Consider the following 130,460-nt stretch of genomic DNA (forward strand, 5'->3'; position numbering starts at 1 on the left):
CTATTAGCAATCTTCTTTTCTAGCATCTTGTTTTATTATGGATCAAGAGGTTCAGAGTTCTCGCCTTCCATCTCTGGGGATTTTCCAGCTTCTTCAACGTTTTAAAAAAGTAAAGAAATCAGTTTCGATTGATTTTCTGCAGTGTCCTTATGCAATGACTCCATCGTCTTTTGATTCTCAAGCCTCATCATTGTGGATCTCATACTCGACAACTCCTTTTAAATGAAGCTGATTCTCAATTCCATCTCCAAAGATTTTGTTGATTCCTGTGATGGCATTTCGGTGATTGTTGCTTTATTCTTCTGTGGTGGCATTCACCGTCGAAGAGTTATCCGGCAGGTCGGACCAATTTGTTACAGACCCCAAAAATCATAGAACAAGATATGGGATAGAAACAACAATATTAAGAGAGAATAAAGGAAACTTGTATTATTGGTAACAGAAAAGAAATGAAACTATGCAAAAGAAAAATGGTCCTTCTAATGTCCCAAAGCACAGCTCCTTACAAAAATAACACTCTATCCCACAACTTTTAGCCCAAAAAGTGTCCCCTTACTCTGACTCAACATGCCTAATATATCAAAAACTATTCTCTCTCCATAACTAGCTTTGCCAACTCAGCACATTTCAAACATTTCCTAATTTCTTTCTTTTCCTCACATACACTATCTAGTCCTTGGGCTTGGCTGAAGCTTCATGGATTACTTTCTCCTCAGGCCCATTTTCTTCTCCTTGGTCCCCATCACAACCTTTTTAACTAATCTATATTACTATATTTTTTCATTATTTTCCAATACAATTTGATGCTCCCTGCTGGTCAAATTGTAATTGCTTTAGAGAAATCTTATTTAAAATGAAAGAGAGAATCTTAACTATTTTGACACTAGAGGCCAAATCATTGCCTTGTACAATTTCTGTAGGGAAAATTTATTTAAGATCACTTAAAATTTAGCCATTGCAAGCACCATGTTACCTAGCAAAGCAAGCATGTGTTTAGTCTAACTATGTAGGTTAGTATCTTGCTTTGTCTCAACCATAGAACATATCTATTTCAACTTTCAAATCACTAAAAGAGAATAGTACTTTTTGGTCTCCTCTGGTGCCCATTTTCCAAGTCTACTTAGTAAACAAACATGAAATTCATGAACGAATTTAGATGATAGCTACAAAAAGTTCTGAGAATTTCAAGATATGAAGGCATGTTATAGATCTTTAGATCATTTGATCATTCAATACTGCTCAAACTTCAAAAAAACTTATAAAATTCTGAGCTTTGGGAATCTAGATTAAAGATCTTGATCTAGAATAAGTTTCTTGTATTGCAAGTTATGATATTTTAATTGTTTAGATTGTTTGATGGTAAGTTTCTGTATTGTGCATGTTAATATCTTGCTTCTCTCAACCACACAACATATCTATTTCAACTTTCAAATCACTAAAAAAGAATAGTACGTTTTGGTCTCCTCAGGTACCTAGTCAATAAGGAGAAAAACATCGAGTTATTTGTGACTATATAATTCCTATCAAGCTGAAACGAAAGTTTTACCATACTACAATAACACTAGCTATCTTACATGGTAGTTAATGTTAGGCCTAAATAAAACAACACAAGAAAAAAAAATGAGTAATAAAAATGAGAATGATAAGTTAAATGAGTTAACATACAAGAAAGGATAAAATAGAAAATGATAGTATACGAGAGAATATTGAAATAGCATCTATAATAAAAAAAAAATATGAACGAAAATCATAAGATAGTTCGATCATGTGTAAAGAAGACCTTTTAGAGATGTCAATGAAGAAAATGAACTCATGACTCTTAGTCTAGTAAAGAGGAGTCAAGGAAGACATAAAAAAAAAACCTTAAACAAAGTTATTAAAAGAGACATTTTGATTAATTAGATTTCTAAATATTTGATTTTTGACCGAGTTCAATGACATTATGTCATCTGCATAGCCAACTTCACCTAATGAGATAAAACTTGATTGGTCTCAGCTGGTACCAATTTTCCCAGTCCCTATCAAATAAACATGAAATTCATGAATGAACTTAGATGATAGCTACAAAAAGTTTTGAGAATTTCAAAATATGAAGGCATTTTAGAGATCTTTAGACTGTTTGATCATCAAATACTGCTCAATCTTCAAAGATACCTATAAAACTCTAAGCTTTGGGAATCTAGATTAAAGATATTGACCAAGAAGTGATGGTAAATTTCTTGTATTGCAAGTTATGATATGTTAATAATTTAGTGTAACACTAATTACATTACAGCTTCACCTTCTTGGTAAAAAGTTCAATCTCCTCGTACCAATATTCCTAATCTAGTTGGCAAATAAACATGATTTTTTTTCCCAATGAAACTAGATATTAGGTGCACAAATTTTGATAATTTCAAGTTGCACAGGCATTTTTTAAACTTTTAGATTATTTTCTTCTTTAGGGCTGCCCAAACTTTAAAAGGCGGCCCAATGCACAAGGGTCCGACCTAGAAGGGTTTGGGGAGAATAGACCTAGGCAGCCTAACCCTATAAGTGGCAAGGTTACTTCCAAAATCCGAGTCGATGACTTCGAAGTCCTAAGACGGCAACCCTACCTTTGTATCAAGGCTCAAACTCAAAAGGAATCTACAAAAATCTGCGCATCGAAAATCTAGGTCATATATCTTGCTCTAGAAATTCAAGGTAAGTTTTCTACTGGATATCAATTCCCACATCACCTGATTGGAAAAGGGTTCAGTCTCCTTTGATGCCAATTTAAAGTTTCTAACAATTTCAAGTTGTGCAGGAATTTCATATATCATTTGCTTCTTTGGTACAGCTCAAACTCCAAAGGAATGTGTAAAATTCTGCACATCAAGAATCTAGGTTAAAGATCTTGTTCTAGAATTGAAGGTATGTTTTCTCTGACTGTTATGGTAATTATCTTATGTTGCAGATAGTTCACATCCAAGCAATTGAAGTGCAAATCCCATGAATGACAAGTTTATTTATGTATGCAGGAAATTGTTTGCTTTTCTTGACTGCTCCAAAAATTTTTAAGTTGCTTCTGGTTTATTTTGTGATGTCAAAACCCATTTGATTTTCAAATTTCAGACTTCTATTTCATTAATATAACTTTGTGCTTATGTGTGTATAGGGTTTCAGTGCTTGCTTGAATTTTGTTCATTCTGGCCATTTTCCTCCTATTACTTCTCTTATCTATTTAGCTCATATTTTACTCTTCAAGAAAAAAAAATTAGTCAGTTAAGAAAGAACAGCAGTTCATCGGCACTTGTTCTATTAGAAGGAGGTTTTGGTATTATAAAGATAGTTTGATTACTGTTTACCCCTGATAAAGTAAGTGTGGTAATGAATTTCCCAATTTAAAAGAGAGAAAGATTCGGCAGTAAAGGCTAACAAGAATGGAAAAGCTTGAAATAGGCATGAATTTGTAAATAGTAATTAAAGATTATGAAAATGTTTCACACGCAAATTTTATGATTATACCAGTTTGAGTATGGAAGTCTTTTTCATGTTCTCTTCTAATTCTGTCACAGATATTTTGGCACATAGAATTGACATTGTCAAAACAGAACTTTCAATGACTAGAAGCAACATGACCTACACATTAAGGCCTCGAAAGCACAATGTAGCCTTTGAAGATCCAAACGATACTGAAAGTGACTCAAATAGTCATGATCAAGATTATACAACATCGAGGCTTAGAAATCCAACTAAAAGAAGGAATGCAGAATCATCCACTCCAAAAGAAATAGAGACTGAAATGCTGAACTCAGGTGTAAATTCAAATGCAAAGCCCAGACGACGTAAAAGGAGCTTCCCTTCTAAGAAGACAGCAGAGGAAGGGCAAAACAAGGAAACTAGTGAAGTTGGACAAAGTTCAAGCATGGAAAAACATTCGTTTTTACCAGAGGGTCCAAGTCCAAGCATGAAGAATGTTTCACTTTCACCTGTAGGACAAAGTTCACTTTCACCTGTGGGACAAGGTTCACCTTCACCTGTAGGACAAGGTTCACCTTCTAAGAAGATAGCTGAGGAAAGACAAACCAGGGAAACTAGTGGAGTTCGACAAAATTTAAGCACACAAAGAGGTTCATTTTTACTGGAGGGACCAAATCCAGGCATGGAGACAGGTTCACCTTTACCTGAAGGACATGATTTAAGCATAAAAAAACTCTCATCTTTACCGGAAGGAACAAGTTCAAACCAAAAAACCATATTGTCATGGTTAATAGATCATAAGCTAATTGAGGAAGGTGAACAAGTATACTATAGGGATGACACAAGGGAAAGTGCAGCAATAACCGGAAGAATTACAAGGGGTGGAATTCTCTGCAACTGTTGCCAGGAGGAATTATCTGTGTGGACATTTGAGGAACATGCTAAAAGTGATATCAAACAACCCTATGAATATATTTACCTCTCAAAAGAAAGCACATGTCTCCAGGACTACCTCACTGCTTCTTGGTATGGGGCTACTGAACAAAAACGCCGGGAAGCATTTCACTTTAAACCAAAAGAAACTTCCACAAACCAAACAGATGGTGCTTGTTCAATCTGTGGAGATGGGGGAGACTTGTTCGGCTGTCAGATTTGTCACTCTGCATATCATGCATGCTGTATGAATATGAAGGTAATTAAATGGATTTTCATTTTCTTTTTGTGAAAGGGTCTGTTTTATGTTTCTTTTGAATGATGATTTTTTTTTATAGCCAACATAAATATTGAGAATTGTTGGGATTTTCGAACTGCAGAAAGTTCCCTGTGGTACTTGGTCATGTCCCTACTGCCTTTGCAAATACTGTGGGATTGAACGTAAATTACAATTCATCACATGCTGGCAGTGTGGCAAAATTAGTAAGATTTCTTATTTGATCTGTTTAGCTTTTATTCTTTTTTATCTCTTCTATTTTCCTAGGAGGTTGTTTAAAGCTTTTCACGTTTAAAGTAACCACCCCACCTTTCCCCCAATTTCATTTACATGATTCATTGCTGTTGCTGACATAGCACTTGGTCATGTTTTTGCAGCTCACTGGGAATGTTTAAACAAAGTCTCAAAAGAGCACAAGGACATTAGCCCTTCAATATTGTGTTGCAGCCAAAGCTGCAGAAAGGTATGTGTTCTTTCCCTGTGATTCACATGTCAAACATGAAAATGAAATACTATGTTTGGAAGAGATTATCTCCCTTTTTTTCATCACATTTAAGCTTCTAACTATGTTTTTGGATGAAAGATCTATGAGAAATTGGAGAGTTCGATTGCAATAAGAACTGATATCTTTGGAAGCTACTCTTGGAGAGTCATCCGCCCAATGGCAATGGATATGACTTCTGAGTTTCATTCAGCTAAGACTAAGACCCTACTTTTGGAAAACAATTTGAAGGTTGAAATTGCTTTAACATTAATGAATGAATCTTTCAAGACAATAACTGACAGACACACAGGCATTGATGTGGTTCGTAGCGTGCTATACAGTCATCAGTAAGCACATTGATATTATTTATGCCCATTTAGTTTTGCAGATCTTAATGCATATATATATAACTTATTACTTCTCTTCTCAGAACTTCTTTTTCCCGTTCAACATTTGAATCTAGTTACTCCTACCATGTGTCTGCTCTCAATATTACCAAGAATTAGACAACCATTTGATCATTTGCTATTATTTACTATACAGATCAGATTTAAAGAGGATTGATTTTAATCGTTTTCATACATTTATCCTAGAGAAAGATGATGCAATCATCTGTGCAGCTTCTATAAGGTAATGCCATTCATCCTTCTTTCTCTGTTTGTTTATCTTTTCAACTTCTTCGGTTGATGAGTTTGTAAACAATTTTTTTAAACTTAGCAATACCAATATATCACCTTTCCTATGCAGCCCTATGTACAGATCTTTTACTGTCTGTGTTAACAAAGACTTAAGATGGAAATTTTTTTTTTAATTGTTCTTTGTGGCTCAATAGAATTCATGGGAAAAGGGTTGCAGAAATGCCTTTTATTGCCACAGATGTGACATTCAGGGGCCAAGGAATTTGCAGGATGTTAATGAAGGAAATTGAATCGGTAAGTGATTAACAAAGTCCTATGATCTCTCCTTGGGTGTTCATTCATTTAGCCATGTTGCACAAGCAATTATGTAGAGTTTTTAGACAGCCAGCTAGGATCCAATCATTAGCATTTTGAAATAATATTCTTCTTAGCACGAAGACAATTTCTCATGATCATCACATCAATACATTCTACAGTTCTTGCGCAATCTCGAAGTGCAAAACCTGATCATTCCATCTGTTCCGGATACTTGTGAGATGTGGAAGCACAAGTTTGGCTTCAAACAATTGACTATAGAGTTAAAGAAAGAACTCATCTCCTATGACATTTTGATGTTACCTAATGCTGTAAAACTCTACAAAGACTTTAGACCACTTGAGGCAGGACCAGGTGAATCTCCTTTCTCTCTCTCTCTCTCTCTCTCTCTTTCTCTTGTACAGTTTTTTTACCCCTTTTTTGCTTCATTCTTACTTTGAATGTTTTCCTTCTACAGAGGCTGAGGGCAATGAAAACAATGAAACTGAGAATCAGAATGCCCAGGAAACACAAAATGATATGACAAGGACATCATATTTGGACTTGAATATGGAACCTTCTGAGGAAGAGCAATAAGTGATGCAGACAGACTAGAAAAGAGAGCTTGACGTGCAGAGTTTAGCCATGTTAATGTTTTCAGACCCAAAAAACTTATGTTTTAGCCTTATGTAATGTTCAGACGTTTCAACTTGTTTACTTTCGGTATACATTTTCTAGACATGTGTAATCGTTACTTTGGAGTTGGATGCCTAATGGTTTATTTGCACACAGATGCCTTTGGTTTAATGTGAACATCCGAATCTCTCTATTATCTTGTCAATCAAGTTTTCATTTGTTTGTGTCTTTGTGCTAGATCATTGGTGGTTTTCTAACAGGTTTGCTTATCATTTTATATTAAATTTTGGTTAGAAGTCCATTTTTTGAAAATGAGAAAGTCCGTTTCATTTGCATACTTTTATCAATTATCACACATGAAAAATCGCTTAGGACATACGGGATTAATTATTTTTTACGTCCATATAATTTCATTAAATTTTTACATTTCAAAGTTCCTAAAAAAATTTTAGTTTTAAAAATTGTTGAATAGTTACGTATAGTATAAACAGTCAGGAATTAAATCAGTGTTGGTTATCAAATTATAATTATGTCCCTAAAACATGTAATAACAAAAAATATAACGTATAGATTACTGCAAACATCAGCATTAACGATGGAGATCAAATAGCCATTACCTATTGTACCAATATAAAAAATTTATAGGAATAATAACCATCTTAAAAACTTCTGAAACATGAAAGCCTAATTGAAAATTATGGAGTTTGTGTAAAAACGAGGTTAAGACGTTATAGTTGAGACAAGAATATGTTTCACCTCTTTCAGCATAAAATATTTTCATTGTTTTGATTTTTTTAATTTAGTGTGCTATAAATGATTATAATGTCAAAGATTTCCCGGCACGGGTATACTTCCCTTGACTAATTCAGGAATGGGTTAAACTACTTTCCTAGTAACAGACCCATCCATAAAAATTCACCCAATTACGATGGTCCTAGTGGAGCCGGGCAACATTATATAATTTTCATGTCATATTAAAATTATTACGGTGACAAAGTAAATTTTAAATATTCTGTTAAAATTGTTTACAATGTAATAAAGCTTCAGTATTATACACATTTTTATAATTATATAAAAATTTTATGCTTGTTAGGCAAGATATGATTCAGAAATAAACATTAATGTGAGGGAATCCCCCTAAATTTCAATCTCAATACATTGAGAATATCAATACAATGTACAGTCCAATAATAATTCAAAAAATCATAAATTATGCAAATACGAAAATGGGAACCTGCAGTCAAGCAAATTAAAGGCAGGGAAGACTGTATATTCTTGTTGCTGAGTCAATTTCTTTCTGGTCTTTAATTTTTGCCAGTATCCAATCCCTCGTTTCTGTAACTATCTAATATTATACTACAGTTGTTCATTGTGCAGGCATCAAGAAGACCATGATTCCAAAGTTTGATCATGAATAACCTCCAACACCTGTATCAAAGGAAATTTAATTTTTTAAAAAAAGAGTTCCAAAATAAATAGATAAGAATCATAAGATGAAGTATGAAGCAAAAATTTATAAACTAAAACAAGTACAGCACATTGATGAGATGTCACAAAATGAATATGCGAAGAAAGAGAAGGCATGTCTTGTTACACAATTAACTGATGAATTCAGTCTAGAACCCAGTACTTCAATGCTATCAAGGACAGTCAGTGTGATTCCTTTTAATTGGGAAACTCCATGAAATTGGGGAAATATCGATGCAAGAAAGGAGCAAAAGAAGTACCAAAATAAAGCTGGAGATGAGATCAGCTCTTTTCCGTGAAGCTTGGAAAATCCTTCACAGGCCCACGGAACATGACCATCAGCCAGCACCCTGCCACAGTAAAAACACATGAAGTCCCTGATAATCATGCAGATTACACAGAATGTTTATTTCATTTATCATGCAGAACCTACAAAGCAAACTAGTTTTAATAATGGGGACGCTAGAGAGACAACAGTGAAAATTTATAATATCACTGATAGCTGCACACACCTTTGCTTCCTCATAAAAGAGTTCCAGAGATGCATAAGCTGTTTTTCATCTTTGGAAACATCCACAAAATCATCAAGCATCTGCAAGTTCAACATTAAATTATAATGATTAAAATAAGTTTGTTGCACTTTAAATATCCAATTGTACACTTCACGGAGAACTTGAAGAGCAACTAGAGTAAGGAAGGACCAAAACAAATAAGGATTTTTCAGAAGTGAAAATGAAGAGCATAATTTCACCAAACTATGACTTGACAATAAAGTGCTATAACAAATGTAATCATGTTCGTGTCCTGTTCTTTACAAAATGTGCCCAGAAGAACAAACTCAAATGCATCATTTTGACATAGACAAAGGAGGAAAAGGAAATGAAAGAAAAAGAATTTGAAAGGCTTTTCAAGCTTACCCTTCTATCTTCAAGATCTGCAATGTCATCATCAACTTCATCTTCACTGTCACGATCTGATAACACTTGTTCTAGTGCCATAGGCTTCAATCAACGCACACAAAAATAGAGCTGGGGCTTAGAAAAAAATCAAATAATGATAAAGCATTAAAAGAACAAGTCCACTAACAGAAGTAACAACAATTTTATTGTTACAAAATCATTTTAAGTATCTTAGATGATCTTTAAAGGATGGCTTCCATATTTTATGAACTATTTTCTTGTTTATAGAATAAATAAGGGTTAATTGCTTAGTAATTCATATTTTGTATAATCAAATCAATATCAATTTCAGATATTTTAGCTTATTTTCCTTTTTCCTACTTCCCTACCTAAATCTCTATAATTTCAACAACAGAAGACCCTGTCAGTGTCTCTAGAGTATGAGAAGATTCCCATAATCAGAAGAGGGGAAAAACAAATAGCCTGTCAGTAAATATTAACCCAATATTCTCCTGTTTATTTAAGATCAAACCTCTCAAAGTTAGTGGTAAACACAATGAGGATTAGCAGTCTAGTACCAAATTCATGCATGATGGATAGCTGTTAAACATTAAAACCAAAGGTTTCTACACATAACAAATCACAAGAGCCTGTGATTCGCTTGTAGCAATTAACATCTACATAAAATATTCCAAACACCAAGCATATTAAGAAGCACATAAGCAAATAAAAAGTTTCAGAGATCTGAGATAAGCAATCACCTGAACTCTGTGTGAGTGAAAGAACTGTCTCTTCTGCAGGAGCATACGGCTAGAGAAACAATTTAATATTAAAAAATTGAATCAAAATGACCAAATCAGGACACTCATAAGAAAGATAAAGAATAATGGCCATGACTCATTCTTCTCAAACTAATAAAATTTTATGGTGATCCAAAGTTTAAAAGACATTCTTAAAGAAAAATATAATCCAATCACAGAGGCTGATGGTAACAGTAATGATGCATATGCATAAGCCAATACAGATATTGTACAACTCAGAAATCCTAACAGAAGTACTCTCAACTTTGTATTATTTTATACCGTTCACTTAAAATGCTTTTAGAATTTTAATAAATACAACTTGATGTTTCAAAAATCACCACAAACCTATCAGAAACTATACTTATACCCCATGTCACATGGTACCTAGTTAATTATAACAACAGAAACTAAAAAACAATAGAAATAAATATAATAAAAGAACTTAAAAATAGTTTAGTCTTCATTTACAAATGCAGTTTATATTTTCAAAAAACCAAAGATAAGAAACAAAAAGATTTTATGAACATACTTTTTTGAGTCTGATCGATCCATGCTTAACTTCTTTGTTTTAGCAGGCAGAGCAGGATCATTTCTATATGTTGATTTACTACATTCAGGGTCCCCGGACGATTGGGGCATGGCAATTGAAACACCTGGAATGTTGAAACTGGATTCAACATGCTCCAGGTCATCCATAGTGCCAGGATGATCAAGACCAAATTTTCCTTCCCCATGTCTTCTACTTGGCAAAATCTTCTCATTAAGAGATGTTCTAGACATGTTCTCCCCTTTGCAGGATAGGATATCTACCACAGAATACATGAACCAAAAAATAGATAGACATTACTTGCAATTAACACAATGGCAAAGAGTAGGCATTCGCCCTTCCCCCTATATACTGCAGTAAAATAATCCAACAATGAGCACCCTTTTATTTTAAAAGGGATATTTAAGAAGTTTTCCTCAGCATGAAGCACTTTGTGCATCTAAATAAAAAGATTATATCAAGCCATCAAGTTACTCATTCATCCCAGGTATGTATCTGTTGGATAAGTGATAACATATCAAAAGCAGAAACAAAACTAGGATCAGGAGTCATCCTAACAGGTAACAGCAAAGCACAAAAAGGGTGAATTACACTTACCACTGTAACGTTTTTGTCAAAATCAATTTTAGTGTATCAAAAACATACAGTTTGTAGCTGTTAATGATTTTGTCTAAACTGATAGAGGTTATTTGCCACTCCCACAATTATTTTCTTTGCCAAAAATCCCCCAACAGAATACAAGTTCTTGTGTGTTTTATAGTTTAGGAACAAAATTTATTGCATCCTCACTTTTCTTTTATTTTACAATTTACCACAGAAAAAAATTCTCTTCTACTAGTATGCTTTAAAGACAAATCTCAATGCATTTTGGTGAATTGTGTGTGCTTTAGGCAGAGAGAGATAGAGAGCAATCATTAAATGTCTAAATATTGTTTCTAATTATAGTCACAGCAGCCATCAAACTACAATTGATACCATCATCTTTTTGTAGAAATCCATTCTGTATGCCTTCTGGTGAGTCCAACTCCAGAAACTTTACATTGGAGCGCTTTTCATTTTGAACAGAGTCCTTTCTTCTACGTTTACGAGGTCTTGAGCTGTACATTTGTAATTATTGAATAATTTAAATTTGCTAATCTAGCTCAAAATTATATGAATTGGTCAGTGACTGCTTTAATAAATATACACAACTAACCAGAAGAAGAAGGTTTGAGATTGTGGAATTACTCCATCAGCAACATTCTGCATGCAGATAGATAGGTGTTAACAATATAATATTAACAAAGTAAAAGAATAACAAAAAAAAATCCATGCATTTCAAATGAAAAAGGGAATTCAACAAAATACTCTTCCAAAAAAGGAAATTTCATCACTCAATCTTAGTGAAATGACAGATAAACACAAGGTAAATGTCCTGTCAAACATTTTAAACTTGACATTTTTGTTCAGCCTTAGCCCAATGCCCGTAGGAACACATTGGGCAAATAGCACATTTTGCTGCAGAGAAAATGGTTGATTAGACAAACATTTTCATGCAATCCTACATTAAAGTCAGATTAGTTACTGCACTATGGCAGTACAAAAACATATCACACAAATATGTTCCTCAAAATAGGACCCATTTTACCCATAACACCACAGATGAAAACCAAGAAAACCTCAGCAGCTGCAATCAAGCTAAGCTATCCAACAGCAATTTTCTTGGTTATCACCGCAGAGACCAGATTCTATAAGATAAAAACTATACAAATCCATCAGAAAAAAGAAGACCTCAATTTGACAACAATTAAGCCCAATCTCATTAGGTGAGATTTGCTACATGGATCACACAACGCCATTAAACTCAATCAAATGCCAAATTCTCAAAAAGAAAAACAAAATTGTATAATTGGGTTAGTGCTTAAGAAGTTTTTTTTAATAATACCAAATGAGATGCTTTTTTTTTATGATTCGTCACCAGATCCTTAGGTAAACAATTTAAAATCCTTAATCAAAAAACCATTAACCCACAAATCAAAATCAAAGGTTCTGACCTCTGATCTCAATATATCAATTTTAACTGAGACATTCACTGCTTGGTAATCTTCAGTAACCTACAATAGAACAAGTATAAATTAAAAGCCATTCAGAAGGATCAATATGTGAAAGTTGACTTTATAGTTACAACAACTAACCCAGAACTCAAAGTTGAATAGATCATGTGATGAACAAAGATGAAACCGCAAACCCTGCACAGATAAACTGAGGTTAATAAAATTGCCAAAAAGAATATTTGCAATAAATATTAAGCAATAATTAAGAAAATGGAAAATGATATGAGCTATATGATCAGGCAGATATGTAAAACTTCAACAGAAAGTTCATGTGCATTTATAGTAAAATTTTGAACAGAATAAATAGCCAAAAGAAAGTGTGGAAACAATCCATAATTAATTTGTCCCATTAGATTCTAGCTCAATTAAGGAAAATATTTTCTAACAATAGAAGAGCACATTGAGACTTGCAAAAAAATATTAAAGTTCCCACATATACTCAATCAACATTTACAGATTAAAATTCCACCACTTCAAAACAATATTAGATTTTATTGTTCAAATCAGAGAATCTAATCATTAAATACCTATGAAGCCCAGATACTTCAAAACAACCAACATATCCAATACTAATACGTTCAGATACTTATCTCAAAAGCATCTATAATTTAATTTATTTTTAAAAATTAATTTCCAACCTGATACGGCTGGGATACGGCTCCTAATCATCCGATACAGCTTAGATAGAATTAAATAGTATAAAGGCAGGACCTTCTTTTTGTGATAGTTCTATATTTCTTTTGGATAAAACTACCAATTCTTTTGTGGAATTCTAACTTGAATAGGGGGTAAAGTATATAATTTTTTTGAGTTTATAGTAGGAGAAATATTTTGACTTAGTTACTTAGACAAAGAAAAGACATGATCGCATGTATTTTTTTTGTAAAATGTGATCATTGATATCCAAATATAACACATTAATATAAATGAATTATCAATATCTCTTTATAAATATTTTGTATATGTATAAAGTATGTTATTTCTTTAAGTTCATGTTAATGTATCTAAGCAGTATCGTATCGTATCTTGAATTTTAAATTTTTCCTGTATCATATCGTATCCGCATCGTACTAAGTATCTAGGCTTCATAGTTAAATACTGAAATTCAATATATTTCCCACAGCAACCAGTTTCCAGAGTTAAGTTCTAAAAAGGAGAAAAGTGACAACAACAACAACCCTCTTAATTATTAAATTATGTATGTAACAAGCACAATAAAAGTACAACTCACAGTACATACCTTAAAGCTCCCACATTGCATCATGCAAAATGGACAAGAAAAGTCTTCAGTCACTGCATTCACAAAGAGATGGGAAATGTGTCAGTATATTGACAAAATCATTTTTTATATGAAAGAATTTGTTCAAAAAAAGAAGAATACCAAACACAGCACAAAAAAGAAGAATTGAAAAATGTCAACTCAAGATAGCAGCATGGTCAAAATCCTATAAGCGCAAATTATATGCAGAATTATAGATGCAATTCTGCACTTGAACTGATGAGAACAGTTAAAGACAAGGAAAACAATGCACTTGAAGGACTATGACTAGAGTAAGAACTAAGAAGGCTAAGGAGGCTTTAAAGCAAGTGGTAGCAACAATTCTTGAAGTTGCCCCTAAATTGGAGGACTTGGAGTCTAAATTAGTTCATTGCATTGTTCCAATTGAAGACCCTTGATACTATAAGTACTGCTAGTATTTTTTTTAAAGCATTGTTCACTACTAAATAAAGTTTGTCATAAGTTTATGAGAGCTGCCATATGGGCATACGAGTTTAGCCTAATAAATTTTTTTTGTTATTTTCTTTTATTTTCACTAAGTTTTAAATGGGCTGGTTGGCCCATATGTGAGGTGCACAAATATTTAGGGTTTCGTGGCTGCTAAGTGGCAGCCCTTATATGTATTCGCATTTACATCAATGAAAGGCAAACTTGGATTATCAAACAAAACTTCATGTGAGAGTCATTCTTCTAGGTTCTTGGCTGAACCAATTCTTAGACTTATCAAGGGCTTTCCATCCCCCTTGTGGCATCTTTGTCACTTATCTTTCTCCATGAAAGTGGCACCACCCATTATCACCATCACCTTTCCCTCAAAACCTAAACTTCCCCAATTTTTGTCCAAAATATGTGCTGATCATAACTTCGGTTCTACAACTTCTTTTTCAATGATACTTGAGTCAAAACTGCTCCCCATAACGTGAGGATTCACCTCGTTTTGACCTCGTTTCATTCCAAGTTCTATAACTTGAGATACAGTTACATGTTAGTCAACAAAATTCTCCAACCCTTGTGCGTTTTTTCAACCTAAAAAGGTCCTTTTCCAGAATCCCAGCAAGGGGATTCTTATCATGAACCTTTAGCCATAAGCATCCAGAAGGGCGCTGGATTCATTTGAAAGATAAACAAATGATAAAATGTTGACAATTAATTTTATTGCTCTTCAGAGTACAAACTTAGTAGAGGACAGCAATGGTAAGATGCAATGTGGAACCTAGTTATTGATAATAAGATGTACCTTCAGTCTTTCGAAGCATGTTGTAACGGTCCCTATAGTTGAAAATCACAATTCCTGCTCTCAACCTATTAAACAGAAAGCACCACAAGCATTTCCATTACCACCCAACTAAGCAAAAAAAGAATCCAACCAATGATAAAAAAGAGATAAAGCATACTTATAAGAACCCCTTTCATTAATATTTATTCAGGAAATTTTGCATCAATTACCACTTGTTAAATGTAAATTCTGAAAAAGATACAAGTGCAGATTGCTAAAACTAAACTAGAAATCAATCCACTACCCAGAAACAATGAACAACAGAGCCTGTGCCTGAAAAACTTTTGATTCCTTCACTTTTGAATTTGGCTTACCATTAGCTCACAATAAAAGGAAAATTCTTATACAAGTATAACATTAACTCAAGTCAACAATTGAATAATAATCACTTGCTAGTGGTCAAGGCAACAAAAGAAGGGCCAGAAGAAGCCAGCACCTCTCGCTGGTTAAGGTGCTGACCCTTCAGTGAAGTGAAAACCTTTGGTGGCTTACACATGCTCTTCTAGTTCAAGCATTGGACACCTTTAAAGCATACCAATAACTGCAAAAAATTATCCCACCCACCAAAGGAAAAAAAATTCTGTCCCAAGCTTGCTAACTGTGCTAACAAGGGGGTAAAATAGTCAGAATATTAAAAAAATACTGATGTCATTGAGACTTGGGACAATATGCAGAAAGTGGCTTTTGGTTTGGTAAATTGACTATCTTAATCTTTTATTGTTACCTTGAGTGTTATAGAAGATTAGCTAGTTTATGAAGAAAATTAAAGAAAAATAGTCAAATATTTTATTGTTTTTCCCCCTTTCCTGATCTTCAAGCCTTTCTATATAGATAAAAAAAAATAATGGGTTCCATCGTTTCTATGATTATTTTTAAACGACTAGGTCCTCTCTATACACCGGAGCCCCTTCTTTCATTTAATCCTTATTTAATCAATAAACAGCTCATTGGGATAGATATAGATGAACAATGTACCCCTCCCTAGAAACGTATAAGAAGTTTTACCCTCGTACGGCTTGAGAAAATTCATAATTTTATACATAGCATGTTTTCAGCACCTAGCTCCTTAGGGGAGTAATGCATGTTGTGCAAGACACTAAGACAAATCTAAAGATGGTGAATCTTTATTCTATACGAAAAGGGACAGTTACTCTTTTGAACTGAAATTATTTTTTAACTTCTTTTCCTTGATTGTTTTTGTTTCTCTTACAGGAGGACTCCAGATCCTCAAAATTTAAAATTTTAATCATTAATGAATTCTCATTTTATCCAAAAAAAAAAAGAAATACATAGATATGTGATTGTGAATTAATTCACAAATAATTAATGTCCAGCAGCACAACTATTTAAAGAACCTTGAGTGAACACACTAGCAGCATAGAAATAGTATAAAGAGTAGTACAGTTTAACATGGAATCACAAAACTGAAAATTAATGAAAACGATACATATATACAGTCATTGGAAGGAATATTTACCTCCTTTTACGCCTTGCTCTTAATTTATAACGCAAACATCTCCCAAGAAAAGAAGGCTGCAAGAGAAATCAATTATACAGTAGAACCAATCAAGTTTCAGATATTTTTCTTGGCATGTACATTAATTTTAAGAACAAATTTCAAATGTGGAGGAGATGTGTCCAACCACAAATATAAGACCATTTTATGAGTTGAAGTATCGGTAAAATTGTACTTTTGATATTCAATTGGATTCTTAGCAAGCTCAGCTCACATTGACAACAAATATTAAAATTGTTAACTACAGCCTGTAAAATTCAGGTTTAAGCATGCCAAAAAAAAAAAGGAGACACGCACGCATTCAATGTAGACGATTCTGGCCTTAATTGGAACATTCCATCCAGTTATGGAAAATAGGAGAGTAAAATTGAGATTTGAAAAATCACAACACAGCAAAAAATAAATACAGCAAGAAAAATGCATAAACTATATTACATTATGAAGAGCACGACGGTAGAGAATATTGTACAGCTCAACAGGCTTGCAATAAATCAAAAGACTCTCGTCAGCTGCAACTTCTTCTTCACCGGAATGGTGTACCGGAGAATTTTGCCGACACATGTTTTACCTCCTTAATAAATTTCAACCTGCACAATAGGAGATCCATCAGCTACATCCACAAACACAGTAGCAATCTTAAACGTTTAGGTCAAACGAACCAATGCACCAAAGTTCATAACAAAGATTAATGCAGCTATAGTTTGAAAATGATTGAACGAGAGAGAGAGAAGCTTACAAGAGAAGCCCTTGCCCTTCGCCGTTGTTGTGGACGATGAGGAGATCTGGCGGAGAAGGGAGGGCCTGTCACCGTCAACCAGTCCACCGCGCAAGCTAAGAATAGGGCTAGGCTTGTTCCAACACATAATGGCCCATTCAAAATCATAGCCCATTATTCTCATCCCTAAGTTCACGTGCAAAATTCATATCCTTAAAGAAACCCTATGGTCCAAATGAGCCCAAAATGGCAAATACTATTGTATTTAAAATTACAAATTTACTGGGAAAAAAAAAGGACAAATTATATTCACACTTGTTTAATAAAATTTTATTTATAATTTTTATCTCACATATATATCTCTAAAAATCGCATATTTAGAACAAAATTAAGCGGCCATGGGTGTTTCAATTTTACGATAACATTTTGAATTATATATATATATATATAACTAACAGAGAAATTAAAAAGAAATCACTCATATGCAATTAGGAGCCTTGGACCTTTCCTCTTCCTCAATTCTCAAGTGTGTTCCACCTCCATTGCCGTTTTTTTAGCTGAGCAAGGGAGAGATATAGTGGAGGCGTGGGTACTGATTCATGCATGGTTTGTTAATGAATGCATGCAATGGTGGTTCGATGGTCATGAAATGTGGTTCATTGAAAAATAAAATATACAAAAGTTTGGGAGAGATTAATAGTGAGGGCGAGAAAGAAATTTTCCTTTTTTTTATAAATAAATTTTAATATAAATTTATATATTTTTTAATTTTTCATCTAATTTTTTACTATATTTAGAGTTACTTCCTTTCCTGCATTTAAATTACTTGAACCACTTTCAAACTTGTGCTAAAGTGTAAGAAAGGAAAAAAAATACTTTTAACCATAACTAAATTAAAAAAAAAGATAATAAAAAACATATTTCTTGTGGTTGGGTTTTTTATTATGGAAAGTGAAACATTTGTTTCTAATATTATTTGTTTTGTAGTTGAAGAAATGCTGAGTTGTATTTAATATCAAACATGCATCTTCATCTCTTTCTCTGTGCATTCTTTGTGCATTACTATAATACTTTTAATATTTAGCGTGTAATTGAATTTTATTAATGTATGAATATTTAAAAATAAATAAAACATAACTTTATACAATTTTTTATTGCATAAATCACTCCAAATTTATCATGCAAATATATTGACTAAAAAAGGTTATAATAATGTGAAAAAAATAATACTAAATAAATTTATATTAAATCTTAAGTCAATATGAATGCATTTTGTAAAAAAAATAAAATCATATTTATCAATATTTATATCATACTAAATAAGATAATATTTGATAAATTTTGTTTGATATTTTTTTTAAGCATTAACATTTTATTAAAGATAAAATATGATTATAAGAAATATTCTAACTCATTATATCTTTAAAAGAAATTAACAACACATATCTTAGATTCATTAATTAAATTCATATACATAATTGAAATTTTCAAATGTCTTATCGTAATTAGTTACTTACAAAAATAATATTTAATAAAATCAAATATTTTATTAATAATACATAGTTATTAAAGATAATAATTTTTTTCATTTAGTGCACGTTCCAACTTTTTCAGAGCTTCCATAAGAATATTTTTGTAATCTTTTTTATATTCATTATTTTATTTTATTTTTTAATTTATTCCAAGTGAATGTTTTAATTAAAAATATACTAAGTTAAATACAATTTTTTATTTCAAAAAGCAAATATTTATAAAATAATAAATATTTCATATATTTTAACTTTTTAAAATTTAAATAATTATAATTATTTATAAAATAAATATTATTTCTTATAATTTTTTATTTATTTCAGACAACTCAGTCAATTGTTCTACTAATACACTAAGGCTAAAGTTATGTTTAGAAAGAGGAAAATAGAAGACTAGCTAAGTTTAAGTTTTATTTAAAATTTATTTAATTAAAAAAAAAAGTATAGAATGCTGTGGAAAAGTTCTTCTAAACTCTTAAAAATTGTTCAAATACAATTTTTTTAAGTTTTTCTAATTTAAAGATTTTCTTGTGTTTTCATATGATTAAGATTCTAATTTTTTATAAAATAATATTAGTTTTTTAAGTAAAAATATTTTTTAAAAAATTATTAAAAATATTAATTTAAAAAAAATATTTATCTTTTAAAATATATAAAAATAATAATATCATTTAAATAATTAAACTTTCTCCACCTTCATCTTTCAATATTAAACATTTAAATAAAAAAATAGTTTAACTTTATTATCTTTCCCTTTCCCTTTCATCATTTTTCTTTCAAACTATTTACCTTTAACAAGTTAGTCCATTAATCTATGAGTCTACTTTTTCATGAATTAAACTTAAAATTTTAGTTTTTTTTTAAAAAAAAAAAACTAAACAGACTAGTCTATTTTATAAACTGCTTTGATATTTTTGTTGCTCTTCTTCAATATTGAGAAAAAATTAAGGTACTTTAATATTTTGATTAAAATAAATAAATTGTCTGGTTTATCTTAAAAGTTACTCTCCTTGTTTGTTATATTAAATGGTTAGGCAAATAGATTTTGCATTAACTTATACTTCACAAAAGGCTATTAAAATAAATATATAGCTTGAGATATTATTGCTTAGTTTCCTTTCTTGATTCTTTATTTTAAAAACAATTTTTAATGTCTGTTTATAAAAAAAAGGGAAATTTTGTTTAGTTTCCCAATTGTATCTGCAAACAAATTATTACAACAAAAAAACAGAATTCCAATTTTTTTCATTTTAATTTAAAATTTTGAATTAGTAGAGTAATATTTTTTTCCATAAAATCTTAAAAAATTTATTTAAATGTATTAATTTAATAATTTACATAATTATTATAAATTCTCAAAACCTAATTTTTTTAACAAAATAGAATAATTTAAAGACAACATTTTATTTAAAAAAGATATACAACTCACAAAAGATATGTGCTCCATCAGCACATAATTCTCACGTTGAATAATTGATAATGGACTATGGAGATCACCCATTTCACGTGGTATTCAAATGAAATATATTTATACCCTACCACACACCAATCTTCCTTTATAGCAAAGTGGAAGTAACACTCATCCACTATAATCACAACGAAAAAAACGATTGAGTAATCGTTTTTTTCAATGGTTTATTCAAATTATCATAAAAAATAACAAATAAAATTATCAACAATCAGATAATAATTTAACACAATAAATATAACGATTGCTTTTATTTTATTTAATTGAGATATATTTTTTAACATGATTTGTCAAATTAATGACATAAAATTATTAATAAAAACAGAGGTGTGTGCCTTTTTTTCTAAATTATAATTGAATAAATGATTGGTTGAAAATAAAGTAGAAGCATATAAAAACAAAGTAAAGTTTTTATTGGAGATTATCACATTAAGTAAAGTGATAGTTTCTTTTTTGGGTGACGACAAAGCGATAGTTTATATCACTTTAGTTGCTGTTTTGGTATATTAATCACTTAAGGCTTTTGTTATCATTGGCCCTTTTGCCCCTTTCCGGCTCAGCACCTCTAATTTTCTGCCATATCACGCGTCATGCGTTTAGGTTATTATTATTATTATTATTAATCACCAGAATATATTAAACTGATAAAAAAATTTATTTTAATTTTTTAGTAACATTGTATGATTTATTTAAACTGAATTTGGATGAGATTTTTTAAGTGAATAATAATTTTTTAAAATAATTTTATGAATTAATTTTGTTGTTTGAATATTAAATTTTAAAAATTTTAAAAATTTAGTTTAATTTTTTAATAGATTCAAATTAAAAATTTATAAATCTTAATAAAAGAGTGAAATTTTAGAATTATTTGTTATTTATATTTTTATTTAGTTATAATTAATTTAATAATTTAAATTTTACATTTTTAATTAATTTTGTCAAATATAGTGAAAATTTCATTATTTCAAATTTAAGTAATTTAACTACTCTATCTAAACAAAAATATTCATAATAAAAAAAACTTAACTAATATATTCAAAGAAAACAATTTAAAATAATAAAAACTTAAATAATATAATTTACATTTTTTAATAATTTTTCTACTATTTTTAACTACTTTATTCATTCCATACAATTTTAATAATATTAGTTAAAAAGATGTCATATTAATTAACAGAAGTTGATCCGAGTAATAAATGATTCTGTATCACTTAAACAAAATATCAAGTTTGAGTTATTATATATATAAAAAAAAAATCAGTGTTAAACTTATTTACCATATTTAAGTTTACAATTTGAGTTGAATTTATATTAAAACTTTAGATAAAAAAATTATATTAACAATATTAAGGTTAATATATATTTTATCATAAATTCTAAACAATATATTTTATCAAAGCACTCTAAATATTTTAAAATAATATTTTACATTTATTTGTCACATGCAATTTAACTTTTTAACAAGAAAAATCGGTTCACATAAAGGAAAAAGAAAAATAAAATATTACTATAGAAAATAAAATAAAAGTGAAAGAGTAAATATTTACATGATTTAACATAATTTGTACAAAACGGATGCTAAAGTTTAAAAATCTTTCAGTTATACTTAAAAAAATATATATATAATAAAATCTCAACTTACTCTAAAAATTTAATTTATATAAAAAATTACATAATAAGCAAAGTAATAAGAAAAAAACATTATTATTCTTTTTCCACCTACTTAAAATGGTGCCAGAAATGACTTCAGTTCATTGGCCTATCCTTTCCTCCTTAGTCAAAAGTCAAAACCCTGAAAAGTGAAAGCATATTTCTATCATTCAGGTTTCTCAGGCTTTTGGCTTTATAAAAAGTACATACGCGCCTACGGTCACAGTGTTTTATTTTTTTAGTTTTACTAAAGAAATAAAAAAGTCAAATGTCAATGGAGGAAAAACGACACACACTTGGCTTGTTCCGAGTTATTATAAAACACGTAATTATAAATTTATATATTGACTTGCTTGGATAATTATAAACCAATAAACATATGCAATTTGTGTGAGCATGTGATCTTGCTTCAGTATTAAAAAGCAATTAATCATGCTTCAAAATTTAATATAATTCATAAAGTTTGGTGAGCACAAAATATAATACTATTGATCTGCCGCGGAAGAGAATATTATGTTTAATGTCAACACCGTGTCTCCACGTTCGCTTAGTACCAATCAATTAAGAAAAAAGTTCACATGAGTAAAGTAATTACTTTTTTTTAGCACAACTACTTATTTAGCAAACAGAATAAGATAATAACATGATATAATTTATTTTATTTTATGTTTATATTTAATTAATAAAATAAAATAAAATAAAATTATAAATAATTATTACAACAATTGTAAATTTATTATATACACTCTTTTAAAATTGACCGTTGTGATTTTTCTTAAAAATTACTTTTAATTAGTGATAATTATTTTACATGTAAAATGATATAAAATAAATGTTATTTAATTTATAAGAAAGTTAAAATTACCTAAGTTATATCTTATAAAAAATTTGATTAAAAATAAAATAAATAATTTTAATAGAAATTAAGTATAAAACATACAAGAGACTAAACAAGCATGCACAACATGCACCAAACAAAGTGTGTGTGTGTGTGGAAATGAGTAATGTGAAATGGAGGGAGAATAACCGCTGGATTAAAAAATCAAAAGTCAACTTATGGCGTTTCTGTAGTTTGGGAGTGATAAATTGGAGCGACAACGCGGGGAGCATGTCGCATCACAGGCGCATGATATGTTGGAAGGATATTATATTCATCACACCAATTTAGCATCTTATAAGTGTGTTATTTACATTTTGGGTTTTGTTAATGTGTTAAATCATCGGAAATCATGAAACAGAAACATGTATTTGCTTCATTCGAGGTTTGGAACTTAAAAAATACTTAATAGTACATGGGATTGTTAATTTACAAGTTAATGAAATTGAAAGGTAATAAAGATGCAATCTTTTACGCGAGTGGGTAGGTTAGTAAAATTCTTATAAAGCTTATCGTCCTGTTAATACTTTTACTTTTTGCTTAGAGTTAATCTATATAAACAATGACGATTATATATTATTGTATCGTTGATTTACATGAAAGCAGATATTTTCATTTGTAATTACTTTACTTCTACAAGGATACGAGTTATTTACAATAACTCTAAAGTCTGCTTACTGCGATTCTTTTTTTACATATAATTATAATCTTTTTAAAAAGGAAAAAAAACAAATATTTAGTTTAAATCAGTATATACTATACATAAGCTTAGATTATTACGTGGACAAACTTTTAATATAATATTAATATTTTGTATTTTTTTAATAAATAAAATCTCAAAGTATATTTAAAGGGTTCCATGTTGTTATAGTAAACATTTTATAATAATTTTGATATATTTATAATTTTTAAGGGTTTTTTTTTATGTAAAACTTTGATAAATAAGTTAAATTTAACCTAATATATTATTCCCTCATAAAAAAATATAACATTTAATCAATTTGTCAACCATTAATCTCTTGATTTTTTTTATTATGCTAAAATCCTTCTTTGCTGTAAATTTCATTAACCAACAAGATTTATATTTAGCTTACAAAAAAGAATGATATTGTAATATATATTAACCTAATATATTATTCCCTCATAAAAAATATAACATTTAATCAATTAGATAGTATTATAATTCATATTACATTATTTTTAAATAAATAAAATTATAAATTATATTCTAATGTATAATAATCAAAACGTTTTATTTATTTTAAAAACTACGTATTATTATAAAAAAATTCTCACGATAAATATTTATGTTTATAATTTTTATACTATAAAATTTGATGAATTTAGTTTAGCCAAGCAAAAACAACTGCAACAATAATTACTTTTCTCGCAAGCAATTCATAAAGTAGCTAAACTTCATCAGAGAGCAGTTTAAATTTGACACGTAACAGCACTTCATTGTCTAGTTCTTGAAGGCTTGTACCGAAGGCCGAAGCACTTCATGCTCTTCAAATTTTTATGGGTGCAATGGGTGTAAAAAAAATTTCATTTTAAATATTTTATTTTTTTAATTATAATTCTATGCATAAATTACTCTAAATTAATTTTTTTTAAAACTTTAGAATTTGCTTAATAAGCATTTAAATGTATCTATACATATCCACATATAATAATAATAATAATAATAACTTTTAAAAATATTTATTTAATGGCACCGATGTGACTATGAGACAATTTTTAATACATAAATAAATAAAGATAATGGTTACTTAATACCTATCTTCATCTTGTTCCATCTCATTCATATCCCTGTCAAATACACATCTCATTTTTAATTAAAGGATTTGTCTGGTACATGTGTACTCGTCATATTCACCAAGGAAAAATATAGATAATTAGTATCCAACCATTAACGAGCGTGCATATATGTCATTTTATTCCAACCGAACAATTAATTGGTCTATGCTGGAGTAGATACACCATTATATGCAGATGGCTTGTATAATTCACCGAGTGTACCCCTTTCATGGTGCGAATCTACAAAATAAATATAGATAGATTCCCTCTAGTGACATTCTTATCTCTTGACATTGTTAAATTACACAAGAAATCTATTTTGCAATTTAATCAATACACCTTTAAACGCAGAAAAAAGATCGAATGATGTATTGCTGTTTTTAAAATTATTAGAGTGAGTTTCTATTATTTAATTTATTTATTAGACATGTTTAGAAAATATGTATATATATATAAAATTAACAAAAATAAAAAACTGTATATGGTATTTATGTCATATTCATTTTTAGTTGTTTGAATAACACAATTAATAGTGCCTGTAATTAATTGAAAGTGGATAAAATTTAAAAACAAAAAATATTAACAACACACTTTTAATATAATCTTAAATATTTATTAAAATCACATAAATTTTACTCCTAATTTTGTGTATATATTTATATTTTTAATACATTTAACTAATAATTAATAATGTGTTTGTTAGGAAACAAACATGGCCTTGGATGCATTCATTAATGACTTTGGTGGGGGCAAAATGAGTTAGTTTTTTAATAACTCAACCCACTATGGTGGATTCAGATATTGAGTCAGATTTGCTACTCACTTTTATGTCTCTATTACCCGATGGTTGAGCTGCATGCATATATATATATATATATATATGTGTGTGTGGGGGGAGCAAAGTTTCCTTTGGAACAGAAAAATAAAAAATAATAATAATAAAATGAAAATAATAATAATTAAGCAAAATATAATAAAATTGAAAGAAGAAAACAAGGTGTACGTCCAATGTAGGACCATGAATTCAACGGCGCATCCGGCGGCATTCTCAGGTAGTCCAAGCCATGTTCGTATACACTTAAATGCTTTAGGGTGCAATGCAACAATTTTCTTGATATTTGGCTCTCTGAGGGTGTTGAATGAGTAAGGATAGGCCACCAACACATAGCTATGACAAAAGGAAACATGGTGTGCTTTTATTCGTGTCTGGGTTAGAGTTTTGGCCTTTGACGAAAGTATTTGACTTGAATTGTTCTATGATCATCTTACGTTTTCAATGTTCAAACTCTTCACTACCACATCATTGGATCAAAACTTTTGGCTTAACATGAAATGTCTAACTTATATGTTGCATTTTAGCGTTTGAGCTCACGAAAATACGTTAAAACGTCAAAGTGAAATGTTTAAATCAAGTTTCCTCGTAATTACGGTAAAAACCAAGTCGCATTATTGAGTCGTTTTCATTAACCGGAGAAAATATCACTTTGACACGAATAAAAAGATTTGATATTTTATGTTTATATTATTGATTAATCAAGTCAATATAACTCATTGTATTAACTCAACCCAAAAATATTTAATTGCTATTTTTCAGCTTTTAGCAAAAAAATTTACTTCAGTGTTTATGCTCTTGTGAATTATCATTCTTTTGTTGTTCGATTTTATGTAAAGGAATGCAGATAACATTTACATTTCAAAAATAATAGTAACTTTGATTACGATTACGAGTCAAACAGCACATAATTCAATTCTGATGCCGTTATCCTATCCCGATTCCCAGGGACAAATCAGTCATTTCATAGCAAAAGCGAGTGACAGCGTTACGCTGTGGTCGCATACTTTTATGGAATGAGACGGCTTTAATGGCAAATGCAATGGTCACACTCAAACTCCACCGCAACCCCAGACGCGGTCCACGTTACTGCCTTTCGCAAAGCCTTTTTTTTTGTTTTTTTCTTTTCTTAATTTTATTAAGAAACAACAATAAAAAATTGTAGACAAAAATAAAATAATAAGCAAAGTTAACGTATTGCTATCCCCCCTCCGTAATTATAACAAAAATCAATGGCAAAATTGGAAACTAAGCAAAGTACCAACTTCGTAGTAAAGACCCCCACCCCTTTAAATACACCCCATGAAGACTTGATCCATTCAATACTTGGGTTTCAAGCGCATTTGAGGACGCTTTCTTCACCTGTGAATAATTCTCCAAACTCATCCTCATTCCTCGACCTCAACAATCTTCTTCTTCATCAATTATTCACCATGATGCAGATCAGCTCCACCGTATCAGCTCACAACCTCCACAAGTTCCAAGCAATAAGATGCCCCAGTTTCAAGTTCAGATGCCAAGCTTCTTCTTCTTCCTTGAAACAACCCTCAAGCTTCTCTACCACCATGATCTCAACCGAGTCAAATCGGTTGCACCTCGCCAACCTCGACAAGCTCCTCGAGAATCAACAGCCTTTGGTTGCACCCACCCAACTCCACCACTATCACCACCCGCAAGAACCCATCAACAACAACGATTCAAAGGAAAAGAAAGGAAGAAGCTTCCTTGAAGGTCTTAACCTGGCTCGGCTATGGCCGGAGATGAAAGCAACGGAGGAAATGTCCCCGCGCCACCTCAAGCGCCTCCAGCGGTTGCTTTCCAAGACGGGGGAGTATTCTCCGAGGAACATCCTAGGCCGCCGGTGGAGAGAGTATCACGGCAGCGACGACTGGAAAGGGATGTTGGACCCTCTCGACGAGAATCTCCGGCGAGAGGTCGTTCGCTACGGCGAATTCGTGCAAGCCGCGTATCAAGCCTTTCACTCCGACCCCGCCATGTCAACGGAAGAGCCACCACAACCTCGGCACGTGGCGTTACCAGACAGGTCTTACAGAATGACAAAGAGCCTCTATGCCACGTCATCCATCGGTTTACCCAAATGGGTCGATGACGTGGCACCGGACCTCGGATGGATGACCCAGCGATCAAGCTGGGTCGGGTACGTCGCCGTATGCGAAGACAGAAGAGAGATCGCACGGTTGGGACGGAGAGACATCGTGATCTCTCTCCGCGGAACCTCCACGTGTCTCGAATGGGCAGAGAATCTTAGGGCCCAATTAACTGACATGCCTGGAGAAGACAGTAACGATTCAGAAGCCCAAGGCCAAGCCCAAGGAAAGGCCAAAGTGGAATGCGGGTTCATGAGCTTGTACAAGACAAGGGGGGCTCACGTGGCGAGCCTGGCCGAGTCGGTGGTGGAAGAAGTGAAACGGCTGGTTGATCTTTACAAAGGCGAAGAGCTAAGCATAACTGTGACGGGGCATAGCCTAGGTGCGACACTAGCCTTGTTGGTGGCCGATGAAATTAGCACGTGCTGCCCAGATATGCCACCCGTGGCAGTTTTTTCCTTTGGTGGGCCTCGGGTGGGTAACAAGGCCTTTGGCGACCGTGTTACCGCGAAAAACGTGAAAGTACTTAGAATAGTGAACTCTCAAGACGTGATCACTAGGGTCCCTGGAATCTTTGTGAGCGAAGAGCTTGAACAAAAAATAAGGAACTCTAAAATGATGGACATGTTGGAAGAGAACACGCCGTTGGCTTACTCGCACGTGGGAACTGAGCTGCGCGTGCACACCAAGATGTCGCCCTATTTGAAGCCCGATGCTGACATGGCATGTTGCCATGACTTGGAGGCTTACTTGCATTTGGTGGATGGGTTTTTGGCCTCTAATTGTCCCTTCAGGGCAAACGCCAAGAGGAGTTTGGCAAGGTTAATGCAAGATCAGAGTTCTAATGTAAAGAAGTTGTATACTAGCAAGGCCAAGGCCTTGACTGTCAATCTTACTAGACAGGGATCTATGTCTATGTCTAATTGTTTGCCTAGTCCATCTTAATGCAACTCAAATGTGAATATCTTTTTTCTCATCTTTTTTTCTTGTGCTTTATTTTTACTCACTTCCCAATTTCTCAAGCTACAAGGTCGCTTCATGTATGATGCAGAAAATAATTCTTTTCTGTTCATACCATACCAAGTTAAGAATGTCAAACTTTTCTCTTTGTTCCCTTCCAAGTTTATTCTCAAATTAGAGACCAAAGCCATTCATAACTACTTCCTACTCCTCTTCACAACTTCGTTTACACAATTTAAAGGCTAATAAGATTTATTTGCAAGAAGCTAATGTCTCTGTTGTAGTCTAGTTGGTTAGGATATTCGGCTCTCACCCGAAAGACCTCGGTTCAAGTCCCGGCAACGGAATTTTTTTTTTTGTTTTTTAATTTTCTACATGTGTAAAATATGAAGAAAAAACGGAGGCACCGACGAAAATGATTGTCCACTGCACAAACTCGTGTGGAAGTTGAAGACGAGGAGCACAAGCAGATTTGTGATGGGTGAGTGGCTGTGGAGAGTGCACTAATTGGAGATATTGGCGTGCGAACGTGGAAAAGATGATTGGAGAAAGTTGATGGAACGAGTGAGAGAGGGCATTCACTTCCCATCACACCCGTCTGTTTCTCAGTTCCTTTAGGTTACGTGGTTGTATTCTCGATAAATTACGTGAGCATCAATGGGTGGCTTGGTTTTGTTTTAAAGTTGTATTAAATATTTAGTAAAAAATATTATCTTAATAAAAAAAAACCTGTAGTTAGACAGCAAAAAGAAATTACAAACATATTTTCGGTATGTATTTCAAATTTATTTTACTAATTGGTACAACCACGTTCTTGTTGATAAATATCTTTAATAGTGTATTAAGGCAAGATTATTGTTTTCATGGACAAATGAAAAAGGTAAATTCTTATCTCATTAGAAGAAAGGAAATGGAGGTTTTTTTTTTTTGTTCAGTTAACGGAGAAGGAGAAAATAAATATTAAATCGCGAATTTGGTCTATGAATTTTAAAAATAAAGTCAACAATAGATATCCATAAACAATGCCATGTCATAAACCTCTCTTTGTCACCCACATAACAACACCATTACTGCATATTCAAAAAATGAAAAAGAACAAGTATTAAATTTTAAACCTAATTATCAAATTTCGGATGAATCCTATTTAAAAAAACGAGATTCTCCAAAATATAATTTAGACGGTACTAAAAAATTCAGATTATTTGTATAACACGTCTTCTCTATATTTTTTCCAACACCAATTGTTATTATTATTATTCTATCACGCGAATCACCTTATTTCAATTTTTTTTTCTTCTTATTAAAAGAGTGTTGAAATTTGTAGAATTTATGGCAGAAAATATGGCCTGCGGGCACCTTGAAAATGGTAATATAAAAAACTGGGAGGAAAGCGATATAGGAAGGAGAAAAGAAAGTGTGTAGTTTGAGTGATTGGGAAGGAGTTCTTAATACATACACACTATTTGCATAATTCCTAATTCCTATTCTCTTCTTATCTTTCTTTGTCTCCTTAGCGGCACAACATATGATTATGCAGAGGTGGTCGAGTGTTAAGAAAACATCCTTAGCGCAGGACATGGACACCGACCATGACCATGACCATGACCAACACCTACCCACATACGATCCCCTCTCCCACGTTGCCCAGAGAGACCTCTCTCGTCTCAGATCAGCCCACAACGCTGTTCATCTCATCCCTCTTCTCGTTCTTCTCTGCGCTATCATCCTTTGGTTCTTCTCTTCTACACCCAACAGTACTTCCATCTTAAAGGTTCCGCTTTTTTTCTCCTATTTTTGCAATTTTATACAATCAGAGTTGTTAACTGCTCTATTTTTTTACAGATTGCATAATTTGATGGATGAACTATTTCAGCCTAAGCTTCAACATGGAGGTCAGCGTATGCTATATTTTGACCTTTTCTTCTCTGCAAGTTTGAGTGAAGAAGACAAAACCAACTCTTTTGTTTTGTGATTCACTTTTTATTGTAGTTCAGATGAACCAATTTAATGCTAAACAAACAAAAGGATAGAAAGAAAATAGTGGTGTACCTACTAGCACTGGAATCTTAGAAATTTTATGAGGCGGTGTATTACTGTTGATTCAGAAATCAGAAGCCCTCTTCAATTTTGATTGTATAACAACTTAGTTGTTTTATTGCATTTGTTGGTAACGTTACTGCTTCCTGGTATGGTAACAGACTTACACTAACCAAAGCGATTCAACTTTTAATCTCTAATAATAGGTAAAAGTACACTAGGTAATTTCGCCAAGCCAATCATTATTAGGTTCACAAAAGAGAAAAGTTGATATAGATGTACTGCTTTTACTTGTTTAAAATGGAATTTTCAATACTTGCTTTATAAATTACTGTAATAATGAACATAAGCATTTTTCTTTACACTGATTAAATCAATATATATATTCTGCTGCCTCCATCTGCGCTGTGCTTGCCACTACTGTTCTTTATGATAGATTCTCACAAGTGAAATTTGTATGCTCCAACAATGGTCCTAGCCTGACTAGCTTAGGTATGACAATGTTGTTCCTAACAGAACAAACCAATGGATTCTCCCACTGCAAAATGGAACCCACAAGATTTGCACGTATAGTTAGTGGGAATACACGGGGCCATCTTTCAGTGCCATATGATCTGAAAGCTCCTTCGACAGATGGGTCTTCAGATTTGATGGCTCTAGCAAGCTTTTTAGCTATAACCACTGCATCTTCTAGTGCACAACAAGCTCCTTGGCCAAGATTTGGAGTCATTGGGTGCCACGCATCCCCAACCAATACAACTCTACCAGAAGCAGCAGTTGGACTTATGGCTGGCCAAAGCCACCGATCCACCAATGGGGTCTTAATGACCGTGTCATCTGGTGTAGAATCCATTATGTTTAATAACTCTGAAGGCCAATTTTTCACTAGTTCCTTAGCTTGCTTCTTCAGCACCAATGGATCAGTTATTTTTGGACCTGCCATTGAACATACATAATCATTTTTCATGACAAAAATAGAAGATGACATACATAATAAATTAAGTTGAAACTGCAACTATAGGCTCAGTGATTTAGAGGCTGTTTTGGTTTCAAAAAATGTTTTTTGTTTTCATTTTTTATCTTAAGTTTACATTACAAGACTGTTAAATAGTTTTTATTTTATTTCTTATTTTTAAATATTTGTACAAGAAATACTGAAAATATCTTCTTTTTTGTTTTTACGGTTTTCTATACAAATCTTTGAAATAAGAATGAAATTAAGGTAGCAATTTTGTAATAAAAAATGAAAATGAAAAATGAAAAAAAAATAAAAAATCAAAACAAACAGTCCCTCAAGTAACCATGTATATTGTTTATATTACGAACCTGGAGATGGAGCATTGAAGCAGATGAACCAGTAAACTTTGGTTGGAGAAACAGGAACAAAGCCAGCCCGCAACCCTCTTCCATAAATATAATTCACTCTTGGTCCATAAGGTTGTCCATCTGGATATGAAGCAAGACCACGGAAAGCACAATGACCAACGAACTTGGGCTCGGCAAACCCCATCCACTTAGCTATTGGCGATCGAATCCCATCACACCCTATCACAATCTATCTTGAGATTAAATTAATCTGTCGACACTTCGTTCCAACATTCAGTAGGTTCTTACTATAAGACTAATGGCGTGTTTGATTGGAGTTAAATTTACTCAAATGTGAATTCATTTTAATGCCAGAAGTTATAACTTTCATGTTAAAACAAGGTTTAGTGTGATTATCAAGAGCTTCTAAACACACACTAAGATTTCAATTACAGCCAATCGCGTGATTAACTAAATATATTGTATTTCATGAAACTGAACTAGTGATGAATGACGCTTAATGCATGCAACTAGAAAGTTTTTAGCTAAAAGCTAATAAGATCACAATGACTAACCTTTGCAAGCAGCTTAGACCCATCAACAAGTTGCAACAAGGTATCACCGTTTGGACTTGATTCAATCCTTTCCAATTGTGAAGAATATTGAATTGTATCTCGAGGTAATTGATCTGCCAAGGTTTCCAAAAGTACTCTCCTCTCCACAGCACGCACCTCTTGGCTGCAGGATAGCCCTTATGCATTTGATAAATTAACATTCAACCTCAATAAATCGTAACTAATGTATGTTGACAATGTCAAAAATAATGATAATAAAATTAAAATCCACACCATAGAACATACCTTTGATCCTCTTCTTTGAAATTAAAGGCTCGTAGTTCCCTCCCATCCTCGGACTTCACAACCATCCTGCACAACTGATATTATGAACCAGCTCAAGCTCAGCATTAAGCGAAGGATGAATTTTTTCAAATGGGTTCGTGTATGCATGTATGAATATACCCTTGAATTTCTAAGAATTGAGTTCTGAGATCATTTGCTACTCCAATTGAATCGAGTACCCTCCAACCGTTTTTGAAAAGGGTGAGTGAGGTACCACCTGTTCGAAGGGACTCTGCTTGCTCCAGCACCAGGGACCGAACTCCAAGCCTAACCATTCAACACATGCGTGTATCAATGAATGCAAGAAAATCACAGTGAATAAATAAATAGCATGGCTTTAAAGATTGAGGAGTTGCAACCTGTGAAGGGACAGAGCAGTAGCAAGGCCTGCGATCCCAGCACCCACGATCACGACATGTTCCTTTCGGACATCATCGGATTGAGCCTTTATGGGTTTGTATGTTCTGTGTCCTCCAATTCCATACCCCAACAAAGCATTGCGCGTGAACAGCGTTTTGCTGTGACAAGGCGTTGAGGTATTGGATTTTAGAAAGACAAAGGACGAGATTGTTGTAGCCATGGATGTTATGTTCAGTTCAGTTGTGACTGATAGTAGCCACGCTATACACAGTACAGTCATGGAGATAGGGGTGTGTGGTGTTCAGCCTTAGGCCATAGAAACTAGTGGTGGGGAGCATTTTTTTAAACAAAGAATAAATAAACAAAAGAAAATGCTAATAAGAATGGGCTCTTTTTTTTTAATATGGTATTTTTTAATAATATAAAAAAAATGAGATTTTTTGATTTATAACACGAATAAGGGATTTTATAAAATCTCGTTAATGACGTTTTTTAATTATAAAATATCAAATCAAATGAAAAATTTGTCAATGATAAAAAATTTGTCAATGACGATATTTAAAAAAAATATTATATATTTATAAAATCATAAATGACGATATTTAAAATTTTAAAAATTAATATATATATATATATATATATATATATATATATTCTCATTGGTGAGTTTTAAATATTTAAAAAATTAAAAAAGTACATAAAATTGTTAGTGACTATTTTTGGGATCCAAAAAATTAAAAGTAAATAAAAAATACTATTAACGACTTTTGGATGATATTAAATAATAATAAAAAATTTAAAAATTATCAATGACAACTTTTATGATATTTGTCTATAAATACCGAACTCTTTTTTCTTTGTAAATTGTAAAAGTAAGATTTTAGATATAAAATGAGCGAAGAGGAAACATTTTAGATAGAGAAAGTAAATTTATTATAAAAAAAAAATGAGTGTTTATTGATTTATTATAATGGTAAGATTATTACAAATACTTGTGAATGTGTGTTATTCAGGTGTGAAAGACCGTGTGTATATGAGAGAGAATGTATTATTTGGAGAATTGCAGCATTGGCTTACTAAAATATTGTATTGAAGTTTCCAAAGGCACTGGAAAGTATTGTTTATAAGTGTCTAATATCAATATTTGAAGGTTTCATACAATATCAGATACTTTCAATAACGAATGATGCTAATATTCTACAAATGTTTCAAATATATCAACAGCATTATCCGCCGACTCCTGCCATTGAGTTATATATATTTTTTCAAAGACATTCTAGTTAACATTGATGAAAAAGATGCTAAGGAAGCATATGCAAGCAGTGTACCAAACAAAGATGTAGAATGGATAAATGCTAACAATGAAAGTGGTGACTCTAACTCTAAAGGGGAATATGGAAGCGATGAGTTGAGTGAAGATGAAGATTTGGATGACGATGGTCATGATCAGGTCCATTTGTCAAACACAATGATTGGTCAACATCCATATGGGGAGTCACCTTTCATATGTTTGTTAAATCTTAATGTTATGCACGCAACTGAGTTTTCAGAGTATGCAAATTTAAGTATATCTTATTTTTTAAAATGTTGTTGATGAATTAAATTATAGTTTTTTAATTTATTATATTTATGTTCGCATTTCATCAATTTTTCTATTGTAAATAGAGACTTGTATGTTGAAAAGTAATTTAATGATAGAGATATTGTTATACAAACATTTAACTGTTATAGTAATGCAAACAGAGTGGACTACAAAGTGGTTGAGTCAGAACCAAATATGTTTTATTGTAAATGTGTGAGGTATGGAATAGATTATGGATGACTTCTTCGTGCTAGTTTTAGAAGGAACGAGTTTATTTGAGAGATTAGAAGGTACAACGACCCACACACATGAACAAGAGGAAGGATTTCTCAGGATCATACTAAATTAGATTTAGACACAATTGTTGAGTGTGATCCTTCCTTTAAGATAAAACTCGTTATTGGTGAAATTCAGTCTCAATATAGCTACACAACAACATATCGAAAAGCATGGATTGGAAAACAAAAGGTAATTGAAAAAGTTTATGGTCAATGAAAAGCCTTATTTGAAGCTGTGCTACAATGGTGTTTAGCGATGTGTGACAGTGTTTGAGGTTTCGTTGTTCAGTTGAATGTTGTCGATGCCTACTGTGCGAATGAGTTAGTTCCCAATGTTAAAATATTTTGTCGAGTATTTTGAACTTTTGGTCCTTGTATTAGAGCATTTAGATACTGCAAACCACTTGTGTAAGTTGATGGAACATATTAATATGGAAAATACAAAGATTTGTCGAGTATTCTGAACTTTTGGTCCTTGTATTAGAGCATTTAGACACTGCAAACCACTTGTGCAAGTTGATTGAACATATTCTCTTAGTGGCTGTTGCATAAGATGATAATCAGAATATTTTGCCAATTATTTTTGCTATTGTTGAGGGGGAGACTTTGGATGCCTGGTTTTTTTTCCTTGATAATTTATGCAAACATGTTGTCACCCAAGATAACATTGGTATAATTTTAGATCGACATAAGTCAATTAATGCAGTAATAAAAAGAAGCAATGGAGAGTGGGAACTACCGAAAGCCTTTCACATGTATTGTATTCGTCATATTGCAGTAAATTTTTTACGAAGATTCAAGGCTCCATACTTGCATAAACTTGTCGTTTGCATGGGTATGTATCACGACGTTGATATGTTTTAAATAAAAATGTTATTTGAATTAATATATATTTTAAATTAATTAATATGAATCATGTTAATTTTTGAAGGTTATTTAAGAACTGAACGTGAATTCAATATTCATTATGACAGATTACGAGAATGTGGAGAGGTCTACTCAAACTGGGTTGATGAAAGTTCCTATGAGAAGTGGGTTCTAGCATTTGATAGAGGCTATAGGTGGGTTCACATAACCACAAATATGGTTGAGTGCATTAATTCAGTGTTAGAAGTGCTCAAAATCTTCTAATCACTGTCGTTAAGAGCAACTTACTTTCAATTGGCTGAGTTATTTGCTCATAAAAGGAGTCAAGCATATGCACAAAGAAAGGCTGGACATATTTTCTCTGAATGTGACAACTCGATTACAATCAAATGAGTTAGGTATAAGAAACTTATGTGTAACTCAATTTGATAGACGAAATGAGAGTTTCCATGTTCAGGAGTTATCAAACATCCAAAAATATAGAATTGATCTCAGATGAAGGTACTGTAACTGTGGTGATATGCATACTAATAGATATCCATGTCGTTACGTAATTGTTGCATGTTGTAGTAAAAACATTGATTGGCGTGGTTATGTTGATAATGTCTATAAGATCAAGGAAGTTTGCTCAAGGTTTATAAGAAGGAGTTTGCAGTAATTGGGAATGAAAGCACATGATGTTGCTATAGAGGACCAAAACTTTGTCCTAATCCAAACTTAAAAGTGCACAATTAAAGGCATCCTACATCAACCCACTTTCTTAATGAAATGGATATGCGTGAAATGAGAAGGCCAAAACGATGTAGTCTTTGTCGAGTAAAGAACCACACTCGAAGGCAATGTGCTTATGCTCCAGGACCAAGTTCATGATGTGTAGTTGTGATGATGTAGTGTGTTGAACTGCCTATTTTGATGTAATTGTTTTTAATTTCATAGTGTTTTTGGTTGTTCAAAATATTTACTTATGTCTTGTGATATTATAATAAATGTTGTTTGAATTAGTAAATTTTTGGTTCTTATTATATTTTAATTTCATGAATTAATTAAAATTTAAATTAATAACATATAACAAATAACATAACACATATTTAATTACTAACTAATTAATAACAATTATAATAAACATAACCAAACAAATTAAAATAATTGATTAAAAATCCCATTACATAACGACGTGAACTAATTAAACAAAATAAAAGAACAGATAACATGACTAAAATCCTATTATATAACTCTTACATTATATAATAAAGTAAGCAAACAATAACAACATGACTATCCTCTTTTGCCCTTTTTCTTCTTGATTAGTGACAGATTATATCTATCAGGAAGTTGAACAAAGGGACATAATAAATGTGAAAAAAATCCTCTACGTCTTCCTCTTTTGTCTACATCATCATTCACACCCTGCTCCTCCTCCTACTCATAACCTTATGTTTGGCTGAATGTGCTATCTTGTTGTTTGACATCCCATGACATTAGTGGCAAAGACCATTCATCACCTGGTGAGAATATTCCTTGAGATACAACCTCATACTCTACTATCAGTGGTTGTGGTCGATACACATCCTTCTCATTTATTGGTGCTTCTTCTACAGTTGTGACCTCGTTTAAGTCAAAGCTACAAGGACGATTGCATTGGGAACTTTGACCTTCATCAACTCCAAAGTCATATGTGTACATAAATTGACCAGATATCACAGTTACACTATTACAATTAACATACCTCCTACCTCGAAATTCTCTGCTTCTTGATCCATCTCGACTATTCCTTATATCTACAGACATCCATCATTTTTGTTGAGGTAAGGGTTCGTCATCCCATTGAAATGAATACCACTGGTTCGTTTCTAGTGACCAATAATATTCATGATTCGGTTGAACTGCAGATGGTGGCATATTTTGATGTTGTATCGGTGATGTATCCATGGGAATTTCCTCAAGATGAGAAAGTAGTAGCTCGTCAGGGAATAGCTGCTGTTCAGGTGATGGTTGCTCCCTCTGTGGACATAATCATAACCAATTTGCTGCATAAATTGTGTACCATGTCCAATATTCATAAGAAGAATAATAGTTATTAACTGGCAATCTGTGTAAGATACGCTGATACCGATGCTCCCACATTATGACCCAATAATCATAAATGATTCTCTAGTTCTTTGGTTCTTTTATGCCTCGTAAATCTTTGTTATGAACCGCTTTCAAATTTTCAAATGGTCGAGGAATAGGTTGGGCAAATACAAATTGTCGCTTGACACGATCAGCTGTGTTCCACTTTATAACTTCAAAATAAATCAAAGGGTTCATAGTTGACCATACAAAACGTTCTCTTCTCATGTCATCTGAAATTAAAGCATCAATATCATCATCCTTATATGGTCGCCATAGAAATTGTATTAAATAAGCAAATATTAATGTTATAATATGACAAATACAAAAATTAAATATGTTAATAATGACAATAACGTTATATGAATATACCTCATGAACACCCATTTGATCCAGTGCTAATCTAATACTTCCAACATTCTTAAATGGTGAGTTTGCTGGATATCGTATATTTCTCTATCTCAGAACAAGTGAAAATACTATTAGTTTACCAGGGATTAGTGCCAACCACGTTAATCGGTACGAGGTCCATACTTGCAACAATATTACGTACCCACAAATTTCCTTGGCATCAAGTCGTGAACCATAATCTAAGCCTTTATAAAGAAACAAAGGCATGTCGAACTTCAACTATAATTTCAAATTTCATTTACATGTACCAGTAACTGCAAGAATTTTGTATGTACCACTGAATTGCTTTTATTTGGCATTAAAACATGTCCCAACAAACAAAGTATATATTCGCGTGCATATTGTGATCTTCTAATGTTAGAATTAACAGGAAGCCAACCAAGATATTGTGTAAGCCACTTTAATTTAATTTCTGATCCTTCAATATCATTCATTGACAGTTGACCACCTAATAACTCATCACACATGTTTTGAACCACTGCAAAAAATGGATTAGTTGACCCAATCACTGGTAAACCATCAATCCGTAGTCCAAGTAATATAAAAATATCTTCTAATTTAATTGTGCATTCTTCAGAAAGTAAATAAAATGTGTGTTTTAGGTCTCCATCGTTTGATAAGTGCATTAATCAAAGGACAGTTGATTTGCATATGACAAATTTTAGAAATCTGATGAAACCTAGCATAACGTAAAATTTCATTTATTTCTTCTCTAAGTGACATTATGGATAAATAACGGGACTGTAATAGTCTCATTTTCTATTATAAAAAAAATAATATTAATCATCACAAATAATTTAGGTGAAATTTATAAACAAGCAATAAAATAAATTATAAATTATGATATTTACTAACTTACTACCAGAATGTTATGTTAATAAAATTAAATAATAGCATTTTAAAAATACATATTGTAATTTATTATATTTACTAACTAATTACCTCAAATGTTCTAAAATTTATATGGAAAATAATTAATAACACTTTAATATGAATTACAATATGTTAATAAATGACAAAAAAATAAATTATAAAATTTAATATAAATTAATTTAATACGAATTTAGTTATTATTCTGATTTTAAAAAATTTTCTTTTTCAAACTTTTCTATTTTTTATATTAAATATTTTCAATTATTACTTAACATTATTTACCCCCCAAAATTATCAAAATAAATACAATAATAACAATTAATTACAATATCATAAATGAATGTTTAGTGCTTTATATTTACTCATTAATTATTATATTACCATAAACATTTTAAAATGTTATGTTATTTTTCTAAAAATTAAACACAACAAAATATTATGTTAGTAAAATCAAATAACTAAATTTTAGGAATACATATTATAAATTATTATATTTATTAACTAATTATCCCAAATATTCTAAACTATGTTTTAAAAATAATTAATAACACGTTAATATGAATTACAATATGTTAATAAATGACAAAAATAGAAATTACAAAATTTAATATAAATTAATTTAATACAAATTTAATTATTATTCTGATTTTAAAAAAATTTCTTTTTCAAACTTTTATATTTTTATATTAAATATTTTTAATTATTTTTCCTCCAAATTTATTTATCAACACAAATACAATAATACCAATTAATTACAATACCATAAATATATATTTATTTTTTTACTTACTTACTAGTTATTACATTATCATAAATATTTATAACAAATTTATAATCAAATTCAAATTTTAATTAAAATATAAAAATGAAAACATTTACATTTAAATTACGGATGCTTTAAAAAATATACTGACTTGAATGACACGTAATATCTCTAACCATCTTTCAAATATTTTTTTTGAATTTAAATATTTTACACTCAAATATTTTTTCATTCACTCATACCACTCCTTCTTCATGCTCCCAGAAAAATCCCAGAATACTCATTTTTCTTCCTTCGTTGTTTCTCCTTCACTTTTTCATGCATGTCTTCTCTTGCACTGGAGTGGGATATATAGTCGCCCTTGGTGACTTTTCATTACTTCAATGGCTGACATGCGTGGTAAAGAACAATGCATTGTTGCAGGTTTTTCAGGAGTCAAAGATTGCCAATGGCAATTTTCAAATATTCCGTGCTACGTTCAATGATTGCTTTGCCACTGGAATGCTGCTCCCTGGTCAAACATCGCCAATGGTGATTTTTTAGAAGCTTTTCAGGGATTCCTGCATGCATTCGCGAGTGGATGTCACGACCCTTTTTTCTAAAGCATCAATGACATCTTGCATTACCGTTCTTAACTCAATTATTCACTTATGCGACAATGCATGCATAAAATAGGATATATAATTTTTTAAAATTTGGACTTCAACATCATAATCAATAGAATAACAAGCCCCGAGGGCATTTTCATATGCTTTAAAAATTTATATAAGTATATATTTACAGTAGATACTTTATGACGAGCTCAAAATACAAGTTTTTTTTAATAATAATTACATCATTGAAGACTGTAGCTAAATAGTCTAAACTAACTACTACGATCTAGACTAACAAAATAAATAAAACTACAATCTCTATAGAGCACTTGACTCCAAGCCTTTCTCAGTCAGACCTTCCAACATGAGAAGTAGCTAAAGTACCTATCACATCTGCTCACGTACTATAGTACGATCATTGTAAGACACACACACACACACACTAACATAGACAGAATGACAAGGGTGAGCTTACAAATTAACAATTACAACTATAGAAGTAAAATATAGATATAATCATTCATACATCTCATTATCTCAACATTTCTAGTTCTCAGCACATCAATGCAACTCATCCTAATACAAGATGCTACAACTCAGTTCCAACTAGTTTTATAACCTTACTAATCTAGAAGGAACCCACAATTCTGCGTTTGGGAGCGACCCATCCCGATATCTGGATCCAGATATACAACATAATACAACTCAGCATGTTATCTGATCAATACATGCCTACCTTATCTAAATATGCAGTTAGGCGCTAGAATGATAGATGTCAGCATAATAATATAGCTCAACCACAATCATGTATTTAACAGCATAGCTATGTCTAGCAATGCACATACATACACAGCGACAAATTAACATTCATATCAGCACTCATTCATTCATTTATTTCGACACACAGGATTCACACTATATTTTAAATACTCTACTGTCCCTATTAAATATTTTAGCCTACATGCCTCAGCATAACCATCCTCCTTTCACAGTCAATTACATAGCTAATTGGTATTATACCTTAGGATTTATCCCTACATCAACTCAATCTCAGTTGACATGAACTTATACACATAAAGGTCTTAACATTTAGTGAAGAAAAAAGCTAGCTTAGGTAAGGGGAAGCTTACCTAGAACGAGATCTCTCAAATCGAAGCTTTTGTGAGTTTCTAAGAGAAAATAAAGCTCAAAGTCCTCAGATCTTTCTATTACCACAAAATAGAGACCCTTGAGAAAAGAAATCAAGAAAAGAGGGATGACACAGGGAAACCAAACCCTAAAACTCACCTAGATCTACAATAGGTAGAAGTTCTCACTTAGATCTGGGAGAAACTTAGTCTTGAGAGGGTTTTCTTTGAGTGACAAAGGTGAGAGAACAGAGGGGAAGTGAGAAGAAATAGTGGTTTGCTGAAAAATGAAGGTTTTCAGCTTAAAACCCCCTTAAATACCCCCTCAGTTTGCGATACTCTTGCTACAATAAGATATACCAGACAATGGAACTCTTTTCTGTCTATCATTTTTGCTGCAGTGAGAAGACTCCAAAATGTCTTGTTCTGGATGACCCGTTGTCGCTACAGCAAGATTTCCTTCAACTCAACATCAACTAAAACCCTCTAACGCTTACACAAAATGCATTAAACCTTTACACATCAACCACACGACTTATACATACATAATTTCAAGCCATTTCACACCACTATCAACATACAACATCACATTCAAAGTGCAGAGGTGTTGCAGTTACATGAATACATCACCAGTTCTAAATGAAAATAGGTACGCACCTAACATAAGCCTGATAGTGGAAGGGTCAAGGATCGCCTATGGCAATTTTTGAATGTCCATCAAGCTTATAGTCATATCATTCAAGTCTCCAGGTTGCAGGTTTTTGTCTGAGTTATGGAAAAATTGCCAATGGCGATTATTGAAACACCATATTCACGTACATTCGCTAAAAACATCATATTTTATGTATATTGTTTATATTTTACCATATTTAAATTATTTTGCTAATAAGAATGATGTTAAAGAAGGATAAATAAAAATATTTTATTAAAAAATGAAGATACATTCACTTTCTGTCATTGTTAATTTTTTTTGTTAATCTATTAACCAGAATTCTAAGGAGATAACTAACACAATTCATAAACAAATTATCGATGGTAAATCTGATTTTTTTAAATTGTATTTTATCAAGACTATAACTTTATTAAATGATAAGTTAAGTGGTTAACATTTTTCCTCCCTTTTGTCAAGATAATTAACCAAAAACACAGTATGATTGAGAGTCTCAACATATAAAAGTGATCAGTAGTCGGTTTTGAATGAGCTTGGGTTCAAAACTGGCCAACCTTTATTAACCAGATCACTTAAAAAAAGTTTCAATTTTGTTTAGTTCTTTTTGGATAGTTTGAATTTGGACCTATTGAATAGCCCAATAAATTAGTTGGTTAGCTCAATTGGACCCTATGTAAGGCCTTACAACAAAATTTAATAAAAATTGTCATTGCTAAAAAAGTGGTCCTTTCACTTAAACCTGTGCTTTAGTAAAAACTTGAGAACAAAAACTTGTTATGTTGAAAAAAAAAATATTTATAACAACTTTTTTAAGATAAAAAATATAATTAATATTATGTTGGTTTTAAATTATCATTTTATTATTCTTTTACCTAACCGAAAAAATTAAATTGGGAATAAAATTGTAGTAGAAAAAAATTATATGTATGCCAAAATGGTCTAAAATCTGAATCATTAACATGTCTCAACACAATAAAATTAAATTGTTAATCACTTTTTAAAGTAATAAACTAATATCTAGCTGCTAAAAAAATCTAATTAATAAAATATGAAACATTAGTCTTACTTATCCACTAAATATAACCAAATTGTCAAACAATAACTTAATTCACAAAAAAATTTGGTAGCATTCACTCTCATGTGTAAAAAAACTTTAATTTAAAATGCACTTATTATTTATTAATAAAATATAGAGCAATAGTTATATCCACTATATTAACCAAATTGTCCAAAAATAATATCCATAAATTATATTTTAGTACTATCCACATATATAATCTGTTTTTCTTATCATAACAAAATATAGTTAGTTTTACTATGACTAAAAAATAACAATATTTGATAGAAATTATTTAAAAAAAAACTAAAGTAAGTACATTATCAAAAAAATCTAAATGACTAGTATGCATATTGTGCAGTGGTGGTGCACTACTATTAGAATAATTGTATTTTTTTAAATTGTATTTTATCAAGATTATAACTTTATTAAATGACGAGTTGAGTGTTTAACAGTTTTTTCTTTTTTTATCAAGATAATTAACCAAATCTACAGTACGAGCCTGAGAGTCTAGAAAGATTTGTTTTTTTTTACTTTTTACTATAATTTATAAACATCATAATAATATTAATATTGACACTAATTTGATATTTCTTATCTTTATTTATTATTATATCACCCATACACTTTTTTTTTTGGTCAAATAAGACATTTTAAGTGTAGTTTGGGAGGAAGAGAAATAAAAGAATGACATTTTTTAATTTTAAAATAAAAAAATTATATATTATCTATGATAATAAATACATTAAATTTTTATTAATATATCATTTTAAATTTTTTAATTTAAAATTATTAATTCAAAATATAAATTTTACTTTCCTTCTAAAAATTTCCTTTCCCAAGCAACTTTTTGATTACCATTCAATGGGTTTGTATGTTGTAACACAAAGTTTGTATTAGCCATTAATAGTGAATCCATCTTCATAACCAAGTCTAATATGGTAGCGTTAAAATTCTTCTTTTTTTTTTTTTTTCTAGTTCAGATCTAATGTGGTTCAATATTTGGGTTGGATGATTCAAGATTTAAGAGATTCACTCTGAGCTAGCCTTATCCAACACAAAAAGTACTAAGTATAAAAGCAAAACAAATTATGGAATTTGGAAATGCAACCGCATAATAAAATGTTAGCTTAAATATTTTATTGGTCCTTATAAATGTAAGTTATTTTGTGATAAGTCCCTATAAATATTTTCGTTAGGAAGTAGTCCTTGAAAAGTTGTAAATTTATAATTTAGTCTCTGCTGTTAACCCCTCTCTCTGTTAAGTGCTGAGCTGGCTGATAGAAAGTTAGTTCAGCACTCCGCGTGGCGTCACTTAGCTATCTCGGGACCCAGTCATAGCTTATATGACATACTACGTCATTTATTATTTATTATTTTTATTTAAAATAAATATTTACAAATAAGTCCCTGAACATATTTTACATAACTATATAAAAGTCTCTCTAGCTTTCTTTCTTTCTTCTCCGTAGTCCCTCCCTTCTCCTCCCCTTCTCCCTCCCTCACAACCCCCTTCCAGCACCCCTTCTTCCCTCTTTCTTCCCATACCCTTTGTCATTTTCACCTCATCTCCCACTTATTCTACCAAAACTTCTATGTTCTCTCCACTCGCTGTGGTCCCATCATTTATCTCTCCCTCAGTTCCCTCTATTACATTGTCATTTCAACCCTCGAAATTGCCAACTTGCCACAAGAATAATGGTGACGTGGTGGATGTGAAAAAGATGGTTGTGGACATTGTTAAGCTGACAGAGAAGTTCAATGTGTCAGATTTTGTTTGGAGTGGAGTGGTGCTGATGGTGGTAGGAGTATGAGTGTTAGAGAGAAAGGGATGTGAGGAAGGGAGAAGGGTGGTGCAGATGTGAGGAATAGATGTGGGTGTTGGAAAGAGATAGAAGTGTCGGTGTTGGAGAGAGAATGATGTGAGGAAGAGGTGAAAGTGTGGGGATGGTGCGGATAAAAGAAAGGGAAGGGGTGGTTTGAATGGTGATAAGAGTGTGGGAGTTAAAGAGAAAAAGATGTGGGGAAGGGAGAAGGGTAGTGTGGATATGAGGACTAGATGTGGTTGTTAGAGAAAGATAGGAGTGTAGGTGTTAGAAAGAGAAGGATGTGAGAGTGTGAGGATGACACAAATGTTAAAATATATGTAAATATATTTTGTTATTGTATTTTAGGTAAGCATATATTTAGTTTATAATTAGTTTCCTAAATATATGCCTTATATTATTAGTTACCTAATTAGTTTCCTAAGATTACGGCTTGTACATTGTATTTATTCCAAGTCAGTGAATGAGATCAATTGAGGAAAATTCGGCTTGTACATCGCAGTTTTGGGACGTTAATTCAACAGAGTGATCCCCTACCTCAGTTTTATCAGGCTCGATCGATGCTCACACTTGAGGAAGCCGAATTGGCAAAGGAGGCTACCACGGGCTCGGAGTCGGCAATGGTGGCTGCCTCCTAATCCGTTTTCGACTCAAATTCCTCACATTCGGACCAGCTACACCACCAGCAGCATCGTGGGAAGCCGTCTGGATATCGCAAGAATTTTGGAAAAAAATCTGGTGGCGGTGGTCGTGGGTCCAGTGGAAAATCTGGCCATGCAGGGGGCGACAGTGGTGGTCCGCAGCAGTTTGGTGGGAGTCCACAACAGCAGCCACAGTGGAGGTCTTCACCTTGGCTGAATTACCCACCTTGGGGTTGGATGCCTCAATGGGCTCCTCCATGCCCATATCCAAACCAGGGGTGGGCACGGGGTCCAGCACCATAGAGACAGCAACAACAGCCCGACATTTTTGGGTCACGACCAGAACAGGCTTACATGGCCTCTCAGAATGGGCAGTCCACTTTTTCTGTTCCTATAAATATTGAAGCGGTGATGCATACTATGTCTCTGAGTCCCCCTGATCCATCATGGTACATGGACACCGGAGCTACCTCTCATATGACATCTTCCAATGGTAATTTCTCGTCTTATTTTAATTTGAGCAATCATCATGGCATTATTGTTGGTAGTGGTCATACTATCCCGATTCATGGCTATGGTCATACTTGCTTGCCTTCCCCTAATCCTCCCCTATCTCTTACCAATGTTCTACATACTCCTAAAATTATCAAAAATCTTATTTCGGTTAGAAAATTCACTACTGATAACTCTATGACTGTGGAATTTGATCCTTTTAGTTTTTCTGTGATGGATTTTCAGACAGGATGCCAATAATGAGATGTGATAGCCAGAGTGATCTTTACCCTCTTACTACTCCTATCAACACTCAAACTCTTCCTTCAACCTTTGCTGCCATTTCTCCTAAGCTTTGGCATGATCAGTTGGGTCATCTGGGTGCTCCTATTTTAGATGTTCTTAGGAAAAATAAAAGCATTGCTTGTAATCGTCTTTATAATTCTAGTCTTTGTCAATCTTGTGTTTTTGGAAAACATATTAAGTTGCCATTTGTTTCCTCTTCTACGAGTACGTCTATGCTTTTCGATATTATTCATAGTGATGTTTGGACATCTACTATTTTGAGTTCAATGGGACATCAATATTATGTTTTATTTTTGGATGATTATTCTAATTATTTGTGGACTTTTCCGTTGACTAGAAAGTCTGATGTATTTGAGAAATTCTTAGTTTTTCGAGCCCACATTCTCAAAAATTTCTAATGTGATAATGGGAAGGAGTTTGACAATGGACCTTTTTGGGACTTGTGTAAAATTAATGGTATGTCTTTCTTGCCCCCATACCTCACCTCAAAATGGGAAAGCCGAATGAAAAATTCAAATTATCAATAATATGTCTCGTACTTTTCTTGCTCATGCCTTTCTTCCTTCTTCTTTTTGGCATCATGCATTACAAATGGCTACATATCTTCTTAATATACTTCTAAGTAAGGTTTTGGGAAACACTTCTCCTCTTCAAATTCTATACCAACGGGATCCCTTATATTCTAACATTAGGGTGTTTGGGTGTCTCTGCTATCCTCTATTTCCATCCACCACAATCAATAAATTACAACCTCGATATACCCCATGTGTGTTATGATTTATCTTCTAGTAAAATTATAATTTGTCGTCACGACTTATTTAATGAGCATGTTTTCCCATTTCAGAAGTTGCATTCCCCTTCTTCTACTGCTTATGAGTTCTTGTGTGATGATATGAGTTCCTATACAATGCATCACCTTCACAATCAATCTCCCAATGTTTCTGCTCCTATACAAACCCACCCCCTACTGGCCTAGATCCCGTGAGCCCAGACCTCGCCAGCCCACACTTCCCTTCAAGACCACTCGCCTCTCCTTCCCTTAGCCCATCCTCTTCTCCTATCTCCATACCAGCGGACCAAACTTCGTGATCCCAATTGGAAAATGGCCATGGATGATGAATATGATGCTCTTATTAAAAATAAGACGTGGGAGTTGGTGTCCCGTCCACCTAATGTTAATGTTATTCGGTCTATGTGGCTTTTTACTCATAAAGAGAAATCTAACGGTGTGTTTGAGAGGCATAAATCCCGTCTTGTAGGTAATGGGAAAACTCAGTAGGTTGGCATTGATTGTGGAGAAACTTTTAGCCCAGTAGTGAAACCGGCTACGATTCGCACCGTTCTTTCTATTTCTCTTTCAAAGGCATGGCCTATTCATCAGTTGGATGTCAAAAATACTTTTCTTCATGGTGAGCTACAAGAAACAGTTTATATGCATCAACCATTGGGGTATCGTGACCGTACTTATTCGGATTATGTGTGTCGTTTGCATAAGTCATTATATGGGCTTAAACAAGCACCCCGTGCTTGGTATAAGCGGTTTGCTGATTATGCCTTGTCTCTTGGTTTCTCAAATAGCAAATGTGACCACTCATTATTTATTTATCGAAAGGGTTCACAAATGGCTTACATTTTGCTCTATGTTGATGATATTATACTTACTGCCTCTTTTCATGCTCTCTGATTATCTATTATGAACCTTCTGGGCTCAGAATTTACTATGATGGATCTTGGTCCTTTGAACTATTTTCTTGGCATTGCAGTGACCCGACATAAGGTTGGTATGTTCCTTTCACAGCGCAAATATGCCGAAGAAATTATTGACCAGGCCGGTATGTCTTCTTGCAAGTCATCTCCAACACCGGTTGACACCAACGCTAAGGTGGGTACTACTTCTAGCGCACCTTATGAGGATCTCACTCTTTATAGGAGCCTTGCTGGGGCTCTACAATATCTCACTTTCACCAGGCCGGATATCTCTTATATGGTGCAACAAGTGTGCTTATATATGCACGATTCGAGGGTGGACAATATGCAAGCTCTCAAACGCGTTATTCAGTATTTACAAGGTACACTTGATCTTGGTCTTCATCTCAATTCATCTTCGACCTCGTCTCTTGTTTCTTATACTGATGCTGATTGGGGTGAGTGCCCTAATACGAGACGTTCTACCTCAAGTTACTGTGTGTTTTTGGGTGACAACTTGGTGTCATGGTCCTCGAAGCGTCAATCTACACTCTCTCGGTCTAGTGCAGAGGCCGAGTATAGGGGTGTTGCTAATGTGGTCTCTGAGTCGTGTTGGCTTTGAAATTTGTTATTGGAATTGCATTGTCTAGTTACCAAGGCTACTATTGTGTATTGTGACAATATTAGTGCTATCTATTTGTCAGGCAACCTGGTGCAACATCAACGTACCAAACATATTGAGATGGACATACATTTTGTACGGGAAAAAGTTGCACGTGGTCAGGTTCGAGTTCTTCATGTGCCTTCACGATATCAGATCACGAACATCTTTACTAAGGGACTTCCGTGGGTGTTGTTTGATGATTTTAGGGACAGTCTCAGTGTCTGTCGTCCTCCTGCTTTGACTGCTGGGGTGTGTTAAGATATATGTAAATATATTTTGTTATTGTATTTTAGGTAAGCATATATTTAGTTTATAATTAGTTTCCTAAATATATGCCTTATATTATTAGTTTCCTAAGATTACGACTTGTACATTGTATTTATTCCAAGTCAGTGAATGAGATCAATTGAGGAAAATATTCTTTTAACAAATAGGAGAAAGGAAATGGGTGGGGGAGGAGGTGGTGTGAATAGTGGTAAGAGTATGGGTGTTAGAGAGAGAAATGTGGGAAAGGGAGAAGGATGGTGTAGATGTGAGGAATGGGTGCAGGTATTAGAGGAAAATAGGAGTGTGGGTGTTGAAGGAAAAAATATGTGAGGAAAAGGGTGGGGATGAGAGTGTGGGGCAGATAAGAGAAAGGAAAAGGGTGGGAGAGAGAATGGTGCGAATGGTGGTAGAAGTGTGGGTGTTGGAGAGAAAGAGATGTGGAGAAGGGAGAAAGATGGTGCGGATGTGAGGAATGGGTGTGGGTGTTGGAGGGAGAAGGATGTGGAGAAGAGGTAGGGGAAATGGGTGGTGGAGAAGGGGGAAGGGGTAGTGCAGATGGAGGAATGAGAGTGAGCAAGGAAGTGAGTGGTGCAAATGGGAGTAGGGGAAGGAAAAAGGGTTTTATACAATTATATAAAATAGGTTTAGATATTTATTTGCAAATTTTAATTTTAAATAAATAAAATAAAAATTAAATAACGTGACATGCCATGTGACGCTACGTAGAGTGCTGAGCTGACTCTTTGTCAGCTAGCTTAGCACTTAATAGAGAGGGGTAAATGACAAGGACTGAATCCTAAATTTTTAACTTTTCAGGGACTACTTTCTAACAAAAATATTTATAGAAACTTATTACAAAACGACCTACATTTATAGGGACCAATAACATATTTAAGCCTAAAATGTTATTTTGTCTATCTAATAATTATTAAATTATATTTTTTATAAAAAAATTAAATAATAATAAAATTTGCAATTAATGATTTCTATTTTTGTTTATTTTAAAGAATGTATAACATTATTTTTAATGATAATTTGTTTCTACTCTCTTCGTTTTACACTTCTCTCTTCCTACTTAACTCCTTATTTTATTCTAAGCTTGAATAATTTACCTTTATTCTTGTTGTTATCTATGATGAGAGGAGTTTATTTTAAAAAAGTATAAAGTTGAATTCTGAATATTTTTTGTTTTATTATGTTTATTTGTACAGTCAAATAATTCTTAACAGCAACAAAATTTTAATTATTAATGCAACTTGTTATTCATAGTGATTCAATCTTATTTCATGAAGTATTAGCATGTGTTTTCATTCGTGATGTAATTATAAAATAATTAAATACAGAATGAGACTACACACTTATTAATACTCAAAAGAATTTGATTTCTAAGTAGCACATATTGAAAGATACATTTTTTTCACAGGTTTTTTCTTCCACAAGTGATAACTAAATATCATTTAAACTAACCATTTTGTTTGTGTTTATCTTTATCATTTAAAATATTCTTAACAACATGAGAGGTAAAAAATAAGGGTTATCTGTATCTAAGAAATAATTTCACTGTGATTAAATAAAAATACAAGAGAATTACAAATAAGTGCATAAACTATGTTTAAAATCAATCAATTAATCATAAAAGACAAAAATTACAACAATGAATGACTTTAGAAATGCTTTAAGTTTGTGAGAAATGACTTTCGCTATTATTCTTGGTAGTTCTTTCACTTTAATTATCTCTCTTTTTCCTCTTACTCGGCCCTTAAAGACTCATCTACTTTTATAAGTGTGATAAATAAAATTGCTCATTTTAAATATTTTCTCTGCATAGGATGACAGTAAAATAATTTTTTATATCCAGTATAATTTATTTTTTTTATTTTAGATGCAATTTAGTTCAATATTTGGATTGGGTGATTCAAGATTTAAAGATTCGCTAACCTTATCCAACATAAAAAATTCTAAGTAAGCAAAATGAAATATGAAATTCTGGAATGTAACCACAAAATAAAATGTAATTTTATCTATTTCATTATTATGAAATTATATATATATATATATATATATATTATTTTTTATAAAATATAATAACAAATTTATAATAAATTATTTCTATTTTTTTATATTTTAAAGAACTATAACATTATGTCGATTAATAATGGATAATTTTTTTTTCACTTTCTTCTTTTTATTGCAACCGAGATCACGACAAGGTAACGATTGCATAGTAAAAAAGAAGAATTATAGAAAAAAGGGCTATAATCAGTTTAAAAAAACCTGATGACGGGAGTTGTTACCAAAGTTTATTAAAAAAATACTGAAAAAACTTTTAAATAAATAAAAATCTTTGAAACTAGATTTGAGTTCGAGAGTCGTTTACGTGTAAGAAATATATTAGGACCCTACAACGTCTATTGATTAAAACAGTTATCCTTTAATTAATTATAAAAATTATTTTAACTCTAAAAATATTTATTCACTTTAAAAGGAAATAATTAATACATATTTTGTTTTTTACTACTTTCAAATTTATTATTATTTTTACTTCTTTTAAATTTATTTCTAATTTTATAATTTTTGAAATATTTTAATTTTATATTTTTAAAATAAAGAAACAAAATAAAAAATATATTTGAATTAAAAGAATGAATTATTTATAAAAAACATTATTCTTTTTCTCATTTTTATATTAAAGGAATTTATAAAAAAATTCATTCTAATATTTTTTTTTGAAAAACATAATAATTTTATTTTTATTAATAAGGAGAAACAATTAAAAAATTAGTTGAAATTGAAGGAATGAATTATTTATAAAATATTATCCCTTTTCTGCATTTTTTTTATTAAAGGAAAAGAAATTCATCTTGATATTTTCTTTTATTTATTGAAGAAACGCAATTAAAAAAAATAATTTAAATTAGGAGAGTGGATTGTTTATAAAATGTTATTCTCTATTTTTTTTTGCATTTTTTTATTAAAGAAATGTATCTTTAAAAAAATTTATCTCGGTAATTTATTTATCGAAATAAAAACATAACAATTTCATTTTTTCTTTCAAAGGAATTATTTGAAATTACTCTTAAATAAAAAAAAGTTTGAAAAAATTTAGACTTGAAAAAAGTTAAAAAGATTTTGGACTTGATGGGTTATGTTCCTGTCTTCATGTATCCTCTATGTGTAATGGAGAAATCAAAATCATGTAGTTCTTTTGAAAATTGGGTTTGGAATAAATTGCAAGGTTTTGTTCGAGAAACTTGATTTTCATTTTATTTTTTAAAGTAAAACCTTTTTTTTGAAATTGGATTTTAGAGTAAATTTCAAAGAATTTTTTGAAGGCTTAATTCTTATTTTGTTATTATTATTTTCTCAAAATGAATTCACTCCTGCACACTATTCAAGTTAGTACAGGACTAGTCAATAAACCTTTACGATCCAAGTAACGTTGAAAGTGGATCCACCATTCCATCAAAATTGCTTAGTTATTATGTGGATTCAAAATATTCTTTTTTTTTTGTAGATAACAAAATATTTATGTACCATTACGTGTGGATTCAAAGATTCTTTTTCTTTTAGACAACAAAAGGTTTATGTACATATTAATATAGATTTTTGCATGTAAAGAGGGAATAAAAAATAAACATATAATAAAGGAACAAAAACAAAAAAGAAATACATTCTCTCAAAAGTCCAGAACATGACTAGCACTTTTATATTCTCTGAAAAGTTTAGAACTTGACTAACACCTGTTATATTTTTTCAAAGTCCAGAATCTGATGGATACCTTTTACATTTTTCCAAAGTATATAATATGACTAACACTTTTTACATTTTCTCAAACTTCAGAATTTAACTGACACTTTTTGCATTTTTTCAAAATCCAAAACTTGATTGGTTCCCCTTCACATTGTCCCAAAATCCAAAACCTGACTCGTGTATAATTCTTGTATTACATAGGACCACAAATAAAATTGATTCACTTCTTTACGTATTTCTTACTATAATAATATGAAAAATTTTATTATTCATATTATTTAGTAAAAAATGATTAAAGAGAGATAACTGTGAATACCCAATTTTATTGATGTCCCATCTAAATAAAGTTTTTTTTTAAAAAATAATAAAAAACTTAATAAAATAAAATAAAATAAAATAAAAATTAGATAGGATTTTAAATTTTAGATCTATAAGAGGTTGGAGTTTTAAATTTTAAATAGGTAGGTAGATATTTTGGTTAGTGAGGAAAAAACGATTAGTGGGTAAACTTTAAGAGAAGTGTAAGAGACAGTTGAGAAAAATCTGATAAGTTTTTAGAACCTTTTATTAAAATAAAAAATAATAATTCTATTAAAAAGATGTAGGAGGTATGAGTTATAAATAAGAAGCTTAGGTCCTCAATAGAAAACACTTGGAATAAGGTGAAATAGAAAGGAAAGAGAATTGAGACTTTTGGGAGAGCACGGTGAAATAGAGAGAGGGAGAGTTTTTTTTTTAGAGCAAAGGCAATAGGCAACAGAGAGAGAGGAGAGAGTTGAAGAGAATCAACATTCCAAGAGCACTCAAAAGCACACATTGAAATCAATCAAAGAGAACAAAGCTAGATGATTGAAGGGGTTCTTATTCCTTTTTTCTCTTTTTCTTTTTTGTTGTTGTTGTGTGTTCCTTTTTCATCCCTCATTTGTACAAGATTTAATGTTTTTAAGCCTGAAAATCATCCTTTTTTACAAATTTAACGTTTTCTAACCCCTAAACATCCTCCTTTTTGGCAAACCCAAAGAAAAACCTAACTTTTTCTAACCCTAAAAAGTCCTTTTCCAAACCTTAAAACATTTTTTTCTAACCCTAAAATGTCTTTTTGCAAACCTTAAACAAATATTTTTTAAACCCCAAGTATTCCTTTTTTAAAATGTGAAAAATAGATGATTTTTTGACTAAAAAATATTAAATCTTGTACGTACAAATGAGGGATAAGAAAGGAACACATAACTATAATGAAAAACAAAGAGGAAAGAAAAAGAGAAAAAAAAGGTATAGGAACTTCTACTTGTGACGATTTAAGATTCACGATGGGATCCCCTTCAACCCTCTAGCTTTGTTCTCTTTGATTGATCTCAAGGTGTGCTTTTGAATGCTATTGGATTATTAAATCTCTCAGAATGTTGACTTTGCAACTCTCTTTTCTCTCTCTGTTGCCTGTTGTCCATGCTCTCAAAAGGAACTCTTTCTCTATTTCATTGTGCTATCTCAAAAGTCTCAATTCTCTCTTTTTTTTATTTCATTGTATTCCAAGTATTTTTTATTGAGGACCTAAGTGTCCTATTTATAGCCCACACCTTTTAAACCCTAGATCCTATTTAATAGGATTATTTATTTGTTTTTTATTTTAATAAAAGGTTTCAGTTTTCCATAATTTCTTATTTACTGATGGCCATCTATTAGATTGTCCTCAACCGTCTCATTCACTTCTCTTAAAATCTACCCACTAATCATTTTTTTGTCCACTAACCAAAATATATACCTATTTAAAATTTGAACTTAAAATTTAAAATTCTAACCTCTTATATATCTATAATTAAAAAAAAATTATTTAGATAGGACTTGGATAAAATTGGGTATTGACAAAAAACACAACAATTTTTTTAAAAAAGGACTGTTTGAAATTACTATTAGTTAAAAAAAATTAAAAATAATTTAGACCTGAAAAAATTAAAAAGATTTTGAACTTGACGGGTTAAATTCTTGCTCATATGTATCTAACATGTGCAATAGAGAAATCAAAGTCAAATAGTTCTTTTGAAAATTAGGTTTAGGATAAGTTGCAAGAATTTTTTTGAAAAACTTGATTTCTTTTATTAGTTTTTTAAGCAAAACCTTTTTTTTTTATTGGATTTTAGGGTAAGTTTTAAAGATTTTTTTTGAAGGCTTAATTTTTATTTTTAAAGTAAATCTATTCTTGCACAAGGTTCAAGTTAGCACACAAATACTTAATAAACTCTTACATTCTAAGTAAAGTTGAAGGTGGATCACCACTCTATCAAAATCGCTTAACCGTTGCGTGGATTCAAAATATTCTTTTTTTTATATAGATAACAAAAGATTTGTGTATCGTTGTGTGAATTTAAAGATTCTTTTTCTTTTAGACATCAAAAAGTTTTTTTACATATTAATATAGATTTTTCCATGCAAAAAGAAAAAAAATATAAAAAAGGAACAAAAACAAAAGCAAATAGAACAATAAAGAGATAACTCCTACTTGATTTAAGAATTGGATTTTTTTTATTAGGATTTGCGAAGAAATTAGGGTTTTTTATGAAAAAGAAAAATATTTTAGGAGTTAAAAGTTTAAGATTTAGGTTTTGTCAAAAAGACTTTTTTGGGTTTGCATAAAAGGGAGTTTTTCTTAGGGTTAAAAAAAAATTAGGTTTTTAGAGATTTGTAAAAAGAATTTTTTGGACAAAAAAAATAAAATTTTTTAGAGTTTTGAAAAAAAGATGTTTTTTAGGGTAAAAAAGAGAGAAGGGAAAAAAGGATTTTTTAGAGTTTTTCAAAAAGGATTTTTTTTAGGGTAAAGAGAAAAGGATTTTGGGAAGAGGAAATTATGGTTTTTTTAGGGTTTTGGAAAAAAGATAATTTTTAGGGTAAAAAGGAAAGGATATTGGAGAAACAAAAGTAGGGTGTTCTAGAGTTTTGCAAAAAGATGATTTTTAGGATAAAAAGAAAAGGATTTTGAAAAAAAATTAGAGTTTTAGGTTACAAGGATGAATAAAGATAATCAAAAGTAAAAAAGAACCACAAAATAGTTCTTATCAAAAGAAAAATTGATTTTATTTTTTTGAACATTGGTTTCTCTAACTCACTCCTCTCTCTCGATTTTAAGTATCTTAGAGCTTTTATTTCTTTTTTATCTCCTTCTCTTCATCTGTTTGTTTCTCGGACTCTCTCTTTTTCCATACTCTCCAAAATGGTTCTATTCTCTCTCATTTTATTTCATCGTATCCTGAAAAAAAAAAGAAGCATCTCTCTGATGACCTAAACTTCCTATTTATAGCTTATACTTTCTAAACCTAGATCTTATTTAATATAAGATTATTTATTTATTTATTATTTTAAAAAAAGGTTTCAGCTTTCCATAATTCCTTATTTCTTGATGGTCATCCATCAGTTTTTCCTCAACCGTCTCCTTCACTTCTCTTAAAATTTACCCACTTACCCAAAATATCTACCTATTTAAAATTTGAATTTAAATTTTTAAAAATTTAAAACCCTAACCTATTATAGATCTACAATTTTAAATCCTATCTAATTTTATTTTATTTAAATTTTAAATTCTTAATCCTAACTCTCTATAAAATTTTTAATTTTGTTTTTTTTTATATTTATTATTATTATTATTTATTTTATTTAAAGAGATCCAGATAAAATTAAGTATTCACACTTTTTATACTTCTCTCTTTCTGCTTAACTCTTTATTTTCTTTAAGTATAATGGATAATTTACCTTTGTTCTTGTTGTTTTTTATTTATAGTGAAGTTCATTTAAAAAAAATAAATTAAATCTTTAATTTTTTTTGTTTTATTAAACTTATTTGTGTGGCAAATTAATCCTTAACAACAAAATCTTTTACATGTCTTTTGATTACAATTTTTTTAACTAGCATGTAAATTCAAAATTAACCTAACGTGGTTTTTTTTTAGCTATGGCATATTTAATATACTTTAAAAGATTATAAAATTTGATATAATATCAAAAACAATATATCTTTATTTTATTTAAAAAATGAAATTAAGAACAATATCTACTAACAATTGTATTTGACCAATTTAAATTTTTATAGATACTGTTCTTATCTTTACTTTTTTTTTATTAAAATTAAATTCATTATTCGTATTCTTATTTGATTATTTATTCTATACTATGAAGTTTTATGTCTCACTTGTCACTAATTTGTGAGTAAATTTTTTTATATTTTTTGTAATATTTAATAGTTTATGTATAACTTTTATTTAGTAATGTTGTGAACATGCAAGTTGCATATAAAGATTTCTTGATAAAAAATGCAACACAGAAAACAGAAAATGACTTGAGAGATTAAAGAGAGAGAGAGGGAGAAAAGGACGATACAGATTTACGTGGTTCACCCTTTTCATAGGCTACATCCACAGGGGCAGTATGATCACTTGTTTATTGCTGAGTAAAATTCAGAAAAGAGATACAATAAGGTGCCGTAAGATACCCTATATATAGATTGGGTTGTTTCACATGGTATACGTTGTAACTGAATTTAACTAACAAAAACATGTTAGATTTTTTAACATTAATATTAATATTTATATTAATTTATGGATTAGCATTATTAAATTATTATGGTTATATTGTTATTAATTATGACGTAAAATAAATGTGTATAATAATAATAATTATTATTATATAGATTTTGTAATTGGGCTCTTAGTGTGAATAGTACGTGATGGGTTGGACTATTCTATGTGCCCTGTGAGAGGTTCTTGCTCTCATCTGATTAGGCTTATATAACTGTTACCCCATTAGACAGTTACCAGTGTGAGATAATAGCAATCAGATAAGAGAGTAGTACACGCTCACTCAAAACAAGGATTGCTTATGACTCATGGTTGTCATCGGGATTGCTTATGACTCGTGGGTTCTCATCGGGATTGCTTATGACTCGTGGGTTCTCATCAGGTACGCGTTTAACGCAATTATTCAATTATATATAGTTGGAATTGTATTGAGTTGTTATGATGTGTATTATATATAATTGTGTTATCTTTAATTTTATATTTAAAATTCCTGCAAAACAGCCAATCCAGACTAGTTGTTCTTTGACAGCAAGGCTGATTACTTAAGATCCAAGGTGATGACAACCACAAACCGTGTTGCCGAATTAAACGATCTTGAATTAGATTTCACACAATAAAAATGAAATTATTAGGGCACAAATAGGAATTGAAATAAGAAGAAAATTAATAAAAAGTGAAAATAGAATAGAGATGGAAAATGACGCCACAATCGCAAGATTAATAAGCCAAGGAACGATTACCACAAGAGTCTTGACCTCTTGATAAGATCAAAGAAAATTAACTCATTTAAGAACCTAGAGTCACACGCTCTCACAAGAGTATTCAATCTCAAATTGTATTCAAAACTAATTAAAAGTGTGTTTACAAGAGCTTATATATGTCTAATGTTTGTAAACTAATACTAACGCAAACCCTAATGGGCTTCTTGGACCAACAAGGCTAAATTCAAATAAACTAAATAAAATAACAAGATATTATCTTAAATAATAACTCAAAATAAGTAATGATTAATATTAAAATAAATAAACTAAACATAATAATTAAATCCTAATAAAACTCGTTAGAGTTCAAATCCTCTAAGCATATGTAGTTGATTATCTTGAGCTTTTCTAACTCTAAATTGAGCTCCCTTTCAAAAAAGACAGCAACAATCTTTTCTAAGTCTCTATTTATTCTTTTTACCCTTGCCTTTGTCATTGGTCCTTGAAGCTCTTCTAATGCCTTCAAGTCTTTATCTTCAATAGGCCTTTCTTGATTCTCACCAATCCCTCCTTCTTCAAGAGAATTTGCCCTCAAATTTGACTCTTTATTATCTACATCAAAGAGAGATAAATCAGATACATTAAAAGTAACACTAACACCATATTCACCTGGTAAGTCCACTTTGTATGCATTATCCTCAATCCTCTCTAAGACTTGGAATGGTCCATCCCCTCTTGGCTGAAGCTTTGACTTTCTTTGTATAGGAAACCTCTCCTTACGCATGTGTACCCAAACCCAATCTTCGAGTTCAAATACCACTCTCTTTCTTCCCTTGTTGGCACATTTTGCTTGTTGTTCCACTTTCTTTTCAATTTGAGCCTTCACCTTTTCATGCAACTTTTTAACAAATTCAACCTTGGCATTGCCATCCTTATGTACTAAAGACACAACATTAGGAAGTGGCAACAAATCAAGTGGGGTGAGAGGATTAAATCCATAAACAACCTCAAAGGATGAATGCAGGGTAGTTGAATAAAATGTCCTATTACATGCAAATTCAATATGAGACAAGCATTCATCCCATGATTTGAGATTTTTTTTTACCATAGTCTTGAGGAGAGTAGTTAAGGTACGATTTACCACCTCTGTTTGTCCATCTGTTTGTGGGTGACATGTGGTAGAGAATAGAAGTTTGGTTCCAAGTTTTTGCCACAAAGTCCTCCAGAAGTGACTTAGAAACTTCAAATCTCTATCTGAAACAATGCTCCTTGGCAAACCATGCAACCTTACAACCTCTTTGAAGTATAGGTCCGCAATATGTGTAGCATCATCTACTTTCTTACATGGAATAAAATGAGTCATCTTTGAAAATCGGTCCACAACCACAAATATGGAGTCCTTGCCATTCTTTGTCCTTGGCAAACCTACAATAAAGTCCATAGAAACATCAATCCAAGGGTAATCTAGAACAGGTAATGGAGTATAAAGGCCATGAGGATTTACCTTGGATTTAGCCCTCTTGCACACAACACACCTTTCACAAAATTTATAAACATAATGTTTCATTTTAGGCCAAAAGAAGTGTTCTTGCAATATCATTAAAGTTTTAGGTACACCAAAGTGTCCCATCAAACCACCCTCATGAGCTTCTCTCACAAACAAGTCACGAATTGAGCATTTAGGCACACACAATTTATTCCCCTTAAACTAATACCCATCATGCTTGTAAAACCCATCATGAGCTCCTTTTTCACAAGATGCATATAATTCAACAAAGTCAGCATCATGCACATATAGTTCCTTTACATGTTTAAATCCAAGCAATTTTGTATCAAGCATAGAAAGCAACACATGACGCCTAGATAATGCATCAGCCACTACATTCATTTTACCTTGCTTATGCTTAATAACATAAGGGAATTGTTCTAGGAACTTTACCCACTTAGCATGCCTTTTATTTAATTTCCCTTGACCCTTAAGATATTTCAATGATTCATGGTCACTATGGATCACAAATTCTTTAGATAAAAGATAATCTTGCCATGTTTGGAGTGCCCTAATCAAAGCATAAAGTTCTTTATCATAAGTAGGATACTTCAAGCATGCTCCATTAAGCTTTTCACTAAAGTAAGCAATGAGATGTCTCTCTTGCATCAAAACAGCCCCTATCCCAACATTAGATGCATCACACTCAAATTCAAAAGATTTAGCAAAATTAGGGAGTGCAAGTATCGGTGCATGCATAAGCTTATTCTTCAAAGTATTAAAGGCTTTCTGTTGCTCCCTTTCCCATTTAAAACCCACATTTTTCTTAACAACTTCATTTAAGGGTGCGACAATGGTACTAAAATCTCTCACAAAGCGCCTATAAAAGCTTGCTAACCCATGAAAGCTCCTTACTTCACTCACAGTCCTAGGGGTTGGCCAATCTTTAATGGCTTTAACTTTTTCCTCATCCACATGCACACCCTTAGAATTAACAACAAAGCCAAGAAAAATTACATGATCTTTACAAAATGTGCATTTTTCAATGTTTGCATACAATTGTTCATGTCTTAAAACCTCCAACACACACCTCAAATGCAACATATGCTCATCAAAAGATTTGCTGTAAATTAAGATATCATCAAAGTAAACAACAACAAAATTTCCTAAGAAGTTCCTAAGCACATGATTCATTAAGCGCATAAAGGTGCTAGGTGTATTAGTCAACCCAAATGGCATAACCAACCATTCATACAAGCCATATTTAGTCTTAAAAGCTGTTTTCCATTCATCCCCTTCCCTTATTCTTATTTGGTGATATCCACTCTTACGATCAATCTTAGAAAAATAACAAGCACCAAACAATTCATCAAGTAAATCATCCAAACAGGGTATGGGGTGTCTATACTTTACAGTAATATTATTGATGGCACGACAATTAGTACACATCCTCCAGCTTCTATCTTTCTTGGGTACCAAAATGACTGGTACAACACAAGGGCTCAGGCTTTCCTTCACCCATCCTTTCTCTAACAATCCTTCTACTTATTTTTGACTCTCTTGAGTTTCTTGAGAATTGATCCTATATGCAGGTCGATTGGGCAAGGTTGTTCCTGGAATCAAGTCAATTTGATGTTCTATCCCTCTAATTGGAGGTAGACTGTGAGGCACTTCTTTAGGGAAGACATCTTCAAATTCCTACAAAAGAGAAGAAACACCACTAGACAAAGTATTATTAGCAAAAGAATTAATATAATCACTATGAGGACTTTCTTTACATAAAAGTAGATAAATAGGCCGAGAGGCCAATAACGCTTTTCTCACTTCTTTTTTTTTTACAAATAAATTTTCTCTCATTTCATGTTGATTTTTTTCTTCACTTTTTTTATTCACTCTCATATTTTTCATTTGGAAGTATCCTCACTTTTTCTCCTTTCTTTTTAAGTTTCCCTTCAAGCTCACTCTTTTTCTTTTCATCTTTTCTCTCTTGCTCTCTTTTCAACTTCATGACTATTTGATCCTCACACACTTGACTAGGAGTCATGTGCACTAGAGTGATTGTGCACCCTTTATGTATAAATGTGAACTTGTTGGAATGACCATCATGAATAGCTTTCTTGTCAAACTGCCAAGGTCTTCCTAAGAGTATATGACTTGCTTCCATAGGCACTACATCACACAAGACTTCATCTTTATACTTACCAATAGAAAAAGTAATTAAAACTTGCCTATTAACAACCAACTCCCCTTCATCACTCAACCATTGTAGCTTATAAGGCTTGGGGTGAGGAGTAGTAGTAAGGTTCAATTTCTCAATAAGTCAAATACTAGCCACATTGGTACAACTACCACCATCAACAATAAGAGAACAAACCTTTCCAAGTACCAAACATCTTGAATGAAAAATATTTTCTCTTTGTGTGGTATCATCCTCCTTAGCTAAACTACCCAAGATATGCTTTACCATAAGCAAATCTCCCTCGTGGCATAAAGCTTCAAACTCACTATCCTCTTCACTTGAAGTGTGTGATGATTGAGATGATCTAGCACTTGAGATCTCACTATTCTCTCTCAAAATCATGGTTTTCCTGTTCGGACATTGTGATGCAATATGACCCATTTCAAGGCACTTGAAGCATTTAATTTCCCTATGTCGAGAAGTAGAAGAAACAGAAGCATTAGTAGGATTAAAAGAAGTTTTAGGTGAAGGTTTACCACTTTAGACAGTCATGTCCTTAGTTAATGTTCCCTCCTTCTTCACTCCTTCCTTCCATCCTTTTGAGTTATAGGAGGAGATACTCTTCCTTAAAGTACCCTTTCTCTTTAGTTGTGCTTCTACTTTAATAGCTTGGTGAACCAAATCTTCAAGTTCCACTATGTCACATATGTCATGGTTCAACCCATTTAAGAAACGAGCCATTGTTGCTTCTCTTTCTTCAAATACATTAGCTCGTATCATGGCAACTTCCATTTCTTTATAATAGTCATCAACACTTTTGCCACCTTGCCTAAAACCTTGAAGCTTTGTATGAAGCTCTCTATTGTAGTATGTAGGAACAGATCTCCTACGCATTAGGTTCTTTATTTCAATTCATGTATCTATAGGCCCCTCATCATATCTCTTTCGGTCCCTTTGAATTTGATCCCACCACACCAAAGCGTAGTCATGAAATTTTAGGGAGACCACCTTTACTTTCTTTTCTTCACTATAATCATGGCATGAGAATATTTGCTCTATCTTCAATTCCCACTCTAAGTATGCTTCAACATCATTCCTTCCATGAAAACTAGGAATCTTTATTTTAACTCCACCGATTCTCTCATTTTCTCTTATTCTTACATCTTCTCTTCTCCTTCTTTGATTCCTCCTCTCTCTATTATCTCTCCATCTATCATACTTTCTTTCTTTATCATCTCTCCTATTTCTTCTTCTTTCTCTTGAAGAACTACTAGAGTTTCCATGGGCATGTGGGGAACGATCACGTGACCGCCTTCTTGCATTATTTGCCAACGCCTCTTGAACATTCCTTATTGCTTCATTTTGCCTCTCAAACATGCTTTCAAATCTTTGAGCAAGTCTTTCAATTTGTGAGGCAGGAGTGCTCTCTCTACTTGATCCTCCTTCTTGAGACATTCTACAAAACAATAAAAGTTAATGCAAAAAGAAAAGGTTCTCTCTACTTGCTAAGAGTTTTCACTCAGTAGATATTCACTCGTGTTTCAATCTAAATTGGCTTTTGTGTAAGGATTTCTCTCTTGTCTTTTTCCTCTCAAGAGTTCTTAAAGAAGTCAACCTCCAATCCACACAATTAACCAAAACCAAGAGACGATCAATCAATGAGAATCAAGTGAAGCCAACAAAAGAAAACTCTAAGACAAAACTAAGGAAGCCAACAAGACAATAGAAAAAAAAGAGACTAAATAAGAAATAAGCACACTCAAAAATATATTGCAAATAAGACAAAATTGGATAATGTAAAGAAGATTATGTAATGTTAAACAACTACTATTTTTTTTTTGTATGGAATCAAGCAAAATAAGTGAAAGATTGGAAGAAATATATCAAAAACACATTTTTGTATGTTGCAATTTTTTTTGTAGTATATTTTTTTTTCTTTTTTTTTTCAATGAGCAACGTGCGATGAAGAGTACTTTTCAATCCAATTCTAACCAAAGCTCTTGATACCAATTGATGACAACCACAAACTGTGTCGCCGAATTAAACGATCTTGAATTGGATTTCACACAATAAAAACGAAATTATTAGGGCACAAATAGGAATTGAAATAAGAAGAAAATTAAGAAAAAGTGAAAATAGAATAGAGATGGAAAATGGCGCCACAATCGCAAGATTGATAAGCCAAGGAACGATCGCCACAAGAGTCTTGGCCTCTTGATAAGATCAAAGAAAATTGGTTCACTTAAGAACCTAGAGTCACACGCTCTCACAAGAGTATTCAATCTCAAATTGTATTTAAAACTAATTAAAAGTGTGTTTACAAGAACTTATATATGCCTAATGTTCGTAAACTAATACTAACGCAAACTCTAATGGGCTTCTTGTACCAACAAGGCTAAATTCAAATAAACTAAATAAAATAACAAGATATTATCTTAAATAATAACTCAAAATAAGTAATGACTAATATTAAAATAAATAAACTAAACATAATAATTAAATCCTAATAAAACTCGTTAGAGTTCAAATCCTCTAAGCATATGTAGTTGATTATCTTGAGCTTTTGTAACTCTAAATTGAGCTCCCTTTCAAATAAGACAGCAACAATCTTTTCTAAGTCTCCATTTATTCGTTTTGCCCTTGCCCTTGTCATTGGTCCTTGAAGCTCTTCTAATGCCTCCAAGTCTTTGTCTTCAATGAGCCTTCCTTGATTCTCATCACAAGGTATGGTTAACAATTCTCCACCTTGCATTGGAGTCTTAGGCTAAGCTTTAGATGTGATGCTATTGCCACCTGTCCCTAAGAACTATTTCCACTTATCAACATTAAGCAAGTCCAAGCAATGCATGAACTTGCTTCTTAGGACCGATTTTGTGAACATATCTGCGGGATTATGCTTTGTGTCTATCTTCTGAACTTTTATCCTTTTCTCAGTTTGGATGAAGTGGTATCTAACATCTATATGTTTGGTCCTTTCGTTATGAACTTGATCTTTAGCCAAGCATATAGCACTCAAACTATCACAGTAGAATACGGCATAATCTTGAGGGTAACCAAGGTCTGTGATTAAGCCCTTCAACCATATTCCCTCCTTTGCTGCTTCTGTCAAAGCCATGTATTCGGCTTCAGTGGTAGATAGAGCCACTGATGGTTGAAGTGTTGATTTTCAGCTTACAAGGGAATTACCTAATGTGAAGGCATATCCTGTAACAGATTTTCTTCCATCTTGGTCAGTTGCATAATTTGCATCTGAGTACCCTGCTAAGGTGCAGTCTTTATTGGCATCATAAACCAGTCCAACATCTGAGGTACCCTTAAGATATTTGAAAATTCTCTTTGTTGCTTGCCAATGCTCCTTTTGAGGTGAGTGTAGGAACCTGCTGACCGCATGTGTTAGGTCAGGTCTTGTACATACCATAGTATACATGAGACTTCCAACAGCACTTGCATAAGGTACACGATTCATGTACTTCTTATCTTCTGTAGATTGATGAGCTTGAGCAGAAAGGTGATTCTTAGCTGCCAGAGGAGTACTTATGTGTTTTGCAGTGACCATTCCAAACTTCTTCAGAATCTTCTGTATGTATTCCTTCTGTGACACAAACGACTTTTTGTTCATCCTATCTCTATATATTTCCATGCCAAGGATCTTTTGAGTAGGACCAAGATCCTTCATGTTAAATTCTTCACTTAACCATGTCTTTAATTTCTGAATTTCTGACTTGTTCTGAGATACTATGAGCATATCATCAACATAGAGTAAAAGATATATCATAGCATCACCCTCCACCTTGTTGTGGTAAACACAACAGTCATAGGGGCTTCTTTGAAGACCTTTGCTGATCATGAAGCTGTCAAACCTCTTGTACCACTGCCTAGGAGATTGCTTTAACCCATACAACGACCTTTGTAGTTTACAGACATAGTCTTCTTTTTCGTTAACTTTGAAACCTTCAGGTTGAGTCATTAAGATGTCTTCATCCAATTTTCCATGTAAAAATGCAGTTTTCACATCTAGTTGCTCTAGTTTCAGGTCTTGACATGCTACAAGAGCAAGTAGAACTCTTATAGAGGTGTGTCTCACAACAGGTGAGAAGATCTCGTTATAATCCACTCCTTCCTTTTGACTGAACCCCTTTGCCACCAAACGTGCCTTGTATCTTATTGAATCAGTTCTGAGAATACCAGCTTTTCTTTTGAAAATCCATTTGCATCCCACTACATGTCTTCCTTCAGGTTTCTTGATCAGCTTCCATGTTTGATTTTTGTGAAGTGATTCCAATTCTTCTCTCATGGCAAGTATCCATTTGTCAGCATCATGTCCATTGATAGCTTCCCTGTAGTTATTTGGTTCTGGATTGTCAACCTCTTCAGCTACATGGAGGGCATAGGCAGTTATGTCTTCAAAACCATATATGATTGGAGGTTTAATAACCCTTTTTGATTTCTGTTGACCTTCCTGATCAATTTGGTTGTCAGCTTGACTAGATTTCTGATTGAGTGAGTCTGATTCTGATTCATCATCTGAAGAACTTGACTGAACAGATTCTGAAGTATTCATATCACATTTTGATTTATGAGGAGTAGTGTGATTCTCCACTTGTTTGGGCACCTGTGACATTTCTTCTGAGACATACTTGAAATTTTGGTCAGACATAACAGTTTCATAAAAAATAACATCCCTGCTTAATATAACCCTTTTTTCATATGGTGACCAAATTTTGTATCCTTTTACTCCTTCTCCATATCCCACAAATATTCCTTACTTAGATCTAGGTTCTAACTTACCCTCATTACTGTGATAATAAGCTGGACACCCAAAGACTTTAAGCTTAGAGTAATCTGCAGATTTATTTGACCATATTTCAATTGGTGTTTTACAGTTAATAGCAGTTGAGGGAGATCTGTTGATCAAATAACAAGCAGTGCTGATGGTTCTGCCCAATACCTTGTATCTAAATCAGCATTAGATATCATACACCTGGCTCTTTCCAATAAGGACCTATTCATTCTTTCAGCTACTCCATTCTGTTGTGGAGTATTCCTAACTGTTAGTTGTCTTGAAATACCATGTTCCTTGTAGAAATCATTAAATTCAGTTGAACAGAATTCAAGACCATTATCAGTTCTAAGACATTTAACCTTCTTGTCAGTTTTGTTTTCAACTAAGTTTTTCCAGTCTTTGAAGTTTTTAAAGGCCTGATTCTTATGCTTCATTATGTAGATCCATGTCATCCTTGAATAATCATCAATAATGGATAAGAAATACCTAGCACCTCCAAGAGATAGAACCTGTGATAGTCCCCAGCAGTCAACATGAACATAGTCCAGGATTCCCTTAGTGGTGTGCATTGTTTTAGGAAACTTCACTCTATGTTGTTTTCTGTAGACACAGTGCTCACAGAAATTGAGCTTTTGAAAAACTTTGTTGCCTAGAAGTCCTTGCTTATTAAGGATCAACATTCCTCTTTCACTCATGTGTCCAAGTCTCATATGCCATAAGTATGTTGAATCTGACACATGGTCAACTGATTTGGTTAGAAGTGAAACTCCACCTGCTTCCTTAGCTGTTGATCCTTGTAGTATGTATAGATTTCCTCTCTTTGTTGCTCTCATGACAGTAGTTGAGCCCTTCCTTATATTCAGAATCCCATTTTCTCCATCCCATTTGAATCCTCTAAAGTCCAAAACTCCTATGGAGATCAGATTGTTCTTCAGTTCAGGTACATGTCTGACTTTAGTGAGAATTCTAATTGTTCCATCAAACATCTCAAGTTTGATAGATCCTATTCCTGAAACTTTACATGGTGTGTGGTCTCCCATAAGAACATTCTTGCCGGATCTATCTTCATATGTATGAAACTAGCTTTTGTTTGGACACATATGATAAGAACATCCTGAGTCAAGTAGCCATTGTTCTGCAGAATGTTGAGGGTGATCAACAATTGACAGCACTAACTCAGTTTCAGATGAGGAATCTTCCTGTACATTTGCAACTGTTGACTTTTGTTTCTTCTTCTTTGGACAATCTTTCTTCCAATGTCCCGGTTCTTTACAATAATTGCAGATATCCTTTGGATCAAATTTTCCCTTTTTCTTACCTTTATCCTTCTTATTTTTTTGGGTTGAATCTGTGACCATGAGTCCAACTCCATTGCTGTCTTCATCATTTCCTGAAACCTTGTTCCTCAATTCTCTTGAGTGTAGGCTGGATTTCACTTCCCCCATGGTAATGCGATCTTTGCCAACACTTAAGGAATTAACGAAACTTTCATATGAATGGGGCAATGAGGCTAACAGAATCATAGCGGCATCTTCATCCTCTACCTTGACATCAATATCTCTAAGTTCCATTAAGATGGAATTTAATTCATCTAAATGTTCCTTTAGAGATGTACCTTCCTTCATTTAAAGGCTGAACAGTCGTCGTTTCAGGAGCAACTTGTTGCATAAGGATTTCGTCATATAGAGTCTTTCAAGCTTTTGCCATAGACCACTTGCTGTATCTTCATTTGCTACCTCGTACAACACTTCATCCGATAGAGATAGCAGAATCATCGAATGTGCTTTCTCTTCTTGTTCTACAAGTTCTTCCTTCTTCCCCTCTATGATTTCCTCCTTCAATTTTGAAGAAGATTTTTCATCCTTCTTCACTGAGACAGACGAAAGAGGCCCCCATAATCTTTGTTCTTTCAACAAAGCTCGCATCTTGATGCGCCATAGGTTGAAGCTGTTCTTGCCATTGAATTTCTCAATTCTCAGAGTTGTCGCCATTGTTCTTTGAATGCTTCTTGCACGATCTTACAACGGAAAAAGATCAAGTTATTGAAGGTTGAATGTTAATATGGCCTTAGAGATGGTCATCTTGATTTGGTCCCTTCGAACTTGGCTCTTGATACCAATTGTTGTGAACATGCAAGTTGCATATGAAGATTTCTTAATAAATAATGCAACACAGAAAACAGAAAATGACTTGAGAGATCAAAGAAAGAGAGAGAGAGAGAGAGAAGGACGATACGGATTTACGTGGTTAACCCTTTGCATGGGCTCAATCCACGGGGGCAGTATGATCACTTGTTTATTGTTGAGTAAAATTCAAAAAAGAGATACAATAAGGTGCCGTAAGTTACCCTATATATAGATTAGGTTGTTTCACATGATATACGTTGTAACTGAATTTAACTAACAAAAACAGCCAATCCAGACTAGCTGTTCTTTGATAGCAAGGCTGATTACTTAAGATCCAAGGTATGGTTAACAAGTAATTTTTTAATTTAAAAAAAGTCATAGAAAAAATATCAATTCAAGAGTAAACATTGTTAAAATAGTGTATATCTCAAGAGGATTGAAAAAAAAAAAAAGAACACTCATCTATTTGCAATCGCGAAGATGCAACAGAGAGGCACGTGATTTGCTTACATGCATGTACCTATTAAATGTACATTGACTAAACTATCCTCTTTTTATGTATAAATAACATCATAGAAAACATAACTTTTTATTTATCCAACTAATGAGTTATAACAATAATCATATAGATTATTTATGTGAAGTTTTAGATAGGTGTGGTATGTTATTAATTTGTATAAAATTACAAAGATAAAATATAAAATATGTTTAGATAAAAATAGCCAGTAAAATATGTAAAATATTAATATAAATTTTTATTTTTCAATTAATCATTTCATTTTTAACAAATTTATATAAATCAACAATATAATAAATTATTATATTTTTTTAGTTATTAAATAAATTTTAAAATAAAGAACTTAAATAAAAAATAAAAAATAAATATAACTATTTTAAAGATTAAAAATACACATAAATTAAATTAAAGCGTGAATACTGAAAATATAATTAAACTAATAATATGTTATGCAAAATGCTGCTAAATACTGTCGATTTGATACAACTTAACCTATCATATTAAGTTTAAATTTTAACTAATGTTATTGAAAATTGAAAAAAAAAGTCAAATATAATAATTAAACTCTAAACTATAAAATTATTTAAAAAATATTAAATATTTTAGATTGTGATGTGATATTTAAATTGTTTAAAATTTAATAATATTTTTTGTACTTAATTGTACATAGGTGTGAATTAGTAGATCAATGTGGTATGCTCCAAATTGAAGAACAACAATTATATACGTTGATTTTATTATTTCTTTTAAAGGGATGATGGTCCTATTCTCTTCGACCTTGTTCCCTATATATGTCATACGTAATATGCTCATCCATCTATGATGTCTAATACAGTAGAAACTCTTTAAATTAATACTCGATAAATTAATAAACTTTCTAAAATAATAAATTTATCTGGTCCCGACTTGGACTAATATAAAAAATTGAAAAACTCGATAAAATAATAAGATAATAATTTTTCGGGAGATCCCTTTATAATTTTCAGTCCTAAGAAAATCATAAATTAATAATTCATAGAAACTGAAAAAAATATATTACACTCTATTGAAATATGATTCAATAGTTGTCTGTTTTCCTTTAAAGTTTAAGTCTATTTGGAGCTCATCTCTAACTTTTTTTATTGCATCCAATGCATATGTAGTATAGTTACTAATTTACTGTACGTTGAGTCTCAAGATTCGCTGCAACGTAATTCTAAGAGGCATAGATTAATTTACTTTTTTGTTTGGTATGTACAGTATAATTACTTAAAAACTCTTTAAATTAATAATTATTAATTTATTAATAAATTAATAACTCTCTAAATTAATAAATTTCTCCGGTCCTGACATTATTAATTTAAAGAGTTTCTACTGTATTAATATACAGTAAATAAGCAAATGTTGCAATTGCATTAACAACTGTCAACGATATAACCCATGGAATAATAATGCATTAATGTAAAATATTTTTATATAGTGTATAAAGTTGTATTTTATTTTTCAACAATATTAAATAGTTCGTGTTTTTATATTCTAAATACTTATTTCATTAATCTTTTTACATTTATTTTTCGAGCCAGTATTTTATTTTTTTTAACAACGTTGTGGAGTCTCTTAAATGACATACTAAGCTAACTTCAAAGTTTTGGTAGCTGGAAGAAAGCAATTCACATTAAATGAGAAACACAACTTTTGAAAATTTTCTTTGAATCTAAAATTTTATTGAATAAATATTTAATTAAAGTATTCATGTAAACACTCTCTTTATATTACATTCTAACATGCGGTTTGAGTCTTTTGATCTTAAAAGATGGACGAAACATTGACACATTTACCTCTAGACTGAATGAGAATGCAGTAAAATAAAAATTATAATGTTATGCCATTTATATTATTTCAAAACTTTGGACTATTCAATACATCCACGTGAATAATTTAATAGATAACAACCATTTTCACCTTTTTTTTTTCTTCTCTTGCTTTATTATTATTATTATTATTATTTTCATCACACGCATTTATTCAAAGAAATTTGGTAACAGTTATAAAGAACATTATTAAATTGATAGACACAGGGTTGGGTGGGAAGGTCACGGACCGGGATGAAGTGGGAAGAAGATCTTTCTACAATTAATTGTCAACTCATGTTAATGGCACAATTAATAATCTCAAGAAATATAACTCATCTTTTCAAATAAAAAAAAATCCAAAAATAGTAAAAATAATTATCACTCTGTTTATACAATTTTTATAATTAAAATTTAAAATATTTTTTCAAATAAAATAATTGTGATTTTTTTAATCTTAAAGAAAAATGATTGACAACATCTATTAAAATGTAACAAATAATGTGACATAATTTAAGAGTATACAAATTAAAGGTATACTTTAAATTACACCTATTCACCTTATTTCTTTTACTCGCATGGTAAAGTTGGGGCAAAATAAATGAATAAAGGGACCAGTGATTTGCTTTGGAACCCCACATTTTGATTTTTGGCCATGGAAGGCTATGATTATAAATACACGAGGTATGTGGCAAAATTTATGGTGACATAGAACTAGACACTAGTGAGTTGGAAAAAGTAACAGAATGGAGGGACATGAGAATGGTGGAAAGTTGGAAATTGTGGCAATAATGAGTGTGCCACCACTAAAGGTGACTGAACCAAGGCGAGTTCGGAAAGTTTTGGTGAGTGAAGAGCACAGAAGAACCATCGAGGGGTGCTACCAAACAGTGTTGTACTATGAGAAGTTGAAGGAGGAAGAGCATGGTTGGTCTTTGGCTGGTTGGATTGTGGAGTCACTGGCAATGGTTCTTTTGGATTACCCTTTACTTGCTGGGCGTCTCCAAAGAAGAGAGGTTGGTGATGAGACAGAATTGGAAATTGTGTCCAATGATTCTGGGATTCGACTCTTGGAAGCTCGTTTCCCAACCAGCTTGCCAGAGTTTCTTGCTTTGAATCAAAAGGAACATCTTGAGGCTGAGCTTGTCTTTTGGAAGGAAATTGATGCCCACTCTCCTAATTTCTCTCCCCTCTTTTATGTTCAGGCAATTTTCTTTACTGTCTTTCTGTCGGTTCTTTTTTTACTGTGTTTTTAATCCTTCTTTTTTTTTTTATAAAATTGGTCCATATGAGTTTATTTGATCAAGTTTGTTAAGAGTTTTAAATTTACACTCAAATTACTTGTAATCTTTTTTTTTTTTTTCAGTTTAGGGCATTTCAAGTTTTTTAAATATAAAATATATGCTCTAATTTAATTTTTTATTTTACAGTTTAAATAATATAACTTTGTTAACTTCAGGTTTTAAGATTAAGTTTAAATATTTTTTATAAAAATATATTTATTATTAAAATTATAAAGTAGAATAAACATCTTTTTTTAAAACAAAATTTTATTATAATTAGTTACTTATCTTTAATTTTAAGAGTTGAAATTAACATTTTAAAAAAATAATATATTGATTTTTTTATTTGACTCAGCGCAACTTAAAATCTACATTGAACAGTTTAACAGTTTATTTCAACATTTTTAAATTAGTATGTTGAATTTTAAAAAATTATTAAATTTTATTTATTTTAGTCTTTATATTTAAAAAAAGTATTTTTATCGCTTGTTAAGGATAAAAAACACGTGACTTTTGTGCATTGTAAAGACTAAAAATAAATAAAATTTATAAAAAATTAAAATCAAAAGGGTGATAGAAGAAGTTATTATTTAGAAGAAATAAGGTGAATGAAACACACCTTAATTCTAACACAGCATGAAATGGAAGGTTTTGTGTGTATTGTTTTTGTAGGTGACAAACTTCGAATGTGGAGGATATTCGATTGGCATTAGCTGCAGCGTCTTATTGGCAGAGGCATTGTTAGTGGAGAACTTTCTTGAGAAATGGGCACAAATACACAACAAAATGTCAACCAAAAATGAAGAAATAAAGACACCCATATTTTACCATCCTCGTCTTAAAACTCCCGAGTCTCTTCCATCCGACATAATCACACGCACAAAAAGCAAAAACGGGGTTCAAAACATGGTATTCAAAATCACTTTCGAGGATGTCAATTTCCAGAAGGAATTGTGGAGGGAATTGGCCATGCTTTGTGTTGAGGACGCAGAAAAAAAGCTAAGCACCAACATGGGTTCGGGTTTTTCTTTGGTCGTGAAAGAATCATCGGATGTGATAAAGGTAGAAAGTTGCTCCAAGAATGGATGGAGTGTGAAGGGATTGAGACTCAAACACCAAATCACTGGAACCACATGGAACCATTTTGGAGTTTATGAGGTTGCATTTACTGAAGGAAACAAACCCGTCCACGTGTCATGCTGGATTGGATCAGTTGCTGATGGACATGTTATGGCAGTTCCATGCCTCAAGGAGAATGCATGTGGTGGTGTCATTGTAGTTTCACCCCCTCCTTTTCATTAGTAATTCTAAAGCCTACAATGCCTTTGAGTTCTAATCATGTTTTAACGCACCGGAGATCGAGTCCCCATTGTATAAGGTTTAATAAATTTTAGGGGCAATTGTATTTTTAGTTCTCATGTTTTATTTTGCGTGTAATTTTGGTTATTTTAATTTCACTTATTTATTTTTGTTGATTATTTATTTAAATTTATTTTTAAGAATTTATCTAGTAATTAATAGATATATAAAAAGATACAATATATATTTTTATTTGTACAAGTTTATAAGAAAAATATATAAAATACTTAAATATAAATAGTTTTTTAATTGTATTTTAAAAAATTACTCTTCATCATTTTTTATTGTAAACTTTAATGAAATATAATATATTTTAACAATTTTTTTTTTATTTTTAATTTTTTTCTTCTCTTTTCATCTTTTATCTATATTTATTTTTATCATCTTTTGAATTTTGATATTTTTTTTCTTTTTTCATCTTTTTATTTTTTCTTTTCGTATCTTCATTCGTGTTTCTAAAAATTATTTTTCACCCTCTTTAAATTTTAAAGGAGATGTGCATAAAGGTGTAAATAGAAAGAGAAAATATATTTTTATTGAAAATTGAAGAAAAAGAGAACTAGGTTGTGTAAATGGATATGAGAGATAAAAGAAAGAAACAAAAAAAAAGCAACAAAAAAACTTGTCAAAATACATTTTTTTTGTCAAAATTTAAAAATATAAATAATAATTTCTTAACTAAATTAATGTTTTTGAAGAAAAAATTATTTAAAATATCTTTATAAGTTAAAAATGAAATAAGAAAAACTAGAAAATTAAATTGAGGCATAACTAGAGTTTATGGGCGGCTTTTTTGCCCGCATAAGGTTAATGGAGAAACAAATTCTCCTTCTGGGGTTGTTTGGTAAGAAATTCGCTGCCTGGGGTGATTTACGAGTGTCGTAAAAAATGGTAACGACACATTGGTAAGTATCGTCAATGAAAATGCCGACACTAATTGAAAATTATGCCACGTGGCACATGTGTCCTCTAGTAGTAGTCCGATACATATGTGTCGGTTATGTTTTTTGCAACAGTCATGTGTCAGCTGAAAGAATGGCAACATTCACTCTGTGTCAGTTGGTTTGACGCCAACACATATCTCGTTCACTCCTTCACCCAACAGACAAAACAAATGACATGCTTTTATCCAAAAGTCTTTATCCAATTAAGATGTATATATATAGCGAGACGAATATGTATCGGTTGCAAACATTTGAAGCAACGTCCGGTAGAAGAAATTTCAAGTTAGAATGTTATTAATTTATTGTTTTAAATTTTTTAATTATTGCAAATAAGTTTGAATTAATAATTTTAATATTATTATAAATAGATGAAATTAAAAATATTTGTAGGAATTAATTAAATTATTTAATGTTAATATAATATTATTGAAAATATAAATGTAAATTTTTTTATTTTAATTTTTTTGTAATATTTTTTTATTACTATTTGTTTAGTAAATTTTTGTAATAATTTTGGCTGTCTTTTATAATTTGATACATAGAATGACTGAAATTGTGGTTATTTTATACTAGAATGGAAGAATGTACCAAGAAAATGAGGGTATTATATTTGAAAGGAATAAGAAAATGATTAAAATAGAACGTGGAATTACTTATGAGATGTTGAAAAAAAAAATACATACAAAATTGAGATTATGCAATAGTAATGTAATTTCTAGACTGATTTCACGAATTTTAGTTGATTCAAGGAGTGGAAACTACACAATTTTAGATGTATGTGATGATGAAGACATTGACTGTATGATAAGTGCTTGTCAAGAACGACATAAAAGAAATGTAGTTGAGTTATATGTGGATATTGCGGTTGGTGAAACTTCTCATGTAGGTGAAACTTTGTTACGTTTAAATTTATCATTCCCAACTATTAATGTTAGTGACAATGAAGAAGAGTATGCAATTAGAGTAAGTAATGTATTATATTTATTTAAATTATATGATGTTTAAAATTTTATAATTTATTAATAAATATTTGTTGCTGTATCTACAGATGAAGAAGATGAGTACGATGATGACTATGAAGATGAAGGAGAAATTCCTTTAGATAATTCTTCTGATACTGATTTGGAAGATGATTTCGATTCAATGATGAATATTTCAAACACGGGAAGAAATAACCATATGCAAAGACAATCTACAGGTATAATTTTATATAATCCAATAATTGTAAAATATTTGTAACTAACATTAGTTGAGTTTAATACAGATTCTATAACACCTTTTTGGAATATAAGTTCACACTACACTGCTATTAATTGGGATCATCCTGATCAAGAATTGGGTTTTTCTGAGTTGCATTCGTCACAATCATGGGTACAAGGAGATGCATTATATGTTGGACAACTATTTGACTCTAAAGAGGAGGTAAAAATGGCAATAAAACATTATGCAATGAAGAAACATCAAACATTTTTTGTAGTTGAGTCAAAAGCATCAACTCATTTTGTCAAGTGTGTGAATCATAATTCTGGATGTCCTTGGAAAGTAAGAGCATTGCTACCCAAAAATTCAAATAAGTGAAAAATTACCAGATGGGGTGGTATGCATATCTGCGTAAATACTATGATTTCTCAAGACCACAAAAAGTTAGATTTAAATTTTATTTGTTCATGCATTATTGGTACGTGAAACTCAATTGAGATTATATTTATTTGTCTATTTAAAATGATTTTGATATGATCATTAGCTGAGACGTATTGTTTAATGTTATTGACAGGTATGGTCAAAGAAGAACCTTCTGTTTTCGTTTCATTAATCCAAGAGAGAATAAGTGGCCAATTTGAGTATTCAGTTTCATACAAAAAAGCATGGAAAGCAAAGCAAAAAGTAATTGTAACAATATTTGGTGATTGGGACGAATCTTATGCAACATTACCAAGATGGTTAAAATACATGCAATTACATGTTCCAGGGTCAGTTTAGAAAATTGAGACCAATGATTATGTGAGAGGTAATGTAATGGATAATAGATTCAGAGTCTTTCATTGATTATTTTGGTCGTTTAGGCAATGTCGTGAAGCCTTCAAGTTTTGCAAGCCTATAATATAGGTAGACGGTACCTTTTTGTATGGTAAGTATAAGCAAACATTGCTAATTACTACAACTCAAGATGGCAATAACAGTGTGCTTCCTATAGCATTTGCCATTGTTGAAGGAGAAACATTATCAGCATGGAAATGGTTCTTAGCCATGTTTCAAATGATCAAATTTGAATCTAAAGTATGGTAGATCCTTTGTCCCCTTCCTAAAATTTTGAAATCCTAACCACCTATAAAAACATAAAAATCAGTATCACTGTTTAACATAAAATACTATTGTGTAAATATTGAATGAAAAAATTAAGGTTATAGGCATATCGTGCACCATAAGGTAGATCATTCCGTGTGTAAGGGGGATCACACAGAGATAGAAATGGGAACCTATCCCACTCCCACAGCATCACAAGTGGAGTCAATCCTCCCCGATCAATATTCGTGGACATGCATAACTCTCTATATAGGAATACTAACGCTGCACCGCCCCAACTATATTGCCAAGTTATCTCCAAATCCTCAAGTAAGGGAAGGTACCTAACTGGGACCATGCTACTAGAATGATCAGCTAACATAAATCTACCAATTAAGTCTCAAAATATAAGCTCTAGCAAAGTGGGTTAGCTGAATAGAATTTTGATTGTGCAACCCAACATGGGGAAAATGGTCATCCAACCAAGTAAGTTTCAAGTTGCTCCCCATAAATGCAGAACTAGGTGGTCTAATTCCCAATAAATCTTCAACGATTTGTCCCCTGTCACCTCCTGTAGGGGCAATAACTGGTCTTCCATCAATACGAAGACCCATCTGAATAGCAATATCTTGAAGAGTAATAGTACACTCTCCAGGAGGCATGTGAAAGGTATAGGTCTCTGGCTTCCATCTTTCTACCAACGCTGTAATCAATTGGCAGTCAATAGGAATACTAGCCAACTGTGCTACTCCAGCAAATCCTACTACTGTCAAATGAGGAATAATCTCTACTGGCACTCCCTCCATGCCAGCATGTACGAAATGACCTCTTCTCACTCTCAATATTGGGTGTTCACGACCATTCCAAATATGCTCTGAAACGTGAATAGACTGATATCGCAGTAATGAACCATCCTCGGAGCCGAGATTTAACATCCTACTACGAGACAAAGATGATGCCATCTGAAATTTATATAAACAAGTAAACTATAAACTTTAAATCTACAATATAAGTAACAAAATTTAATAAAAATAATTTTATTTTATTATTAAACAATTTGTACCTTAAAATATACTATATTAAACTAAATTTACCTACAATTAGTACATTTACAACATATGTTCCAATAATAGCTTACAACAAAATTTATATTTTCAAAATATCATTATAGAAAATTTAACCGATAAATTCTTACTAATGTATTTAAATCTTTTTTCACTTGAATAAAATTACAAATTTATTATTATTCATTAAAATCATATAAATAACTACAAACTTTTTAAAATATTTAAATGTCTAAATTAATAATTAATCTAATATTTTTTATTTTCAGTCATTTATATTTTAAAATAATATTTTCAATAAAATGTTAATTAAAATTCTATATATTCATCTTTTTTCACTTAATTCCTTATTCTTTTACTCTAAATTTTTTCTCAAATTAAACCAATTTATAATTAAGTAATGAATAACTATATTTTTATCTTTCACAATTTTAAATTATTTACTATTTCTTAATTATGTGACATAATATTTGTTAAAATATTATTACAAATTTAACAAGTGCAGATTTTTAATAATATAAATTTATTAATTATACTATATTTCATTCTTGTTATTTCAATTTTATTTTGTTATAATTATTTTTACATTTTATTAACCTTATAATAATAATCACACATAATTCTTCCTTGTATATTTATCTAATTTAATTCTTTTATATTTGTCAATTAATTTATATTTATATATTTTTCTAATTTTATTATTTTGTTATTTTAACATAATAATAATAATATCATTATCATTTTTACTTTTAAATACAGTTTTCTATATAAATAACAATAAAATTATATATTTTAATTTAAATATTTTTCTATTTTTCTATTTACCTATTTATCTATTTTTGTATTTTTCTATTTTCCTATTTTTTACATACATAAAATTAGTATATAAATTTTTGCTAACCTTTGAGCTGAGAATCTGGACCACCCTGGATCACGCTGGACCACACCCAAAGTCTCTTTCGTAGGTTGCAATCTTCCTGAAATGGAAACAAAAAAACATATGCAATAAATTATATTTTCTTCAAACAAATATTCATATTTCTATCTAATATACAAAACGATCTTTTATTCTTACCTTTCAAAGTTTTAAAAATGTCAAAATCGTTTGCCCCTTCTTCTGCGTTTTTGTTTTGCCAAAACTTTTAAAATTTTACAGTTGCACAATGAAGAAGATGAACAGCACAGCAGAAGCGGGAGAGATGAAGGGGCGAGCGGCGTTACTCCTGCAAGATTGCCACGTGGATCAATGGGCGTGTGTCAGCCCTGAACATGTCGACACTGGTGTCGTCAAACACAGTTCTGACATTAAAGTCAGATCTAAACTGCGACACACTAGAGAACTTCTACGTGTTTAGTTCGCAGCCGTAGATCAGTGTTATAAAAATTTGTCCGTTAAAATTTTTTACACTATTAATTAAAAAAAAAATTCTTGTGTCGGCCGTGTATCTTCCGACATTGCTTCCACCTGTCATTCCCCACCCTAGACACAGAATTTGTTATGAAAGAGCTTCATATGGAGAATTTATTTCTCCATTAACCTTATACAGGAAAAAAAAAACCCTTTATGGGCTGAACAGCCGCAAAATCAATTGGGCCTGAGAATCAACTGGTCAACGGCAAGTTCGACTATCTGATGGGTAATAGATTAGAGTGAATTCTCACTCACTCACTCGCCCTTGCTTGGATAGTTTTGGCATTTCAAATGCGTAAGCAACGGCGTCCCTTCAAAACTTGCCACGTTGGCAGGCGCAAATTAATGTGCTGTTACTGTACGCACACAAGCCAGGGCAAAGCTATGGGGCGCCCCCTGGAAGACGGAGGGAAATTTCGAGAAAGAAGAGAAAGGGTTTTAGATTCCCTTCGTTTCTGGCGATAAAGCAAAAGAAGACGCAATGGAAAGTGGGGGAATTAGCACTGAGAAAAATGCAATTCGAATTGATAATCCATTTACTCTTAAAGTTGGTCAAGTTTTCACCGGTTTTGGTATCGGATGTGGAGTAGGTATCGGCGTTGGACGCCCTTTGAATCTGGGTACTTTATCTTTCTCTCCTATTACATTGAACCTTTATATCTAATTTTATTGTCATTTTAATCGAGGTGATGTTGATTATTGGTTCAGACTTAAGAATCTTAGTGAATATTTGTTTAATTCTTTAAACTTTTTGAATAATGCTTATTGATTTCATGTAGGTGCTATACCTGTGTTGAATCAAGTAATGAGTGCTACCAGGGGTGCAACCGATGCATTTTCTGGTGTTAGCAGGCATGTCAATACTTCTGTAAGGCATAATTCATCATTTTCTTATTTAAATAAAATGTTGTTATTACCGTTTGTTTTTTTATTTTTTCGTTGATTTTAATGAAATATTTGTTTCTCATATTTTATACAGTTGAGGAAGTTGGGAGCTAAGAATATTGAAGTAGGGATTGGATGTGGAGTTGGTTTTGGTCATGGGTTTGGAGTTGGTAGGTAATATCTGTTCAACATATTTATCAATTATTTGCCAAATGGTTTAATCTTTCACTTTTCTGTGACTTTTATGTCATTGCATTTTAGTTAGATATAGCTCTTTGCCAGATTGATATTATGTTGGGGGTTATATGGATTCCCTTGTTTAGGCTTTTCATTGGATAATCATGTCATTTGTTCCAATTTTTCTTGTTTGAGTCATAATGTTCTTTTATTTTAGTTAGATATAGCTTCTAGTTACATAGGGATATTTTGAACTATCGGTCTATATATTGTGCCACTGTTGGCAATGTGTTTTGCATTTATGCCTTCCTAAACATTTTAGTTCATTTGTTAGGGAACTGACATTTTGACGTTTCAACATTTTAATGGTAAAAAAATCTTGGAAATGCTCTGAGGAGGCACCTTTCGAGTGTTTGCATTTCATGAAATTGACTTCCAAACCATCTCTATGTGGGGCAATAATTGAATGACAATTCATAAAGTGGCTATGCCTCACTGCACGCTGCCATTCAACTGTGATATATTATGCAGTGCACAAGAGATAGAATTATGTTTAACAAACTAAATTGTTAATTTATACCTTACCATGCACTATACACTAAAGAATAAAAACAAATGGAAGCAGATGTTGCTGAACATTGCCACAACTTGCCTAGTCCTCAGGATTCAGTAGACTCAAATGCTGATCCTGCATGACACTTAGTTATCATCTGTATATTCTTGGTCATATTCTCTTTGTTACGTGATCTGGGTGGGTTCACTTTGATTATTTCAGTTGACAAAGACTATGTTTTATGCATTTGCTTCAGTTGATAGCTGAATTTTTATGTTTTTTTTATGCCAGGCCTTGCTGTGAAACCGGGGGTTCTGAATCAAATTCAATCTTGTATTGTAGTATGTGAAATTTTCTCTTTTCTTTCAAAGGGTTTTGTCTTCTGTTTTTCCCCTTTTATGTATCTTATGTTTAAAATATTGAATTTTCAAGGGAGCGACAACAAAGATGATGACAAAGCTTGGACTTAGTCCCAGTTTACCCTTTAGTCAGGGTGCATTTCCACCATCCTTGCAAAGTGCAGTGAGCACAGCCAATACAAACCAAATTTCTGCTGGAAGTATGATGCAGGTGGCAACTAAATCAGCTGATCAATTATCTCCAGGTCTGGCAGGCTCTCAACCTATGCAAATTGGTTTAGATTTTGCAAATACTCCATTAAGAGGCTCCGCAGTTGGCTCTACATTTAACAGTCGAACTGAGAAGGTTATTAGCAACTTTCTGCAAAATCCTCTGTTGCAGGGGGAAGAAGGAGGACTCAATGAAGCAGTATGTATTCATTTTCATAAATGACAATTAGATGCAATGCCTTTTCTTCTATTCTTTAACGCCCATTGATTTGATTTTTGATGACCTCTGGTAAACTTTTTAAAATACCTTGTAACTAGAATTTTTACATATATGTTATGCCTTCAGACAAATGAAAGAATTTGCATTCTGTATTTGTACTGACTGTTATGTCATTAGGATTTTCATAACTATAATCTTCTCAGAAGAATTCTTCCTGCTTATGACATTATTTTCATAACTATAGTGTCTCTTTTTATAGTTTTTTCCAGAGTTAATCGAATATTATATGAAATTCTGACTCTAAGATGCATTTTAGGCTGGGCGCTTGCAGTCAGAAAACAAAATACTTCATATGGTAATTTTTATATAGTTAGTTTATCAATCTTATTACTACGGTAAACTTATACTTTCTGTTGAACCTTCAATGATACATTCACTTCGTTTATGATTTAACTATTTGTTTAATGTTTATGGATTTAGGTTTTGAAACACCAGCAAATCATTGAAGAACTTGTGGAGGAAAATGAGAAACTTCGACAGATACTAGTGGAGGATCTGAAAATACCATCTAGCAAACTTCAAGCTAGTTCTTCATGTAGAATTAGAAATAGGGTGCCATGTACTGATTGTTTTGAGTGCCGAAGAAAACAGAGAAAAAAATAGTAAGTTACGAATAATAATAATAATAAATTCACAGGTGCTTCCCTCTTCTCGTTGTCGTGGTTCTCTCTCTGCTAGTCTGTTTAAGTCTTGGGTCATCATGGATAACGAATTTCCGGAGTATAAATACAAGTTCACGTGGTCTGTCATATTAAATCGAATTAGCATTATATGACTTATACTTTAGAATGAAATTCAATTTTAAGAGTTAGGACACAAGGGAATGAAATGAAATTAGTATTATTTTATTATTTGAATATTTTATAATACAAGGGAATTTTTAAAAAGTTGTTTCATCCTATGTACTCAAATTGAAAGGCTTTAATGGAATAAATAGATTGAATTCAAAATAATCAAACTTGGATTCATTTTATTTTATTCAAGCAATGCTTAAAAACAATATTTATTTAAAGTAAATTAAAGAGTGATAATCTCTTCTAAAGAGGTATGCCTCATTGTAGTTTCCTTTTTTCCATTCCACTTCAATGAAAAATTTCCCCAGTTTACTTTTAATTTGCATTTTATATAAATTGAAAAAATGCCGTTCGTTCGGCACTTAAAGAAATAGTGATGGTTATGTTGAAATTTATGCTTGCATATCTCAATGAACAAAACTCGGTTTTGATGGTAATAAACCAATCCAATCAAGCTGCAAGATATTTTTGTTTTGTCATTACGAACCAAAGTTAGGAGGAAGTAAGAGACTTTATTTTTCTTTGTATTATCTCCCTTTAGATGCCTTGTAAAATCCCTTAAATATGCTCAATCATTGGAGGCCAAGAGATTCTCAGCACGAGTGGAATCTTCCATAAACGTGGCAGGTGCGAGTTTAAGTGCTGAGTGAAAGATGGAGGGTGATTTCTAGAAATGAGAGAGACAGAGAAAGAATCCATTGACAGGGGAATGCGATGCAATGCAATGCAACGCAATAGAGAAGTGAGAATCCATTTACTTTAAAGGCGGGTAAAGTACATTCAGGTTTTCGAATCTCTTCTCTCGTTATATTATTTACGTACTTTCTCTCTTTGGAACATACATAGAAATACAATGGACTTGAGTCGCTTCTTCAAGCCCAAAACTGCCAACTCTCCAACTCAAACTTCTCAAAAACCAAGTATTTCTTATTATTTGTTTCTTCTATTTTCAAATACTCATCTACTATTTTTCATTCTCCATTTTTACCCATTAAATGATTCATTCTCCTTCATATAGCTCATAGCGGTTTCTATTTTAGACATTTTATGTATTAATTAAATTTGAGAATGGTTGACTTTTACGATGGTTATTTAAAAAAAATTATATTTAAGGTATTTTTTAATTGATTGATAATATAAAATTTTTACATTAACTCTCTGTCAAAGTTAAATTCAAATATATTTGTCAAGTTCTTAATTTTTTTTTTCAGTCGGTGTTTATTTATGCGTTTGTTTCATGTAGGTGCATTACCGAAGTCGAATCAAGTAGTGAGCGCCACCAAGGGTGTGACCGATGCATTTTCTGGGGTTACCAAACATGTCAGTAATTCGGTAAGACAAAATTCATCATTTTCCAATTTGAGTATGCTGTCATTGCCATGTTGCTCCTTTTCTTTTTCTTTTTTCTGTTGCTTTTAGTGAAATATTCGTTTCTCATATTTTATACAGTTTAAGAACTTGGGAGCTTTGAATATTCAAGCGGGCATTGGTTATGGAATTGGTTTTGGTCATGGTTTTGGACTTGGTATGCCATATGTATAATTTTCAATTCTTAGTCAAATAATTTAATGCTTCACCTTTTTGTGACTTTTATGTCATCAGGGTTTTGTTCATTCAATTCTTAGTCATATGTATATTGCATGATATGGATTCTTTGTTATGTCTTGACATTGGATAGTAATGTCATTGCTTTCCCTTTCATAATTTTTCTTTTTTGGGTTTGTCCTGGTAACTGTATATACTAAATAGGGTGTTTTTAAACTATCAGTCTATCACTCTATCCCTTGTGCTGCTATTGGTAATGTTTTTAACTTTTGCCCCTTCTGAAAAACTAAGATCATTTGTTCCTATTTGTGCCCATAATGATCCATTATGGAACCTGGCTATTGACATTTCAACATGTTTTATGATCAGAAAATCTTGGGAATGCTCCTAGGAGGCAGCTTTCAACTGTTTGTTGATTCTATAGCTGTCCTATATCATGTATATACATATACGTTGGTTATGCTGTGGATTGTTTGAAATTGACTTCCAAACCACCTTCATGTGTGACTACAATTAAATTACTATCCATAAAGCGTGCGTAAGGGTTATGGTTCACTGCATGCTGTTAGTGCCATCCAGTTATGATATATTATGCAATGCATAAGAGAAAATAATTATATTCAACTAACTAAATTTTAAACTTTGTTATAATTTACATGTTCTTGGCCATATTCTCTTTGTCAGTTAACTAAAACTACGTTTTACATTTTCTTCAGTTGATGGCTAAGTTTTTATTTATTTACTATGGCAGGCCTGTCTATGAGATCAGGGGTATGGAGTCAAATTCAATCTCGTATAGCAGTATGTGAAATTCCTCTCATCTCAATATTATTGTATTCTATTTTCTATCTTTTATATATCTCACATTAAAATCTTGAATTTGCTAGGTAACAATGACAAATATGATGATGAAGTTTGGACTCTTTCGCAGTTTACCCTTTAGTCAGGGTGCATTGCCAGCATCCTTAAAGAGTGCTCAAAGCAAAGTCACTACCGATCAAATTTCTGCTGAAAGCATAATGCAATTGGCAACTAAATCAGCAGATCAAATTTCTTCAGGAAGCGTGATGCAGTTGGCAACTAAATCAGCCAGCCACATATCTGAAGGTCTGGTAGGTTCTCAACCTACGAAGATTGATTTGGCTTTTCAAAATAAAGCATTAAAAAGTGGCCAAACTGAGAAGGTTATTAGCAACTTACCGCAAAATCCATCATTGAAGGGAGAAGGAGGACTTGATGAAGCAGTATGCACTCATTTCATTAATGCCCATTGATTTTATTCTTATTGATTTTTTAGTAAACTTATTAAAATGCCTTATAAGCTAGAATTTTCGGATACTCTTTATGCTTCACGCAAGTGGATGAATTAATGGAATTTACATTGTGTGTTTAATAAGGCTGTTGAAAGAAGAGATATATACTGTATGAGACATTTGTGTCTCAGAATATTTCTATTCCTGGGTTGATTCTAGCTCTTCTTGTGGTTACAAGAGAGGTCCAAAACATTGTGTGGAGATTAGGCAGGGAGGCTAAAGATGAGGCAAAGCAGGCTTGGTGAAATCAAGTAGCCTTTAAGGACTCATTTATTGGATATAATATGATACACAATGATAAAATATGAGAGTTAAATATAGACATGAAAAACTCTTATCTTATTTACATTTTATACATATTAAAATAAAAAATTAAATATATTATGTTATTTTATCTTATCTACTTTTAGTAGAGTTCATTTTATATATAAAATTTAGACAAGAGAGAAAGATAACACAAGGTTATCTTGTTAGATTCCACAAATCAGAAATAAAATATTATATGATAGAATAAATCTTAATTGGTGATATTTCTTACGACGAGCGCAACACTCGTGTTTAGCTGCCAACGTTGAGTTTGGAATCCTGAGCAGACTACTGGTGATAAGCTGGAGGAAGGTGAGAATGACATCAAGTCATCATGCCCCTTATGCCTTGGGCGACACACGTGCTACAATGGCCAGGAGAAAGGATCGCGATCCTGTGAGGGTGAGCTAACTCCAAAAACCCGTCTTCATTTCAGATTGTAGGCTGCAACTCGCCTACATGAAGCCGGAATCGCTAGTCAGTTATACGATGGTGAATTCGTTACCGGGCCTTGTACACACCGCCCGTCACACTATGGGAGCTGGCCATGCCTGAAGTTATTACCTTAATCGCAAGGAGAGGGATGCCGAAGGTAGGGCTGGTGATTGGAGTGAAGTAGTAACAAGGTAGTCGTATTGGAAGGTGCGGCTAGATCACCTCCTTTTCAGGGAGAGCTAATGCTTGTTGGGTAGTTTGGTTTGACACTGTTTCACACCCAAAAAAAAGGGAGTTATGTCTGAGTAAAATTTGGAGATGGAAGTCTTCTTTCGTTTCTTGACGGTGAAGTAAAACTAAACTCATGAGCTTATTATCCTAGGTCAGAACAAGTTGATAGGAGCTCCTTTTTTTTCACCCCCATGTCGCCCCCGTTTGACATTGCTTCACACCCAAAAAGAAGCGAGTTATGTCTGAGTAAAATTTGGAGATTGAAGTCTTTTTTCGTTTCTTGACGGTAAAGTAAAACTAAACTCATGAGCTTATTATCCTAGGTCGGAACAAGTTGATAGGAGCTCCTTTTTTTTCACCCCCATGTCGCCACATAGGGGCAACATGGGGGTGAAAAAAAAAAGGAAAGAAAGGGATGGGGTTTCTCTCGCTTTTGGCATAGCAGGCCCCAGCGGGAGGCCCACACGTGGGCTAGCTCAGTGGTAGAGCGCGCCCCTGATAATTGCGTCATTGTACCTCAACTGTGAGGGCTCTCAGCCACATGGATAGTTCAACGTGCTCATCGATGTGGATCATCCAAGGCACATTAGCATGGGCTGTTCGCCAATTAAAGCTGTACGTGAGCTGGGTTCAGACCATCATGAGACAGTTCGGTCCATATCCGGTGTGGGTGTTAAAGCATTGAGAGGACCTTTCCCTAGTACAAAAGGACCAGGAAGGACGCACCTTTGGTGTGCCAGTTATCGTGCCCACGGTAAACGCTGCTAGCCAAGTGTGAAGCGGATAATTGCTGAAAGCATCTAAGTAGTAAGTCCACCCCAAGATGAGTGTTCTCCTATTCTGACTTCCCCAAAGCCTCCGGTAGCACAGCCGAGACAGCGATGGGTTCTCTGCCCTTGTGGGGATGAAGCGAAAGAAGTTTTGAGAATACAAGAAAAGGTCATAGCGAGACGATTCGTTTCTCATTAACGATATGTGTCAAGTAAAAGTGCAGTGATGTATGTAGCTGAGGCATCCTAACAGACTGGTAGACTTGAACATTGTTCCTACATGATCCGATCAATTCGATCATACACTCGTCGTCTATTTTTATTGTTCAACTCTTTGACAACATGAAAGAACCAAAAGCTCTATCCCTTCTTTATCTATCCAAGGGATGGAAGGGCAAAGGCCTTTGGTGTCCCCTTCAGTCGAGAAAAAAAAAATCTGGGACATATCACCCAAATAATTAGTCAAGTACTAGATGTAGCTTTTCCCCCAGGGAAGATGCCTAATATTTACAACGCTTTGGTAGTTAAAGGTCGAGATACTGTTGGTCAACAAATTAACATGACTTGTGAAGTACAACAATTATTAGGAAATAATCAAGTTAGAGTTGTAGCTATAAGTGCTACAGATGGTCTAATGAGAGGAATGGAAGTGATTGACATGAGAGCTCCTCTAAGTGTTCTAGTCGGCGGAGCAACTCTAGGACGAATTTTCAACGTACTTGGAGAGCCTATTGATAATTTGGGTCCTGTAGATACTCGCACAACATCTCCTATTCATAGATTTGCACCTGCCTTTATACAATTGGATACAAAATTATCCATTTTTGAAACAAGAATAAAAGTAGTAGATCTTTTAACCCCTTATCGCCGTGGAGGAAAAATAGAACTTTTTGGTGGAGGAAAAATAGAACTTTTTGGTGGAGCTGGTGTAGGTAAAACGGTACTCATTATGGAATTGATCAATAACATTGCCAAAGCTCATGGAGGTGTATCCATATTTGGCGAAGTAGGTGAGTGTACTCGTGAGGGAAATGATCTTTACATGGAAATGAAAGAATTCGGAGTAATTAATGAACAAAATATTGCAGAATCAAAAGTAGCTCTAGTATACGGTCAAATGAACGAACTGCTCGAAGCTCGTATGAGAGTTGGTTTAACTGCCCTAACTATGGCGGAATATTTTTGAGATGTCAATGAGCAAGACGTACTTCTATTTATTGACAATATCTTCCGCTTCGTCCAAGTAGGATCTAAAGTATCTGCCTTATTGGGTCGAATGCCTTCTGGTGTGAGCCACCGATTCAGGTACAAGATACTATAATTACCGCCTGGATAATTAGACATCCAACTCGTAATCGTAACGACCCAATTGCAAGAGCGGAGCTCTACCAACTGAGCTATATCCCTCGAGTCAAGTGGAGTATGCATGAAGGAGTCAAGTCAGTCTTCTATTCTTTTCCTTGGCGCAGCTCGGCCATCTTGGACTTGAACCAGAGACCTCGCCCGTGAAATAAATCATCGCATCTACGGTCCAACCGATTGGGAAAGAATCAATAGATTCCTTTTTAGGAGTGATTCATCCTTCCCGAACACAGCATACAAATATCCGTTGTACTGCGCTCTCCAAGTGTGCTTGTTCCCCCTTCTTCCTTACCGGGGAGCCGGCAACCGAAGCCCCGGTGAACGACGGCCGTAACTATAACGGTCCTCAGCTAGTGATGCTTTCAGCTACTGGACTCTCGCCATCTAGGGTGCAGCAATCCACTGCTATGCCTAGCAGCACGACGCTTGTATAGCTCTCCCACAACCCCGTTTTCAAGGTTTAGGCTGCTCCCATTTCGCTCGCCGCTACTACGGGAATTGCTTTTGCTTACTTTTCCTCTGGCTACTAAGATGTTTCAGTTCGCCATGTTGTCTCTTGCTTGCCCGTGGATTCAGCAGCAGTTCGAAAGGTTGACCTATATCGAAAATCCCCAGATCTACGCTTATTTTCAACTCCCCGAAGCATTTCGTCGCTCATTACGCCCCTCCTCGTCTCTGGGTGCCTAGGTATCCACCATAAGCCTTTCCTTGTTTAAACCTCACCCGTCACTTTAAGGCTATGTCATCCTAAGGTGCTGTTAGATGGAAGGATCTTATCAACGTCCATGAATGATAAATCATAGCATAGATCAAATTGTCAGATCGAAAAAAATTAGGTGCTATCATATAGCTTTGTATCAGCTAAGTTCACGAGTTGGAGATAAGCGAACTCGAACCGTTGACATCCGCCACAGGGTAAACCACCGCCTCTCAGATCCCGACTGATTCTACCATAGAGGCATCCCCCTGAACACAACTTACAACTTTTATCATACTGTGCTCTTCAAAGAGCAACTCTTCTCAAAATCTCAAAAGATACTGAGTTGGAATCTCATTCTAACTAAGGATTCTTGTGGTTCTGGAGGATCCAGCTATAGGAGAACCGGGAACGAAGAGTTTTCCCACCCTCCTTTTCTGCCCAACTCTTTGGTCTTAAGAATACTGGTTTTTAAGAATGAGTGATTGCCCTTTTCCAACCTTTACTGTCCAACTTGAGAGCAGATAGCTAATGCATTTCGCTTTTTCAACTCGTAATCGTTCTATTCTCTAGAACATTGAAATATGAAAAAAATAAATAAATAAAGATACAAAGTCAAATAGTCTTCTTCACAATATACATACTATAATTGACTAGTATTACGATATAAAAAGAATTTCCTAAATCCTAAATATAGTAGAAAAAGATTAGAAAGAAGTAAGGGCCTTTTCATAATTTTTTTATTATATTCTAAAGAATAATAGAATTATATAAATTATCAACAAAAATTTCGTTATTTTCACAAACTTAATATGTTGATAAATTCGAAGGCCTAAAGATTCATTTCGAATAATTGAACCTTCTCAAATTGTTTCTTCTTAAGAACTAAACAGATTTGTGCCAAAATAATGAATGTCAAGAAGAACAAGAGACCCTGAACACGTAACGGATCTTGAAGTACTATTTCTGCATCTTCTTGACCAAATCCATCCACATTAGGATTACTCGTTAATGGTTGATCAAGTTTAATAAATTCATCTTCTAAAATAAAAAGTTCTGCTCCTGAAAGTATAATATCAATCACTTCACATCCATCTGATGTATCTACTATAGTTATTTCATATCCTCCTTTTTCTTTTCGTATGATTCTTTTTATTATACCTGCCGTTGTAGTATTATAAACATTATTATTACTCTTCCTCTTGTCTAGATAAATCTAATCCCTTCCCTTATTCTTGCTTATATATATAGGATATTTTAAAGTCCTGTGTAGAGAGTGTACTTGTAATCTAGAGGGTAAAATTATTATTTTCTTAATCAATAAGCACATGAATGATATAATATTAATTTTCTATATTATTCCCTCATTTCCTCTTTCTGTGAGTTTATTCTAAGATACTCAAATATTGTATGAAAATCTGATTCTAAGATACCTTGTAGGCTGGACGCTTGCAGCCGGAGGACAAAATACTTCAGACGGTAACTTTTTATTTTGTATAACTAGTGTTGTTTTTTTAGCTAACATGTCCCGTCATAATTGATAGCATATCGCTTTTTATAATATAAATGCAGATATATTCTCAACATTATTATATACTTTTTGTTGAACTTTTTTGATCATTTCAATTATTATTATTATTATGTGTGGCTTTAGGTTTTGAAACAGCGGCTACTCATTGAAGAACTTGTGGAGGAAAATGAAAGGCTTCAGCAGATACTACAAGTGAAGGATCAGAAAACACCGTCGAGCAAACTTCAAGCAAGTTTTTCTTCAGGTACAATTAAAAAGAGGTTACCGTACATGTACGGATTGTTTTGAGTTCCCTAGAACACAGCTCATTAACTAATACTGACACCTTTTTATCAATTTTATATTGGTGAATTAATTTTACGTGAATCTCGCTAAATAATTGTGTCCATTCTATTTAGTGGAATTCACATAAAATTCATATAACAATACAGAATGTGTTGTTGAAATTCTTCTAAAAATTATGAAAAATTCATTGAAATTCTAGCATGCCAAATGGTCTCCTTGTCACTGAAATACCCCTTTATTTTGGGTCTCCTCTGCTAGTGAGTCTAAGGTTGTGTTTGGTGTGATTTATTTGATGTATAAAAATTGCTTTAAAGTTAATTTTAAAATTAGAATTTTGGGTTGAAAGTTAATGTTATTTGGTAATTTATAATTTTTAAGTTAAATAATTTTGGTTAGTATGTCCTTCAAGCTTGAGATTTGAAGTTAAAAAAAAAAAAAGGAAAGAAGTCAAAAGTCCCAAAATTCATTTTAAAAAAATAATTTTTTTATAATTTTGTTTGACAAAAACAAAAATAAAAAATAAACTGGTCAGTGACACACTATCCAAGATGAATTATGAATTACTGGAGATACTATGAATACAATTTCACCTAGCCGGTTGACTCAGTTAAATAAAATTGACTTAAGATGACAAGCTTTCAAGAATTATCATGATAGATTTTTTATCCACTCCCAAGAAAAAACAAGAAATAATTTAGCAAAGTTGAATTAACTGAATAGTTTTTGTTGGGTTTTATTTCTTCAGGGATTTTAATATTAAAATACTTGATCTGATAATTAGATTTGTTTGGTTTGTAGATTCCAATCCTCAGAAATTGCCTCCATCTGAAGTTCAGGAAAAGACTACCGGTGGTTCTAGGCCTCCCGGTGATAATGCTGACGGTATGCGCTAAAATTAAGAGCACATTAAAAATAAAATTTGTTTGATAACATAAGTTTTATTTTCATTTTTTAAAAATATTTTAAAATATAATTTTTAAAAATTAAAAAACAAAATAGAAACAAAGAAACCTCTCTCCAAACTTTTTCACTTAGCATACATGAAAGTCCCTTATTTTAGTTTTTTTTTACTTCATTATTTTTAAAAAAAATTTGAGTACAATTATTTTTTTCACTTTTCCTTTCCTTTTAAAAAGGTGACAGACTAAACACAATTTTAAAAGCGTTTAAAAAAGTTTTTTTTTATAATAATGTCCAAAAAATAAAGCTGTTGAAGTTAAATAGATGAATTTTTACTAAAAAGTTAAAAGAAAAGGCTAGACCAAAAATACTATTCAGTTTGACCCAAATTTACTCTTCAAAGAAAAAAGAAGTTAAAAAATATCACTTTTACTGACATGGATCTACGACTACTTTAAGGTTATTTTAAATGGAAACTTATTTTTAAATTTTTTTATCGTAGTTTTATACTTTTTTATATAGTAAATGATTTTTAATAGCTTTATTTTAATTATTTAAAATTAATCATGAAGACTGTCGTTAATATTTTTTAAAATTTTAATTAATCATTCTCATAATTGACCTTGTTGACCCGATTTAAAGATGACTTCTATAATTGTGTTTGCAGGATCATCGCCAGCTACAAAAGGAGAGGGTGACAATAAAAAAGAGTAAAGCTAGAAGAAAAATCTGACAACGTGACGTGGAATTTCTTTTACCTTGGCAACTAGAATTTTTTTGTATAAACTTTAAGATTAAACCATTATATATTTTTAATAAAATAAATTAATATAAACTCAAATATTATTTTATTATATTATTTTTTAATTACATATGTTATATAAATTAATATAAGGGTTATAAAAGTACACTGAGAAGTTTTATAATTTGAATTCGTTGCGATGGAATCTAGTGCTTTATTTTCTGTGGTACAAAATTGTCCGTTGGTATTTTGATCATAAATAAATAAATTCTATAACTTTAGGCACACACGAATGCCTATGGTGTCTGGGAACCTATATAAATTCTATTGAACAATTACCTAATTTAAATGCTCGGTTTTTAACAGGGAATATTGTATTCCACAAACCCACGTTATGCTTTGTAATTCAATTAACTCTCTCTCTCTCTCTCTCAAAGGTTTGGAGTTGTATTGTAATGTTACTTGATATGTGACTATTATTACGGATGTGTAAATAAATGTCGTTAAAAATTGTATATCCGTTGAATCAACCTTAACAGTGTGTTGGAAATGGGATACTTGTATTCAATTGTGTTCCTACGGTTAACATAGGGCAGGGGAGACGTGTGCACATCACTTTCTGCTTAGGTTGATTTGCCGTAGGAAAGCCCCACCAATATCATCATCCTCTTCATATTCCTCCACCAAAACTTCCTTTAACCCTTTCTTCCACAATCATAAAATTCCAAAGTGCCACCTCCCTCTTCTCCTAAAGCAAAATCACCTTCATCGCATTCTTTCTTCCACTTGTTCCTCTCTCAACAGCTAGCTGTACCAACTAACCTTTTTCTCTCTCCCCCATTCCTCTTCCCACCACCGAATTGACCTTAAGAATGATACCTCATGCACTAGTTCACTATAGCCTTACCTACCCCATTAAGCATCCTCCTTTCTCTTTGCATTACATGCCAATAAGAACATGTTTCAATTAATCACCATTCAACTTCCAAACTCTAAAGCAATAGATTAGAGTTATAGCCAAAAAAAGTTAGATGAATCCCTTATTTCTAGCTACACAGTATCTCTATTAGTCGGAGAACAAGAACAACCAACCAACTTTTTTAAGTTATTAATAATAATTGGAGTATACCACATCTCCTTCAAAATATTTTTAAATCACATTGTCCATTTTTTTACTTTAAAAATTATCATTTTTCATATGTACTATAATCTAGTTTATTTTAATGCAGTCAAGTCTCTTGGAATTGATTTTTTTTTTCTCCTTTTGTGACTGAACCTTTAATCCATACTATTGACTTTAGAAAATGAAATTGATATTGAGTAAAATTGAACACCAAATGCAAATATACTACATAATGCTAAAGGTGATGATCATACGCACACATGAATATTGGTCACCATCCCTAACAAGTCACTAATGAAGTACTGAAGAATCATCCACAAAATATGAAAACACCTAAAAAGGAATTAAAGGGAAAGAAGGTACCCAAATACACATCTAAATAACTAAAGTGGAATCAATAACTCTCTCTATTCAAGCAAGAAGCATTGCAGCACCCATAAAAGATGCTACCATAACGAAGCTGCTTCCACGAACAAACGCGTTGCTTGGGCTTGAAGGAACAAGTGTATCAGATGAGGGTTCTCCGGTGGAGGGTGACGGCGATGGCGCGGATGATGGTGAAGAAGGGGCACTGGCAGGAGCAGAGGGTGAAGGTGGCGGTGATATGGCAGTTGGCCCTGGGCTTGGGGCTGAGCTTGGACCTGGGTTTTGGGCTGAGCTTGGAGAAAGTTGTGGCGGTGAAACAGGGGAGGAGGAAGGTGGAGGAGTGGTGGGGGCCATTTGGGGAGCAGGGGAAGGAGCTTGTGCTGTGGATATTGCGAGCAAATACACGGAAATGGTTAGCACGAGCATGGCACGTGCGAGTGCCATGGGAGAGAAAGAGGGTACAGAGAATGGTATGGTTCTGAAGAGGAACAGAGTGCAGAGCAATTGACTTTGGTTTGGGTGGTTTTATGATTGAATATATAGTCGAAGTAAAGATAAGATAGTTTCTAAGAATCACACTCTGTTTGGGTGAGACACCAAAATGCGCCCATATCTCATGCAATTACGGGTGCGGTTGACACGTTTATAGAAAGTGTAACGTTAAGAGGCATCTTGTGATGTCCAACAATGCCAGAGGAATTGGAATATGTTTATTCAAAATTACTCGGATATGTTCTGTTTTTATTCTCATATTTTTCATATAGAATACTTGTACGTCTACGTGTAAGTTTGTTCCAACAATATCTTATCTTATAGCATTGTTTAAAACTTGATCAGTTTTTATCAAATTGAATCGTTGATTGTGCATGTACTGATCAGATGATTAACTTTATCCATTATTTTCTTATTATCATTTGGGAATTTTTTAAGTTTTAGTATCTGCTTTCTCAAAACAAAAGAAGGGACATGTATCTAATCCGACAACGCAGATTTAACAGTTTTTTTTAAAGAACATAACAAAATAAATACATTCAATATTTATAGAAGGAAGTTCTATTCAGTCATTTTACCGTATAACTTTATAAGTTTTAAAAGATATTTGTTGACTAATTTTATGAAATATCCTTTACAAATTATAAAAGGAAAATACGAAAATAATAACAAACTTACAATAAAGTCAAATATTTATATTTGATATATAAATTATGTAATTAGAAGCGATACATTAAAAGTTCTTAAAAGATATAACAAAGTAAAACAAGTACAAACTTAAAATAAAATATGATGTTTTTCTAATAAAATAAAATAAAATATGTTTAAACATCTTCTTTATTGACATCATGATGAATATGATGATTCTTTTTTATGTGATCTCCTTGATAGACGATGCTGAGTCACTATCAAAATAATTAAATTTTTTAAAAATTTTGTAATATAGAGTTAAATTTAAGTCGATTCATAAAGACACATTTTCGGTCAAATTCAATTTTAGATTTTATTTTAAAGAATGCAAATAAAGTTTTTGAAGTTTTAAAAATTGTAAATTAATTAAATCAAATTACGGATAAAATCAAAGTAAGTAAAAATGAATTAAGAAACCACAATCCACATAATACTAATTGTGTGCAACTCTGACTATCACAGTATTTAAAGATTTAAATTCATGTTTGAACAATCACCCAATTCAATTATTAATTCAATTGAATATCCTAATTGAATAGAGTTACGAATTAAATCAAATAATCATTTAACTTAATTTGCATATATTACCAAATCAGAGCATCAATCAAGTCTTAATTTAAATTCTAACAACAAAAAAGTCAATTACGATCGCAATACAGAATTGATATTAGAGAGAAAAGAAAACAAACTCAGAGCAATTTAGTATAGAACTCAAGTTGAAATTATGGCGTTTGGATTTCACGGATTGAAGGAGAGATTTAGCCTTCCATAAAAACACTTACCCCATGCAAGAATGAAAAAAGAACAAGAGAGTTCGATAGAAAGTAAAAATAAAGATTCTTATTTCTACCAATTCTCAAAATCTTAAAGTGTCTAACCACTTCCAATTCAGAATCTTATTAGTCTATTTGTAGGTTCTGATTAGGATAAATTAAGTGGCCAAAATGTGGGCCTCAATAATATCTAAAAGCTCAAATATAATTATTAAATAACAAGAGTCCAAATGCAATCCCGCAATAATATTCAACAAATCTGCCTCAATTTCAAAAAAAAATAAAATCCAAATCCAACGATTCATATATGCATTTTGAAACCTTGGATGTGTAAAATCCAATGCAACCAGAATCAGCCAAAAATGATATATGTAAAAAAATTTATAGCCAAAAGAGTAGTCAAAAGTCAGAATAACCGAAAATTTAAAATTAAAGCATTTATTTGTAACAAGCCCAATTTATTCAAATAATTAGAAAATGATAAAAACTCTAAAAATAAAGCATATAAAAAGTGTTTATTAATCAAAATAAAACTATAAATATAAACCTAAAATATGTCATATCACTCCTCCCATATCATTGTTTCTGCTTGCCCTTCTTTCACTTGTCCTATTTCATGTCCCATATCTTCTACACCTTGGTTGGCCTTATATGAGAAAGAAAGAGTGTCTTTAGGCCATGAGACACGGGCTACAAAATTTTCTCTGGTAAGTCAAGGAAAAGTTGAAATGTCTCCTCCATGGTGTAGGATGAAGTGGTAGAATAATTCATTTAAGCGTGTCTAGTGTATGTGTGTATAGGCCCAATTGTTGGCCTCCATTTAGTGTTGTATTTGAACGAGTTGATGTGTGATGTGACTTTCCATGAGTGTCATGTTGGGTATGGATGGCGGTGCTGTTGATGGTGGGATGAAGGACCAGATGAGGCATATGGCTGCTTCTATGGATTGGTACAATAGTTGTTAATGAACTAGGCGTTGATGCACTTCTTCAACTTGATACTTGATGTAGAAATGTTGGGTATCTGAACCCTTTGGGCAGCACTTTATCAAGGCTGGAAAGCCCAACAACTTTGTTGCAGCAATAGAAAAGGAGGGGTGAAGATTAAAAACTGGTGAATCTCCTTAGAGATGATAGTTGCAATGTCAATTGTAATCTTTTCCATGATGTTGAAGACGGGATAAATTCAAGGCATAAGCACACATCTAATGCGCGAGTTGTTGGAGCAATGTTTGTAACACCTTAAATTTAATTTTTAATAAATTTAATTTGAAATAAAATAAATTTCATTTCAAATAAGGTTCTCAACCCTTGGTTTCATCAAATATTTTAAAATAAGGAAAGGGGTTACAATTTCTATCAAGTCACTACTATAGGACCCATTCAAATACATTAATTTCAAATTAAAATCCTAATCCTATAGCAGTTCCATCTGCCCCTTTCACTGAGTCTGGTGCTGATCGTCTTGATTACTTGAAAAATGAATGTAAATGTGAGTACTCTACACTACCAAAACACATAATTAAGCATAGAGTCTCACCTCCAGTACATTTTCAATACATTAAACAAACACAATCACAAGCAGCATTTCACATTCATAAGTATAATTCATAAACTCATGCATACGCACGTCAGTCACATTCACTGTAGCACTGTCACAGATTTACACCATGACTGGTAGTCGATTACCCCCGCCTCACAGATACCACATGAGCAGTCACGGGTCGCTCAGTAAAGGTAATGGTCAGAGGTCTAGTCAGGAAGAGGGTGTGTGGCCCGTGGTACACCCATTCCACAGTCGGTGTCACCACCACTCCCTCTTTCCCAAGGTATTTCTGCCGTCCTCATCTCCCACACCCCCAGTGTATCGCTAAACCATTCACAGTACATTACAACGGCGCTAACACGCCTATTCACACATATTTCATTCACGCATACAATAATCATGCCTACACACGGCACATAGCTCACATTGCATTCAAATACACGGCACTAGGCCCACATTCATTTCACATTACACGACACATAGTCAATATTCATCTATATTACACCCTATTTACATACAATCCACATCCATCAAGTTCGGGTCAATACACAGAATGTTCACACATCACAGCACATGGCCCACATTACATTTCTCAACAATTTTCTACCCACTAACTCAGCCACAACACAATATTAAGCAAAATAACAACAATTCATGCACAAAAGAGTAGGATAGAGTTCCCCCCTTACCTTGGATTGAAGATCCACGTCTGAACTCAACCACAAAAATGCTCCCAACACGGCTTTCGGCCTAAACACATGGAAGAATTTCATGAGAACCTCGAAAATCACCAAGAACAGAGAATGAGAAGAAAAACAAAAACCCTAACCGTTTAAAACTCACCTCCAAGACTTCTCCACACAAATTCGAGCTCCAATCTCGCTCCCGAATGGCTTTGGAGATAATTAATCGGTAGAATAGGGCTTTGGGCGTGAAAGGATCGAAGGGAGAGGAAGAAATAATTCTCCCCGAACCCTAACCCCCTTTAAATCCTTTCTGGTCGCGACACTCTTGCTACAGCGAAATATTCTCGTTGCAGCGAGCTTTCCTCGCTGCAGCGACACGCCCTCTCGCTATAGCGAAAAAATCAGAGAAAACTGCACTCTTGTTTCCGTAGACTCTCGCTACAGCAAGACTGCACTCAGAAAAGCACGTCAAACTGTCGCTCTCTCGATACAGCGAGACGTCTCTCGCTACAGCGAGAAAGTGACAGTTTCAGTCCTTCCTCCCAAGGCCCTCTTGCTACAGCGAGAATCCTCTCGCTGCATCGAGAACAACCCAGTATCTCGCTCTATACTTAGGCACTTAGCCTATTTTAGCCTAACCAGTCATGCATAAACCCATCTATATATATATATATATATACATATTCACAACATATATTTAAAATACACACATAAATATACATTTAGATTTATATAATTATCAATAATTAATATTACAAAATTCGGGACGTTACAATGTTCACAAACAAACATGATATCAAATATTGTTCAAGATTGTAACTTAAACTTCACTTGAAAACTTCAAAACATAAATCCTTCCCGATCTCTCCTCTGTATGGCCAATGCTAGGGCCATCCCAATCCACCGCTGACATGCTGTCCTATTGTCTTTTATTTCTTTCTTGAAATTCTTTTCATTTTTTCTCTTTTTTGTATATATTCCTATTCATGATATTTCTTTTTGTAATTCATTTATAACAAAAATTCTGAGTTGATATTGTGTCTGCTTTTTTTCAATCACTTGTCTTGTTCTTCACGTATTCGCTCTTAACATCTCTTATTTTAATATAAAACTTGAATATGAAGTGTTTTGGAAGTTGGAGAATATCTTGATGATTACCAACAACCAACGCTTTTCGGTATCAGTGTATTCTAAGGGTTAATTGCCCATAAAAGATAATTTCTTCCATTAAAAAATAAGGATAATTTCTAGTTCAAATAAATTCCTTTTGTAGTGATTAAACGGATTTGATATTGAACATCATCAGAGTTGGGGAAAAATAGATTTGATCCTTAACTTAGTGATTGAGCAGTTTATGCAAAAGAAAGACACATCGATTTTCTTTTATTAAATAAATTACTTATATTGTTAGATATCAATCAAGGAATTTCAAAGACAATGCAGTTTGAAACACCAGGTTTAAATACTTTAACTAAAACCCTAAGGTTCACCAACCCTCGCAGAACCAAAGCATTTTCACTAGGGAATTGAACTTATCTGAGTACGTTTTTTACGGCAAGAATGGGAACAATAACAAACATTATTCTTAGTTTCGGTGTGAATAAGAGGAATTCTTTTGGCAACGTAAACAGATATTCTTATGTCTTTGCATGTTGGAATTTTTGCAGAACCAAAAGTATTGTTGGGGATGGTGTTCGAACACTCAGAAGGAAGGAAGAGCATGACAGAAACAGCGACTTTTGCTTAAGCAAAATTAAGAGGCTTAAACTAAAATTATTTTTCGCTCAAGCGAAACAAGAACTGCAGGTGCAGTTCCTGCGTAAACGAGAGGAGATCTGGATCCATTTGTTCGCTTAAAGCAAATTCTAACACCTCTTTGTACAAGATTTGCTCCAATTTCTCAAAATTTACTTAAGTCTTCACTTGCTTAAGCTAAATTTGGTGCTTAAATGAAGAAAAGAAAAAATTATTTAAACAAAAAATAGACTGGACATTTAATTCCTGTGCAAATTAGAAAGGATCCAGATTGAAAGTAAGATAAGATTTTATCATCAAATAAAATCGTCATTTTTGTTCATCCTGTTCCACTTTTTTTTTTTAAATTAATGGGTATAACTTTTGATTTACCATAGACAATGCATCTAGCAAGTAATATCAAAATTAAATTCCCAAGTTTAATTTGCATTTGAAAGCGGGTTTGTTGACAAGTGTTGGGAAGATAATTGTTTGTTGTAGGCTAATATCCCACATTAATAATACCAAAATAAGATTATTTTTTTGTTCAACAATAGTGTAAGATGAATTTGGGCCTTGCAATTTAGGCAGGCCAGGCCCAACCCATAAAAAAAGAAAAAATGAATTCACACGTGTCGAACAGATAGAAACAGATAAGGGCGCTCTGGTTACCATCTTCCTCATCCTCCTTACAGTTTCCGGTGTTCCCATGCCTCGTACCAAGTGACTGAAGTGGAACCCTATTTTCTCTCTCCCTCATGGCTTCCCAACTTCTTCTTCAGGTTTATTCTTATCTTTTCATTATTTGTTAAAACCCAATCATTTTTTATTTTCGCTACTGATTCGGAAATTGCATTGCAGCAGGCTCTGTTTGCCCCAAAGCTGACTTTCCCTTCTTCTCTCGTGTCTTCGCGTAATGTGCCGTTCATTTCTAGGGTTCCGTCGGCCCCAATTTCATGGCGTTGCAGTCCTCTTATTGCTAAGCCTAGTTTTGTTGTGAGAGCCGAGTCCAACCTCGAAGGCAGTGATGAAGCCACCGAAGATTCTGCTTCGGATAATGTCGATGAAGTTCCCGAAGCTGAAGCAGAACAAGCTTCGGATTCCGAACCACCGAAATCGCCTAGAAAACCCCGTGTCAAGCTTGGAGACATTATGGGGGTAATTTACTTATGAGTAAACGAAATTTCTAAGTTGTTCCGATTGGGTTTTTCATTCTCTGCAAGTTTAAAATGCGTGGTGTTGTTTGTGCAGATATTGAATCAGAGGGCAATTGAGGCATCGGAAAAGGAGAGACCCACTCCAGACATTAGGACTGGGGATATTGTGGAAATCAAATTGGTATTTAAAAATTATATATATATATATATATATATATATATATATATATATATATATATATATATATATATATATATATTTTATAAGGTCACTTGAGGTGAATTTTATGGTGATTTTTTTTGTCCTTATTACAGGAGGTTCCTGAGAACAAGCGTAGGTTGTCCATTTATAAAGGTATTGTCATCTCAAAACAAAATGCGGGTATTCACACGACTATTCGAATCCGAAGGATTATTGCTGGCACAGGGGTTGAAATAGTGTTCCCAGTGTAAGTTTCCACCTTTCCAGAACTTAATATTTTGAAGTATAGTAGTTAGTGTCATTTGCTGCGGGAATTTTCCACCTTATTGTGTATCCAATTGTAATGACTTGTGACTGGGATATAAAAGATTAAAACAGAAAAATAGAACTTTGGAATGAACACTTCTTTTAACATTTTTAGTTGTCTTTAAGAGAAGTGAAATCCCTTTGAAGACATTGGATGACTGAGAATGTGAAAAAGGAGATAGTTTTTAGTTATCATTTTCAACTATTTTGATTACTTCCCGATGCCTGCATTGTTGTGGTTTGCATTGTAAAAAGACCATCCCTTTTTGTGTGTGATTTGCCACCTTCCACTGGATATACAAAACTTGAGTAATATGAATCCTAATTGTGGGAAGTTGGAATGGAAAAGTATGTTCAACATGTTGAGAAATCGACCTGAATTTGTAGGCTAATGATGTCTCCTCTCTCAAAACAATGGAGGATGAGGTATTCGTATCTGTTTCAACATGTTTACTTGCCTGATAGTTGCTGATAAATGAATGCGATGCTGCTCTTCATGATCTTTCTCTTCAGTCTATGTTGTATGGCAAGAGTTATGAAATTATCATTTAAGGAATTTAGTTTATTTATTCTAGCAAGTTAACCGGATGTTTCACTTTCTTAAGTTACTAGTTGACGTTTAAGATCAAAATAATTTTTATATCCGATACTTAAATTATCAAGTCATTATCAGAGTTTTCTTGTGAGGTACTGTCTTCTATGATGCTTATCTTTCCTGTGACAGTTACTCACCAAATATCAAAGAAATCAAAGTGGTAAACCACCGTAAGGTCAGGAGAGCAAGATTGTACTATCTAAGAGACAAGCTTCCCAGATTCTCCACTTTCAAATGATACGGTTACCCATTTTTCCTCACTTTCATCTTCTAAGTAGTCTGCTGATCCGGGATAAGTGATTGCAGGGCTTTGATTTTATTATTTCGATTTGTTGTGTTGTAGAATAGATCAATTTTCTTTCCCTTAATCTATCCTCCCAGAAACGGAAACAAGTGTACTTAACCTTGATAGTATTGAGAAATTTGAAGTGTTTCTTCTGCATCTTTATTATACCGTAGAGAGCCAAGCTCAGAAGAAAATATTTCTAAGTATGATTATAATCTGCGTCACATGATTTAATAATCATGTTCTTAATTTCTATAGTTTTATATGTTATATATGTATAGATCTGGACGAAATATTCTTGCATGGGCACGCTGCCTATATAAATTTTTTTTGTCCATGCTACTCACGTCTCCATTTCTTTGGGGAGCTGATTAATGATCACTTATTTAAAGGTCAAAGATGAAGCTACTTGTTATCATTTGTTAGCTTTAAAAAATACATTAGTTAGTTACCGGAATTAAAATACAGCAAATGTCTTGATGATTATTATGATAATCTCAAGTCAAAAAAATTTATTATATAAAGATTTTCTATGATATAAGGTAATATTAATTATTAAAAAATCTGAATTTGAGTTAGTAATGTATGTATAAACTATAAATATAAATTAATAAATGAGATTTATTAATATTCATCGTATGAATACTATCGCATATATATTGATTTACTTAAATTATTAATATCTTATTTATAATAATTTTATGATTAAGAATAATTTAATTTATATTATAAGAGATATGTTTCTTATTTTTATAATTTCTATTGTAATAATATATCTTTAATTTTAATCAAAGATCTTTATTAAATAAAATATTATATCAAAACAATATATATAGAATAAAAAATAATATTACTTTATCATTATAACTAGAATAGAGTATATGATAAATTAAATCTTGAACATATATATTTACTTTTAACAAAAGTTTCAAGAATTATTAAGGTTATAATAACATGAAAAGTGTCCATAGCATAAGCTCATAGTAGGAATTGGTCTCTTTATAATTAATATTTTCTCTTTGATTATAACCTTTAGCTTCAAGTTTGACTTTGTACATTTCAACTTAAATTACTCTTGATTTTAAAGACTCATTTATATCTTATTGGTTTGTATCCAATTGGTAACTCTGTAATATCTCAAATATTATTATGAGTTGTAGAGGTCAATTCTTTATATATAACATGTAATCAATCAAAAGCATGAGAGATAAAGATAGCCTCTTAAAAAATGGTAGGATCATTAATGGCACTGTAGTCAAAGTCATGTACTTGAAGATGTACTGTATAGTTAAGAAGATTTACATATTCTCTGAGATCTTTTTAAATAAATTTCTTCAATAATGTCATTATGTATATATTCAAATGTTAATTGTATGTTGTGATTGTTGTCACTAATGCATGGAAACAATGGAGGACTCTTAGAATTTGATGATAAATACATACATCTAACTTTATTCACTATAAATTGTATCTTTGAATTATGAAGTTAATATTTCAAATCATTAAAAAATTTAACAATTGGTATGAGAGTCTTAAAAGATATATTTTATGGTTATTTATAACAAATACATCTAACTTCATTATTGATAAATCAAAAGATATATACTATAATTTATATCTTTGAATTGTGAAGTTAACATTTCAAATCATTAAATAATCCAACAATCAGTATTAAAGACTTAAAAGATATATTTCATGGTTATTATGAAATTTTTAAATACACAATAATATGTAAAACATGTAAACTACAAAATTATTCATGATTAAATTGATGTTAATAAATCAATGATTATTTTAAAATTGATTGAGGGTTTTTGTTAGGCATAATATTTCGATCATCATATCAAAATTTCATTAATTTCATCATGTATTTTGTGAGAATAGAATTTTATTTTTTTTTATGGATTCAGAAAAATGCATTTAAATATCACTAACCTTAAATCCAAAAATTCTCAACTAGGTTAACATTTTCCAAAATTGTTTTAAAGCTTTTTTTAGATAATGTTAAACAAACAACATACTAAAACATTACTTCTTTTAGTTAAATATTTTGTGAGTTTGAAACAGGTTACTTATGAATGTCTTTTTCAAGCATAATTCAATTAAATTATTATTTTTCTTCACACAATTTATTAATTCATAAATTGTTTGAGGACTTTTAATTATTTTTTAATTATGAACAAGATAAAACTCATCTCGTTTCATATAATTATTACAGTTGGGAGAATTTTAGAGTTTAAATTATGAATCATATGACTTGTTTTTTTTAAAAAAAAAGTTTTATTAACTTCAGCCCTGATGATAAGTAGTTAATAATAGTAAAATTTTATTAGAAAAAAAAATATTTATTATATTTTTATAACTTCAATACAATAACTGTGTATTTTTTTATAAATTTTTTTTATTTGTAAATGTTTAAACTTAAAAATTGAGTTTAACAAAACTTTTTTTAAAAAATTAAGTTATTTTGTTATTATACATTGTTACTTGTGTGATTAGACCTCTAAAATCTATTTTTTAATTTTTTATGCAAAAATTAATTATTTTTAATTTTTATAATTTTGGTATAACTTATGAATTTTTTTTATGTTAATTTGATCAATTATTTTGAGATTAAATTGCTTGTTTAGTTACTGTATACTTAGAATTTAGGTTTTTTTTAATTATATATATACGAATATAATTCTTATCTTATCTGTGACATTCATTTACATTTTAATCTCTATGTTAATATGTCATAAACACGTAATAAATTATAGGTTCCCAATTATTGATATACTATTAAAAATTCAACGAATTTAAATCGATCACAATTGTGATGTATCTTGTAATTATTTTTTATAACATATCAAATGTATTATATATATATAATTATTGATATACTACTAAAAATTTAACGAATTTAAATCGATCACAGTTGTGATGTATTTTGTAATTGTTTTTCATAACATATAAAATGTATTATATATATATATATATATATATATATATATATATTATTGTAAATTCTTTATTATTTAAATTGTTTTGTACATTTCATATGTTATACTACATCTTGTATAATATGACTTTAATGGTTGTACATTGTTGAACCTGTTCATCGCAGACGCAATTATGCAGAATTTGTTTGAATTGATATATTCCTTAATTCTTCTTTTATATTAGATTAATAATTATCATTATCCTATTAATATTTTATTATTAATGTGATTCATGTTATATATAATGTATTGTTATTATTAATTTATGTCAATCGATAATTGTTATAATTAGTATCCAGCGTTAGATTTCTATTTATTTATATATATATATGGATATAACTAGTTGTGTATACAGATCATTTAATTCTCTACGGTTGCAATACTTGAAAATATATTTGTATAATAGGGGATGGGACCAGAACCTCTGTCAAAATCTAACTTGTCACAAACTAGTTTAATAATAATATATTTATTAATTTGTTTATATAAATTTAATAAATAATATTATAATTTTGCTTAAAAATGAAAGGAATATATCTATCTAGATTAATATGACATAATATTGAAATGATATTTAGTTTTTGTAGCCAATACTTTGTAAGAACATAAAAATTTGTAGTTTCTTTGGCATTACTATTACTTGTGTAATATGAAATTCTTTGAAGCCAATAATATGGTGGTAGAAATAATGGTGGAATTTATGCGAACTCCTTGGCATCTCTTTAAACGTAATAACATTAAAGAGAGAAAGACACGTGCAGAGGAAGAAGAGAGTTTGGCTAAAAATTTGCATTGTTATATGATTTGGAGCCATTCATGGCATGGCATGCTATTCGTTCCACCACATGTTTGTCTCTTTTAGTTTTATCCCTCACTCGCTGTCATTTCTAATGATTCCCATCGTCATGTCTTTCCCTCAACTCATCTCTGTTAGTCCCGACGAACTCCGTTTCCAATGTACGCACTTTAACCTCTCTCTCTCTCTCCTCCTCCTCTCCATTTCTTCTTTCCTTCGGCTGCATAATCATTTGTTTATATTCTCTTGAATTTAAATAAAATAATCATCGTTTCCCTTTAATTAATTAAATGCAATAAAAACAAATATATTCAAGTCATAAAAGGAAGCGTTATTGTTTCACATGACGAAGATTTTTAGTGTTATACGCATCAAATTCTTAACATTCTTTTATCATCAATTCGCATACGGCACTTCAACTATTTATGCTTTCAATTAATGTGAAAATGCACCGTGTGAGAATGATATTTGAATTATTATTTTGTTATCTCACACTATATTCATGTAATTACCAGTTGAATTGGAGAAGCAAACGTTTTGCGATCTTAGAGTCCTGAATAACACGGAGAACCATGTTGCTTTCAAGGTAATCTCTTATGTTTTTGCAGAATATGCTTTTCTTGGGCTATTTATTTAAATCTTATGTTAATTTGCTATTTGATAGGTCAAAACCACTTCACCTAAGAAATACTTCGTACGACCGAACACCGGTGTTATACAGCCCTGGGATTCGTGTATCATCAGAGGTGCTGTTTGTTACCTTTTTTAAGTCTAGTTCTTTTGTTAATGTATATGTTTTTCTTCTTTGGGTTGAAACATTTGTTAACAAATGAAAAGAAAGAAGCTGTTAAATGTAAACATGCATCTGATATCTTAAAAATACAAACATCACTTAATGCTGCTTTAAATCCTCATGTCACACAACCGAAGTTTTGCTTCCTCACATCACTAGGGACAAAGAATGAGTGATTAAGAGCTCATATCTGAATTCTGAACATGCGATACACTTCAGGATTTTATGATTACAGTTTTTCCGTTTTTTCATTTATACACCTAGAGTTCAAAGCAATCGTGTCTATGCTATTTGTTTAAGAACCTAGAGCTCTTTTCCCATTCTACGGCATTTGCATGATTGCATCTGTCATATTGTCCAATTTTTATATTGTACAGTTACCCTCCAAGCCCAACACGAATACCCTCCAGATATGCAGTGTAAAGACAAGTTTCTCGTGCAGAGTACAATAGTGAATCCGAATACTGATGTGGATGATCTCCCACCAGATACTGTAAGAGAGTCGACACTGTCCTTTATACAGGATCGACTAATTAATTTGAAAAGAAAAAATTGATCACAGATACTGCTAATTTGACTTACAGTTTAATAAGGATAGTGGTAATTCAATAGAGGAGTTGAAACTAAGAGTTTCGTATGTCTCTTCTACCTCACCCGATGGAAGCTCTGAAGATGATGCATCAAAGAACTCTGCACAAAAACTTGATGCCTCTTCTGTGAGTTTCTTCTCTTCCGCTACCCTTTGTGGAAATCAGTTTAAGTTATATTTTTATTCTTCAGTTTCAATTTAGTTATTTTATGTATTTAGCCATAATGCCATATGCTACATCGTATGCGTCAAGCTGGAATCCCCATATTGGTGGGGTCCCTATTCAAATAAACTTCACATATTTGAAATGGAGAAGGTTGAGAATTGAGATTAAGGATATTTCTGAGTCACTACACTTTTCTCTCGTCTCTTCCTATCCTTATTGTAAAAGATCTAGTGAGAAGGTGTTTTGGAAATAACATTACTCTCATAAATTTTACTTACAGGCTGAATTTGAAATAATTACTTTTGTATTTGTAACACCAGATTTTTTCTAGGTTACGAAAGTTATATTGGCTGATTTTAATTGCAAATGCATACCGAGTCTGTCAGCAAGATGAATGGGCATGCTTTAGTTCTGCCTTCTGTGTTTGAGTGATTATCTCTAAAACAGTACTCAATATGGCACGCCATTTGGCTCATTGTCGACCATTCCTACATTACAGTATTTACTGTTAAATGGTTAAACTTCTCTAAAAGCCCAGTTGCATTGTTTAGATTAGCCATTCATGCTTAAATTAAATTTCCTTTTTTTATTGAAGGGTCAGGCTTTACAGCATCTGAAGGAAGAAAGGGATGCCGCTGCCAGACAAACACGACAGCTGCAACAGGAACTGGTAATTGTTCTACATGTTTCCTTTGTCACAAGATTTTGGTTAAGATTTTCCTTAGAATTATTGTTGTGCTCCAAATATGTGTGCACAGTGACTAAAATTGAAAATGATGAAAAATATTAGTATTAAAATTTACAAGCCTAAATTGGAATTTAGACCCTTTTTCCCTCCTTAAAAAAAATTCAAAATGTAGAAGAAAAAAGAAGAATAGTGTTGTATACAGGAAAAAATACCATTGTGATTTGTGTCCTGTTTACCTGACTATATTATGTGGAGTTTATAGCATTTGTTTGTAAATTGTCTTTTGGGCGTCATTTCCAGTATGCTAGTACAATATATGTGACATTAATAGAGACATGGTCAATATGGAGGGACTGCCTTTCTGATTCCGATTTAATGGGCATCGGTTAAAAAAAGAGAGAGAAAAAAGGCCCTGAGGTGGGCTGGAAACAACATTTGAACTTTTTATTTATAGATATTTTTTCTTTTTGGTTGTAACTCTTGAATCTATAACAGTTGTTTATCTGATGTATTCGTGATTAATACTCGATAGTTAATAATAATTTGTAAATATCACTAATCCATAGGTTCTCTTAATATGTGTAGGACATGCTGAAAAGACAAAGAAACAGAAGTGGCCCTGGCTTTTCCTTGACCTTCGCCATTTTTGTGGGTCTCATTGGAGCTTTGCTTGGCTTTCTTTTGAAACTTTTATTCTCTTCACCATCTACAGAATGATTGATACTATTCGAAACCTTTGCATGCAGTCTCTTCGTGTTGTTCACTGTAAAAGTGTAAAGCTCTATATTCCTTTGAAGATATCTTTTTTCCAATTTACTTCTTAGTCTTAACTTACTATTGTCTTTTGGGGTAAATTCATTTTCACACACATTCGCAGACATAAAAGAGTGGAACTTCGTGCTAATTTATAGTTATTCATTTATAGTACACTTATATTCCACTACATCAGTTCAACAAGAAATTAAATTACCTGATAATTGACCTATATTAGTCTACATGGCTCGCGTAACCCAAAACGAACAAGGTAAAAAGCAAGCTCAACGATCTTTTTGAATACTTAGCGTTAAAGTGAACTCGTCTAGTATGTTTTGGTTTATTCTTTTATGCGATTCCTAGTATGATCTTAAACGTTCGGCATTAAAAAGTCGAGTAATTCAAGTTAGGAATGGTGGATTTCTACAGGAGATTAAAGTTTTTTCAGTGTTCTATTTTATCATTACCAATAAAATATTTCAGTCCGAAATGTTGTGTATTACACAATTTTAAAAAAGGTAGGATTTTCTTATATGAGTCTAAAATATAAATATAAATTTTTTATTTGACTTACATCTAACGAGTTATAATTTATTACTTCATTAATTTCGTTAAATGTAAGTCAAATAAAAAATTCAGATTTAGGATAAGAGTTTTTAAATTTATATTGGTATAAAAAGATCTTTCTTGTCTTAAAAATATATATGAAATATAATAAATATAACTTTAAAAATTATTTAAAGAAAAATTACTTTAAAATTAATTAAAATATAAGCATTTAAAGCTTAATAAGATTTGAAAAATAAGTTTAAGTAAAATATTATTTAAATGACTGTTAAAACAGATAGATATAATCACTGAGCTTGTAGATCAATTAGGAGAAGCTGTTCGAGTTTAATTGAAGTTTGTTTTCTTACTTTGTTCTTAATCTTTATTTGTCAATTTGTCGTTTAAAAAAAGGGATAATATGGTATTGTTTTTTAAAGAAAGTATCAAAATGAACCCTCATTTCAAGGTATTGTAAAGATTATAACGATGAAATAAAATATTATTGTTTATTGCTGCGCTGATGCGAAGCTTTTTATATTTTTTAGTCCTTTCATGGGAAGCTTGAGATCTACCACATTATTACCAAAGTGGTGCTGATATGTCTACCAGTCATTGGTTGCATTACGTGGATGAATGCTTTTATGGCCCTTTCACAATCGTTAAGCGAGAAATTCGACATGACAAAAATATCAAATATGCAATTACCTGTTTATTGAGTAACTATTAAAAGATATTTCTTTTATTAAAATAATTTAAATAAAATTAACATCAAAATTAAATTTGAAAGATATTAATTAACTGTACAGAGTTTAATTAAATAAACAGACAAATAAGAATTTTTCATCTCAATGCTGAGTAAGTCGGTGTCATGAACTAAGAACTCTTCTTTTGGAAGCAATACTATTTCTATTTTCATATATCCTTTAGATATTGCAATTTGTGTAGTTTCTTGGGGATATAAAATCACCAACGTAGCCGATGTGATGTTTCAATTTATAAAGTGTTAACTTTAATTATAATATGGTCGTAAATTTAATTAATTCAATTTAGTGTAATCAATTTGAATTAATCGAGCTATAACCTGAAGATTTTACCAGTTTTAATACTTGTTTCAATTTTTAAAGCATTTTCTAATTTTTATTTTATTTTCCTTCGTACTAAAAGAACACAAAATCTGGAAAATAAAATTGAGATATTCCCTTAGTTGAGTGCAAATTTCATTTGCTGTGTTCGACAAATTGAATAAATAAAATTATAAAAATATTGGTGTCGAAATTCTTATAATAATAACTATGGTATAAATAACATTGACTTAAGGACCAAGAAAGCTGCCAATGACAAGCGACAAGGAAAATGATAAAAAGTAGGGATTTGGGTTATTTATTTATTTTTTAATATGATGATATTATATATATATATATATATATATATATATGCTTTATTGCAGCTGATGGAAAAGTCTTCAATACTCACCTAATCTCAAAAATGCCTATTGGGATTAAACTGTTTCCAGATTGCGTTATCTGGATTAAGCCTATAGGGACTCATCTCCCTAATAAGGACATTCTGCTTGGAATGGATGCTTACTGTCTCACTGACAAACTTCACATTCTTCTCAGAGGAATAAAATTCAAAAGGACCTTCAAGCCTTATACAGATATACTGAAGCTTTATTCCCTTGAAGAAAGCCCAACAGAATACTTTGAAATTAAAGAAAGATTAAAAACTTTATGTGCAGATGGACATGAAAAGTTCTCTCATCCCAGACCAATTTGGAACAATCCAGAGTTTTTTATAAAACTCCCTTTCAAGCTCAATGAAGACATCAATCCCACCAAAGCCACACATCCTGGAATGAGTCCGACTGATCTCTAGATGGCTCGACAAGAATGTGTTGAACTTCTTCGTCAAGGATTGATAGAACCAACCAAATCTGAATGGGCATGCCAAGCTTTCTATGTTGAAAAAAGATATGAGAAGATCAGAGGAAAAAAGAGGTTAGTCATTGATTACAAACCTCTTAATCATTTTCTCAAAGATGATAAATTTCCTATTCCTAAAACCTCTTCTCTGCATACACTGATCAAAGATGCCATAATCTTTTCAAAGTTTGATTTAAAGTCAGGATTTTAGCAACTCGGTGTTGATCCTTCTGATCGATACAAAACTGCTTTCTGCATACCAAATGCTCAATATCAATGGAAAGTCCTTCCATTCGGTTTAAAGGTAGCACCTTCCCTTTTTCAGAAAGCCATGACCAGAATCTTTGAACCTATTCTTGATAGTACACTCATCTACATAGATGATGTATTATTATTCTCAAAAGATACTGAATCCCATAAAATTCTCTTGAACAATTTTTTTGAGCTTGCCAATGATTATGGAATTATGTTATTAGAAAAAAAGATTCAATTAGCCCAAACCCAGATAGATTTTTTGGGAATGCATTTTTCTCAGGGGAATTATCAACCACAACCTCACATTGCAGAAGAACTCCTAAATTTTCCTGATAAAAATTTTACAGTCAAACAGATTCAACAGTTTCTTGGAGTGCTGAATTATATTAGGGATTTTATCCCTAATGCTGCCAAATACACAAGTCCTTTGTCAAAATTACTAAGGAAAAATCCTCCATCCTGGAACAATGAACAAACTGAAGCTGTTCGATGTTTGAAGAAGATAGCTCAAAATCCTCCCCCACTGAAGATCCCTGGTAATGGAAAAAGAATTTTGCAAACAGATGCTAGTGATCATTATTGGGGAGCTGTTCTACTTGAAGAAATTAATGGAAAAAAGGCTTATTGTGGACACGCCAGTGGACAATTCAAAGAATCTGAAAAGTATTACCATACAACATACAAAGAGACTCTTGCAATCAAAAATGGTATTCAAAAATTTGACTTCTATCTCAGAGGTCATAATTTTGAAGTCCATATGGATAACTCTGCTTTTCCTGCACTGCTTGATTTCAAAAATAAGATGCCACCAGATCCTCAAGTTCTCAGATTAAAAAATTGGTTCTCCAGGTATGATTTTACTGTTAAACACATTAAAGGAGAAAAAAATGTTGTCCCTGACCTCTTGTCCAGACCAAAAAAACCAGTCACCCTTGTTACCACCTTGAACACATATCCATTAATTTTCCCTCTCAATATTGCTGAAACCAGTACCAGCTCTGGATCAACTCCTCTTCCATTATTTCCACCAGATATGAGACATGATGTTATCACTATAGAATACATCAAAGATTTTGCAAAAAATCACATGTTTCATTATCTGTCTCTTTCACTCTACCATCGTAGTGTTAAACCTAAACCTACCTGGTTTCAACCTGATGCACCATACCTAAACATTTTTGCCTTATTAATGGATTTTCCTTTAATTGAAGAAGATGTATGGTATCTTTGGTGTACCACCCTTTTGTACCATTACCCTATAGTTTTTCCTACATTCAATATGTTTGAGTTCCTCAGTGATCCGCGAAATCAGTCAACATTGGTATGAAAATTTTTATCCTGGTTCCAACCTATTCCAAATTGGATAAAAGATGTTCAGACTGAAATGGAAAGACTCAGCATTTGGAAAGAAATTGATCTGCTTCTGATCAACACCGAGTTGCCAAAATCCTGACTTTAAATCAAACTTTGAAAAGATTATGGCATCTTTGATCAGTGTATGCAGAGAAGAGGTTTTAGGAATAGGAAATTTATCATCTTTGAGAAAATGATTAAGAGGTTTGTAATCAATGACTAACCTCTTTTTTCCTCTAATCTTCTCAGATCTTTTTTCAACATAGAAAGCTTGGCATGCCCATTCAGATTTGGTTGGTTCTATCAATCCTTGACGACAAGCCATGTAATAATCAAAGATGAAGGGTCTTCACATAATGATACATACATAGATTCACAAGATCCGGATGATTCTCTAAGCTATACCTCAAGTCCTGATCCCAACTTGTCACCAAGTCACGAGCCAATCTTCAAGGACTGAAGAATCTCTGATAAAGAACCTTTATGTAATAAAGTATCTTTAGACATTTTGTTTTTTGTGTGAATCAGATGTACTTAAAGTTTAAGCTTTTATATGCTTTAAAAAAGTCACTTTGTAAAAGGTTTGGAAATCTTATCCAACCTTGTCGTGTGTAATTATTATGTTTGCTGTCCATCCTCTATATAAAGAGGAGCTCTTGTCATTTGAAGAACAAGAACAGAACCCGAAATAAAATTTGTGTTTCATATCTATCATGAGTTGTTTTTAAGTTTCTCTCTCTGAAAGTTTTATTTGTAATGAATATCCACTAGTCCCTTACTAGAAAGAAGTATGCTCTGCACTTGCCATTTTGATGGATCCTGTGCATCAAAAAAATTCTAGGTGAAAGATCCTGTTGCTACGGTCCTCTTTATTATGATTCAGGAAGGATGATCGGCATGAGTATAAGAAAAATGCATATGGATTTGCTTAAAGTATTAGAAAGTGCTGATAGTTTCTTTCTGGGTTATGATATAAGAGGCTTCCGGCCAGTGATATGTCTTATAATATTATTTGAAATTATTGTTATGATAATAATAATATTATATAAATATATAAAATAAGAAAATTAAAATAGCTTTATTTGATTTTTCTAGAAAAAAGGTTATAGTAATAAAAAATACAGACTTATATTGTTATTTTTAAATATCAAGTCGAATTTAAGTTTTAAATTATATTAAATATTTTAAAAAAACTTTATCAATGATTTATTTAATAAATAATATACAACATTGACTTCGGATAACCCGGCAATGAGAGGAAAGGACATTGCGGTAATTAATTGAATGCGGAAGCTTCGACGAAAATAAAATTACGATTACTTCGTCCCTTGAAATATATATAAATATAAATTGGGTTTGGGGTCGTTGAAATGCACATTTGTGATTTAATTTGATAAATCAAATTGTGTTTGCGAATCTCTGCGATCGAAAGCAATGGACTCCTTCTCTTCCTTCTTCGATTCAAGAAATCGATGGAATTACGATACTCTCAAGAACTTCCGTCAGATTTCTCCGCTCGTTCAGAATCACCTCAAGCAGGTTTTCTTCTGTTTCATCAATTACCAATCAAATTTTGAAACCCTAGGGTTTCTTCTTTTCTCTTAATAATTCCCAATATCAGTTGTCTTACGGTTGGGAAACATTAGGGTTACCAGAATATTTGGATGATTGATGCGTTCGGTATCTTCTGATCGTAATTTATTGATTCCTTTGATTTGTTAGTGTTTTATTTTTGAGTTGTGTTTGATTGTAGGTTTATTTTACCTTGTGTTTCGCTGTGGTTGCTGCGGCTGTTGGGGCTTACCTCCATGTCCTCTTCAACATTGGGGGTTTTCTTACAACATTGGCGTGCGTGGGAAGCAGTGCTTGGTTGCTCTCGACTCCTCCTCTTGAGGAGGTTTGTATTCGCTGGTTCTTTTTGCCTTGTGTTTGTTTTTTCAGTTATGTAATTAATTCAATTGTTACTCACCTTTGTTTTTTCCATGATATGCAGAGAAAGAGGGTGTCTTTGTTGATGGCCTCGTCACTTTTTCAGGGTGCCTCTATTGGACCCTTGATTGATTTGGCTGTTCGAATCGATCCAAGGTATGTGTCATGCTCAATGGATTGTGTAAGGATTCATGCCATGAATTCAATGTGCCCAAAAATTAAATATATGTATATATAGAATTGACCACTGTTTGCTCTGCCCTTTATTTGTTGTTAATGCTTTGTGACAATTGGTTGGTGCCTTCTGTGGAAAATTTCTAATTTTGTATAAATTTATGACATTATTATTCTTCAATTGCCCCAGCGTTATCTTTAGTGCATTTGTGGGAACTTCCTTGGCCTTCGCATGTTTCTCCGGAGCTGCTTTGGTTGCAAGGCGTAGGGAGTACCTGTACCTTGGAGGCATGGTTTCCTCCGGGTTGTCCATTCTTCTCTGGTTGCACTTTGCTTCCTCCATCTTTGGAGGTTCAATGGCTCTCTTCAAGTTTGAGGTAAGTAGATGTTATTATTCTGTTTTTGTGAAATTATCGTGGGGTGGTATGAAGCTTGGTTATCTTGCTGCCAGAAGATTTATAACATGAGGTTTATTTCATACTTTTGCAGTTGTATTTTGGCCTATTGGTGTTTGTGGGTTACATTGTGGTAGACACTCAAGAAATAGTTGAGAGGGCTCACTTAGGCGATCTGGATTATGTAAAGCATGCCTTGACCTTGTTCACTGATCTAGCTTCAATTTTTGTTCGTATTCTAGTCATAATGGTGAGTTTTATCGTTAAACAATCTTTTTTACATTCTTGTCTACCTTGTTTTTCTCTCTTTGTTTCCTCATAAATTTGTATTGACGAATTTTTTACTATTCTTTTTCAGTTGAAGAATTCAGCTGAGAGAAATGAGAAGAAGAAGAAGAGGAGAGATTAGTTTCCTTTCAAATCTGCTCGTTTTACACTTCTCCTCGCTTAGTCTGTAAAACAGAAAACAGTTGTCTATAACGTTGTCCACTTCTTGAGCTTGTTACTGCTGTGCAGTTAGTCGTGTGTGCTTTATACCAGTCGTACATGTTGACATGTTTTTAAGCTTTCTAATAAAAGATTTTCTTGCATAACATTGCTTCTAAGTTCTAAGGATGAAAAGGGCTAGAGAAAGGGAGTGGGAGAGAAATCAATGGTGGAGATGCTTCATCAATTCTTGCTCCAAGAACGTGTGAGAATTTTCTTCCTGGAGGAATCCTAGTAATATACTTTCTTACTCATTATTATTGGGTGAAAATTACGTAGCACTCACTAACATATGGGTTTGGCCATCTATTTAGTAGGTTTTACTTTTTATTTTGTGAATTTCATACAAACTTCATCAGTACGTGAAGCAGAGGAATTCTTGTACGCTGTGTGCACTAAATCATTTTGGTATACAAACATTGTTTTTAAAAAACTACTTTCTAATTTATTTTATTTTATACGATAATTTTTAGTATGTAATCCTGATAAAGTAACATTTTTGTATACATTTTTCAATTTTTGATATGTTTTTTATTATTTTGTGATACATATTCTAAGAGTTTTTATATTAAACTTTTTCTGTTAGTGTATTTTTCGAAGGGTATTTGTTCTCTAGTTTTAGAAATAATATTTGAATTTGTTTAGAATTGAACATGGTGAAATATTCAGAAATATTAGTAAAACATTTTTTATTGATTTTATAAATTTTTAAATGCATATAATGTTTTAATTAATTTTACTAAAATATTTAGTAGAAATTGTCTACACTACCAGACAAAATTTTATTAGATACTTTTCTCTATTTTGTTAAAATTAATTTTTAGGATTGATTTTAATCTAAGAGTAATAAATATTTATTATATTATAGATATAAAAATAAATATTTTTAATGAAATTTTAGTATTAATTATTTGAAGGGTTGATGTTAATATTTTTATATTATTTTGACTTTCTTTAATTTATATAATTATAAAAAAAATGAGATTTATTATCTAGGGAAAAGTATACAGGACTATATTATCTATATTAAGAAAATTTTATGTAGCGTAAAAGAATATTCAACAAAATTTTATTTAATTTCAAGATTTGTTAATGATATTTGTTGAAATACTTAACAAGGTCAATTATTTTTCTTAAATATATCTCAAATTTATTTGTTTATATTCACGTGTTTAAAATACCTAATTAGGCGTTCACAATGCTGTATTAAGTGTATTTCCAAGAACATTGCCTTGAAGTAATCCAGGAGTTAAAGGAATTGTTTCTTCTACTCTTAAAATTAATTTCTCTCATTACAGTACATGTTATTTAAGACAACTATCAATATTTTTTATTTTAAATATAAAAAATTAATTTTCAAATTTATTAATTATTAAGATTTTTTACATTCTAATTTATTGTAAGATTTGCTTAACAAGGTATTATACTTTTTATTTATTTAATATATAATACACCAATTTGATCATTTAATATTATGATTATTTTTGTAATAGGATATAGAGTTGACATATTATTACTTTTTTATTACTCTTGATGAATTTGGTACCTTTTTTTTATACATAAGATAAGTGATAGTATAAAATTTATAATTAAAATTAATTGTATCTAACTTCAAAATAAATAATCTTAAACACATTGACTCCAGAATGCTGCGACGGGTTAAGTTTGTTTAAAGATATTATGAGTTGTGAAGCCCTGAGAATGTTTACCCAGGGGACAAGATGTTTGCATAGTGATATGTGGGATCTGAAAATGTCGATGTCGTTCAACCCAGGTCTAGAAATAATGAGAACTCTGTCATTGAAATAATGAGAATGGGAAAATGTTAATAATAATAAAAATATTAACTTCAATTTTTAAGATTAATTCTAAACAATTAAAAGTAACAAATTTTTACATAAAAAAACACAGGCAATATTATTTTAAAAATACTATAAATATTTGTCTTAAAAAATGAATTTATCAAAGTTATTAATAATAAGGCGAAAGTCGAAGTTGTATTGAATACATGGATCAATTACATGCATTGTTACGTCTTAATATATAAACTCAGTTTTGAGTTCGTGAATATACAACTACGATAAATGCTTGTCGTTTTACAGTGTGTTTGGTTGCGCAGTGAGGATCGTGCAGTTAAACGCATTTAACTGGCTTTGAACGTGTAACCAAACATACAAAAGAAAATGTACTTTCATGTATTTTAGAGGTTGTAAAGCTGATCCACTGGCCTCGTGAGTTCATGAAAGAAGAAAATAATTGCTCCCTTATAACGTGTTTTGAGCTTCGTGTGTAACGTACCATGATCATCCCATTTCTAATTGAAAATTAATTATACTGATGGCAACGTTAAACTAAACAGGCTCTAGGCAGCTGATTGAAAGATGCATGGCGAGAGAGAAAGAGAGAAAAGAAATGTACCAAATCTTGTCAAATTTTCCATATTAACTAGTCATTACCTCTTTGCTCTCTCAGATTGCTCCATTTTATATCAATCGGACGTAATATGCCTCATATGTTTTCTTAAAGTGATTTTTTATAAATGAATTAAAAAATTAAAATATCTTATAAAAAGAAACATAAATAATAAATAATATGAAGATGTCTTTTAGATCAAATCATAAAACCTTGCCTTATAGTTATGTTTGAATAAGAAGTTTTAAGTTTAATGCAAGTATTTCTCTTTAAAATTTGAATCCAAGTACCAATTTGAAAAATCTAAAAAATTATTTTAAATTATTTAAAGTAAATTATCATATAAAAATAAATACTTCTAATTTAAATTTGTTTCATTAAAAATTTTAACCATATTTAAGTATTTTTAAATTTTAAAAAAATTAGCATGTATGTTGAGCATTAAATGACCAACAAACTTTTATGTAATAACTACTTGATCTAGGTCAATTCCTCAATTTGGTCAAATTATCTTGCTGCCACCACTCCTCATAGAGTCACAGGGAAAGACTTACCAGGCTCACCACCTATCATAGTTACAAATCATAATTCAATCACACATCACTTATCTACCTTAGGTAAATCAATGTTAGAGTTCATTTTGCATTTTGGTTATAATCTTATGTGTTAATTGGTACATAAATGTTTCTCTACTGTTTTATATTTTTAACGCATTGTCAATTTTATTGAATGGGTCATGCACACTAAATAGATGTTGAATACATTTTTATAACTAAAAAAGTTACAATGTTAATTGTGCATAATAACAGATCTATTTTAGCTAACAACATTTGTGTATATGAAAAGAATTCCTTGACTTAGGTATGTTATCTCACAATCTTTTATATTCTTATTCTAACTAAGTTCTTATTGGATTATGCATTATAGTGTTCATTGTAGAAACACTATCCCTAGAGATTTCTTAGTACCGGAAACCACCACAACTAACTCCTTATACCACTTTGTAGTTTGTATCAATAGTTAGGACTACTCTCAACCCTTTGGTACGCATTACTTTCTGGAGCTATCAATGTGACCCTAGGTCCATAGTGCCTCCCACTAAATACACAGTGAGGTTACTTATAAACCTTATATATATATATATATATATATATATATATATATATATATATATATATAAACGTAGGTTAGGATTAGGGTTAGAGGTGTTTGTTTATTATTTTTATTAAATTGTTTTATTTAAAATTAACCAAAAATTATATTTTAAATATAAAAATATATTTTAAAAAATAAAAAATTCTATCAAATTAAGATTAGTCAAAATTAAAATATGTAAACCTTCATTAACTTTTATTAAGTTCACAAGTTATTTTTTTGCATCTATAAATTTTGCAATATTATTAAAGTAACTTACTTGTTCAAAAATAATATTGTTTTATCCATTTTTAAGATGCACCCATTTTCCTTTGTTTAATATACTTTTTTAAGTTCAAAAGAGTTAAAAATTAAATTCAATCATATAAGTTAATAGAGTGATAATAATGGATGATGTTAGTGATAGAAAAAGAAAGAAGAAAAGAAGTGGGTTGTGTTATGTGTATAATGTGCAAAAGTCAAAATATGTGGTATTAATCACTTTGTAATTCTCACTTTTAGTGTGTTTCACTTCTTTACAAAAAAGTAAAAAACTTAAACTTACATTTTCTATCTTGTGCATAAAATGTAGTATTAATCGTAGTTATTGTAAGGTCTTTATTACTTTCATCACACATAGAGTATTTCACAAGTCGTAAGTAATTAAATTAAATTTTAAAAATTAAGCTGAGATGATACGTGGCACTCCTATAAATTTTGTTTATTTAATAGATAAAACTTATAGAATTATGATATGTGACACAATTGTGCAGTTTTATCTTTACTCAAGATGAAACTTAATTAAAAAAATAAATTTTATTTATATGACATATAAAAATAGATGCTAATGTAGTAAAAATTATCTAAGATAGAGAATATTTTTTAAAATATTTTTTTAGAATTATTTTTTAAAAGATATTAAAAAAATGAATAAACCTGAGTTGAGAATAAATAAGTTAGAGATAATTCATTTACATCCGTGTCACTTTGCATAGAGTTAGTTGAAGAGAAAAATAGAAAATAGAAAGGTAGAGCGAGAAATTTCCGAAAACTGACATTAAAAAATCTTAACATCAAAATGAATTTTAATAGATAAATTTGTTTGAAGGAAACTTTTAAAGTACGGAATAATTTTCGTAAGACATCCGCAAAAAGCAGATAGTTTCTCTTTTAGTGTGTTGTGATTATAAATAACATATTTTATCACCTTCTTGTCAATCTTTGTTAGTTCAAAATAATTTGCAATACCTTTTATAGAATAGTTATTTCCACCTATAGCATTACTTACTCATCTCAAATCACTTTTATATATAAAAAAAAAAAGTATTCAAATAATTATAGAACACCTTGTATTAAAAAAATATAGCCGTATTATATTTATATTATATAATTTTTAAAACTTTCCGAAAATTCCATAATGGACAACATATAAGTTAGAGGTGGGTAAAGTCAACTTTTTATGTCACTTGGTGTGTAATAGAAATCCAATGCTTTATCCCAAAAAGAATGAGGCAAGATCAAGGCCATTGCATTAGACAAGTCTAAAATAATCGTAACACATGTCATTTATTTGTTCCAAGCTCATCGTATGAGCCTTTTGACTTTTACAATTAATCTCAATCTTTATTATCAATAATACTATTTATTATACTTTTATAATTTTAAGATAATAAATATATACTATTTCCATAATTATTTATTTATTGTTCACGTTGTCCATTATTTATAATTTATTTGAAAGACAAATCATTAGACCAAGAAAATGGAGAAATGGATTGTGACAATGGAAGATGGGAAGAAAACGTAGGGCAGTAATGACTTGTGTTACATCAATGCATTATGTCGAATTAGAATGTTTCAATAATGTGGCTGGCTTTGGTCATTCTGTAAAGTCACCAAGTTGGCCCATTGGAAAAAGCATGCAGTGATTGTAGGCAGAGGAAACAAGCTCTGAGAAGAGTATTATTATGTACGCAACATTTAGCATGAGTAAAACCTATTTAGATTTGAACCCAATATACTATAAATCAAATGCTTATATTTGAACTTCAAATGAAAGAACATTTCATAATCTTTAAAGGTGGGAAGTTTTCCATATTTTAAAAGGAAAATATGTCATCTGAACTTACATACATTGCTTTGTGCCCATGTCCATGCAACATGTGTTTAATCTGTTGCAAATCCTGATCAGAACCCACCTTCCCTTTTTGCCTCTTTGCACAGTTGATTCCATAATATTAAACCCATTTATGTTACAATTATTAATATTCTTTTGCATGAAAGGCCTCTATCAATCTGACTCAATCTCACCCAAATGGGCCTAATACTTCCACTTAATTTATAGGGTTGTTGCATTTAACTTGTCGTTTCTAATTAGAAAGTATTCCAAACCCCAAAATTGCATGAAATTATTCGATAAAACACTTTGATTCACCTTTACCTAATATGTTTTCGTTACATGGGATAGATAGGGTTGGAGGGGGGTGGAAGATGCCAAGCTAACTTAGAAGAAAGAGCTAGACTAAGGGGTGAAACTGGAATGTAAATATAAGTAAGCATTTCAGAAATTAAACAAAAAGTTTATACCCACACACTAAAAAAATGTGAGAAAGAGTTCAAAAGAAGGTATGAAGGTGATACCTAAAGTAATGAAAAAATATACCAAGTATGAGTAAAAAAAAAAATTGAGTTTTATTTTTAAAATAAAATATTTAGTGAACTGAAATTACATATTTTTATGACTCTTTTGACATTTTTTAGAAAAAAAAATCTGTTTGTCGTGTTTATTTAAAAATAAGTAAATAAATTTTATTCATTAATGTATTATTAAAAATAAGTCTTTTAATTGTATTTATTTAAGAAAGAACCATTAGAAATTTTCAATGCTATTTTAATAACATTTTCATTTCTTAAATAATACTGAAATAGCATGGTAAGGTCAGTTTTATCGTAGTATAAAGATATAAATTTATATGATACCATTTCTTTAAGAAATAAATAAGATATGAAATTTCTCTACAACTAAAACAGTGTACAATAGGCACTTGACAATACAGAAATATTTATTTTGCTAATATATATAGTCGATGTCCATTATGCACATACCATAATGAGATATTCTAAGATATATATTAGTGGAAGATAATACTGTTATGTTATTATTGTTTACTAACTTTCATGCAATTTTGTGTGTTAACCAAAGAAATAAGAAGAATTGAAATATTCTGTGTGTGAAAATATCAATTGGCTCAAGGAGTGAAAGTATTTTATACCGTTCAAGGAATGTATTGTGCAACTTTTATATGTTAAATTTAAATATCTTATGGGCTTTAAATATAATTTTTATTTATTTGTAGTCTTTAAAAATCACACATACACTATATATATATATATATTCTAAAAATTCTTACACTAAATCTGAGTCTTTCATTCAACTTACATCTAATTAGTTATAATTTATTACTTCACTAACCGTTAGATATAAATTAAATAAAAGACTCAGATCTAATATAAAAATTTTTAAATTAATACTAGTATTAAAAAAATCTGAACCTTTCATTTTATATATATCTATATATATAGTGTAAGTCTAAAAATTTTTATTTTTGAATCTTTTATTTAACTTACATATAATGAGTTATAATTTATTACTTCAGTAATTATTAGATATAAGTTAAATAAAAAGTTCAGATTAAGTATAAGAATTTTTAAACTTATACTATGATGAAAATTTGTCTCATATATATATATATATATATATATACACACACATAGATTGAAATTTTCATATTATTAAATTCACTTAAAAATTGATTAGTACAAAATTATTACAATAGTCTACAACAAGTAGAAGATAAACACTCAAGTTTAGGCACAATTTAATCATCTTAAATTCTTCTATACATAATAAAATTGATAAAATGAAAACTAAACTTACAACCTTCCCTAGTAATGTAACCTGCATATTCAAACACATACAAAGTATAGATTGACAACATGCAACTCATTGCTCAGTCCCTCAATGCAACGAAGGTAGGTGTGGAGTGACATGAACCACACAAAGCTAATAACGTTGTCAACTCCAGCTAGTTGGCACAGTTCAACCTCGTATGTTTAGCGGATTTACGTGGGTAAATTTTAAAAAAATTATAGTTATTTACACTTTTGAAATAATAACTTAAACTTGATTATATACGAATAATATATTTATACAAATTAGCTTATATAATTACAATTAATAACAAAAATATATTATTATTATTATTATTACATCTTGCAGTGAAAGTGAACTCATTTTTCATATAAATTTACTCAAATGAAACTAAAAAATATTATTTTTTAAAAAATCTTAAATTTAACCATGTCTTATATTTTTATACAAATATATTCAAATTGACAATTTTGGTAACTTTAACAATTAAGCATAGCTAAATGGGATTTTGCAAGTCTTTTTAATTATTTATTGACATTGCAATTGAGATATCTGGTGGGAGCCTGCGTATATATCTTTTAATTGTATGCCCGCCAAACCAATCAATACCTACCACATTTCATTGATTGTATTCTCGGATTATTATTCTGGCTATGAATGATGGTGTTTTTGTTTTATATTATTGTAAAAATATTAATAATATACTTTTTAAATATATTTTTAACACACTTTTTATAATTAGTTAATTTAAAATTTATTTATTTTTAAATAATTAATTTGTAAATTAAATATTTTAATCTTCAAAATATAATTTTTTTTTGTCCTAATGTAGATATAAAAAATATATATAATACTAACATTTTTTATTATTGTATCGTGGATAATGGTGAAAGTTATGTACTTCATGTGACGTGCCAGCCACGAGCCGACCTAGCACACAGGTCCATATTCAGTAATTCGACCAATAATATGTCTTATATGTATTATAATGTTTTTTCTCATCCACTTTTTTACTTTTTTATAATCTAAAATAATTACATTTGTCTGTATTACTGTGTTTTTAATTATGTTTTCTTGTTTGAATAATTTTTTAACTCATTTAAATGATTTTGCTTTATTTTCGTATTTTTTACTCAATATTATTGGATTAATAAAGCATGTGTACTTGTAAAGTATTTTGCATAAATGATATTCATATTATAGGTTAAAGGTTCTTCGTAAGGTAAAGTAATTGTTAAATTAATTTAACTGTTAGTCGATGACTATTAATTAAATAGTTTCGACTAATTATAGTTTATAACAAAACGGTTAAATTAAGTACTAATGAAAATAAAATAATTACTTCAATTAATAGTTGAGGATGTTAAATGAAGAAAAGAAATCAAATAAATTGATAGAGTAATACAATTAACATCTAAACTCAAGTTTAATTAGTGTGACGCTTTAAAATTTTTAATATTATTTTATATATAGTAATTGGTCATTTAAAAAAGTAAAAATATTATTACTAATCATTCTTTTGGAGATAAGAGCAAAATTTATACTTGTGAAAGATAAGACAATAACCGCTTTTTATATTTAGGGATAAGATGGTTTATAACTCTTATAAACTTTAAACTTGTTTTGAGACTCTGTTTAACATGTCTTATATCTATTCTAGAGACTTTAACATGCTAGAAACATAGGGAGTTAAAATAGATATAACTTAAAATCTTAGTTATTGTATATGCACATCACTAATAAGTTAGTTGAGGAGTGAATTTCTGATTATGTTTCTCTAAATAAAAACATTTAAGATCACATAGTGAACATACACATTGCATCTTATCTAATATGTTTGAAGCGATTTCAATTGTTAGTGAGAAAAATTAGCCAAAAATGGTTACTTAGTATCAAATACCGCTAATGAGATAACTCAACACTCTATGCATATAAGGCAATGGATTGGGAACATTGATAGTGATTTTTTAAGCCAAATAACTACTTTGTATGTATATACTATAGAAGTTGTATTTGTACAAATCATAAAAGATTAGAATCATCAATTAATCAAAGATACTACAACTTATTTTTACCTTTATTTTTTATTTGCTATCTTGCATTTTTACTTTTATTTACTGTCATTTTCTGTATAATTTTAGCATTTACATTCTTTTTTTACCTTTATTTGTCGTCTTTAACTTTTACATTTTTTAGTTGATTACAATATTTACTTTCAATTACATTTAATCAAGAATTTTCTTAAATATCTTGATAACATATAGTTAAAGTATAAATTCTCTCATTTAGCATAATTGCCTAATACATTTGAAAAGAATCATTTGTTTTTAATTATCAACGAATCAATATAAACTAATATAAATGAATACATAACTCTTTTTAGCATGTTTGCACAACTTAAACTTAACCAAGCAATAATAATTTTTTGCCACAAACACATCCATAACATGAAAAATTGATTAGGTACATAATAAGCTTTCATATATTTTCATAGCATTTTACATTTGTCACATATATATTTATTTACTCAAAGAGAGAGACATAGATTTTTTTTTCAAAAATAACTCAAAATATTCCAATAATAATTTTATTTTTTAACATTAATATGAAAAGGAAAAAATATTTTTTCTAAGTTGTGATTTAAAGTGTAATTCCACACATTTACATTTACATGTACATTAACACATGTTTGAAGTATTGCAAAATTGTGTAAAATGTAAATCATATCTTTGTTGAATTAATATTATCCTAATCTTAATGCATTAAAAATATGTGAATGTTGATCATATTATTTTTTCATCTGTCATATAAACTAGGTAACACAGGATGTTACAACCATACTAGTGATATATTAGTCATCACACTTTATACAAATCTTATTTGAAGTTGGTTTAAACAAGATAATTTGGATTAAGATATAAGAATTGATCATGAGTAAGGCCCAATTTAAGTAAACTTTTAGAAAAGTTATTACGGGGACAAAAAATTTATCAAAATATTAAAAAAACATAAGTTGCTTTTAACTTATTAAAAAAATTTAATTATTTCTTATACTATTTTTTACAAGCTTTTATTAAAATTTACCCAAACCAAATTCAAGTTTGAATTAGTGTGACAAATAACTAATTTGAAATATAATGTTTGGAGTGAAATATTTACCTAAATCAAGATGAATATTTAACTAATTTAAAGTTGTTATTGCAATAAGCAACCTAAGTGTCTATCCCTACATGATAAAAAGTTTACCATAAAACAATAATAATAGTATTATTTGAACGCTTAACTTAAGAATTCATGAGTTTTCACATATTCTAAGTTTTTATTATTATTATTATTATACATATACCCACACATATAGTTATACATACTTGGAGATTAAATAAAATAAAATTTAAAGATAATTATTTTTCCTAAATAACATTTAAATAATGCTTTATGGAAGTACTTATAATTTATTAAGAAAAAAATTTGATTATAAAAAGAAGATACCGGTATTTTAAGATGATAAAATATTTCTAAAAAATACTAAAATAATAACTATGAAAACCTATTAATAAATAATTAATATATTATTTTATGTCATTTCATACGAAATTTTTGTTATCAATTGTTCTTTATTTAATCAATTAAATTTCAGCTTTTAAAATTTAACATATTTATGTGCAAAGTTGTACTCAACAAACCCTAATTTTTTGAGCTGATTGAACAGGAAAGTAAAGCTGTGGGGGGTAGCAGCCATTTAGGTGAGGGTTGGGAATATAGTAAGTGAAAATGTGTGGGATATGTTTTTCACCATAAAAAAATAAAAAGGAAAAGGGTGATTGGTTACAGCGTAGATTAGCTTTGTTTCTTTTCTTCTCCCACACCCATTCCCATTAACATTAAGCAATATCACCTTCTTTTCTCCGAATAAAACGACACACAACTTTCTGCGTCTCGCCACATTAATCCAATCTGCACCTTACCATTTTTGCTCTACACGTGGCCCAATGTTAAGTCACACTTTTCTGTCCCACAACGATTCTCTCACTACAAACAAGATCAATTATTTCAAAAATAACGTCAACAATTTTTTTTTCTTCAAAATTTGAATATTTAGCGTACGTTAGAAAATATTATTTTTTTTATTGATTTTAAAATTTGTTAGAAGTTCCGTTAATTTTTGTTTTGGTATTGTTTTATAACAAATTATAATTTACAGTACCAACTCAGTTGACAAACTGATCCAAACTAAAATTAAGAAACCATTGGAACAAAAAAATAAACTTTAATTTTTTTATTAATTTTATATAAATTTACTAAAAATAAGTAAAAATGATAATTTATGATTAAAAATATTAAATTATTTTTAATAGTTTTTTATTCTAAACAATTAATGATTTAAAATATAAAATTAACTATTATATGCAACATCGATCTTCCTTTTTTGCAAATTTATCTTAAAAAAATAATTTATTTTATATTACTTCTCAGTTATTATATTTAAATTAAAATTTTATTTTTATGATAAAAAATAATGTATTGTTAATTCAAATACACAACAATTATTAAAATAATTTTATTTTTCAGTTATTAAAAAAACAATTAATTTAACCAATAATTTTTTCCATAGATATTTATAAATTTATAAATATTTTTTAAAATTAAAACTTAAATACTTGTCTTATTTTGAAAATTCACATAAATTAAAAGTTAAAATAAATTATTTATATTAAAATATTAGTACAAGTTCAGTAAAAGTTATATTTAAAAAATTATTTTCTATTAAAAACGTCTAAAAAATATTATTTTTCTAAAACAAATAAAATAAATACGATCTTGATATCTTGACTTTATAGCAACTTGGAACAGAACGTACCGATCTTACCGTAAGAGGAGCCACACAGAATAATGACCCTTTATAAGAAGTGAACTGAAAATGTAAAAGGAGCGAAGCTACGAGAGCAGGTTGGCCTACTACGACTAGCAGTTATGAGTTTTAATGGGACCCACCCACCCTATGAACCTCACTGTATGTTTCTACAATTATATTCCATTCATAAAATAAGTATTATTACTTTTCTTTCATAATGATCCACGAATGTACCTCACCCTTTTATTATTTTTCCCCTAAACTTGGTTTAGCGTTAGTAATGATGTGTTAAACCTAACAAATGTGAGCAAAAATTATGACACACTTGACTTAATATGTGGATTATCTTTTCTTGGTGTACTTCATTCATGGGTAATTGTTATTTTTAAGGATTTTGAAAATTATTTTGTGCATAATTGCATGTATTTGGCTCATGTACGTGTCAAATTTAATTTGAAAACACGAAGACTATTCTGATTTACAATAGTAAACATTCAACATTAATTAAGACAAGAAGATTATTCTGTCATATTGCAGTTGTTTCAAAATTACCAATTTAATGAAAGTTTAGCCTGAAAATGACTTCTCATCTGCAATTTAAAGGGGGAGAGAGGATGGGTTAGCTATGGTTGAATTTGGTCTGGATGCGAGATCTGACTAGTTGGTGATTTATAAGATCGTAAAGGGCACTATAAGTGAAGGAAATGCCTTTTAATATATAATATTGGTCGAACAAAGGGTCTTAATAGTGCAATACATGTTCTTTGCAATTACTTTGAGCCATTTGATTTGGCATTCATTGGGCTCTCCTTGGCCGCTTGATTAGATAATGTTTTCACTTATTTACTAAAGCCGACCTTATGGTATAGTCTTAGAGGGGGGTTGGACCAAATTTATATACATAAAGTACATAGTGGGTATCTCATGGATTTGACTAATTTGGTGCCTTGTAATTTTCCTTAAGAACTTTATCATGGACACACTGCTTGTCATATTATCTTCCCATACTTTAATTTTATGAGAGGAAATTAATATTTAATTTGGAGAATAAAATTAAAATAAAAAAGCTTAAGAACTTCAATTCAATCCCATTCCATGGTTTGAATATGACTTTTTCATTTACAGTCCCCAAGTTGATGATAATTGGTGAGCCATGTCATGGAGCAAAAAAACTTGCGAGATTCATGTGGCCATCTCGCAATCACAAGGCTCCTAAGTCCCGAATCACCGTTGGATTAATCACAAGTTACTTAAGACTAATGCTTGCATTTGGCTGTTTGATTTGCAATCAACAGTGGTAGGACCCCGGCATCAACCTCCATAGCCTAATCCAACGGTGATAATCGAGTTTGTGACCACA

At 31.5% G+C, this 130,460-nt stretch overlaps 11 protein-coding genes, 1 non-coding gene and 1 pseudogene across 16 annotated transcripts; 9 read left to right on the top strand and 4 right to left on the bottom strand.

The window, feature by feature from the left end:
* Window positions 1-3,499: 3,499 nt before the first annotated feature.
* Window positions 3,500-6,667, top strand: LOC113870228 (increased DNA methylation 1-like). The gene is made up of 7 exons (XM_027506822.1): window positions 3,500-4,622; window positions 5,032-5,117; window positions 5,238-5,485; window positions 5,682-5,768; window positions 5,971-6,070; window positions 6,253-6,445; window positions 6,549-6,667. Exons 1-7 carry the CDS (start codon window positions 3,500-3,502, stop codon window positions 6,665-6,667), a joined length of 1,956 nt encoding a protein of 651 aa, XP_027362623.1.
* Window positions 6,668-7,809: 1,142 nt separating this feature from the next.
* LOC113869034 (polycomb group protein EMBRYONIC FLOWER 2-like) lies at window positions 7,810-17,409 on the bottom strand. 2 transcript variants are annotated; one of them, XM_027505138.1, is made up of 15 exons: window positions 17,323-17,409; window positions 17,022-17,173; window positions 16,548-16,603; window positions 15,032-15,096; window positions 13,756-13,808; window positions 12,597-12,650; window positions 12,456-12,515; window positions 11,618-11,664; window positions 11,398-11,519; window positions 10,405-10,681; window positions 9,834-9,882; window positions 9,091-9,174; window positions 8,686-8,765; window positions 8,434-8,523; window positions 7,810-8,134 (listed from the first exon to the last, which is right to left on the bottom strand). In XM_027505138.1, the coding sequence occupies exons 2-15, from the start codon at window positions 17,145-17,147 to the stop codon at window positions 8,011-8,013; spliced, it is 1,287 nt and encodes a 428-aa protein (XP_027360939.1). In that variant the 5' UTR covers window positions 17,148-17,173; window positions 17,323-17,409; the 3' UTR covers window positions 7,810-8,010. The 2 variants fall into 2 exon arrangements, with proteins under 2 accessions (XP_027360939.1, XP_027360940.1); XM_027505139.1 differs by lacking the exon at window positions 17,323-17,409 and having other exon boundaries at window positions 7,846-8,134; window positions 17,022-17,306.
* A 9,372-nt stretch (window positions 17,410-26,781) lies between these two features.
* Window positions 26,782-29,594, top strand: LOC113869014 (phospholipase A1-Ibeta2, chloroplastic-like). Its single transcript, XM_027505098.1, has one exon. It carries the CDS (start codon window positions 26,888-26,890, stop codon window positions 28,505-28,507), a length of 1,620 nt encoding a protein of 539 aa, XP_027360899.1. The 5' UTR covers window positions 26,782-26,887; the 3' UTR covers window positions 28,508-29,594.
* Window positions 28,797-28,869, top strand: TRNAE-CUC. The gene has a single exon. It is a non-coding gene; the product is annotated as a tRNA-Glu (tRNA).
* Window positions 29,595-30,982: 1,388 nt separating the features above from the next.
* On the bottom strand, window positions 30,983-33,465 carry LOC113868670 (monooxygenase 2). Of its 2 annotated transcripts, none has more exons than XM_027504474.1 (6): window positions 33,123-33,465; window positions 32,884-33,030; window positions 32,725-32,798; window positions 32,440-32,602; window positions 31,886-32,114; window positions 30,983-31,495 (listed from the first exon to the last, which is right to left on the bottom strand). In XM_027504474.1, the coding sequence occupies exons 3-6, from the start codon at window positions 32,787-32,789 to the stop codon at window positions 30,987-30,989; spliced, it is 966 nt and encodes a 321-aa protein (XP_027360275.1). In that variant the 5' UTR covers window positions 32,790-32,798; window positions 32,884-33,030; window positions 33,123-33,465; the 3' UTR covers window positions 30,983-30,986. The 2 variants fall into 2 exon arrangements, with proteins under 2 accessions (XP_027360275.1, XP_027360274.1); XM_027504473.1 differs by having other exon boundaries at window positions 32,725-32,790; window positions 33,123-33,433.
* Window positions 33,466-58,817: 25,352 nt separating this feature from the next.
* LOC113870229 lies at window positions 58,818-65,128 on the bottom strand (annotated as a pseudogene).
* A 6,863-nt stretch (window positions 65,129-71,991) lies between these two features.
* LOC113869733 (deacetylvindoline O-acetyltransferase-like) lies at window positions 71,992-73,941 on the top strand. Its single transcript, XM_027506192.1, has 2 exons — window positions 71,992-72,473; window positions 73,224-73,941. Exons 1-2 carry the CDS (start codon window positions 72,015-72,017, stop codon window positions 73,851-73,853), a joined length of 1,089 nt encoding a protein of 362 aa, XP_027361993.1. The 5' UTR covers window positions 71,992-72,014; the 3' UTR covers window positions 73,854-73,941.
* Window positions 73,942-77,523: 3,582 nt separating this feature from the next.
* Window positions 77,524-78,099, bottom strand: LOC113870231 (serine/threonine-protein phosphatase 7 long form homolog). Its single transcript, XM_027506823.1, has one exon. It carries the CDS (start codon window positions 78,097-78,099, stop codon window positions 77,524-77,526), a length of 576 nt encoding a protein of 191 aa, XP_027362624.1.
* Window positions 78,100-79,985: 1,886 nt separating this feature from the next.
* On the top strand, window positions 79,986-82,722 carry LOC113869675. Of its 2 annotated transcripts, none has more exons than XM_027506122.1 (7): window positions 79,986-80,232; window positions 80,392-80,480; window positions 80,592-80,667; window positions 81,519-81,568; window positions 81,660-81,995; window positions 82,333-82,371; window positions 82,497-82,722. In XM_027506122.1, the coding sequence occupies exons 1-7, from the start codon at window positions 80,094-80,096 to the stop codon at window positions 82,677-82,679; spliced, it is 912 nt and encodes a 303-aa protein (XP_027361923.1). In that variant the 5' UTR covers window positions 79,986-80,093; the 3' UTR covers window positions 82,680-82,722. The 2 variants fall into 2 exon arrangements, with proteins under 2 accessions (XP_027361923.1, XP_027361924.1); XM_027506123.1 differs by having other exon boundaries at window positions 80,010-80,232; window positions 82,333-82,411; window positions 82,497-82,656.
* A 1,001-nt stretch (window positions 82,723-83,723) lies between these two features.
* Window positions 83,724-94,984, top strand: LOC113870232. The gene is made up of 9 exons (XM_027506824.1): window positions 83,724-83,790; window positions 84,114-84,202; window positions 84,320-84,395; window positions 85,167-85,216; window positions 85,303-85,659; window positions 90,970-91,008; window positions 91,184-91,320; window positions 92,091-92,227; window positions 94,527-94,984. Exons 1-9 carry the CDS (start codon window positions 83,724-83,726, stop codon window positions 94,982-94,984), a joined length of 1,410 nt encoding a protein of 469 aa, XP_027362625.1.
* A 6,055-nt stretch (window positions 94,985-101,039) lies between these two features.
* On the top strand, window positions 101,040-103,188 carry LOC113869001 (50S ribosomal protein L19-2, chloroplastic-like). 2 transcript variants are annotated; one of them, XM_027505075.1, is made up of 5 exons: window positions 101,040-101,178; window positions 101,258-101,554; window positions 101,648-101,734; window positions 101,869-102,002; window positions 102,786-103,188. In XM_027505075.1, exons 1-5 carry the CDS (start codon window positions 101,155-101,157, stop codon window positions 102,892-102,894), a joined length of 651 nt encoding a protein of 216 aa, XP_027360876.1. In that variant the 5' UTR covers window positions 101,040-101,154; the 3' UTR covers window positions 102,895-103,188. The 2 variants fall into 2 exon arrangements, with proteins under 2 accessions (XP_027360876.1, XP_027360877.1); XM_027505076.1 differs by having other exon boundaries at window positions 101,261-101,554; window positions 102,786-103,156.
* Window positions 103,189-106,705: 3,517 nt separating this feature from the next.
* Window positions 106,706-109,910, top strand: LOC113869624 (vesicle-associated protein 2-1-like). Its single transcript, XM_027506051.1, has 8 exons — window positions 106,706-106,880; window positions 107,235-107,305; window positions 107,384-107,465; window positions 107,890-108,005; window positions 108,097-108,228; window positions 108,863-108,937; window positions 109,541-109,698; window positions 109,867-109,910. The coding sequence occupies exons 1-7, from the start codon at window positions 106,745-106,747 to the stop codon at window positions 109,670-109,672; spliced, it is 744 nt and encodes a 247-aa protein (XP_027361852.1). The 5' UTR covers window positions 106,706-106,744; the 3' UTR covers window positions 109,673-109,698; window positions 109,867-109,910.
* A 5,167-nt stretch (window positions 109,911-115,077) lies between these two features.
* Window positions 115,078-117,196, top strand: LOC113869439 (bax inhibitor 1-like). Its single transcript, XM_027505760.1, has 6 exons — window positions 115,078-115,326; window positions 115,541-115,684; window positions 115,781-115,872; window positions 116,081-116,267; window positions 116,380-116,535; window positions 116,644-117,196. Exons 1-6 carry the CDS (start codon window positions 115,222-115,224, stop codon window positions 116,692-116,694), a joined length of 735 nt encoding a protein of 244 aa, XP_027361561.1. The 5' UTR covers window positions 115,078-115,221; the 3' UTR covers window positions 116,695-117,196.
* Window positions 117,197-130,460: the final 13,264 nt, after the last annotated feature.

This window comes from Abrus precatorius, unplaced genomic scaffold, assembly GCF_003935025.1.
Source record: "Abrus precatorius isolate BTA unplaced genomic scaffold, Abrus_2018 Scaffold6, whole genome shotgun sequence".
Lineage (NCBI taxonomy): Eukaryota > Viridiplantae > Streptophyta > Magnoliopsida > Fabales > Fabaceae > Abrus > Abrus precatorius.

Bases quoted from the DNA above. Each gene is read 5' to 3' on its own strand.
- LOC113870228 (XM_027506822.1), top strand. From the start codon at position 3,500: ATGGAAGTCTTTTTCATGTTCTCTTCTAATTCTGTCACAGATATTTTG. The intron at 5,486-5,681 runs GTAAGCACATTG...TTTACTATACAG, and splicing joins AGCGTGCTATACAGTCATCA to ATCAGATTTAAAGAGGATTG. The intron at 6,446-6,548 runs GTGAATCTCCTT...TTCCTTCTACAG, and splicing joins ACCACTTGAGGCAGGACCAG to AGGCTGAGGGCAATGAAAAC.
- LOC113869034 (XM_027505138.1), bottom strand. From the start codon at position 17,147: ATGTGTCGGCAAAATTCTCCGGTACACCATTCCGGTGAAGAAGAAGTT. The intron at 10,682-11,397 runs GTATCAATTGTA...ATTCTGTGGTAG, and splicing joins ATTTCTACAAAAAGATGATG to ATATCCTATCCTGCAAAGGG. The intron at 9,883-10,404 runs GTATGTTCATAA...TTGTTTCTCTAG, and splicing joins GATCGATCAGACTCAAAAAA to CCGTATGCTCCTGCAGAAGA.
- LOC113869014 (XM_027505098.1), top strand. From the start codon at position 26,888: ATGATGCAGATCAGCTCCACCGTATCAGCTCACAACCTCCACAAGTTC.
- LOC113868670 (XM_027504473.1), bottom strand. From the start codon at position 33,403: ATGACTGTACTGTGTATAGCGTGGCTACTATCAGTCACAACTGAACTG. The intron at 32,791-32,883 runs GTATATTCATAC...TCAGTTGTGCAG, and splicing joins CAATTCTTAGAAATTCAAGG to GATGGTTGTGAAGTCCGAGG. The intron at 31,496-31,885 runs GTTCGTAATATA...GTTCAATGGCAG, and splicing joins CTTCAATGCTCCATCTCCAG to GTCCAAAAATAACTGATCCA.
- LOC113869733 (XM_027506192.1), top strand. From the start codon at position 72,015: ATGGAGGGACATGAGAATGGTGGAAAGTTGGAAATTGTGGCAATAATG. The intron at 72,474-73,223 runs GCAATTTTCTTT...TTGTTTTTGTAG, and splicing joins CTCCCCTCTTTTATGTTCAG to GTGACAAACTTCGAATGTGG.
- LOC113870231 (XM_027506823.1), bottom strand. From the start codon at position 78,099: ATGGCATCATCTTTGTCTCGTAGTAGGATGTTAAATCTCGGCTCCGAG.
- LOC113869675 (XM_027506122.1), top strand. From the start codon at position 80,094: ATGGAAAGTGGGGGAATTAGCACTGAGAAAAATGCAATTCGAATTGAT. The intron at 80,481-80,591 runs GTAAGGCATAAT...TATTTTATACAG, and splicing joins GCAGGCATGTCAATACTTCT to TTGAGGAAGTTGGGAGCTAA. The intron at 81,569-81,659 runs GTATGTGAAATT...TGAATTTTCAAG, and splicing joins AAATTCAATCTTGTATTGTA to GGAGCGACAACAAAGATGAT.
- LOC113870232 (XM_027506824.1), top strand. From the start codon at position 83,724: ATGGACTTGAGTCGCTTCTTCAAGCCCAAAACTGCCAACTCTCCAACT. The intron at 84,396-85,166 runs GTATGCCATATG...TTACTATGGCAG, and splicing joins TGGTCATGGTTTTGGACTTG to GCCTGTCTATGAGATCAGGG. The intron at 91,009-91,183 runs GTAACTTTTTAT...GTGTGGCTTTAG, and splicing joins AGGACAAAATACTTCAGACG to GTTTTGAAACAGCGGCTACT.
- LOC113869001 (XM_027505075.1), top strand. From the start codon at position 101,155: ATGGCTTCCCAACTTCTTCTTCAG. The intron at 101,179-101,257 runs GTTTATTCTTAT...ATTGCATTGCAG, and splicing joins CTTCCCAACTTCTTCTTCAG to CAGGCTCTGTTTGCCCCAAA. The intron at 101,735-101,868 runs GTATTTAAAAAT...TCCTTATTACAG, and splicing joins ATATTGTGGAAATCAAATTG to GAGGTTCCTGAGAACAAGCG.
- LOC113869624 (XM_027506051.1), top strand. From the start codon at position 106,745: ATGGCATGCTATTCGTTCCACCACATGTTTGTCTCTTTTAGTTTTATC. The intron at 108,006-108,096 runs GTAAGAGAGTCG...TTTGACTTACAG, and splicing joins ATGATCTCCCACCAGATACT to TTTAATAAGGATAGTGGTAA. The intron at 108,229-108,862 runs GTGAGTTTCTTC...TTTTTATTGAAG, and splicing joins AAAAACTTGATGCCTCTTCT to GGTCAGGCTTTACAGCATCT.
- LOC113869439 (XM_027505760.1), top strand. From the start codon at position 115,222: ATGGACTCCTTCTCTTCCTTCTTCGATTCAAGAAATCGATGGAATTAC. The intron at 115,873-116,080 runs GTATGTGTCATG...CAATTGCCCCAG, and splicing joins GCTGTTCGAATCGATCCAAG to CGTTATCTTTAGTGCATTTG. The intron at 116,268-116,379 runs GTAAGTAGATGT...ATACTTTTGCAG, and splicing joins TGGCTCTCTTCAAGTTTGAG to TTGTATTTTGGCCTATTGGT.